The sequence below is a fragment of the Ctenopharyngodon idella genome, chromosome 1 (genome assembly GCF_019924925.1).
Source record: "Ctenopharyngodon idella isolate HZGC_01 chromosome 1, HZGC01, whole genome shotgun sequence".
NCBI classification, from domain to species: Eukaryota; Metazoa; Chordata; class Actinopteri; order Cypriniformes; family Xenocyprididae; genus Ctenopharyngodon; species Ctenopharyngodon idella.
The window spans coordinates 26105539-26249717 of NC_067220.1; the positions used below are offsets into that span (position 1 = coordinate 26105539).

At 38.2% G+C, this 144179-nt stretch overlaps 8 protein-coding genes across 62 annotated transcripts; 5 read left to right on the forward strand and 3 right to left on the reverse strand.

Annotated features, from left to right (window-relative positions):
- Positions 1-1370: 1370 nt before the first annotated feature.
- On the reverse strand, positions 1371-11497 carry hsf2bp (heat shock transcription factor 2 binding protein). Of its 3 annotated transcripts, none has more exons than XM_051902542.1 (8): positions 11399-11497; positions 10152-10299; positions 9111-9214; positions 7383-7532; positions 7084-7225; positions 6851-6968; positions 6383-6486; positions 1371-2562 (listed from the first exon to the last, which is right to left on the reverse strand). In XM_051902542.1, exons 1-8 carry the CDS (start codon positions 11495-11497, stop codon positions 2330-2332), a joined length of 1098 nt encoding a protein of 365 aa, XP_051758502.1. In that variant the 3' UTR covers positions 1371-2329. The 3 variants fall into 3 exon arrangements, with proteins under 3 accessions (XP_051758502.1, XP_051758584.1, XP_051758671.1); XM_051902624.1 differs by lacking the exon at positions 11399-11497 and adding an exon at positions 10743-10939 and having other exon boundaries at positions 10152-10324; XM_051902711.1 differs by lacking the exon at positions 11399-11497 and adding an exon at positions 10743-10936.
- Positions 11498-11698: 201 nt separating this feature from the next.
- Positions 11699-32522, forward strand: ankrd10a (ankyrin repeat domain 10a). 2 transcript variants are annotated; one of them, XM_051902331.1, is made up of 6 exons: positions 11699-11939; positions 14572-14724; positions 18111-18202; positions 29748-29983; positions 30069-30155; positions 31600-32522. In XM_051902331.1, the coding sequence occupies exons 1-6, from the start codon at positions 11742-11744 to the stop codon at positions 31965-31967; spliced, it is 1134 nt and encodes a 377-aa protein (XP_051758291.1). In that variant the 5' UTR covers positions 11699-11741; the 3' UTR covers positions 31968-32522. The 2 variants fall into 2 exon arrangements, with proteins under 2 accessions (XP_051758291.1, XP_051758368.1); XM_051902408.1 differs by lacking the exon at positions 31600-32522 and adding an exon at positions 23155-23274 and having other exon boundaries at positions 30069-31493.
- A 589-nt stretch (positions 32523-33111) lies between these two features.
- Positions 33112-35787, forward strand: LOC127517434 (ubiquitin-conjugating enzyme E2 A-like). Of its 2 annotated transcripts, none has more exons than XM_051903118.1 (6): positions 33112-33474; positions 33751-33831; positions 34143-34168; positions 34282-34371; positions 34774-34862; positions 34958-35787. In XM_051903118.1, exons 1-6 carry the CDS (start codon positions 33431-33433, stop codon positions 35084-35086), a joined length of 459 nt encoding a protein of 152 aa, XP_051759078.1. In that variant the 5' UTR covers positions 33112-33430; the 3' UTR covers positions 35087-35787. The 2 variants fall into 2 exon arrangements, with proteins under 2 accessions (XP_051759078.1, XP_051759168.1); XM_051903208.1 differs by having other exon boundaries at positions 33299-33474; positions 33700-33831.
- On the reverse strand, positions 35771-39128 carry LOC127517334 (inhibitor of growth protein 1-like). The gene is made up of 2 exons (XM_051902839.1): positions 38318-39128; positions 35771-36829 (listed from the first exon to the last, which is right to left on the reverse strand). Exons 1-2 carry the CDS (start codon positions 38451-38453, stop codon positions 36099-36101), a joined length of 867 nt encoding a protein of 288 aa, XP_051758799.1. The 5' UTR covers positions 38454-39128; the 3' UTR covers positions 35771-36098.
- Positions 39129-39325: 197 nt separating this feature from the next.
- cars2 (cysteinyl-tRNA synthetase 2, mitochondrial) lies at positions 39326-49786 on the forward strand. Its single transcript, XM_051902194.1, has 15 exons — positions 39326-40015; positions 40110-40160; positions 40687-40804; positions 40935-41006; positions 41098-41203; positions 41311-41391; positions 41657-41786; positions 43759-43892; positions 44035-44102; positions 44218-44284; positions 44403-44541; positions 45549-45672; positions 45795-45890; positions 48475-48699; positions 48847-49786. The coding sequence occupies exons 1-15, from the start codon at positions 39771-39773 to the stop codon at positions 48904-48906; spliced, it is 1716 nt and encodes a 571-aa protein (XP_051758154.1). The 5' UTR covers positions 39326-39770; the 3' UTR covers positions 48907-49786.
- Positions 49787-49907: 121 nt separating this feature from the next.
- LOC127517386 (ras-related protein Rab-20-like) lies at positions 49908-54697 on the forward strand. The gene is made up of 2 exons (XM_051902976.1): positions 49908-50326; positions 53041-54697. Exons 1-2 carry the CDS (start codon positions 50137-50139, stop codon positions 53589-53591), a joined length of 741 nt encoding a protein of 246 aa, XP_051758936.1. The 5' UTR covers positions 49908-50136; the 3' UTR covers positions 53592-54697.
- Positions 54698-59133: 4436 nt separating this feature from the next.
- Positions 59134-86437, reverse strand: LOC127517583 (NACHT, LRR and PYD domains-containing protein 12-like). 50 transcript variants are annotated; one of them, XM_051903433.1, is made up of 17 exons: positions 86367-86437; positions 83940-84015; positions 83611-83717; positions 82102-82218; positions 78720-78824; positions 78415-78531; positions 78141-78257; positions 77859-77975; positions 77546-77650; positions 77010-77126; positions 74771-76555; positions 65520-65693; positions 64153-64326; positions 63864-64037; positions 62862-63035; positions 61692-61865; positions 59134-60080 (listed from the first exon to the last, which is right to left on the reverse strand). In XM_051903433.1, the coding sequence occupies exons 2-17, from the start codon at positions 83943-83945 to the stop codon at positions 60074-60076; spliced, it is 3570 nt and encodes a 1189-aa protein (XP_051759393.1). In that variant the 5' UTR covers positions 83946-84015; positions 86367-86437; the 3' UTR covers positions 59134-60073. The 50 variants fall into 50 exon arrangements, with proteins under 50 accessions (XP_051759393.1, XP_051759401.1, XP_051759441.1 ...); XM_051903441.1 differs by lacking the exon at positions 86367-86437 and adding an exon at positions 85824-85947 and having other exon boundaries at positions 82102-82206; XM_051903481.1 differs by lacking the exon at positions 86367-86437 and adding an exon at positions 85824-85947 and having other exon boundaries at positions 78141-78245; positions 78415-78519.
- A 13710-nt stretch (positions 86438-100147) lies between these two features.
- irs2a (insulin receptor substrate 2a) lies at positions 100148-114204 on the forward strand. 2 transcript variants are annotated; one of them, XM_051887765.1, is made up of 2 exons: positions 100148-101540; positions 101741-101999. In XM_051887765.1, the coding sequence occupies exons 1-2, from the start codon at positions 100386-100388 to the stop codon at positions 101765-101767; spliced, it is 1182 nt and encodes a 393-aa protein (XP_051743725.1). In that variant the 5' UTR covers positions 100148-100385; the 3' UTR covers positions 101768-101999. The 2 variants fall into 2 exon arrangements, with proteins under 2 accessions (XP_051743725.1, XP_051743717.1); XM_051887757.1 differs by adding an exon at positions 111891-114204 and having other exon boundaries at positions 100154-103494.
- The last annotated feature ends 29975 nt before the right edge of the window (positions 114205-144179 follow it).

The following is a 144179-nucleotide window of genomic DNA, read 5'->3' on the forward strand; positions in this document are numbered from 1 at the left end:
GTAATGAATGAATATAATATACAAGTTTCACTTTTTGAATGGAATTAGTGAAATAAATCAACTTTTTGATGATATTCTAATTATATGACCAGCACCTGTAATATGTGGCCTTGTTATGAGATGATCAACAATATTCTCTTCATGTGTGACTGTGTTTTGGCTCATCAGTGTACAACCACATAAAGATAGCACAGGGTTAGTTGTACAGTATATAGTAGGTTGTTGAGTGTGTGATTATTGTGTACTAGGTTTACAACTGGCTAAGCTGTTTTGTTACTATATTTGATACAACAAAACATCTGATCTCTGCCTAATTAATAATCAACATGGATGCATAATAACCTCAAAAATCTTAAAAAACGGTCTAAATTCCATTTAAGTTTTTGGTGAACAATCCTAAAATGTCAAAAGAGACCAACGAGACATGAATTTGCATGATAAAAGCAGAATACATACGTCAATGAAAGGGGCTTTCTCATCAAGTTTTCACTGAAGGGCTTTTATCTCATGATTTAGTTATTGTGTGTCATTTACTCCACTACTGCATAAAGTGACTATTGTACAAACAAATATCTTCAGGAAAAGACTGCTAATGGACGTACTGGACTTCATTATGAGTTGACTACAGTCAGTTTAAAACATGAAACATTACATAGATTACATACATTACATTGGTGTTATGAACCTGTTTTTTTTTATCCTTTGAATCATATTTATTCAACGGTTTTTGAGTGACATGATAAGGTCTGTTTATTATTTTAAGTAATAGCCAAGATGCATTCAGAGAGAGATAATTTTTGTGTCTGTATGTACCCATCCTCTCCCATTCACAAATACTTTTATATGTAACAAAAGAAGTATGTCCAAATTCACAGTACTCTTAAAAGAGTAGGCAAAAAGTACCCGGATGACTTACAACATCAAATGAGATTCTGAAGTGTGCATACAATATTCAAATAAGCACCTACTCAAGAAAGTGCAGCCTGTGAATTCAGACATACTACTTTTGTCACATTCTATTTTTATAGAGATGTATATCGAATACAGCCCTCATGTTTTTGCCGGTTTAGCTGACTGACGTCAGCTTTTATCTCATCAAATGACCTCATTTCCTCTTTCTGTTATCATAATTAGCCATTCAGCTTTAATGATTGGTCACAAAATTATATACTCAACAGGATTATGTAATTTATAAACGCAACACACATTGTAGGTTGTGAGAATATAATAAAGAGAAAGACATTGTGAAAACCTGGCTGATGGTCTTTTTTGATGCATTTCTCTGAGATGGACAAAGGAATATCTTACTAATTGGCTACACTGACAAACACTTTTACAGCAGAACAAATCATCAGAGCAAAAAAAAAACCAACCTTTTATAATCTTTTAATTGTATAACCTGAAACATATTGTTGCAAAATAAATATACAGATGAACAGTAAAGGGGAAAAGGAGAAAGACCACAATCAAAACAATAAATCAAAACTAGAACATTCTATTTGTCAAACATTGGGGGGAAAATTCAACCTAAAGTACAACCTTAAAAAGCTCTGCATTTAACTTTTTAGATACACTGGGCACAATTATGTCTAACATTATTGCTGCTGACTTTCAAAGGGCTGTACTTCAATTGGTTCTGTGACATCTGACCCCTATCTGCTGATTATTCTGCTGCTGTCCTAACAGTGATACTAAGTTTATAATTCCATGTATGCTGGACAACAGAGATGGCTGATGGTGCTAGAAAGGGCAGCACACACTGATGTGATGATAATTTCATTCAGTGTATAAAGTGATGTAAAGGGCACAAAGATTATGTAAGCATGTGGCACAGCTTCTCTGGAATAAAAAACAAAAAACAAAAAAACACATCTATCTACAGTAGTGGTCAGCATTTATGTCACAAAAAAGAAGTAGAAGTATTTTTTTTACACATCTCCAGGGCCTCACAAAGGAAAAGATGACTAAACAATAATATATATATATATATATATATATATATATATATAAAATATAAAAAAGCTAAACTGTCAAATGAAAAATAATTCTTTGCCGAAGCAAGTGTTAAAGTTTTTTGTATATATATATATATATGTTTTTTTTTTTTTATAAAAAAGCTAAACTGTTAAATGAAAAATAATTCTTTGTGTACAAAAAACTTTAACACTTGCTTCGGCATGACTTACGTTTGGAACTGTCTTCTTAGGTTTCTTTAGATGATTATGCCTAGAACATGGCAAAGTCTCAGAACTAGAACTAGTATGTGGTTTGCTGGACCTAGATTAAACCTAGACCTCTCAATATTTAAGAAAGTATGAAAGCCTGGGCTTCACTGCTCCTTCTCTGTGACTTTAGCCTGGGTGTTGGTAAAGCTAGCCAGATCTTCAAGCGTTTCCTGGGCTGTTTGTTTGAGAGCGGGGTGGCAGCTTGAAGCTAGATGGTGGATACGATTGAGTGGGAAAGAGCAGAGAAAATCAGTGGTCATGTGTGACATGATGTCTCTCTCTAGCAGTAAAGACTGTAGGAGCCTCAATGACTGCAGACACACTTCTGGGTCAGGGTCTGTGGGAGAGGGAGAGAGTGTGTTTCTTTGTATGTCATGGGGTTAGAGTCTGTAATCCTCTATACCAGGGGTTCCCAAACTTTTATGTCAGCTGAACCCCTTAGACGCAAAATACACTAGATGGACAAAAGTATTGGTACACCTGACCATTACATCAACAGAGATTTAATGACATTGCATTCTAAATATATAGACATCAATATGGAGTTGATAGGGAAGGATTTCCACAAGATTTTGGAGTGTTTTTGTTGGAATTTTTACACATTTATTTAATAGATCATTAGTGAGGTCAGGCATTGATGTTGGACAAGGAGGCCTGGCTTGTAATTTCCAATCCAGTTCATCTTAAAGGTGTTAGATGGGTTTGAGGTCAGGGCTCTGTGCGGGCCAGTCAAGTTCTTCCACACCAAACTCATCCAATCATGACTTTATGGACCTTGCTTTGTGCACTGGGGCACAGTCATGCTGGAATACAAAAGGGCCTCACCAGTTTGTTCCCACATAGTTGGAAGCATAACATTGTCATAGTCTTTGTATGCTGAAGCATTAATATTTCCATTCACTGGAAGTAAAGGGCCTTGCCCAACCCCTGAAAAACAGACCCATACTATTATCACTTCTCCACCAAACTTTACAGCTGGCATAATGCAGTCAGGTAGGTAACGTTCTCCTGGCATTCGCCAAACCCAGACTCGTCCATCAGACATAAATAGAGAAGCGTGATTTGTCACTCCACAGAACAGCCAAGAGTTCAGTGGCAGTGTGCTTTACACCACTCCATCTGACACTTGGCATTGTACTTGGTGATGTGAGGCTTGCATGCAGCTTCTCAGCTATGGAAACCCATTCCATGAGGCTCCTGCCGTACTGTTTTTATGCTGATATTAATGCCAGTGGAAGTTTGGAACTCTTTAGCTATAGAATCAGCAGAGTGTTGACTTTTACGCACAATGTGCCTCAGCACTCGGTGACTTTGCGTGGTCTTCCGCTTTGTGACTTCAGAACGACTCATTTTTTCCACAAATGTTTGTAAATGCAGACTGCATGGCTAGATGCTTGATTTTATACACCTGTGGCAATTGGTCTGATTGAAACACCTGAATTCAAGAATTAATACTTTTGTCCATATAGTGTATTTGGGTCATTGATGAATAAGGTTTTTAAAAGTGTAAAAAAAACATAATGGAGATATAATTAATTTAAAGTTTTATTAAGTGTTAACAATGAGATTATGTGGTTTTTATAATCAATTAACACTGCTTTTGTCATTTTTTACAAGATGGACATAATTTGTCACCAAAAAAGTCATTCTGTTTAACCAAAATTTCTGTTTTACCAAATGACACTTTTGGTTATACCAAATGATGATATTTTCAAATATTGCTAACAGGCTGAGGCTAGCTAGCTAGCTAGCAAAAGGACAATCAAACATTTTATATTTAGTTAAAGTTTTTAAAATATTACAACATTTTCAATGTTTTATAGCGGTTGTACCGAATGACCTGATGTTTCGGGACATGCGTGTGAGCAAGTGAAAACATGAATTTTTCAAATAGTTAAGGACCATGTGACACGATATTGACCGCGTAACTTGATCCAAAATGGTCCCTTTACAGGTGCTGGTCATCAATTAGAATATCATCAAAAAGTTGATTTATTTCACTAATTCCATTCAAAAAGTGAAACTTGTATATTATATTCATTCATTACACACAGACTGATATATTTCAAATGTTTATTTCTTTTAATTTTGATGATTATAACTGACAACTAAGGAAAATCCCAAATTCAGTATCTCGGAAAATTAGAATATTACTTAAGACCAATACAAAGAAAGGATTTTTAGAAATCTTGGCCAACTGAAAAGTATGAACATGAAAAGTATGAGCATGTACAGCACTCAATACTTAGTTGGGGCTCCTTTTACCTGAATTACTGCAGCAATGCGGCGTGGCATGGAGTCGATCAGTCTGTGGCACTGCTCAGGTGTTATAAGAGCCCAGGTTGCTCTGATAGTGGCCTTCAGCTCTTCTGCATTGTTGGGTCTGGCATATCGCATCTTCCTCTTCACAAAACACTTATAGATTTTCTATGGGGTTAAGTTCAGGCGAGTTTGCTGGCCAATTAAGAACAGGGATACCATGGTCCTTAAACCAGGTACTGGTAGCTTTGGCACTGTGTGCAGGTGCCAAGTCCTGTTGGAAAATGAAATCTGCATCTCCATAAAGTTGGTCAGCAGCAGGAAGCATGAAGTGCTCTAAAACTTCCTGGTATACGGCTGCGTTGACCTTGGATCTCAGAAAACACAGTGGACCAACACCAGCAGATGACATGGCACCCCAAACCATCACTGACTGTGGAAACTTTACACTGGACCTCAAGCAATGTGGATTGTGTGCCTCTCCTCTCTTCCTCCAGACTCTGGGACCCTGATTTCCAAAGGAAATGCAAAATTTACTTTCATCAGAGAACATAACTTTGGACCACTCAGCAGCAGTCCAGTCCTTTTTGTCTTTAGCCCAGGCGAGACGCTTCTGACGCTGTCTGTTGTTCAAGAGTGGCTTGACACAAGGAATGCGACAGCTGAAACCCATGTCTTGCATACGTCCGTGCGTAGTGGTTCTTGAAGCACTGACTCCAGCTGCAGTCCACTCTTTGTGAATCTCTCCCACATTTCTGAATGGGTTTTGTTTCACAATCCTCTCCAGGGTGCGGTTATCCCTATTGCTTGTACACTTTTTTTCTACCACATCTTTTCCTTCCTTTCGCCTCTCTATTAATGTGCTTGGACACAGAGCTCTGTGAACAGCCAGCCTCTTTTGCAATGACCTTTTGTGTCTTGCCCTCCTTGTGCAAGGTGTCAATGGTCGTCTTTTGGACAACTGTCAAGTCAGCAGTCTTCCCCATGATTGTGTAGCCTACAGAACTAGACTGAGAGACCATTTAAAGGCCTTTGCAGGTGTTTTGAGTTAATTAGCTAATTAGAGTGTGGCACCAGGTGTCTTCAATATTGAACCTTTTCAGAATATTCTAATTTTCTGAGATACTGAATTTGGGATTTTCCTTAGTTGTCAGTTATAATCATCAAAATTAAAAGAAATAAACATTTGAAATATATCAGTCTGTGTGTAATGAATGAATATAATATACAAGTTTCACTTTTTGAATGGAATTAGTGAAATAAATCATCTCTTTGATGATATTCTAATTATATGACCAGCACCTGTATATTGGTTACTCTGAATGACATCAATAAAAATCATTTTTCAGGACATTCTTTCTCATAATAAAGAAACAACTTCTACACATAATTTTAATACCATTTTGCACTATGTTGATATATGATGTTATAAAATCATGTCATAATAAAAAACATATACATTTATTACATTTTAAGATATTTTAATCACAAATAAAATGTGTGTATTGGCCTTTGGACAGTTAAACCAAATGACCTTTTGACACTTCAAATACTGGAAATTATATCCAAAAAAGTGTGGAAATTGTGCAGATGTGTAAATACAGTGAACTTAGCACACATTGCTTTCCCAAAATGCATGTTAAACTCACTGTACAAACAGAGATGGCATTTGTGAGAAAACAAGGTGTAATCAAGGAATTTTGATTTCAGTTTTATTTTGACTAAATTTGCATTTATTTATTTTGTCAACACCCAAACCCCGCAGTTCCCTCGCAAACACCCATTTGGGAAACCCTGGTCTTCACAAACAGCATTGTGATGGTGTCTGACTGGGATTTTATGAACTCTAAAGTTTTGAGAGGCATCTCTCAGGAACTCACAAACATATACATACAAACCTTCCAGAAGGGTGCACAGAAGAGGAAGAAGTCCAGGACTCTCACTTATAAGCTTCAGTCCGTTCACACTGATAGTGATATTATATAAAGCCATTAGCATCAATCTGCACACAAAAATATAAAGTTAAATACTTCAGGAAGTAGCACATACATTGACTTACAATATACATTACATACAATAACAACAACAACTTAATTTCTTCTAAGAAACCTACATGTGAAAGTAAGACTGCATACTGGGCCAATTACACGTGTCCACAATAAAGAAAAGGAAAAATCTTTCAAAAATCTAGTTAAAACATTTTTATTCATGACATGAAAAAAATGTCATGTGGTGTAACCATGTAAAAAGTCACATTTTCCTTTCACCCTGAAGAGTCCACAACTTGATCGTTATTCCCACAAATAAATCATTTATATCACAAATATCAGTCATTTTCGGATGTGTATTTTAAAGTTGTGACATACACTTTGAGTTTTGGAAATACTCCTGGTTTCATTAGTCCCAGTAGCCGCATCAGAGTACCCAACAGGATGTTGGCAGAAGAGGATAGGAAGTCTCGTCCACAAGACACAGCAGCTACATCTAAAACCAATGAATAGATGAAATTACCATTTCTCATGTTCTTGAGATGGTAATATATAAATATGTCATGAGAGTTAGATGGAAATAGTATTTAGAACAAACTCTGTGCCCTCACTGGTAACAACACCAGCCAGCGCCAGAACGAAATGATGCTCATGTGAGTTGTAACTCTGTTGTGGCTTTGCATCTTCATCCAGAGACTTGATGAAAGACTCCAAGGTTTGACCTGCTATGCTCAGGAAGGGCTCCAGTTTACCCTGTGGACAAACATGTATGCAGAGTAAGCCTACCTGGTTGAGGTAAAACAAATTAATGTCCTTCAAACACCCCCCCTTCCCCCCAAAACAACCCGGATTCACTTTTACTGGAAGTCATCACTTAATAGTGTCCACTCTCAAAATGGTACAAACTTACATCAGTCAATATGTCTCTGATTGCTTCCTCCCTTTGGGATGCACTCCAGAGCAGGGTGCAAGACGCAGCGCCCACCTCAGTACAAAAGTCTTTCTGTTGTTGCAGCTGCTCTCTGCACTCCCACAACTGCTGCTTTAGAACCAGCTTCTCCTACAATTGTACAAATGTAAATCTACAACCTTCTTGACTGCAAAGGCCCATCATTGTCAAAGATTATATTCAAAGGTCCCAAAAATATTTCTGGCATATTTTCAGAAAATAACAAATGAATATATTAAAATGTATATGGGTCATTGACGAATAAGGTTCTTAAAAGTAAAAAAAAAAAAAAAAAACCTAATGGAGATATAATTAATTTTTAAGCTTTATTAAGTGTTAACAATGAGATTATGTGGTTTTTATAATCAATTTACACTGCTTTTGTCATTTTTTACAAGATGGACAAAATTTGACACCAAAAAGTCATTTGGTTTAACCAAAATTTCAATTTTACCGAATGACACTTTTGGTTATACCGAATGAGGATATTTTCAAACAATGCTAACAGGCTGATATCTAGCTAGCAAAAGGACAATCAAACATTTTATATTTAGTACAGGTTTTTAAAATATTACAACATTTTACATGTTTTATACCGATTGTACCGAATGACCTGATGTTTCGGGTATGAGCAAGTGAAAACATGAATTTTTCAAATAGTTAAAAGAGAGTTAGTTACTTTGCTTCATGACCATGTGGTCCCTTGCAGCTGTCTGAATGAAGTCACATCCTGTCACATGATATTGACCACATGACTTGATCAAAAATGGTCCCTTTATATTGGTTACTCCGAATGACATCAATGAAATGAATTTTTCCAGACACTCTTTCTCATAACAAAGCAATGACCTCTACACATAATTTTAATACCATTTTGCACTATGTTGATATATGATGTTATAAAATCATGCCAGAATAAAAAAATATATACATTTATTACATTTTAAGATATTTAATCACAAATGAAATGGCTGTATTGGCCTTTGGACGATTAAACCGAATAACTTTTGATCCTTCATAATCTTTAAAATACCTTTATATGTGGCAAAATATAATTAAAACCTTTTGGATTCAATAAAAGAAATCTAGTTGTACTACCTTACATACTTTGGATATCATACATTCGTTTTTAATTATTATTAAGGCCTTTGGACAAAAAAATTACCTGTCACGTCATTGAACCAAATATTAATGATTAAATAAAATAAATATAAATAATTGAAATAAATTTCATAATACTAAAAGTTTAATGACTCAATGTTCTTCAGGGTTTACACTTTTCATTACAAATGAATTTACACAAATTTTCTAGTTTTTTTCTCACAAATTTCTAAGAAATTTCTACCTGATAACATTTTAGAGTTTGACATAAATGTATATACATTGGGTTAGGGTTTCCGTTTCCATTTCCAACACACACACACACACACACTTTGTTTTTACTTATTTTAAAGCTGACTTTGTCTTATTTTAGATCATGGTAAGCTGCCCTTTAGTCCCTTTGGAAGTGTGATGAGGCCCTCTAGTGGGTCCCAGCACTCTGGTTGAGAGCCACTGCACTAGTTAATAGATATACAGTATATTAATGAAAAACAATTTGTGCAGATGCCTTCCTAGAATCTTCCTATAAATCATAAGGTTTCTTTTCAAAGTGATCTCATACATTTCTTCTCCGGTCTATTTTAGTACCTGTCTCTCTCTTTGACAGTCGCTGAGTGCAGCTTCTAGTCTGGAGCGGATGTGCAGACAATCGTCTCTCTGTTGCTGCTGCTCACGTTCACTGCGTTCTTTAACTATAGAACAATCAAGAACTTTTTAATAAGTCAACAGTCAGAATTAACAGATGACTACATTAGATTCACCACTTAGTATTGTTATAAATGCTGTTAAACAGGGCTGTGCACCATTCAGAACTGAACTGAGACAGTCTTAAATTTTGGTTTAGTTGAATTTGCACTAAATTTGAATTGATCCAGGGAAAAGGATGCCTAATTGCAATTTGAATGCAAGTAGCAGAAATAAATGGAATAATAACTGTAATTTTTAACGAGAATAGTTAAAAATTAGAAGAGATTGTCTTTGCTAAGACAAACTTTGATTGTTGGCTTAAAGCTATGTTCATATTGTATAAGTGACATATATATTGTATAAGTACTGTAACTTCTGTCAGCCATTGAATGAAAGCGAGGCTGAGAAATAGACATCTTTTCAGTGGGTTGTGCTGTCGTTTAATGTGTTTTTGGATTGTTCTGCTGACGAAACACTGCAAAAATATCTTTCCAAGAAAAAAAAAAAAAAAAAAAAAAAAAAAACTCCAGACAACATGAGCTATGGAAAATTAAAAGTGATCTGGGAACTTTATACAGTGGATGCCATTGAAAACACGGCAAGTCTATCCCTCACAGCCTTGCTTTCATACCTGTCGTGGCGCTGCACTTAACAGTGGAAGAATGCTTTAATTTTTTTCTTTTTTTTTCTTCAAAATGCATTAACTGTGTCGGTTTCTTTTAAATTGCAATTCAGTAGATTCCTCTTCCTGTTATTCCAATTCAAATTTCAATTCAACTTCCTATGTGGTCAATTTCATTCAAATTCCAGCTCTTGAATTAAAAGCTTCAGTTCAGCTGAATCTATAGATGTCTATAGTACAAAGCCCATATTGTTTCTATATTAGTGCATATACTTTTGTGTCATAACTGAGCACAGATACTATAAAGAGTTTTTGCTTACAGGCGTCCAGAGACCGTCCTTTATGGATAGTATCAATAAAGTCACTATTTATGACTTTTGGCATAAACTCTCGTAGTGTTCTGACTTCTGCCTCCAATCTCTCGAAGTCTCGCTTTCTGACTCGAACGAAGCAATCTGATCCCACATCCTTTAAACACATCATTTTTTGTTTACTGTTAGAGGTAGACAAACGTTACAGGGTAAGTTTGACATTGGACAGGGCCATCTGCTGTATGCACGGTACCAAATTACCCCCATGAAGTGTATTTTGCGTTACTGAACGTGTGTTAATGGTGGAACACTGACATCTTGTGGTAATGCTGATGCTTGCTTTAGTCTTGATACAACTACCCTAGTTTTAAAAGTCGTTATAACATAAGAGTTGGTCTTGGAAAGCAATTAAAATGCTTTTGTGGTGACAAACATGTATTTGGAAAGTCTTGATATGGTTACAAGAGTATAGAAATATCAAACAAATCTTTAATTAGCTAACTAGCTAGCTAAACACTTGCACAGAAGCTTAATTTGATCCACTTAACTTACACTATTTTGTCAACAACAACCTTGAACTTGTAAAAATGGTAAAGTTACCTCTCCTGCAGATGACAAAGACGAAACATTAGCTGTTTTGGTTGTTTTCATTTCAAAAAGTGCAAATTTGATAACGTTGGATGAAAGACCTCTGACCTATTAAAATGTTTAAAAGATGTCTTTAGCGCCCCCCCGCTGTTCAGCGCAAAACAAGTCATCTCTTGTCACCCATCCCCCAAATCGAGAACAGACATTGGCGCCTCCGAGAACTTTTTTTAATGGTGTTGCCAGATGGGCAGAGTAAAAATCAGTCACCGTGATTTTGCCAAGACATGTTCGTAGATCAACATATTTTCAACAACATTCCTGTCCAAAAATATACTTCTAACCCATCCCCACCCCTAAAGCACCTTATTCTACCCACTTATCCCTAAAATCAGAGGGAAATGACAACACTGACTGTTGTAAGCCTAAACTTGACATAAACTGTAAACTTGCCTCTCAAATCGGATTGGTTGATTGAAATGTTGAATTTTTACCTGTAACGGTTACTTAAATGATTTATTTGTATGATCCAGGCAGATATGATATAGTCAAATTAAAAAACATTTTTGACTTACATGAAACCAGATAATTTACATGTTACCATATAAAGCATACTATTCAATTTACATTTAGGCCACCCCGCAATAGTATATTACATTATTAATTATTACCGCCATGCATTCAACGTTCTGTGAAACGAGTCTTTTGGTTTCAAATTCAAATCGAGTTCCTGAACACGCCTGGTGAGACTCCATGACGGGTTTTTCCATACGTCATTATGTTGTCTGGGTCAAACCTGATCCCCAGCCCCAGAAGAACTCCAGCACGGGATTTCTAAACAACCACTCAAGATACACTTTGAGAGAGTGAGCTCTGCTCACTCGCAGTTTAGTCTCACTGCCTCCTTTGTGTGTGTGGACGGTGCTATCTGAGCACACAACGCCTTGCTCAGCTGTAGGGCGTTCATAAGCCAAATAATTCGGGTTTTCCGCGACACAGGAGAACTGCCGGAGCATGTCTATAGAACTAGAGCCCGGTTTCTCTAACGACGAGGTGTTGAACGTACGTTACCCGCTTCACCGCGCATGCAGGGATGGAGACGTCGGCGCACTGTGCTCGCTGCTTCAGCGCTCCACCAACCAGGCGGACCTGGTTGCCGAAGACTCGTTTTACGGCTGGACCCCCATCCATTGGGCAGCACACTTCGGGAAGGTAATAAAAATACAATATTCTCATAGATGTATGTTTTCTTCTGCAGTTCTTTTCCAAGTACAGTGGCTTCCGGAGACAGATGTGTATGCGCGATGATTTAGGGAATAACAAGGGTGTAACATCATTAGTTAGGCGTGCTGTCATCAAGAACTGAACTACAGCATGTGCACATAAAAAGAAAACTCAAATGCGTTAACAAACATCTCATCAATAAGAAATGGGTTGCCGTATCGGCTGGACGATAAGGCCATCGGCAGAAAACAGGTCATATTCAAAGCGGCTGAGTGCAAACTCGTATGCTGGGGGCAGAGATTAATCACTTAATACATGTTTGAACTGAGAGTGAGAGCATTATGATTTCTATCTGAGATGAAGCAGACTACAGCGTCAGTGGCACTTATGTCGTCTATCTAAAGTGTGTAACGTCTATGTTGTAACGGATAAACATTGCTAGTTAAGTTGAATAGAAGAAATCAAGACGAGTATAGACATTACTGGCTCTTTTTTTGTTTCTGGATCACATTACTTGGAAAAATCAACTTGCATGGACAGTGGCCAACGAAGCAGCAACATCAGGCGCCAGCACGCACTGGCGCGAGTTCACTGATTCATTCATTGGCTGAGTGAAGACCAATAAAACATCACGCGCCAAAACCGCGAATTTAAAATCCAAACTGTTTTTGCGAGTTGTTGTACTGATGTCTATTACTAGTATCGAGAGAAATTATTGCTTGACTGCTTTGATATTTTTTTTTTTTAAGAGTTCGGTGCCATGCATTTAGATTTACTGAATTCATTTAAACAAGATGATTAAGACTGTACAATAAACGTCAGTAATGTCCATTGACTGTCTCTGATCAACGTGTCATTATTATGCCTAAAGTGTCATTACGTTGTTTATAGACTAGTTTACAAATGCAGACCAAAATGACTTCATCAGCAAAAAGAAATGCAGCAAAATCCAAATTCACTGAGGAGTGGAAGTGTTTACTGACATTCTGTCAAATGTCTACACTTAATATTGATGTTATTTCAAATACATTATCTCATTATTTTTCAATGCCAGCATTCATTATGGAAAAAAGGAAAATCCCTAGTGGTGTGTAACTATTTTTAGCATTATTCCTAATGGAAGTTTCCACAGAAACTCTGAGCAAAGAACAAGTCCTGTGAAATGTGCTGTGTTTTCCACACTTAAACACATTTGTCACTGGTTTTTTACTTGTCATTAGAATTTTGTCAAATTCTAAATCAGCTTTAGTACATTTCTAGTTTCTCTGCGATGACCATTCTATACTAATGTTCACCTCTGATACATTTTTTTTTTTTCATTTCTTAGTATATTTTTCAGTGGTGTGTTGCCATAAATTTTAGTTGTTTTATCCTCTCCCTCCTCCCTTTTTCTAAGTTCAAAAAAATATTAGATGAGGAGAGGAGTGTAAGTGTTTCTGCTTCTAACATCTGCTAATTATGCACATTTCACAGATATTTTGGCCATGACGCAGTTTCAAACAGGTGGTGGGATTCGAAAATGATCAAAGGAATTACTATATTTTTCCATGTGTTGGAGAGTCTGATTAATGTCAAGAAGGGAGAATAGAGCCAGAGAACAGGGTAATGAGTTGCCCCATTGTAAATGGTGTTGTCTGCATTGTCTTTTGATGTAATAAATAGATGGACATCAACTGATAAAAGATAAAGCAGTCTTTTACAATGTGAGTTCACCCTTTACATTTCTCTCCCAATCCCATACAGAATGCAGAAAGGGAAAGGAAACATACAAGCAATAAAATTACAAAGAATTAACAACGTAAATGACGCACAATGCACCTGATAAAAGATGAAACCGTCTTTTACAATGTGAATTTGCCCTTTTCATTTCTGTGAAATAAGTGTTTTTCTGCAATGCAATTAGTTTGAACTTAAAGTTAGCTGATTAGGCAAAAAAACTAAACATGACCTTCAAGTGAGAACATCAAAATAATCAAACATATTTAATTATTTTCAAATCAATTATGAAATTAGATTAGTTAGAGCTTAATATAATCCTACCTATAAACCTACCTCTCCCATACAGACACAATGCAGAAAGAGAAAAGGAGCAAAGACAGGAAATTATCAAGATTTGTGCAGTCAGAAAATTAAAGGGAAAGATGCACACATTTACAGAGAAGCACATCAGGTATACATTTGAACATTTTGTGTAATTCTAAATATGATACATGTTGGCTATAATACAGTAAATTTCCCATGTTGAAACTGTAACACAGCTGCTGGCCTCTAAAAGCAAAGCAGAGAACATGATCCTCAAATAGCTGGTCAGAGAGATCAGCAGTCTGGCTCAAACTATTTGATTCAGATGGGACTAGTTTTCATGGAGGACTTTATAGAAATTTGTGTTTCACAGGTGTACTTTGATTTTAATCCTGTCCGAATCTGCCATGTCTGTGTTTTTCTCAGCACAATTTCAGTAAAAATTCCAGGGCAAATTACCTTCTGTTTTTCGGCAAACTCGACGGTCTTCTGAGAAATCTAATCCCGTTCTAATGTGAATGTCTGTTTTTGCCTATTTTTTATTTTTATTTTTTTTTTGTATAAAAATTGTATTTTTATTTTTTTCTGTCACAAACAGCTGGAGTGTGTTATAAGGCTGGTGCAGGTGGGATGTGAAGTTAATGCACTGACGACACGGTTCGCCCAGACCCCGGCTCACATTGCTGCATTTGGAGGACATCCAGAATGCCTGCTGTGGCTCTTACACACTGGGGCTGAAATAAACAGACAGGTTGGTCCATGTACAATAATAACTGGCATTATAGTGATGAAGGTAGTACTATACTATACTGACTTGACACTCTTAAATGTGGAATGACAGATCGCTGTAGTGCCTCAGTTTAAGCAGCCTCGCATATCGCACATTAACCGATCATCTCTTTCTCTTTACTACTAGTTATAGCACAAAATAAACATGAATGAAAATCAGAATATATGTTAAAAGAAACAGGACAACTGTATCAAGTGTTTCTACATTGCTCAATCAGTGTCAAAAAGATGTCAAAACACAACAGCTTGTAAACAGTATGTCATGTAATGTTACATTTACCTCTGGTAAACCTCTGATAAATGTCCATAGCTTATTAGTCAGCTAGAAAAAAATGAACTCTAGAGAGGAGCATTTTGAAAAGATATGCATTATATTGCATATTGTTTGCAGTTTAAATGATTATATACAACTCCTGTTTTTATTTGAGGGCTTATAATTGAATACATTTAATTGATTATTAAATAAACTTGTGGTTTTCAGCTAAATTAAAACTAATTTCGATTTCAGTGTTTTGGTAAAAATAAATTGGTTTTGTTGCATTACTAGTTACTGTCTTCCTCAGTCAGTTAATTAATCTATGAGCCCTTTCATCTTATCAGTTGCCCTAAATTATCATCCCTACTTCCACTTCCTTCATTTCTGTATCCTCTGTCCGGTGTCCTGGTGCACAAATCTCTGCTAAACTGATCCTATTGCTAGGGATGATCCTGTCTGTGATGGACAGATCTTTGAATGGTGACGTCTTTCCCCAAGGGTTGAACACTGTAGTCTGTGATTTAGCCCAAAGGGCATTGGAGGTTACTCACCCCTTAACAACAGAGGAAGGCAAGCAGACTAAGAAAAAAAGGAGACATGCATATCAGATTGTCATTTTCGGTAATAAGTTTTCATTTGTTAACATTAGTTGACTTCATTATTTGACACAAACTAACAATGAACAATAATTCTACAGCATTTATTAATCGTATTTAATGTTAATCTCAACATTTACCCATACAGCTTATGGTCAAAAATTGTATCTGTTAACAGTAATAAATGCACTGTGAACCATTGTGAACAGGAAAATTTTAATTAACTAACATTAACAAAGGTTAATAAATTCTGTAAAATGTATTGCTCACTGTTAGTTCATGTTAGTTAATGCATTAACTGATGTTAATAAATGAGACCTTAAGTCTGAAGTCTTAAAGTATAGATTCAGTCAGGTGTTTTGCATTAGAAATTGATTAGAGCTGCACGATTAATTGTTTAAAGATTGCGATCTTGATTCAAACACCCACTCTTAAATGACAATGATTTGACTATGTATATTGAATCTTTGACAAGTATGATCACAGCGAAACATTCAAATCTACGTTTGCGCTGCCGTTGTCCCAGAGAGAGCAGTTGTCATGATAAAACAGCTTCACAAACAGTCTTTTCAACCACATAATATAATTTTTTCAGTGTTGCAATATTTCAGTTATCACTTGTACTTGGATAAATTTGTAGTTTGGATATAAACACTGATGTTTATGATAGCGATCAAAATCGCTATACCTTTTGAAAGTAACTTAACTCTTCAAATAAAGATTGTATCATTTACATTGTTACACGAGTAAGTGGCGATAAGTGACTGTTAAATGCATTTTTATTGAATCAGTCATTCAAAAGATTTGTTAAAAAATGCTGATTCATCTAGAAATGAATCAAGTGAAGTCTTTTAGTGAGTCGTTAAATCATCATTCAATCTGATTTAAAAAATAATTAAAATTACATTAATTAAAATAAATAAAAATTACATTTTTAAATTGACTGCAGCAACTAATATTTTGTCAGAACTTATAGTAAATGACGCTATTTTGTACAGTTGTCTATTCAGAATTGTGGGAGAATCGTGATCTCTATTTTAAACAACAACAACAACAAAAATCATGATTTTCAGTATCGTGCAGCTCTAAAAGTGATTATTGGACCATTCTAATAAGCAGCCGATCAGTCGGGCATCCCAAATCAGTCTCAGCTTACTTTTGCTTGACTTGCATTTACTGTAATTTTGTTTAATGGGTTACTTCATCCAAAAATTCTGTCATTAATTACTTACACTCATGTTGTTCTACACCCTTAAGACCTTCGTTCATCTTCGGAACACAAATTAAGATATTTTTGATGAAATCCGATGGTTCAGTGAGGCCTCTATTGAGAGCAAAGACACTGAACCTCTCAAGGTCCATAAAGGTACTAAAAACATATTTAAAACAGTTCATGTGGTTCTACCTTAATATAATAAAGCGATGAGAATACTTTTTGTGCACTAAAAAAACAAAACAAAACGACTTTTCAACAATATCTAATGATGGCCGATTTCAAAACACTGCTTCTGAGCTTTACAAATCAAATCAGTGGTTCGGAGTGCCAAAGTCACGTGATTTCAGCAGTTTAGCCGTTTGATAGGAGATCCGAATCACTAATTTGAAACAAGATTCGTAAAGCTCAGAAGCAGTGTTTTGAAATCGGCCATCACGAGACACTGTTGTAAAGTCGTTATTTTAATTTTTTTTTTTGGTGCCCAAAAAGTATTCTCGTCACTTTATAATATTAAGGTAGAACCACTGAATTCACATGAACTGTTTTAAATATGTTTTTAGTACCTTTATGGATCTTGAGAGGTTCGGTGGCTTTGCTCTCAATAGTGGCCTCACTGAGCCATCAGATTTCATCAAAAATATCTTAATTTGTCTTCCGAAGATGAACAAAGGTCTTACGGGTGTAGAACGGCATGAGGGTGAGTAATAAATTACATAATTTTAATTTTTGGATGAACTAACCCTTTAATAGTGACCTCACTTAACATCCAATACATTTGATAAGACAAACATGCACAGAGACTTAGGGGGCTGTCCATCCTGTATTATTGCGTTGATTCGAGCTGGAAGTGAATGAGAGAGATCCCTGTTGTTTTACTGCTTCTGCAGTAACTGTGTGGTTTGACCTACATTATGTGGTGTTATCTGGGTTATTTAGGAGCAAATTATCATCTGTGCTTCAGTTTACCACCTTTAGGGGGAGCTGTTGTATTAGGGTGAAGAGTTCAGTGTCTTTCTTATGACTCACTGGCTGAGTGTTCTGTTAGATTCTCTTCTTCAGTTTTATATCTTCCAGAGCTGCATACATAGACCTTTAAACAGCATTGTAGATCCATATTGTTTTCAACCATGCTGATGGCTGTACCCATTAAAGCTTTTGAATGATAGATAAATTGATATACAGAATGGAGTCAGCCTGTCTGTTGCATGGTAAGTATGAAGAATTGTTCAATTAATGTTGTGAAAGCCTGTCAAAATGTTGCATTTCTCATGTGGTTTCAGGATTATGTGGGTGAAGCACCCATTCACAAAGCAGCACGGGCCGGTAACATGGAGTGTATTAATGCCCTGTTGGTCCAGGGAGCCAAACCAGGGTAAGTCACTGTCTTATTGTGTTTATTTATTTTTATGGTTTATTATGTGAATTTATTAGGTGCTTTTTATGTGATATCACAGTGTGAAAGGGAATCTCCATAAATAAAAAAAAACTCTGCCATAGAGCCTGCATTATGATTTTGACCCTTGAGAAAGCCTTGATACAAAATTCACATTTAGACCTGATTGGCTTAAAAAAGCTTTAAAATCCTTGGAAGATGTGTATTAATTTAGTCCTGAAAAATCATTTGACTTTATGCCACAATCGGAAGAATGTAGATGCAAATATTATTGCAAGAATTATTTTGCACACAAAATTAGTAATTATGTCACCGCTGTAATACAGGGTCTATACTTATAAAATTTGCAGAATAAATGTTATTTTGTTATAGGCATTTTCCACATAACACAAAAGTGGGAAAAAATGGAAAAAGATTCCTAGAGTTTTCTTTTTTAAAACACATTTCAATTCTAAAAACAACGGCAAATGTACAACAACTTAAATATTATTAATTCAATTAATAAAATATTTCACCCCAAAATGAAAATTGTCATAATTTACTTACCTTTATGTCGTTCCAAACCCATAAGACTTCTGTTCATCTTCAAAACACAAATGAAGGTATTTAATAATATTATTTCATCATTTTTGTCCATCCATTGAAAGTCTACACAACCAAAACTTTGACGCATCAAGAAGTAATAAAAAGAGACATTGTAAAGTAATCCATGTGAATGGAGAGGTTTAATTTAGGCTTATATTCACACAAAAAAAGCAAATACATTGAGCACATCAAATATGGTAAACAGAAGCTCAACTGTTCTTGATGCCCTAGAACAAACTTCATTGGTTTTTTTTATGGAAGCTTGAACGTGCTTGTGTGACACTTAAGAACAAGCCTTATTGGTTCTCATGCTTCAAGTGAGCACGATTGAGTTTCTATTTACAATATTTGATGTGCTTTATGTATTTTCTTTGATCAATGTTTAAATGTAAATAAAAGCCTAAATCAAATCTGTTGATCATATTAAATGATCGTATCTCTCCATTAGACATAAATTAAATTGGTTGATTCATAGGGATACTTTTTGATGAGTTGAAGTTTTGGTTGCGACTATCAATGGATGGACAAATTATGAGAGAATATAAAAGCATCTTCATTTGTGTTCTAAAGATTGACGGCAGTCTTATGGGTTTGGAACGACATGAGGGTGAGTAAATGACAGAATTTTCACTTTTGGGTGAACTATCCCTTTAAATGTACTGCTCTGTTTCATTGGATACAGCTACAGTCAGCAGTAGGTCAGCAGAGCTCTTTTGGTGGAGTTTTTCTTACTTTAATTAACATTAACGTGTCTGCCTAAATCTGTTTGCTTCTTTTAGCTTAAAGGTGAATGTTTGTGTTTAGTGATTCAATTTGAGGTTAAGATGAAATTCACACAAAACAAATGCACATTTCCTCATTCTTACACCCCCCCCCCCCCCCCCTCTATATAAGAAGTAAAGGATCCATTCTTTTTTAGCCAGTATGTTACACTGACATGTCAGTATGCAGATTCTCATATTGGCTGTGCTGATTTACTTGGAGACCTCTTGCAATGCAATTACATTTTGTTTTAGTGAATGAGAGTTCTTAAAGTAAATACTGGTCTTTTATTAAAAAAAAGGATTTTTTTTTTTTTTTTGAGAATGCTCAAATGTGAGGGTTGAAAGATGGGTGGATGTTTGAGTAATTGTGCATTTGTTTTTAAATACCTTTAGGTAACCTTAAAAGCATGTTGCCTTGTGTTTGTGTGTTTAATGACATGTAATGTTTATTATGTTGTCTTAAAGAAATTACTTTTCTCTCCAGATTAAGAGTTCTCTTTAAAGGGATATTTCACCCAAAGATGAAAATTCTGTCATCATTTACTCCCCCTCAAGTTGTTCCAAACCTGTATGAATTTCTTTGTTCTGCTGTACACAAACAAAGATATTTGAAAGAATGTTTGTAACCAAGCAGATCTCGCCCCCCCCATTAACTACCATAGTAGAAAAAAAAATACTATGGTAGACAGTGGGGGGCGAGATCTGCTTGGCTACAAACATTCTTCCAAATATCTTCCTTTGTGTACAGCAGTACAAAGAAATTTATACAGGCTTGGAACAACTTGAGGGGGAGTAAATGATGACAGAATTTTCATCTTTGGGTGAACTATCCCCTTAAGTCTTACAAAAATTTCTAATGAGTTAATGGCACACTCAAACTGGTACTGTTCATAGATGCATCAGTCAGTCAGTATATACCAGCACATGCCACAGAAAAGATCACAAACTTTGCATTAACAATCTGACAAGCATTAGTAATAAATAGGCAAATCTCTCTCTCTATTGTGAAATAAGTTCTGATGTTTTCTAGTTTACCTGTCCTTTCCATTGAAATCATTTTCTCTTGAGTAAAAATTTTGCAGTGATTTAAGTCTGTCATATTTAGCATCAAGGACCCTCCCGTAGACCAGACTGAGAGGAGTGAATTTAGCTGGATCCGGGTTAGATATCCTTGGCAAGTTGGTGTGCAAACTGGTTTGGCACATGTTGTAAAGTTTTTCTCATTTTTCAAAACCCAACCACAAAATTATAGTTGTGTAGTTTGTGGCAAAATTGAAGCACTGCTTTTCTAAGTATAGACATTTAAAAAAATAAATAAATAAATAAATAATAATAATAATAATAATAATAATAATTACAACCACTGAAATTAATCACGTGATGAACCTTGTAAAGCTCAATTCTAAAAAGATTTACAGATTCTTTTTTTCTTCAAAACAACATGTTTATACATGTTTTTGAAAAGCAAAACCCAAAATAATCTAAATTCTCAAAATATCTGTCAAATTGTAGACACATTTGCTAACATACCAGAAGCAGTTTGAAGTTTGATTTATCTGTTGATTTTCTTTGTCGAATACAACATTGTCTGTAATGGATTCCTTTGTTTGCTTATATATTTTAAATGGCCCAGTTCTTCAAAACTTCTTAGAGTTTCAGTCGAAACACTAATTGATATATATTGTGATAATTGTCCTTATAACCGTAAATAAGACTGGTTGGAATAATTGTCCATAGAATTGTCTATAGCATCAATATGTAGCATAGCAGTGCTTCATTTTGTTGTAATTGAGGTTTAGCACTTTCTTACTACAGAGCCAAAGTGAGTTACACCATTTACCAAACAAAAAAGTTTTCAAGCTGTTACATCAAAATGTGTTATCACTAAGGCTGTCAAAGTCAATGTATTAAATGGTTAAAGGGTTAGTTCACCCAAAAATGAAAATGATGTCATTAATTACTCATCCTCATGTCATTCCACACCTGTAAGACTTTCGTTCATCTTCGGAACACAAATTAAGATATTTTTGATAAAATCCGATGGCTCGGTGAGGCCTGCATTGACAGCAAGTTAATTTACACTTTCAAATGCTCAGAAAGGTACTAAAGATATATTTAAAATGGTTCATGTGACAACAGTGGTTCAACCTTAATGTTATGAAGCGACAAGGATAATTTTTGTATGCCAAAAACAAACAAAATAACGACTTTATTCAGCAATATCTAGTGATGGGCGATTTCAAAACACTGCTTCGTGAAGCTTTACGAATGTTTTGTTTCGAATCAGTGGTTCGGAGTGGCATAGTCACGTGATTTCAGTAAACGAGGCTTCGTTACGTCAAAAATGTTTCGAAACTTCAATGGTTCACGTGACTTTGGCAGTTTGATATACACTACGAACCACTGATTCGAAACAAAAGATTCGTAAAGCTTCAAAACTTCATGAAGCAGTCTTTTGAAATGGCCCATCATTTGATATTGTTGAATAAAGTCGTTATTTTGGGTTTTTTTGATGCACAAAAAGTATTCTTGTCGCTTCATAACATCCAGGTTGAACCACTGTAGTCACATGAACTGTTTTAAATATAACTTTAGTACCTTTCTGGTACTAAATCTTATTTCTGGTACCTATCTTAATTTGTGTTCCGAAGATGATCGAAGGTCTTATGGGTGTGAAACAACATTAATTAATGACAGAATTTTCATTTTTGGGTGAACTAACCGTTTAAGTCTAAAGAGATTAAATCTGTTAAATACCATTAAATTGTATTTAGCAAAAATTACAATTTTCCCAATTTGATATTAAAATGGTTTCGTTCTCTTCTGCTTGACTTCTACATTTGGAGTCTATATATTTTATTGTTGCAGGTTTTATTACAAAACACAGAAAGCCCATAGTTGGGATCATGATTATTAGAAAAGTTTATTAGTAAATTCAGAGACTTCCTCAACGGTAAATTCATTTATGAATAAAATCCAAACTTGGAACAAAAAATAAATTTGCTGCCACTGCAAGTTGTAATACAGTTGTATAGTATACAGTTATATAGTTCAGTAAGCCAGAAAGATCAACTGAATGCATTAAAACTGAATAAAAGCTTAATTGTGATTATTTTAATGTGACAGCCTTAGTTGTGTCCCTACTGACTTTAATATATAGGCCATGGATTTTTTTTTTTTTTTAATATTTGTGTCCATCTTTCTAATGAGCTTATAACCCTCTGAAAATGCAAGAGTTCTAGGAAGTGGAACTTACTTTCAGTCAGATCTGCATAAAATCGGTCTTTAAGAAAGATGGTCTAAGATTTACAGTAGTGCAGCAGAACACAGGATACTTAAAAGCAAGGATGTGTCAACACTTTATATAGATAAGTTTCATGAATGTCTGCTTGTTTTTATGCCTCTTAGATGTGTACTTTATCATTTGTTTGAAATATCTGTTACCTTTCTGATTAAAGTAGCATGTTTGCAAAAAAAATATTGAAGATCCATTGTGAACCGTTACAGAGAAGGAAAATCCCTACACATCTCAATGTTTTGCAGCGGTTGAATTTGAACATGACTTGATTTTCTCAAGTAAAGCCCAGAAAAGGGGGGGAAGCATTCCAAAAACTGCTGCCACACGTTCTTCAGCGAACACCCTTACATTGAGTGTTCACACTATCGCTTCCTTCAGTATCTACACACTGGCAATCTGTCGAGGTATTTCTTGTGGTGATTGGTTTTGATTCTAGGAGAACAGTCATGATAGTATTTAGACCTGCATGCTTTGCCTAGACAGCAATATCTTGTTACTTATTATGCAAGATTTTTTACTTTTTCTTATTTGTTCTCAACTAACAAGACTAAGGGGAGGCTCAATAATAAATGGTAATCATACAGCAGTAAGCTTGAATTTAGCTTGAATAGGAGTACATTTGTAAGCAAAAGTAGCAAGCTATGTTAAGATTACAAAACAAAGAATGTTTTAAAACGTTAAATGCTTCCTTGAGCAAATATACTCAAGTGTAGGACCTCTTCATTTTCAGTGCCAGACAATTAATTGTAGCAATGTGTCTTTCATGCCAAGCCAGTCTTTATTAAAGGGATAGTTCACACAAAAATGAAAATTTGATGTTTATCTGCTTACCCCCAGGGCATCCAAGATGTAGGTGACTTTGTTTCTTCAGTAGAACACAAATGATGATTTTTAACTCCAACCGTTGCGGTCTGTCAGTCGTATAATGCATTGAAACGGTAACACCATCTATGAGAATAAAAAAAAAAAAACATGCAAAGACAAATCCAAATTAAACCCTGCGGCTCGTGATGACACATTGATGTCCAAAGACACGAAACAATTGGTTTGCGCGAGAAACCGAGTTGTATTTATATGATTTTTTACCTCTAATACACCACTATGTCCAACTGCCTTGCGCATCCGGTTGGTGAGGTCTGAACGCGCTCAGACAACGGAAGTGATGTCTCGAGCCTATACTTCAATGAGTGCGAGACATCACTTCCGTTGTCAGAGCGTGTTCAGACCTCACCAACCGGATGCTCAAGGCAGTTGGACATAGTGGTGTATTAGAAGTAAAAAATTTTATAAATACTGTTCGGTTTCTCGCACAAACCGATCATTTCGTGTCTTAGGACATCAATGTGTCGTCACGAGCCGCAGGGTTTAATTTGGATTTGTTTGTGCATGTTTTTTTAATTGTCATAGATGGTGTTACCGTTTCAATGCATTATACGACTGACAGACTACAACGGTTGGACTTAAAAATCATCATTTGTGTTCTACTGAAGAAACAAAGTCACCTACATCTTAGATGCCCTGGGGGTAAGCAGATAAACATCAAATCTTCATTTTTGGGTGAACTATCCCTTTAAGAACTTTCTATGTGCAGACCACCTTCTTACTGACCATGAGAGGGTTTAGCATAATATCCTGTCACCATTGTGTTTCCAAGTAAATGCTTGTCATTTTATTTGTAATGAATTTAAAGGCATAATTTGACAACTTTTGGATTACATTGTAATCTTTATCTAAAGATTTAGATCAATGATTTAACAAATACTGATGATGGAAAAAAATATATTTTAAATGAACAAGTACATTTTTGGCAATCAGACAGCTTCTGTAAATGAGTGTGATGAAGGTTAAAGATTAAAAGCAAACCATATTCAGGGCTCCAGACTAACATTTGAGAGCCCGTGGCACTTGTGGCGCTAGAGAAAAATGTATTATAAAGTTAAATTAATCCTAACATTACTATTGTTTTGCATTAATAAGTGCAGTTACTAATAATATTACGACTGTTTAATTGGTCATTTTAAAGGGTTAGTTGACCCAAAAATGAAAATTCTGTCATTAATTACTCGCCATCATGTCGTTCCACACCCGTAAGACCTTCATTCATCTTCGGAACACAAATTAAGATATTTTTGATGAAATTTGAGAGCTCTCTGACTCCTCAATAGATAGCAATTTAACCACCGCTTTCAAGTTCCAGAAAGGTACTAAAGACATCGTTAAAATAGTCCACATGACTGCAGTGGTTCTACCTTAATTTTATGAAGTGATGAGAATACTTTTTGTGTGCAAAAACAAAACAAAAATAACTACTTTATTCAACAATCTTCTCTTCTGTGTCATTCTCCTACGCTTTTTACGTCCAGCGCTTCCAGGTTCTACGTCAGAACGCCGGCTCAGGATTGGCAGACGCTGTTCACGTGAGCAGCACGACGCATGCACGTTCTGACATAGAACCTGGAAGTGCTAGACTTAAACAGCGTATGAGAATGACACCGAAGAGAAGATATTGTTAAATAAAGTCATTATTTTTATGTTTTTTCGCACAAAAAGTATTCTTGTCGCTTCGTAAAATGAAGGTTGAACCAGTGCACAGGGTTTCCGCGGGGCATTAAAAAGCATTAAAAGTCATTAAATGGATTTTGTGAAAATTAAGGCCTTAAATGACATTAAAAATCATTAAATTTTATTCCTACAGGCATTCAATTTTTAAGAGATCTTGCTTACCTGTTGCAGGCGCACATCTCTCTGCATCTGTTCTGTTCAGTGAGCAGCTAAAAGGCGCAGCGCATTTAGTTGAGGCTGTGCGCTCTGTAAGAGAACAAATAAAATAAATACTATTGAGTGATCATTTTATCAAAAAATGGGCTACTTTCCCATAGACTGGAGTGAGATCATAGATGGCACTTCTCTGTCGCGATCTTTCCTGGCGTTCACACGCCTCAGTTCAAGCAGAGCGCACGAACCAATCATCTCTTCCACTTTACTAGTTACAGCAACCTCTGAAGGTATGTTGAAAGATACAGTACAACTTAATGAAATCTGTATCACGTCTCATGTAATCGCTCAATGAGTGTTTCAACCGCGGAAAGACTTCAATAAAACAGATTGTGAAAAAATGTAGTCACATTTACCTCAGAAAAGCCATTCAGTGTCCAAAAACTCGTTAGTTAGCTACCAAAATGAACTTGGAGAGGAGCATTTTGCTACATATATGCACTATAGGTTATTGCATATCCCTTGTATTTGTACTTAACATGTGCTTCAATATTGAATGTATGTTTGAATAAATCTGTTTTATGACAGCATTTAAATGTTTATATAGCATAAAAAACGAGTAGAAACATAATACAAATCATAGCATACAAATCGATTAATTTTAACCTTTAAAATTATAATGATGTACCAGCTGTGGTTCCCTGTATATTTTACAGCATTATTTGAGAGATATTTTTCTTTGAGGAAATTTGCCATGTACTTTACCTTTTATTGGCCCCAAATTAATCAATATTGAATTGAAGGTAATTTTTTTTTTTTTTTTTTTTTTTTTTTTTTTTTTTTTTTTTTACTTGAAGCAAATGTTGTTGTTTTTTTCCATTTATTTTCTTGTCAGAGTGCACCAAAATGCTTCGTTTACATGTTAAAATCACAATTTTCTCATGGGGGAGGATGCCCCCAGACCCCCCTACAATTATTTAATTCTTCACCCTTTTCAACCCTGAGATGAATAATGAATAATGTGAAAAAAAAGACATTATATCCAAACACGCTACATTAAATCCATGGTGAATGTTGGTGATTGAACTGAAACGCCTTAACTTCATTCATGGCACAATATTTCTCCTAGTTTCCACGTCAGCGCGGTTTTGATCTGATATGTGGTTTACAACCGAGAATTCTGCGCCGAATGCTTTCTCACTGTATCTTCCAGCGCTGTGTAGCAATGGTGTCGCATTCGTGATCGAGATTGTCCTGCGAGTAAACCTGTTCTGATCCTGCGCCACGCTGTCTATTAGAGCTGATAATGGTCTGCGCAGCACAGCTCAAAATGGTTTCATTTCATTTGCCGTTTAATGTTTCTCATATGCAACGTAAAAGCCAGCTCTTGTCAGCTGGGTAACATGGTGGTTGCACCAGTGTGACCTCTGACAAAATTTAGTCGCACCAACGGGAAAAAAAGGTCGCAGTCTGGAGCCCTGATATTAAATTGTTTTAGAAATAACTTGATCATGAAAAGTTTGTTTCTTTGTCAATTCCAACATTTCAGTATAATAGCAAATATTCAATAGCAAAAGGTAATTTGCTATGAAACACTCCTTTTTAAGTGTTTAATTTTATTTAACAATTTAAATATTGAATTTTTTTATAACTAATAATTGTAAATAAATGCATTAAAACAACGCCACATAGCCTTTGACTACTATTTTTATTAAGCATTGTTTTAAAACGAGTAAATGGTAATACAGTGAATATCAGACGGATGCTCATCCAAGAGAACATGCAAAAATATCTGCAAGTAAGCATTTGAAAGAAGCTTTCTGTCAGCCTAGTGTACAGAAGTCTATATACTATTGTAGAAAGTCTGGTATTGTTACATTTTTATTTAATTTTGATACTGAAGTACCAGTACTTTTGACATCTGTACTTTGGACATAGAAATGGTAATTTTTAACTCCAGTTCAGTGAATTCCTAGCCTTAAGAATTGTCTGGCATTGTCTGATGTTTTGATTGAATGTTTTCAGAAGATTAAAAGATTCAGTCTGACATACTTGGAAGCATTTAATATTTTATTTGATAGTAAAGGGATGTTTAGGCAGGAATGTGTGAATGCAAGCCAATCATATAACTTTGAAAAATTGTCTTAACTTGTCTTCCTTATATTCTGAGGCATTGTAATGTTTTTTTTTTTTCACTTGTTTTTCATGTAAAACCATTTTAAAATACAAAGGGAGAGACAGATAGGTAAAACCGAATTCATAAATGAACCAACTGCTGACCCAAATGTTATTCCTTCACATTACTTTGTGCAGACATTGAAAAAAGACTAAAATGGTCACAAGTGTGTTAGATTTGGGGGTGGTTTTCCAAATGCCAATTAAAACAAGTTCAAGACAAAAAGGAATTAAAGGGATAGTTCACCCAAAAATGAAAATTCTGTCATCATTTACTTGCCCTCAAGTAATTCCAAACCTGTATGAATTTCTTTGTTCTGCTGAACACAAAGGAAGATATTTGGAAGAATGTCAGTAACCAAACATATCTTGCCCCCCATTGACTACCACAGTATTTATTTTTCCTTCTATGGTAGTAAAAGGGGGTAGTAAAAGGGTTACTGACATTCCTCCAAATATCTTCCTTTGTGTTCAGCAGAACAAAGAAATTCATACAGGTTTGGAACTACTTGAGGATGAGTAAATGATGACAGAATTTTCATTTTTGGTGAACTATCCCTTTAAAAGGATAATTTTAACACCATTCAAATGCTGTATCTTTGAATATCAGTGTCACAGACTGGGCTTAATCTTATGTCCATTTGGCAAAATGGCAAACATTTGATTTTAAAACAATGTAGAATTTAATCTGATTAATATTACTGTCTAAACATCTTTTATTCATTTAACATGTTGGTTCATGTCTGAATTCTCATTTAAGTGCACACACTGCATTTGGAGATAAATATACTCTGAACGTTTCTGTAACTTTCTAATGAACTATGGTCCGTTTGTTCTGGTTTTAGCTACCTCTTGAAACAAAGATTGACTGCCTTTGGTACTTTTAACATTACAATTCTCCAAATCATGTTAGTATTAAAGGGATAGTTCACCCAAAAATGAAAATTTGATGTTTATCTTCTTACCCCCAGGGCATCCAAGATGTAGGTGACTGTTTCTTCAGTAGAACACAAATGATGATTTTTAACTCCAACCGTTGCGGTCTGTCAGTCGTATAATGCATGTCAATGGGAACTCCATCTATGAGTCAAAAAAACATTCACAGACAAATCCAAATTAAACCCTGCGGCTCGTGATGTCCTAAGACACGAAACGATCGGTTTGTGCAAGAAACCGAACAGTATTTATATCATTTTTTTACCTCTAATACGCCACTAAGTCCAACTGCCTTGAGCATCCATTTGGTGAGGTCTAAAAACGCATTCTGATGACGGAAGTGATCTCTCGCGTGAATATGTCAATGAGTGCAAGCGATCACTTCCGGCATCAGAGTGCATTCAGACCTCACACACCGGATGCCGTGCGTGCGCTCAAGGCAGTTGGACATAGTGGTGTATTAGAGGTAAAAAATGATACAAATACTGTTCGGTTTCTCACACAAACCGATCGTTTCGTGTCTTAGGACATCAATGTGTCGTCTCGAGCTGCAGGGTTTAATTTGGATTTGTCTGTGCATGTTTTTTTTTTACTCTTATAGATGGGGTTCCCATTGACAAGCATTATACGACTGACAGACCACAATGGTTGGAGTTAAAAATCTTCATTTGTGTTCTACTGAAGAAACAAAGTCACCTACATCTTGAATGCCCTGGGGGTAAGCAGATAAACATCAAATTTTCATTTTTGGGTGAACTATCCCTTTAAACTTGTATCAGATTGTCATATGTTGTTCACAAAAATTATAATACAATGTGAGAGAAAGTATTTTGCCAGATATTTTAAGACAAAAAATTGTTTCAGAACAATATTATTTCCTGCTGCAGTGTGTGAATAATTAACTTTTTGGGCCTTTCCAAAATTAGCTTATAGAATAAAAGGGAAAGTCTTTGCAGCCTTAAATTAAAAATGGTAGCATAACATTAGCTTAACAGTGCTAATCGGACAATTCCAGATCCGACTAATCATCTTTTTTTTACTCACTGTGCAGCTTGAGGAATGCAAATGGTTTGACTGCAGCTGACCTGGCCCAAGCTCAAGGCTTCCATGATTGTGCTCAGCTCCTCTCTAATGCACACAACCAGCTAAATCAGCTAAATGGATTTGCCCATAATGGGACTGACCACACGCATAGCCAGGGCCACAGTCTTCTGAATGGAACAGCCAATAGGAAAAGATTTCTTGATTGCCCAGAGCCAAACCATGTGAAAAAAGCAAAAACTGACAGTATGTAAAAAGATTTTGTGCAAAACATCAATTGTAAATCAAGGAAAACCAGATTTTTTGACTATATTGTATGCTTTCCTTTCAGGCATGAATTTCTTGGTGAAGACAAACAATGGAATTGGAGAGGAGCTTGAGAGTATGAATGTGGAATCAACTGCTGAAAATCAATCAGGTGGGACTGGACCTTCTCCACCAATGTCTATTGACCTTGAACATCATGAAGACAGTGTTTCTTTGAGGAACCCCTCTCCCACTCAAAAAATGTTGGAGCCCACATCCATGACTTCTGTTCCTGGCCCCTGGCTATGGACAAACTCTTATGCTTATTTATGACGGCCAAGTTATCAACAAGTTTCCCCAGGCTTATCAACAAGCTGTCAGAGCAAATGACTGGGATAATATATTCTTATTTGATGTATTCAGGCTTCTGAAATATCTGGAATATAATAGTATTTGGGATGAGATTTCCATTTTTCCAAATCTAAAAGAGCCTTAAGTGTGCACACACAGGGAATTTGCTTTTATAATAGAAGTCCCCAGTACTTGCAAAGACAAAACAGCTAGAATACAGAAAGACATGTACAGAAGAGTTGCTAGTTTTCTTGGCTTTATTTCCATGAACTTTTGCCATATACTCTGTATATGGTCATTCTAAGTCAATTTTGTAAAAGTTGATTAGTTTACTGTTATCTTAAATACAAGCTTGTATGTAATAGTTAATTATATATATATTTTCTGAAACTTCCAGCAATATGTTTCACAATGAAAGCATTTACTGATTTTAGGATATTTCATAGAGATGATGTGTCCTATTTATAAATGAATGAATGCATAGGGTAATCTTTTACTACGTTAATTGTGCTTCCATTATCTGGTTTATTATTCAGTAATTTTAAAGATTCACATATTTAAAGATTTCAGATGTAACCTGCTTGAATTCTGTTGAAATGTTACAAAGGTTTTTTTTTTTTTTTAAACATTTAAGGCACCTTTTATGTTATGACTTTTTTTATTTGATAGTGGTTATGATTTCTCGGAGTAAAAGAAAAACATTCTGGAGTTTATCTCTGTTGACTTTTGCAGTTAGGTGTTCCAGTGCACTCCAAAAAAAAAAAGTGATGTCTGATCAGGTTTTTTTTGCCCCCAATCTGCTGAGACCTGAGTAATAATCCGATACTTGTGTTTTCCTAGTGCTTGGTGTACACTTCAAATACGTTAAAGTTATTAAAATCAATCCCGTGTATACAGGGACGTACAGAGAGTTTCTCGGGCAGGGGCTCAAATTTAAAAAAGGGGCATCTATCACTACAGAGTATTGTATTTTATATGTACAATAAGCAGAATAATTGGAACAATAAGGGGGAAAAAATTGGATTTAAGTTTAGAAAGCATGAAGCTCGCTGCGTCAGAATGCCAATCTGTCAGCCCCTGTTACCGATTACATACTGTACACTTTAAATATGAGCAAAAAAGTGCTCATACTGAAAATAAAATGTTTTTTCAACTACAATGTATTAGTAAAATGATTTGTTTCTTTGTTCTGACCCAAGTTCATGTGTAATCAAGACCATTTGTTCATCATCACTTTCTGACGCATGTCTTGTTTTGAATGACAGATGAAGCCATAGCCACAGGTTTGAGGAATGGTCATGGGGAGCAGAACAGTTTCACTGTCAACAGCTTCGCCACAAACGGGCAATGCTATCAGTCCCCTTTCATTCCAGATGAATCAAGAAACGACATGTGTGGCTCACTGCACCTCAACGGTAGCCCAAGCAGCTGCGTATCTCACCGGCCTGCATGGGGTGTGTTTCTGCCTGATTCCGGTGAACATCTTCGCTATGGACACTACCATGGCTTTGGAGATACGGCAGAAGACCTGGAAGATGCAAGCGGCTGTCACGAGCACACTACAACCGTCAAAGTAGAGCAGCACTATGACCAAGAGGATCTCAGTGCTGTGCAGCTGTTCCATGGATCATAAAAGTGAAAATTATATCCGTCCGTTTGATTTAGAAATGGTCACGTTGGTGGCAGCACTATCCGCCTTAATTGAACTAATTAAATCTTGCACCTTATTGCAGGCTATAACAAAAGTTTTTGTTGTTTTTTGATAAAGGGGAAAATCTTTCTACCAAAGGGGAGACATTGTATAGCATTTTGTATCTGACCTAATGAATTTATTTTATTATACGTATGTGTTTGAACTCAGCCTAGCTATCTGGGTGCCTAGCTATCTTTTTCCCCTTTAATGCAAGTTTAGAATGTACAAGGAGTTGATTTTTATGTGGATTTATTGTGAGTTTGTAGTTTTGTGCCAATGAAAACCAGCTTTTTGGAAAAGGAGAATTTTGTATATAGTTTTTGTTGTATGCTTGTCACAGTTTTTTTTTTTCCACCCTGAGAAGCAAAGCTGACATGTTGACTGTAAAACAGTGTTGTTTTTTTGAAAAAGAAAGCTGAATGATGTATGACATTCCTTTGTTTATATTTCTACCCTGTGTTCTGATTAAAAAAAACCCTGTGAAACACAAAAGAAGCCCCTTTCATTGCCACCTTCTATTAAACTGCAGTTAGGCCCAGAGAACAGAAGCTCACCTTGCCATATTTGGCTGATTTTCTTGTGAGAGAACTTTCTGACTTTCTTATATCTACTACTTTAGTGCACTTTGACCTTGACCCTCGTTTTTTATCTGACATGCATTTTGTACAAAATGTTCTCAGAAAAGCAGGTATACTTTGAAAGTGAAAAGTTTTCTATGCGAAAGCCAATTAAGTAAAAAAAACTGCAATAAATTATTAATTAAAATAAAATGGAAACTTATTCCTTAAATATTAACGCTGCATACATTTTAAAAGTTATTTTGTTTTGAAATACAGCGTGCTGTATCTGAAATAAAGACTGGTCGTCGTGAATAACAAAAGGTGAAATTTGATTAGCAAACTGTTCCCATGGGAAGCTGATACGCCCACCTCGGTTTCCTGCCTCACGTGTTTGGACACACGGGTGTCACCTGTCGTCTGCGTCGACCTTTACTGTGATGCCTACAACGTCATTAGCGCTCCGCCTTCAACAGATGGATCTTCGATTTTATATTTTGTAAAAGGGGGAAACATTTGTAATAAAATGTGGCTGGGCTTATATAATTAATATAACATGCATATGTAAAATTAAATGACAAATATTGCATTTGTAGATTATTTATATGGTACAAGTTTCCTTTGAACTACAATCTCTACATTATTAACGAAGGTCTATAGACGGTTAATAATGTACCACTCCCACACATAGGAAAGTGGTATCGTCTGCAATTCCGTGTTGAAATCCTCCAAGCTGAGCCGAAAAGCAAATTTGAGTCGAGGACCTTTCAAGTGGAGAAAAGGCACATATTATTGGAACAGTTATATCACAATTTTTTTTTATCTTACACTTGTACAGTTTAAGCAATGTCTACTCCAGCACGAAGGCGACTCATGAGGGATTTTAAAAGGTGAATAATGAAAGAAAAATATAAGAGGAGCTGTTGTTTACTGCGCCCGGATGTACCTCATAAAGACCGGATAATGAGGAGAAATATTTAGAAGGGAACTATTTTGATTGATTGTAGGACATGTAAAAAAGTTAATTTTCATATCCATTTTTAAGTAGAAATGAAGATCTGTCAAATGTAGTCTTAAAAAGAAACTAATTTGTTTTGTGTTTATTTGGACCTTAGTTTCCTAAAACTGGCCTGACTCCCTTGTTTGTTTTGATACAAACCCAACAGACTTCAAGAGGATCCTCCAGCCGGTGTTAGCGGTGCACCCTCAGAAAACAATATCATGGTATGGAATGCAGTGATATTTGGGTAAGTACTTATTATGAAAAGGTTTGTGCTGTGAACTAAACCAAGTTTATTATCTTTTTAGATTCACGTTTCTTTGTTCTGAAATCAGAGCATTTTTATGTCATTCATGAACACTTCTCCAAATGGCATAAACAAAGACCAAACCTTTCTATAAAGTTCACAAATTTGGTATTTGTCACTTGAGCATTTGTTGTTATCCACCTGTGCCTGTTTTCACATACTGAAACTGAAAGCAAATCATGATGTGTCATGGTGACATTATTGTGGTTATCCAAATGTTACCAATTTAAATGTTTTATTTTTGTTTTCAGACCAGAAGGAACTCCCTTTGAAGATGGTAAATATAAACACACACTTCTTAAAATGCATAATTTCTTGTAATTCAAAGCATGTATATGATGCCATGTATTTTGTATTCATGCTTTTAAGTTTTTGTTGTTGTTGTTTTAGGTACATTTAAATTGACAGTAGAATTCACAGAAGAATACCCAAACAAACCACCCACAGTTAGATTCATCTCAAAAATGTTTCATCCTAATGGTAAGGTTTCGTTTTTTTTTTATTTTTGTCATTTCAGAATCATATAGTAAGAAAGCATGTTTCCACCACAGAATAAAAAAAAAAACAATAACTGCGACTTCTCACAGTTGTGACTTTTTTAAAGTTTATATCTTCCAATTTGGACTTTATAATGCATGGTTGCTTTGCAATTCAGGCTTTATAACTCACAATTCTGACTTTTTTTCTCAGAATTGTGAGATATGAACTCACAATTGTGAAGAAAAAAAGCCAGAATTGTAAGTCACAATCACCTTCTTTATTTTTTATTCTGTGGCGGCAACAAAGCTTCCATAATGTAGCAGTTTAATTCCGCTGCCCTACGAAGGCTACCATCTCCTTGATGCAATTTAACCACTTCTTTTACTTTCAATGATACTTTAGTATATGCAGATGGAAGCATATGTCTTGACATCCTACAAAACCGTTGGAGTCCAACTTACGACGTGTCATCAATTCTTACCTCAATCCAGGTAAAACATTGTAGCGGTGATGCTTTTTACCATTATGAGCATCAACGCAAATCAAAACACAGCTTGATCAACTTTTTTCTGTTGATTTTTCTCAGTCTTTGCTTGATGAACCAAACCCCAACAGTCCAGCTAACAGCCAAGCAGCTCAACTTTACCAGGAGAACAAACGGGAGTATGAGAAGCGTGTGTCAGCTATTGTCGAGCAGAGCTGGAGGGACAGCTGACCTTACACTGCAGAGCACAGGACTTTGTGTGGTTATAGTTTAGTTGAGTGAATTGTGAGGAAGTTTTTTTCTCTCTCTCTCTTTCTTTTTCCTCCCTCTGTATCCCACACAACTCTCATACTGTTATAATGCACTTTACTCAAAATCCCTCCCTTTTTCCCTTGGAGAAATTGTGCTCGGCCAATATCACCTGGTCATTTTCTGTCCAAAAAGTGACTATACATTGTGTTAGCCTGGACTATATGATGATATATGCAAGGGCCAGTTTTTTTCAAGAAGAGGAATCAAACACCTCTGAACGGACACGGTGCCGGTCTGCCATCATCGAATTGTTCATGCCTCAATTGGAACTGACCTTCAAGTGATCCTGCTATGCTGTTTTTGTGTGTTCTGTTACATGCCTGGAAGTGTGTGTGTGTGGTTTTTTTTTTTTTTTTTTTTTTTCTATTCCATGTGTTATTGAATGCCTCTTATGTACTATATTATAATAATACACTTTGAATTTTGTGTACAGGATCTGTGTATGATCAGTGTCTGTATTCTTTAATTTGCTTGTTTTTTGTTTCAATATGGTCAAAAAAAAAATAATGAATCAAAAGAAAGATAATTGTAAATACATTGAAAGAGAATGAAGAGTAAGGCATAATAGGGATTTTTTTTCAATGTCTAAAGAGCAGGAAGTAGTAAATTATTCAAAGATGTTTATTGTATGTGAAAGCTTTTTATAACTAGCTTCTCATACATTAGCCACATGCTGCATGCGACTAACAAAGAATGGTTATTCACAAAAACAATACAACCTACCACATGACTAAAGACTTATGGATTTTTCCATTTGAAAACTGAATATTTCAATTAAATGCTTTTTGAAAAAAAGGATTTCTGCCTCTGAGAGAGGAGATTTCAATCACTTGGATGATACTTCCTAAGTGATTATCTGATAGGTGTCTCCGGATAAAACCGAAAATAAAGCATAAATCTGAGCAGTTCTTATGAGGTCAGCCATTATGGGTTACCTATTATATGCCCTCTCCTTTTTTGCTTTTTCCAAGGCTTTGTCCATGGTTTTCTCTGTGTCTCCCCTACATTTTGGACAGTACCATTTTCCTTTGGGTTTGTGATTAAGCCCAACACATGAAAAATGGAACCATTCAATTGGACATTCATCATTATCACAACCAATCATCTCTCCAAATGACACCTGCTCACACAAGCAGTAAGTAGGCTCATTCGGATCAATAGGTAGATCTGTAGGTGAAGGCTCTCTGTCAGCTTTGGACCGTTTTTTCTTCTTTGAGGTTTTGTTCCGCTTCTCCCTGGCAATGCCAACGGTGATCCCTTCATCATGGTGAACTGTGGCGATGTTCTCCAGAGTTTCATTATTGTTTTTCTGACGTCTGGAGCGTTTGTTAGCCCCAGAAAGTATATCTATGGAACCAAGGGATTCCTCTCTTTGTTTCTCCTCCTCCCTTCTCTTACTGGGAATAATGGAAGATGTGGTGGTAGCCGTCACACTTTCATGGGATTCATGTCGGGCTTCCAGAAGCTCAGAAAGATTGTCCACTTGCCGGATTCGATTCTCCACCATCTCCACCATCTGACTAGCGAGCTGGATCTTCTCATCGCCCAGCTCCTGACTTCGGATAAGGGCTCTTTGGATAAAGTGCAGCAAACACCTTTTTTGGATGGGGTCTTCTTCCAGGCCATGTTTCTCATGGGCCTCATCTAACTCTTTGAGGAGCTCTGGAATTATACAAAATATTTATTGTGAATACATTTTAATATTCAAACTTATTATTTACTATTCTGAAGGTGTGGTCACATTAGTGAAATTTCACATTCAAAAATGGTCCATTGTCTATCATTGTAAATAGTGTAGTGATGTATGAATCATCATTGATCATTAAATTTATTAAAAGTGACAGTATAGACATTTATAATGTTGCAAAAGCTTATTAGCTATATATATATATATATTAGTTGAACCAAACATAAAAAATTCTGGTCATCATCTGTTATCATCACCCATAAGACTTTTCAAAAACCTCAAAAGGCATCGTAAAATAAATATATGTAAACAAAAGACTATCATATAAATCGTATCTTCACAAGACTTGGATTAAACAGCTCAAATCATATGGATTTATTTTTAAGTACCTTTATGACCATTTGGATTTTCTAAGTTTTGGTTGCTAGACTTTTAATAGAGGAACAAAAACCTCTTGGGTTTCATTAAAAATATCCTAAATTGTGCTTTAAAGATTATTATATTAACCTCGGCGTTGAACATGAAATCTGGCTACACTGCCAGGTAAACACCAATCCCTGCTTACTGAAAACGGCGAATCACAGCTAAGCAACAAAAACAGAGATCCGCCCATGTAATATTCAAAAACCAATCACACTCTATGAACTCGCCCAAATGCGACCAAAATGGGCGGATTCAATATCAATTGACAGTTTCTTCCCGCCAACTGCAGCGCTTTCAAGCCCGAAATGTTGCTTTACATTTATATCTACATGCTTAAATCCAATCCAAAAGCAAAGGAGGTGGAGTATGGGTGCTACTGTGATAAAAAGCAGTTGTGTGTACGTTACACGCGCATTTCTACCCAACGAGCTACGCACTTTATCTGACAACAACCAAATGAACACAAGCACGAAATACTCCCAGCGAGTATGAAAGGAGTAAGACCCCCCGAAATTTGTTTTAAAACACAAGAGCATCTGACAATACAGCCGACAGTGGCGTAAGTGTTTAGGCGTTATAGACAGCAAGTAACTGTAAAAAGTGCAAGCACGAATCGATTTTCTGGTAAATTAGTTTTCCTTTATTTATTTATTTTAATCGCAGAGTGGATTTAACTATTGGAGACGACATATGACGACACCAGCTGTAGCTGCGAATACGACAAATTCCTCAAGATCTGACAAAACAAGCCTACATGAGACCAGGGACGGACTCAAAACGACCGACAACAAAGTTAAAAAAATAAAAAATGTAGGCAGGTCTCCATTTCCGAAATTGTTGCGATTTATGGCACGAACGAGAAGCCTACAAATGTACATCATAATCTTAATAATAGCAAGTGAATAAAAACGAATCACTGACTTTAAGATGCTGTATTGTTTCGCACCGCGTTTGGCGAACATATTTCCACAATTGCAACAACACACACGTAGAATGAACACAAACAGGCGTATTATTGGGAAAAAAGAGTGAAACGTTACCTTGGTATTTGGAGTCCATTTCTCTCATAAGAGACACGTTTCTTTGTAGGTCGAAAGGCAAAGACTCAACCAAGTCCAAGTACTCTCCTACATAGTTAGTGATGTGTAGTGGGTCCCAGCTGGCAGTATTCAGCATTTTAACTACGACTTTGTACTTTAAATTTGTGGGGGGAAATCCTTAAATGGCCAAAAACAAAACGCATCTGAACGGTCAGAATACCCACCTTGGCAAACTGTTTAGACCACCCCTGTTAGTTTAAACAAACATCGGATATATCACCGTGCATAACATTTATACTTGACTCTAACGTGGAGATTCTCCGTGTAGTTTCAAACACTTGGGATGAGTAAATCATATGCGCATGCGTCAGTATGGCAAAAGACTCCCCGTGTAATGTATACATGTGCTGTATGGGCTGCAGCATATTGAATTCATTTTCTATGCTTTTCACAGTTGTCAGGTCACTTCCATTTGAGATTTTAATTTGACCAGACTCCTCCTACTTTAGAGTGGATTTCAGGATCCACTAAAAACGGCTGAAAAGAACATTAAAACATCTTCTGGTTGTACAGATCGTAAGCAAGGGTCGCGCACATACGAGAACTGAAACTTGTCTTTACCCTTTTACTAGATGCCTTGTGTTACATTATGCGGTACGTTGTGCACGGCTAGTGGCATTTCTAACCATTTTCGATTGATGTGTATCTTGCCAATGCCAGCCAAACGGGTGGAGCGTGACAGCTCCTCCTCTCTGGACGCCCAGCCCAGCTCCCCTTCTCCGAATGTAATCTGGGCGTAATGAGCGGAGCTGGAAGGTCTAACCCATAACCATAGCTCTCCATCCATTAGAATAGATCAACAGAGGTGGAGCTGGACTAGGTCAAACTTCACCCATGACGTCCAGAGAAGGGGCGGAGCTGGACGTCATTTAGCTCTGCAATGAGCGCCACTTGTTTGGAAATACATCTTGCTTACATCTTACATTCCAAATACATTCACGAGGAGAAAGTTACTAAATTTGTGTTACAATTTGTTATTTGGATTGGTGGAGCATATTCGAGAGCATTGCCGTAGTGTAGCATAGTTTTTCATGTTACTGTCTTCAATGTCCTTTGCCCCGGTATGATTTTCAGTGCGCGGCCATCTTGAACCCACTGAAAACAGTCGAAAGAGAGATCCGTGTGTCGGCGTGACAGTATGCTGATGTCTATGAGATGAGTGATGGAACCTCACCAGTAGTAGACCGACGAAGCTGGACTTTCAATGTGATGACACTGAAAATAAACTGATCGTGTTGACATACCGAGGAATTGGGAAAGAATAGGTCATCAGTCCAATTGGAAAAACGCGTTTAAATGTCTAGAGATAAATTATACGTAATCGCATTGTCGCAATCTTTTAACCACCACCTGGACTTTGTTCAAATGTTTTGGGTTATATTTATGTAGTAGAATGAAAATGAGGCTGCCTTTAGCATTCATTACAAATGTAAAACTGTTTAATTCTGGCTTTAGAATCAGGCATGGGATTCATAACCAAGTTACAAAAACGTCATTGCTGTCCAGTTGTAATATATGCAGCGGGGCGGAGAGAAAGTGGATAAAACCAGTGGGCTATGACACCGGTGTAATGACTTACAACAGTCTTACCAAGCAGAAAGAGCCTCTAGTTTTGGCACAAGAAAGAATTGCTTCCTGGTAAGGCACACAGTGGTCCATTACGTTAACTGAGATATTCTTACAAGTTATAGAAGTTATTTTTTCTATAACATTTTTCTTTTGTCACTTCCAGGTATAGCTGTGGACCCACTGTTTATGACCATGCCCATCTCGGCCATGCGTGGTAAGTTTCTCTGGTTGATGATGAACTGCCGGAGTAGTTGCAGTTAAGTTGAAAGAAACATCATTTTGTTTAGGTTGTTGCAGTGTTATTTTAATATCATTGATATACTGTTTTAGTTTTTACTACCATTTGCTGTTTACTTATAAATGAGTACATTTTAGTTTTAGCAATTTAGTTGTGTTTTTATCATTTTCATTAGTTTTTCTTTTTAATATTTCTATAGTTTTTTTTATTAATTTTTATATTATATTATTATAAAATATTTTATTTTATAATTATTTTGATACATTAAGTAGAACAAATGAAAATGAGAAATGTTGCCTTGACAGCTAGCTGAAATAAAATAATTTTAAGTTCTTTTATATTTTATTTCAGTTAACGTTTATTTTATTTCAATTATCAAAAATATTTTTATTTATGGTTTTAGTTTACTATAATAACCCTGGGTTGTTGCTTGGTCAGCAGTGAATAAATTTCTCTGCCAGCCTTTTCAGCCTATTTTCTTCTTTTTCTTACTTCCATGCAGCTCATATGTCAGATTTGACATTCTGCAAAGGATCTTATCCAAACTTTTTGGAATCAATGTCATCCATGTAATGGTCATCACTAACATTGATGATAAAATCATACAAAGAAGCCTTGAGGTAAGTGTCAACTTGTACTCTTTCACCCCTGTTTTAGTACATACAAGATTAGTCATTTATGTGGAAGGATGTTTATATTTGGCAATTTTAAGACACATAGAAAGTTATTTTGGTTTCGTTTCTTTTGCAGGAGAACATCTCACCCACCGTCCTTGCAAGAATGCATGAGGAAGAGTTTAAGAAGGACATGCAAGCACTGCGGGTAAATCACTTTTTTTTTTTTTTTTGATGATTTGACTAAAATGACTAAAACCATTAATACATATTTGACTGGTCTTTGTTCATTTGTCCAGGTTCTTCCTCCAGCAGTATACATGAGGGTGACAGACAACATACCTCAGATTGTAGCTTTCATAGAGCGCATTATCAGAAATGGACATGCCTATGTCACAAATCAAGGTACCTCTCTCTCTCTTTTTTTTTTTTATTGACAGTATGTCAAGTCTTTTCCTTCTACATGTAAAGAGAAGATGAAACTGAACATCCAGTATGATTTGTTGACCCAGGGAATGTCTACTTCAACACTCAGTCCATTGGTAGCCGTTATGGCAAGCTTGTGAATCTTGGAGGCATTGTTGGGGAGCAAGGTATGTTTATGACATCTGTTTTTTTTTTTGTCTTCATCAATAAAAGTAAATGTGGGTAGTATTCTCAATCTTTAAGCACACATGATTTGTCATTATAATGATTTTCTGTGTTATCGGGCTAACAAACCTACTGGTAATATTTACAAATATTACTGATAATAGATAATCTGTAGATAAGAGAAGTTATTTTTTGGGGGAAAAATGATATGCTGTAGACACCATGACCTAAATCATATAGAGTATTTTATAGTTTCTTGTATTTTAGGGGTTCAGGATAAAAGGGATCCAAGGGACTTTGCTCTGTGGAAAGCATCCAAACCACATGAACCTCACTGGGATTCACCTTGGGGACAAGGAAGACCTGGTTGGCACATTGAATGTTCTACAATTGCTAGGTAAATCCTCTGCCTTAAGGCTGGCCCAAACTATAAGGGTTTTTAAAATCGTATCAGATTTTAGTAAGTGGAAGCTGTTAAGAAAAAAGACAACAAAATCATGACAACAAAAACATTTGGAATGGGCCATTATTATGGCAGCAATAGATATGAAATAAAATTTTAATTGTATTCATATAAATTAGGACTTGCAATGACTAATCATATTACTAGTTGACCAAATAGATACATGTTTACCTTCTGCATATAGGTGGTTGTGTTAACTTGTTTCTGGTAATTTCCATATTTTTAAAATGAGAGCTATCATTTTGAAAGATAAAATGCAAGACAAAACCATTTAAACCATAGTGTGTAAATTTTCCCGTTATTAAATAGGACATTTAAAGGAATGAACAATAATTATATAGGATATTATTTTCCTATTGTATTAAATTTATTATCAAGTTGAACATGTGAAGTCCATTTCCATGTTCGTAGGATCACAGAACTCACTCCTCCACCATGAATAAATCGTAATCCAATGAAGATAAGAAAATTGTATTTAAAATACAATAATAATGTTCATACAAAAAATAAATACATTTTAGTAATATCATAAGACATCCCCTTCAGCCAATAAAATTAAAATGTGCTTGACATTTTTGGCAACAAGGAAGTGAAGGAGACATTAGCGCATGTTGGGTCACATGTTGTCAAGGCACCATAGTGAGTTCATTTTAGAGTAGAAAATATATATAAATTCCATTTTTAAATTCATTTTACATCCAAATGTGTTTTCTGACGTTTTTGGTCATTTTTTTTTTTATGCACATATTGTAAAAATGAAAATTCAAAGACCAAAAAGTCCTTTTAGGAGATAAATATTTTCTATGTAGCTGGCACTATTGTTCAGTACTGGCAGGCAGTATGATAGCCTTTTTGCCTGTGTTTTAGGTTGATGTTAGTAAGTTTTATAGAAGACAGAGAGAAAAAGCTCTACCTTTTCCAGAAAGTACTGATGATAGTGACTGCAGTGCATCAAAAAAATTAGGTCATCGTAAGAAAGGAAGAAGTTGAGGATCAAGGAGGATAGAAGAAGTGCGGATGATGACAGAGATGAAGAATATAAGTCATAGATTTTTGTGGAAGTCAGGCATTTGGGTACATTATCCTATGCCAGTTTGGAAGATGAGATCCATACTACAACCAAAGGTCAGATACCATTGCCTATTGGCCTCACTACGCTGACAACCAGAGATGCTCCAAAAATGATGACTAAACAGGTCAAAATTAAGTTCTGTGTGGAAAGTGTGGAAAGGGGTATAATGAAAAAGAGGAGTCTTGTTGATTTTCACTTGTACTTTGATTTGGAATTCCAAGAAAGAAACAATGTTTTTCAAGATTTTCTTTTAATGCTTTTTGAAACATTTAGACATAGTTTCACTATTTTTCAGGCAGTTACATCTGAATTAGTTTTAGACATTTTTTTTTTTTTTTTTTTTTTACATTTGAGTTCCAAATTAAATATAGTAGCACAAGACAAAACTAAGACATTTTCATTACTTTTCAGATGGTGAAAATGCATTTGAATATGTGTGAAGTATACTTTTATACTTTTTTAAATATACTTTTTTTTTTTTTGACAATTTGTTACATTCGGATATACATAACAATAAAAAAAATATCTGTCATTACTTCCACTTCATTTGGACTTTAAGAGAATTAAAGTTTTCAGTTGAGGAGTAGTCTGAATATTTTACTTTTACACATATAAATTCTAAGAAAGGTCAAACACAAACATTGTTTTTAACTGTACAAAATTATGCTTATTACCCCCCCCCCCCCCCCCCCCCCCCCCCCCCCTTCCAAAAAAGAAAAAAAGTGGCAAGCTTCAGAATGGTTGATCATTCTAGGAATGGATGGGGTTTGTAGCAGAATTACAAAATCATATTTTCATATGAAATGGTACACTGTTTGCTTTTCTTGTCTGTAGCTCAGTGTTTGGAAGTCAGTTGGACATCCACTCCGGAGGGATTGACCTTGCCTTCCCTCATCATGAGAATGAGATTGCCCAGTCTGAGGCATATCATCAGTGTGAACAATGGGGAAACTACTTCCTGCACTCCGGTAATGCCCTCAGTCTTCTGGTTTAAGAAGAAGTATTGGGTAGTAATATTTTAACGAGCATACTGTATTTTGTTGCATAGGTTCTGTGAAATTTTAGCTTTACTGCTCAAAGTATCTATTTAATGAAAACTTTGTTTTCCAGGGCACCTTCATTTGAAAGGAAGTGTAGAAAAGATGTCAAAATCCTTGAAGAATTATATAACTATAAAGGTAACAAATTATAATAATAAAATTGTAAATGATGTGTTCTGTATTATGTGTTCTGCGTTCTGCTATTATTAATAGATAATAGCATCTTTTAAATCGAACTCTCTTCATAATCTAGGATTTTCTGTCATCTTACACTGCTAATGAGTTTCGACTTTTTTGCCTTCTAACCAAATACAGATCAGGTATGTGTTACATGCTGAAAGAAACTCCTGAAGGATATACTCGTACAATTTTGCATCTAGTAGAGACAGATATTCTACATTTACTGTACATTTTTTGTGGGTCTTTTAAACTTTTCAGCAATTGACTATAGTGATGCTAGCATGAATGAAGCCCGATCTACCTTGTCCACCATCTCTGCCTTCTGCCACAACGCACAGGCCTACATGCAGGGCCACTTACAGTGCCAGCCTATAGAGGAGGGAATTCTCTGGGAGAGGTAAAGACAGACCACCCTCAGGCTCTGATATACATTTTGAACAGTAGAATGGCAAGAATAAGGCCAGGTTCGCACACTTGTCCTGTGTTTTTTCTGTCTTTTCATGTATGAATATATGAGCTGTGTGTCATGAAAAGGTTTTATATCCAGTCACTGCTCCCATCAGTTTTGTGTTCTGGATGTGATCCAAATCAATGTGCTTTACACTCATTTAAAAATAGAAAAGCGCTCAAAACTGGTTTGACAGATGAACACATCCCTAAATTTATAGTTACTTCAGACACTGTCACTATGGTTATAAGTGTTAAGGCCTATTCACACCAAGTATGATAACTATAACAAATAAAGATATAGTTCTAAAAATCATTATCAATGTAAAAGAATAGCAGAGTTCAAACCACCACTATAACGATAAAGGCACAGAGAAACAACTGCTGTGAGCACTTTCAGAACTATCTTTTTTCCAGTTGATGAACAATAAAAACATTGACAGCCAATCAGAATACATCCTGCTTTAAAGAGCTTAAGCATTTAAAGCAGCAGATGACAAAACGTCTCGGTTATGTATGTAACCCTTGTTCCCTGAAGGAGGGAATGGAGACGTACGTCAGTAGTGACCGACGAATTGGGATATCACAATTCATCGGTCACTACTGACGTACGTTGAACGTGACCGACTGAAAGGGAAATGCAGCTTGTGCTTAAAATAATCAGAATGTTATCGGCCGCTGGTGTAGATGCTAATATAGTTATTATATAGTAATTGTGCTTGGTGTGAAAGGGCCTTTTTTCACAGCTATTGCCAGAATAGAAAAAAGGGCTTTACTGTCATTCAGTCAGTAATTGAGTTGCTCCTGTAAGCTGTTGTATGAACAGAACAATTCAGAATCACACCTGATAGTTAATACGGTTATCGATCCTAAACATTTACTGTGTGAACGAGCTAATGATGAAAAATTCTTTGTCTCCCAACTCCTTTTTGTCTTCACTGTCTTTGTTTGGTCAAGGTTGTGTGCTACACAGACTAATGTTCGGAAAGTACTCGCTGATGATTTTGACACCCCAAAAGCTGTGGATGCCATTATGAGCCTCATTCACCATGGCAACTGTCAGCTTCAGCCTGTTACTAAGGTAACATCATAGGGTAGGTCACTGAGGCCTCACATTCTTTATATCCTCATTACAAAATATTATATTAAACCCTAATTTATATTTATTTGTCAACTCATTTTACTGTCTTTCTGTGTTTGAAGGTTCATGGGCCTAGGAGTCCTGTTGTATTTGGAGCCATGCTGTCCTATGTCAGGGAAATCATGGGTGTTTTTGGAGTTGATCTACTGGACACAAAGGTGAGAGATAAAACATTAAAGCTAATGTATTTTTTTCAGTGTTAAAATCCTTCACCCTTTCCTAGTAATGTTCACTGATGTACAGAGGCAGCACAACCTGCTTGACCGAACAATGGCACATGAGTGAAGTATTTGCGAAACCCTTTGGGAATAAGGATGGATGAATAGATGGAAGGAAGAAAATAAAATGTATCATTTACATTCACATAAATATACATTAAAAATCAGTTTATATTAGTATCAAGTAATCAGACATAGGCCTACTCCTTTCCTTCTGAGCAATTTTTTGGGATTTTTGTTATACATGTGCGTGTAGAAATCTGTGATATGGCCTTATATTTTTTCCCCCAGCTTAATGACCATGCAAAGCAATCATCAGACTTTGCCTGTGACCACTAACCATATTTAACAGTTGGCAATATATATTATTGGTTGCAAAGTACTTTGGTTTTCAATAATTATTTGGCTTTCAATAATCACATGTTTTTGGAATTTTTTTTTTTTTCTAATGTGCACCTGGGGCAAAAAAGGCACAAAGGGGGGGTAAATAAAGGCCTTCTGAAGCAAAGCGATGCGTTTGTGTATGAAAAAATATTCAAATTTTAAAAATGTATAAAGTAAAATATCTAGCTTCCGCCAGACCGCCTTCCGTTTCAACTTATGAAGAAAGTGTAATGCCTCACGCAGTTCAAAACACTTAGGCTACATCCTACGCCTTCTGTATTCAACTTATGGAAAAAACTTTACTGACACAAAGTCAGCTAGATATTTTACTTTATAACTTTTTAAATATGGATATTTTTCATACACAAACACATCGCTTCGCTTCAGAAGTCATTTATTACCCCCCGGAGCCGTGTGGAATACGTTTTGCTTTGGATGGATGCATTTTCTTGAGCTTTATACTCTTTGGACCAGTTCACTGCCATTATAAAGCTTAGATGCATCAGGATATTTATTAATAACTCTGATTGTGTTCATCTGAAAAAAAGTCATATACACCTACAGAAGGATGCCTTGAGGGTGAGTAAAGCTAGGGGTAATTTTCATTTTAAAGTGAACTAATCCTTTAAATTAGTCCCTGGTGCAGAAGAAATCTGCAGAAAATGCCAGAGTTCTGCAATCTTGCAAATGCTTTCATTATAAACAACAAATTGCAGATACAATGTAAATAAGAGGTTCATTGTGCATTGTAGTCAGCTTCACCGATTATAACAGGAGTTTTTGTGAGATTGAAGAACATCAATTGGGTCAGTAACATCAATTACTGACCCTCATGCCGTTCCAATGGAATAAGGGAGTGGCCCTCCTGATAGCACAGAACGGGCCCCCTGTCTGACCAGGCCCCTTTAGAATCGTCCTAATCTTCCCCCTGTAATGGCGCCCCTGAGAACAAACCTCATTGATTCTTTCGCATCAAACATGTACATTTGAGCTTTTGTTTACCTTTTTTTTTTTATTTATTTATTTATTTTTTTTTATGTGGCATGTGATCAGGCCAAAATAACAAAAAGAAATCTTCTAAATGAAGATATAACTCTTTCGTAAACCAAAACAAAAAGCAAAATAAACACATGGCTTTACTTCCTTGGCTTTTTCATAAATAGGAGAAAACGTGTTAAAAAAGAAATTGGTACCCTGCTCCTTACAAAGTTAGGGCGCTAGTGAAGCGTTAGTTAAATAAACATAGCACATTACTCGAGCTAAAAGATCACACAGCAACACATCTGAAGCAGGAGAGGGAAACCTGAAGAATGGAGATCCTACACTGGAAGCATCCAGTGTATCCGCAGAGCCACTTTGATCTGCTCATATAATCAAGATGGTCCTCACTGCAGAACACGAGATCCAGGGGGAGTCTCTGATCCAACCCCTCCCATTTTACATATCCCTAAACCTACGCGTCTCCGCCCCACTGGATCTAAACCTACCCATCTCCACCCCCTGAATCTGTACCCAACTCCTCCCATTTTACATATCCATAACCTACCCATCTCTGCCCCCTGGATCTCGTGTTATGTAGTGAGGGGCTACTAATGTAATCAGCAAGCCTGTCAAACACTGATGAGCACAGAGAACAGAAGGAAACAAATATACATGCACTGCACACACATATACACTCCCACACAATAATACAGACATATTATACTTAGAAACAAAGTTACGTAACACCTAGTGTTTGGTTTATTTTGTACTCTAGTACAGTGGTTCCCAACCACGTTCCTGGAGGTCCCCCAACACTGCACATTTTCCATGTCTCCTTTGTCTGACACACCCATTTCTGGTCTTGGAGTCTCTGCTAATGAGCTGATGATCTGATTCAGGTGTGCTTGATCAAGGAGACATGTAAAATGTGCAGTGTTGGGGGGCCTCCAGGAATGTGGTTAGGAACCACTGCTCTAGTAGATGCCTCATATTTATTTGATAACTCACATTATTATCAACATTATTTCCTTTGCCCAAAACCCACAGTTTTCATCTGAGCCAAGGCATACACTAATTATTTTCTTCCTTGTAGACATTGACGTCCTTTTTCTTTTATTTATTGCAACACTTTTTAATACTTTTACACTGTGTTCCTTAGGAAGTCCATGATTCCTCCGGAGTTTTGAATAATGTGGTGGAGGAGTTGGTGCATTTTCGGAGTGAGGTTCGTAAATTTGCACTTTCTGTGCAAGACCAAGCTCCACAAGACCCCCAGCCTGGCAGTGAAATTCAGAAAGGTCATCCACAGCCAGACAGAGTACCCTTGCTGAAGGCCTGTGATGCCTTAAGGAATAATCTAGCACCCCTTGGAGTCCACATAAAGGTAAGATTTCATCCTGTTAGACTAAGTGCAGCAGAGTTTTTCTTATAAGAGAAAAACTCTTATAAGAACATCCAATGCCTTCTGTCAAAGCACATTGCAAGGCTCATTATGGTTTACAGTGCTAATATTTTTTTATTTTGGTTTCAGGATAGAAGCACAATCTCCACTTGGGAAATTACAAGAAGAGGAGAGACAAGGAAGAATTAACCACTTACTGAACTGGACCAAACCTTTATCTGTTAGAACTTTGACATGCTGTTTGTAACATTTCCTTGGTGGCTGTTCAAGCTTTTCCTTCAAAGAAATTACAGTTCAACTAAGGACACTTGCAAAAAAAAAAAAAATCACATTTATTACTTCTATTGTGCAACTAAAGTTGAAAAAAAAAAAAACCAAAGAAAAAACAGTAATCATAACCACATATTGAATCTGATGATAAAGATTGAAAATGTTAATAAAAACAACTACTCTGTTCATAGTTTATCCTCAAGTAGCACTTAACCCTTTCTCAACCACTCTTATACAGAAATAACTAAAGTGAAGGATCCTTATCGAACTCCACTGGCTGATGATCAGAACACTAACCATAGCAATGTTACAAGTTAGGGCAAAGTTATTCATATAAGGGTACTTGATGTTTGATTGGTGGAAGACTTGTGTACAGTGTCATTTTTCAGAACATCTAATGGTTTTTCCGGAAGGATTTGTCATTTGATATTAGAACACATTCTGTAGTGGCTTTCTAAAGACCTCTGTACATTCATTGAAATTATACCACTGTTTTAGCAAGACAGAATTTTTCAACACTATGAACTATCATAATGTCTAAATATGTTACAATACTATTATATAACATTTGAAACTGGTTATGGAAAAACAAAATGGATTACTGTCATAAGTTTCCTCCTTAAATGGGGAAGAATAAGAGTAAAATATGTCAGAATAAAAAAATAAAAAGGCTGTCGGAATATTTCATATAAACTCAAATTAAAGATCTGAGAAGCAGTTGCTCTAATGCCATACACCTAAATAGACATAAGTAACATGGGGACAATAAAGATTCATTCAAATTATTTTTTAAAATAAATTTTTGTCTTTTTCTCTTCTCTGTGACGACATTTGCAGATTAAATCTGGAGTCGGGACTTTTTTGCATTGTGCCATTGGTCTTGAGTTTCCTGTTTCGTCATTGTTAGAAGTGAACTTTTAAGTGCTCATTTAAATGGACCGTGATTTTAAGCACGAGCAAGACCATTTCAAAACACTTGAATAGCTCGGAAAACCTGGTGAGAATCTGCTCCTTAATATTTTTCTACAGTTCAAGCCAAAAGATATTACCACCAGACAGTAAGAGAAAACCGAGGAAACGGCACGCATTTGTTATGGAAGGCGGAGTTGGAAGTCTAATATAATTTTGAGTGTCCTCACCGTTAAAATCATGCCTCCACCTGGGAAAATGAGAAAGCCCGTTATTAAAATGGTCGTCTTAGGAGACATGAATGTAGGGAAAACGTCCCTGCTGCACAGGTACATAGAGAGAAACTTCAAGGACACCTTAAGCACAATTGGTGGAGCATTTTTCTTGAAGCAGTGGGGTCCATACAACATCTCCATCTGGGATACAGCGGGTAAGATGAATATTATTTATAGTGATCACCTATTTAATTTTATTTAATTTGATTTTTATTTAAACAAAAGAGTAACAGGAATGAGTAAAATAAACACATGCACACACAGGTTTGTTTTACTATCAAAGTGAGGACATTCCATAGGCGTAATGGTTTTTATACTGTACAAACTACATTCTATCCCCCTACACTAAACCTACCCATCACAAAAAACATGCATTTTTACATTTTTAATAAAACATTGTTTAATATGTTTTTAAAGCTATATTAAATATGAGGACTCACAGGTACATAGTCCTCATATTTCGCGTGTGTGTGTGTGTGTTCCACTCAATGTTAGGTTTGTGCCACAGCTGCCCTAAACTAACAGTATTGGTGATTACCAAAATCATTTTTTTTTATGTTTCTGTAATGCTTAATCCACACCATTATATGCAAGCTCTTTAGTCACAGTAGTGTTTGTAATGTAATTGTTGGGATTTAATATCAAAGATAGATCGCTCAAAATTTTAATCAAAAGCAAGTCTTTGGGAACAACTAGAAACTATTTGGATAACAACAGAGACTATGGAAAAGTACATAAAACAATGCCAGCAAGAATGCAAGATGTTATCAAAGCCAAAGAAGGCCATACAAAATAAAAATAAAATGTATCTATTTTTTGGTTATGTGTGAATAAACACTGTTGAGTGGTTCCAGTTTGTTATTTGCTTAATAATGACAATAAAATGTTTAGTTTTAAACAGGTTTTTTTTTTTTTTTTGACAGATTCATAAACTATTAATGTTTTCTCTTTATTATGACAGGTGGTCTAATAAATTTGTTAAGTACTATTTATGTTATATTTAATTTACCTGTAGCCCTATTTAAAAACGTCACATTTAAGTTTTGGAATTTTACAGCACTAGTTGTTTTATTTTTTTAAATGTCAGATTGTGATATTTAGATTTGGACAAGAGTTGATCCACATGTGATTGTGATGAAATCAAGTGACAAGCCTTACTAGTCATGTGGTATTTCCTGATCCATCCATGATCCTGAGATATCGATTCCTTTTATCAATCTAAATAAATCTGATTGAGTAATTATACATGATCTCATTGATCTGCCAAAATGAACTATAGTTGTGTAGTGGGGGGAAAAAGTCTTTGTTTATTTTTAAATCTTTTGCTAGTTTCTAAAAGCAGCATGTGAGTGAGTGACAAAAAAAGGGAAAGACTTGCCCTGACATTGCATCAATGACTGAAGCTACCTCGTGTTCTTTGCAGGATTGTGCAATCTTAAAAGTTTCCAAAATGAATGTGGAATTTTTTTCACAGGATTTTAGTAGTCATTGATAGCCTGCCCTGTAATATAAACCCATATGTTTTAATGGAACATAACATAGATCTGTTGCTTCCATTCAGTAAATGCGCACCATTTTTTGAATGGAAGCAACAGATCTATGTTGTTTCATCAAAACATTTAAGAATGGGTTAAAAAAAAAAAAAAAACACATTTTAAAGATTAAGTCAAAAGGATATTTGACCTTTTTGTCTTTAGTCTAAACAAGTCAATGAGGTATACATGCTTCTTCAACTGTGATAGTAATGCTCAGCTGATGGCTTTACATCCTGTCAGAACCAGCTGCTGTTTCATAGACACTCCATTGTTAGCCATGTTGCCTGTAGCTCATTGATTTTTGAGGTTGTTTTCACATATTGCATATATAGTTAATCTAATTTTAACTTATGGGGGAAAACAAACAAAGAAAAAGTCTTTACAAAATGTTTAGAATATTAGAATTAGGTACTTTAAAGGAGTATTCTCTTTTCATAATATGATACAATACAATATAATATAATATACACATTTAACCCCTTTGTGTGCACTGTAAAACTGTAAAAACAAAAATGACATCAGTAATGCACTTACACTGGATAAGAGGCAAGGCGTTTAAAAGCGGAAATGTGAAGCTTGTGTTTTTGCTGAAGCGCTTACAGTAAAGAGGTAGTTTCCTCAAAAATGAAAGTTCTGTCATAATTTACTCAAACTCATGATTTCCAAACCCCAGTGATTTTCTTTATTGTGTGAAACACAAAAATTAGACAATGACATTAGGCAAAATGTTCATACTGCTCTTTTCTATACAATGAAAGCGAAAGGTCTTCTGAAGTCATAGCTGAAGTGATAGCTTTGAGTGAGGAACGGAAATTTCACAGCTGAATCTTAACTTTGTCAAAAAATTCCACTGACTGACCCCATAAATGATCAGAAAAAATCTTGAAAACTTGACCTTGAGATGGGGTGAAAAAGGAACATTATTTGATTTAATTGTTAGTAGTATTGCTAAATGAACCGACCCCGATGTTTTTACCTCATTGATGAAGGAAGGAGGGAAAAGAATAGGTTACCAAAACATGAACATTTTGTTATTATTCACTTACAGTACATTATTGTTATTTTTTCCATGTCATACAAATACAAATTTTAAAGAGTCACAAATTGGACTGACAGTTTACAGGCTTACAGACTCAGCTATCCTGTCACAACAGTTCTCAAGTTGACAGTTCATTGGAGGGCAAGATTACTAAATAACGTACTTATCTTATATGTGTGTGTGTGCGTCAATTTATTTATATAGAAATATATATTATGCTACTCTTGGACTGTAGCCAGCTTTTAATATATGTGATTTATTAATCTGTGCATTTCTGTGCTTCTGATTTCATCAGGTCGTGAACAGTTCCATGGTCTGGGCTCCATGTATTGTCGTGGCGCTGCAGCCATCATTCTAACGTATGATGTCACAAACTGGCAGAGCTTCGTAGAGCTTGAAGATCGCTTCCTCTCTCTCACTGACTCTGCCAATGATGATAGCATATTTGCCATAGTGGGCAACAAAGCAGACCTCACTGACCCTCAAGCCCAAGTTATGACCCCAGAAGAAGTCAGGGCAGAAGAGGGATGTGTACTTCCCCTTTCATCCTGCCCCACACCCCCAGATTTTCCTTTGCACAAACAGGTGAATCAGGATGATGCCATAGCACTTTACAACCGCATAATTCACCATAAGTCACTAGAGGGCATCAGTCCACCAGCAGAGAAGATGTGCTTCGAGACAAGTGCTAAGACTGGGTTTAATGTAGATGTTATGTTCGAGACACTCTTTGATCTGGTGTTGCCATCCATCGTTCAAAAACGCTCCCAAAATGAGTCGCCCACATTGTGTTTGGAGGACTATAATGAAGAGGGAAGGAAGAGCAAAGGGGACTGTTGCAGATGATTACAGAGCTGTTTACTCCAGTAAATCTTGTACGTTGTCACAGTAAACAGTGGCTTATTGGTCACTGTGTGTGTGTGTGTGTGTGTGTGTGAGTGAGAGAGAGAGAGAGAGAGAGAGAGAGAGAGAGAGAGAGAGAGAGAGAGTCTTTATATCTCTGAGATAATCTTGTTTTTCATAGATAGAACACAAAGACTTTGAACTTAAGTTACTCAGTGTTTTGGCCCTCAAGTTGTTCATGTTCTTCTGAACACGATAAATACAAAGGTGTGTCAAAGAAATCCAAATATACATTGTTTACAGTACCATACTTTTTAATATTTTTTAAAAATTATTTTATTTTGAATTAACACTGTTAAATTATTAAAAAAAAAATGGTATTCATATTATTTGTGATTGTCATTTACTAAAGGTTTATGAATACAATTATCACTCAACAAGCAAGTTGTTAATAGGTTTTTCACTTTCACTCTTTTCCACTTTTACAGTCTGCTGTCATTACAATTCTTTGCACTCATTTAAAACTGGGTCATCCTTGTTTTTTGTGCAATAATGTTACTACAATGTCTCCCCGCTAGAGGTCGCATTACACTGAGAAAAGGCTAAAGGTTAAAAAGCATGCATGGTTGCATGGCGTGCTTATGTGTAATTATAGTAGCAAGAATCGAACAGAAGTTGTTGAATAGAACACACTGAATCCTAAACATTCATTGGAAATCGAAATATGGGCTCATTGCATTATGACACACTAATGGCAATTGTAATCAGTAGGTGCCCTTTAATTACTTTGTGTTGTCAAGTCACACTCATTTGTTTGTGCCTTACTTATGAAACAATCATATATATACCCTAACATTTCCAAAAAAGTAGAATCGTTGTGTTGTTTATTATCTGGGTTTGTCTCTTGCTCCTGTCCAGATTCATCTGTGATGTAACATTTGTGCTGAATTAAACACTCATTAACTTGAGAAGCAGAGCCTGCAATGTGCATAGACCACACTTCACTTGCTGATGGAGCAGAGCTCCACATTCTCTTTCCCGCAACACCCATCTACAGTGAACGTTCACTTATAGAATGCATTTAATAAAGAAAAAAAAAAACTATTCTAGCTGCTTGTGTCTGCATGAGTGTGTAAAAATAAGTCACTTTCATGTGACTATGAATTAGGGGTAAAACTTTATAATACTGTTCCCTCATTAATGAATAACTACACAGGAACAAATGAGTAACACATTAATATACTACTACTAGTAACTACTTTTAACTAACAAGAAACTCTGATTAACGAATTAGTAAGTAATAGTGCTCGGTTGAATGTGGTAGTTCACTGTTAGCTAATCAATATATTATATACTATATTATGCTATAATACTAATTATACTATAATATATTACTATACTATATTTTTTCATACCTTCAAAAGGGATACTAAGAACTACTATATATACTTTTATAATTAATATGAATAATGCATAATGTATAATTAATTCTAAAATAAAGATTATGGTAACCCACTAGTAATGACTCAAGTGTTACTATACCATTCTAAAGGAATTGCTAATTATTTAGAAAAATGTTCTAAATGAAAGTTAAAGTTAATTGTTCATTCTTATCAGAAACAGAAAGTGCATTTCTCATGGGGGAAGGGATGAGTAAGAGTCTGAAAGAGCCTTGTGTATTTAGCGCTCTATAACAAATGCACAATTTTGGGTTAACGGTAGAGCTGACTCCAAATCATTTGATATTATGCATGTATGTATGTATTTTAATAAAAGCATTTTTTTTCTTTTATATTGGATATGTGCATTAGAACGACAGCAGCCTAATATGTGTAGGCTACCTGCTGCTGTTCGTGCCATTAATCAAACAAACAAAGACAAAACAAAATTCCCTTACTGCTCTTGACGAAATAACTTAGTAGCTTTAATAAGAATCAATCGATGTATATTTCATTCACACAGTGAAGACTATGCAGTGTCATAGCCTCCTCTAAGCAACAAACTAAAGATCTGAAGATCTTACAAAGCAGGGTAAGGCTATGAATGCTTCTGTAAAGGCTAAGAATGCTAAATAAGAATGCTAGGAAGGCTAAATGTTTCCTGCTAGCAATTTCTATTGAAACATAACTAAAGAACAAGAAAACCCAGCAAATAGTGGTCTGACGGCAACGTCTTATCCCTGGCCAAAAATAGTCGTAGTAGGGCGGCATAAATCAGTAAAAAAATGTAACACAGAACATTTCCTAAAAATGCATTCAGATACGTTAGTACATGTCTACAATTCTCTGGGGTTGCATGTATAATTGTTACTTTGACATTTAGCTAAGTGTAGCTCAATATATAATAATTAATTACTTAATTAATAAGATAATGTCAAAGATGTCCGTTCAAATTTCATTTTGGAACTATTTTTCAACCATGACGGGACATGTCGGATGGACATCTTTTCAATGGTCATTAAACATCCAAATGTTTGCTGGGAACAAACTAAGAAAGAAGAGGAACTGAGGAGAGGAGGCAAAGAGAAGACCAAAAACAAACTCCAATAGAACTGCTTTTAGACTGGTCAGGATTGCAAACCAGAAGCCCCAAATCTGTGCCAAGTCAAGTTCTCCTCTGTAATGATTCCAAGCATCATAGGTCTTACAGGAAGTAAAGATGCAGTATAGCCAGCAGTAGATGACTGGCTTACCAATGAATGTTTGCATAACGATCTTGCTAATCATTTAGGTCTGCATTACGGTCCTAGCTGGTCTTGGCATGATGCATTGCAGCCTTAGTTGGCCATAGGGTGTCTGCATTTGTCTGGTCTTATAATGGTCATACACTATATTGCCAAAAGTATTGGGACACCCCTCTAAATCATTGAATTCAGGTGTTCCAATCACTTCCATGGTCACAGGTGTATAAAATCAAGTACCTAGGCATGCAGACTGCTTCTACAAACATTTGTGAAAGAATGGGCCGCTCTCAGGAGCTCAGTGAATTCAAGCGTGGTACAGTGATAGGTTGCCACCTGTGCAATAAGTCCATTTGTGAAATTTGATCACTATTAAATATTCCACGGTCAACTGTTAGTGGTATCATAACAAAGTGGAAGCAATTGGGAACAACAGCAACTAGGCCACATAAAATCACAGAGCGGGGTCAGCGCATGCTGAGGCGCACAGTGCGCAGAAGTCGCAAACTTTCTGCAGTCAATAGCTACAGACCTCCAAACTTCGTGTGGCCTTCAGATTAGCTCAAGAACAGTGTGTAGAGAGCTTCATGGAATGGGTTTCCAGGGCCGAACAGCTGAATCCAAACCCTACATCACCAAGTGCAATGCAAAGCGTCGGATGCAGTGGTGTAAAGCATGCTGCCACTGGACTCTAGAGCAGTGGAGACATGTTCTATGGAGTGACGAATCACATTTCCATTGAGCTGCTATTTCCAACAATGGTTCTGTCTGGCTGCAAGTTATGCTCCAAACATGCTCCCAGCAAGAGTAACCCATCTGGATATACCTGCTTGACCAATATATATGGAAATGCACTCCCTCTGGATTGATCAAGAAAAATGAAACAAAAAACACAAGCACACACAACATCCCAACTGCAGTGAACTGGAAAACTAGCACTAGTAATTCAGTGAAAATGACAATCAATAATCTCACTATTGTACCACAGCAAGCAAAACTTCAGAGCCTTTAAACCCTAGAAATATAAGACACTTTTCAAGCCAAAATTCTCTCCTAAAGGTATTGACTGGCTAACTTTCTAAAATAAACCGGGGCTGTGTTCCACTCCAAATTATTACGCCCTTAACTCACTAACTTCCCTCCATCTCGTGGACTCAGATGTGCGTCATTGCTTACTTTGCACGAGTGCCCACTTCTGGTGGAACTCGTGCATAAGGTTTAAATGAAACGCACTAAGCCCTTGATCACTTAGAATTCACTATGGAGCTGATTTATTATTATTTATTATTTAAACCCCTTTTGTAATTATAAATTTGTTTTATGCACCATTCTATGTGCTTGTAAGTAGTTGGAGAAAATATATAAAATTCTATGTAGCCTATATGAACTGTGAGAAAAATAAAATTATACTAATGAAACAAAATATCAATAGTATAAACTTTGACTGTGAACATAAGGTAGCTACAAGTATTATGCAAATGAATCGCAACATAATTAATATATTATGCACTATTAAGTGATTAATTCTCAAAAAAATATACACTTCAGTTAAGCGCGATCTACTGTGACGTCACAACCAAGTTGAATTGTGGGATATAGAGCTGCTTGAAGTGTACATCAGAGTAGACTTCAGTCCTTCGGTTAAAATCCAGAGGGCGATGGTCTGTTCATATAAACTTCCCTCGTCCACTTCACAAAGTGGAACGCACTTCAAAATGGTGGCTTCCCCCGAGGGGAAGTGCTTAGAGAAATTTGCTAGTGCGTGTCTAAAATTGGAGTGGAACGCAGCCCAAATCACTTCCACAACTACACCAAGCGATCCACCTGATCTTGATTTGTACTGATCTCAAATCAGAAGCGTGTGGCTCTTAATTAACTCTTAGTTGAGATAATGCTAATGAAGGGAACTAGCCCTGTAGATTCTAAACAGAATAAGCTTTATCCCACTTGTGTTTTTTAAAGCTAAGTTTAAAAAACATTAAATTACAAGCATATCCTCAAAGTGCATATTCACTTGATTTAATTTGCTCCTGTGTCAGAATCCAGATGCCCATGCTCCATGTCTGTGTGTTTTTGTGCACATGGCGGGGGTTATTTCCTTTGCCATGTGTTCCTTTGTTGAGCAATTGGCTTATGACTTTGTTTGCCATATGCTCTTTGTTTTTGTTTTCGTGAGCACTTGGTGTTGGATGTTGTTTTACCGTGTGCTCTTGTCAAGTCTTGCTTTGATTTGTTTGTGCACGTGGCTTGTGATTTGTGTTTATTGGTCATGTGCTCGTTTTGTCATGTTTGGTGTGAGCACATGGCTTCTGTCATGTTTGTTTGTGCCATGTGCTCTCCTGTCTAATGTCTTGACCCCACCCCAATCTTAACCCATTTTTGGTTAATTTGCTTCACCTGTCCTTCCTCGTTACCTGCCTTGTTTTCTTCCAAAGCAAAGTTTTTTTTTTTGTTTTTTTTTACTTATTTGAAATACAATTTTTTTTTTTCAGCCCTGTAAACTGATGAAATATTGCTGCTTTTGAGTTTTTTGTTGAATTTGGATGCATGCTGTTCCAAATTGCCACAGTACACTGACTTTCTATGGTGTACTAATAATTTAGGAGGTTCCTTGCAGGATATTACCAATACTTTTTTCTGTTTATTTAAAATACTGGTCTGTAAGAGCATTTTGTTGAACATCAGAACCACGTGCCTCAAAACTACATACAGAAGCTTCTGGAACTGGAGATAAACAGTGGCACCTCCACATCCACCAAAACCTACATAGGACAAGCAGTTTGGAGAATGAACGGATGGATGGAGAAATTCCCTTGTAGAAGCTGGTATTAGAGAATTTGCTGAGAGAATCGGGGACCTCAAAACTGAAATGGCATCACAATTTATTTAAAAATATATATATATGTAAAAATACACACAAAATTTTTTTTTTACAGGTTATACTGCATACACAGCGATTCATGTGAACAATCATCAGAAGCGACATTTTCACAGGGGTGAAATAGAAATGTTCATTATTCATACATTAAAAAAAATTAGTTTGACTATAAAGTACTGGACTGATTTAGTGCAATCAACACAACAGTATTTTAAATTAATTGTACTTGAATTGATTGTAATTGAAGTAGTGGTGATGTAGGTCAAGAAATAGGCTACTGAATCAATTTGACAATTTTTGTTTTATTCCTCACCTCCTGGCATATTAATAATAAGGCAGCTCACCCTACAGCTTCAACTCGCTGTGGTCAGCTCATGGTTCTCAACAGTTTTGCAACTGAAAAATTAAACATTGAATGACTGACATTCAATTAGTTGTCAAAATAAATAAACGGCAACAGTTCTATGATACCTAAATTGAACTACAAAGTAAAAAAAAAAGTTCTTCTGAATCCCAATGTGCAACAATGCGATATGATAAGGGCGGTAACACAGTGCACAATTAAATGTGATACATTTGTATTTGTTCTTTGATTTTCATTGACTTAACACTGTCAAGTGCTCCTCTGAGTTATGGTTTCTCTCAGATCTGTGGCCTGTACCTGAGCTTACAGCTGAAATGTATTGATTGAACAGAAGATCATATTATGTGAAATTGGGTACCGGTACAAATGTCGTTTCTGACAAAGAATCAAAGGTTTTCCTTGTTTAACTATGGATCAAGGATTGGATCATTATAGAAAGTTACACAAACACATCCATGTGTTATGATCACTATGTAATTGTCTGTGTTGATTCTGTTGAATGTGATGTTTCTGTAGTGGCTCTTTATTCACATTCAGCTGATCCAGAGTAGGTCAGACAACATCTAAAATCTGTAAAACACAGACAATCAAATGCTTGAGAGAATTATCCACTTTAGAAGAACTTCAAAACAAACTATTAGCTCTATTAGCAAGAGATAATAATATAACCCTGTGATGCATGGTGCCAGCTGTGCCCTTTTTAAGCATTTAGGATGTAACTTTTGACCTAGGGCTGGGCGGTATGATGATATATATCGTTACTGTGGTATAAAATTGCTATATTGTGTATATCGCGGTATGTAAATATATAGCACTATTGACACTTCAGAGTGATGAAATGCATGAATGAGAATATAAAGAGCGGGACGTGCTTGATGTTAAAAAGTGTTATAAGCGCAATATATCCTGAAAAGGAGCTTAGTGCAGTGCTCATGCTGACTGGCACAGTGCCACTCTCAGAAGGCAATCACGAGTTTGGGACGTGCTTTATGTTAAAAAGTGTTATTAAGCACAATAAGCAGTGAAAAGGAACTCAATGTGGTACACGCGCTGACACACAGCGTAAGCTGAACAGACACAGAAAGTCGCATCTCTCAGAATGCGATCGCAAATTTAGTTCTCTCTCGCATCTTATTGCACTCGAATGGTCGAATACACGTGCAATTATGTAAAAATGCCCATCGTGTGGAGTAATTCATGTAAACACAGTTCCACGGTTATGTCTCAAGTGAAAGTAAACAGTTGTATGTATATCAGTATAATGTATGTATATCATGTATATCAATATAATTATATACCGGATGTATATCATCCGGATATATAATCCGGATGTATATCAGTATAATTGATCTGTGCGTTTGGTCTTAAAGTGACAGCAGCCTAATGCTGTTGCTCTGTGTCATTAATGAGAATCAAACAAAAGAGAAAATAACTTACTGCTCTTGATTGAATAACTTTTTTAGCTTTAATAAGAATAAATTTATATTTAGTTCATGAAGTAAAGACTATGCAATATTTTATTTTTACATTTGATTATTACATTTCTGTTCTAATTCTAACTACAATTTAAATAAACATTGTACCTGAAAAACTTAATTTGTTTAATTCTTTAAAAAACTTAAATTGGTTAACTGTTATATTGTATTTGTCTTATTGTTTTTAATTTGCTTCCTTTTTCTTATTTTTAATAACAGAAATTAGATAAAATAACACAAAATAACTATAACGTGATATATATCGTTATCATGAAATAAAATTTCTCATATCGTGAAATAATTTGAAATAACCCCTATTTTGAAATATGTTATATAATATGAAATAACCCCTATTTTGACCCTTACCTATAATTAAGTATGACTGTTCTCTTATGTGTAATGTTTTAATTTATAATGAAAGAGGTGATATACATTTACCTTTATCTTTTTTAAAAAGAACAGATGCAAAATTTTCTTAAAATACATAATTTTAGGTGGAAACACTTGGGAATGACTATTCTATTATTCTGAAGAAAAAAAAAATTTAAATACATGTTTAATTTATTGAAAAAAAAAAAGAAGCAAATAAAAGCCTAAATGAAATCTGTCAATTTTGGGTAAACTACCCCTTTTAAAACTATGACAACGTCAAAAAATTCTGATTAATAGAATATTAATTTGAACATTTTTAATCATCACTACTCACAGAAGTGTCTTCAGATTATAATGCGAATCATTCTTCAGAGCAAAAAGCAGATTTACGTCTGACATTCCTAGAAAATTTCCAGTCAGATCCAGTTTGCTTAGGTGCAAGGGGTTTGATCTCAGAGCTGAAGCCAGAGCAGAACAACCTTTATGTGTGACACTACAATCCACCAACCTGTAGAAACCAATGACACAGCTCAGAATATTCACAATCAAAAAGAGAGTCTTAATCCATGTCGTGATTACTAGGTCTAGTCTAATGTGCAGACCTGGGGTCCATTCTTCGCACCTCGCTTAATACATCTGAGATACAGATGCCAGATTTTCTAATCATGATAACTGATCTCTGGCTAATTTGCGGATTTGATTAAAATATCTTAAGTTGTCCGAGATTACTGCACATTCTTGGAAAGGGCAGATATATTGATACTCACAACCATGATCAGCAATGCAGCGATTGGCTGACGGCAAAACAGCAACATAATGACATCATATTAAAAAAGAACATCACACACCTGATGAAAACATTTCTGGACCTTTATAAGGAAACTGTACATCATTTGTGAAAGACTCCAATAAAATGATTAGGCAATTATTCCCTCACAAATAAATCTCTCATAAATGGTTTAATAGGGTACTCTTGTAAGCAAGTAGCAGTGGCTGGGACAGACTTTAAATATCACTTCCACTTAAAAAGCAATCTAATCATGTTTAAATTAAACAAGCTGCTCCCATGCAGGTTTGAGCTTACGGATCTGTTGCTATGACAGTAACTCCGGGATGAGCTTCGAAGAACCAAACAATCCTGGATCATGTCAAATCATAACAGAGTAATCCATGTACGAAGAACAGGCCCCTGGTTCTACATGACTGCTTGAGGGAGTTAATATCATAAAAAAAAGTAAGAAAACTTAACCTTAACTTAATTTCCTAATCACGTCTGATTGATATGAAAACAGTCTATACTTGCAAAGTATCAACACTAAAATTATGTCAGACACTTATGTCAGAATCTAATAAAGATTAAAGGCCCCGATATACTTCAATACACAATTGAAGAACAAAGTGATGTGATGTCATTTCTAACAAAATCAGGTCAAAACGAAGTTTGTTTGTGTTTGTTTTGGGAGTTCAAAACGAAAGGACCATAAGAGGAAAACTGCAACCTTACCACAATGTTTCTAGTTCACATTTAGGTTTCTTCAGTCCAGCAGAAAGCATTTCCACTCCTCTGTCTTCTAGTTTATTTCTAGACAGATTGAGATGTCTCAGGTGTGAGAGGTTTGATCTCAAAGCTGAAGCCAGAGCAGTACAACCTTTATATGTGACACCACAATCAATCAACCTGTAGAGAACAATGACACTCTTCAGTCTCTCAGTACAGGATGTACAGCTCATATAAGCATGAACTTCACAATTAAAAAGAAAAACTAACTATAAGGAAATATTAACAGGTCCAGTGTATGATGCAGACCCAGTTCTACACGCTTGAGTTAATTTCATAATAAATGTTAGAATTTTTAATTTTATTGTATGCAAGTACTCCAAAAATTCTCAACACATCTATATGACATGAAAACGTACTGAAAAACATGTACTTAAAATGTCAGTAAGATATGAAATATATACATGTTGATAATTACTTGTATATAAATGTATTTAATTGACCGTTGACACAGGCTACAAATGTCCTACATAGCTAAGCTATTTTTTAAATTTAATAATATAATTTACATTGAATCAATGTTTCATGTCCATTTATTATTTATCTGCTGTATTTAATTAACAAAACTCTCTGTACATATATATATATATAGAGAGAGAGAGAGAGAGAGAGAGAAAGTAGTGGCCAAAAGTGATGTCCAGCCTAGGAAAATTTACATTGTCACCCTTTAATCAAATATATGGTGACCGGGAGGGGATGTGTTTAGTTCACTTAGTTTTGTCGTGGCCAGGACATATTAACTTGTGGGAATGTAATAAGATATCATGGCCATGAGATATTCATTTGTGGGAGCATGATAATATGTTGTGGATGCAAGATCATTTTGTCAAGGTAAGGACATCTTTATGTTTTGGCCAAGTGATGTGAAGCTCTGCTATTAACTATTAATTCTTTGTGAATATTTCTTAGTGTTTAACAGTGTGTGTGATTCTGAGAGACAAGATTTACCACAGTATCTCAAGATTACAGTGAGGATCCTCTAGTCCATTAGAGAGCAGATTCACTCCCGATGCTTTTAGTTTATTTCCAGACAGATTTAGTTCTTTCAGGTTGGAGGGGTTTGATCTCAGAGATGAAGCCAGAACAGCACAACCCTTATCTGTAATACCACAATCAATCAACCTGTAGAAAACAATGACACTCTTCACTCTCTCAGTTCAGGATACACAGCTCAGATAAGCAGGTATTTTAAAATCAAAATGAGGATGAGGATTTTGACACATTTATATAATCTTACCGCAGTGTTTTCAGGTTACATTGAGGATTCTCCAGTACAGCAGAGATCAGATTCATTCCTATATCTTTTAGCTTATTTCCAGTCAGATCCAGAAAATTCAGGTATGAAGGATTTGAACTCAGAGCTGAAGCGAAAGCAGCACAACCTTCTGCTGTGACACCACAATCATTCAACCTGTAGAAAACAATGATTCTCTTCACTCTCTCAGCTCAGGATGTACAGCTCAGATAAGCAGGAACTTCACAATAAAAGTAATAAAAAAAGACTTAATCCACTGCACAATCAACAGGTCCAGTCTAAGGTCCAGAATTGCACCATAAACTGGACCTAACTGGATTAAGTGGTCTCTCATTTTTCAGCACCTATACTTGATAGTGTTAACTGTGGAAGCTTGTTTCCACCACTAAATAAAAAATAAAAAAGGTAATTGCAACTTTGTATCTCACAATTCTGACTTTTTTTCTCAGAATTGTGAGATATAATCTCGCAATTGGGAGTTATTATGTCAGAATTGCAAGATATAAACACAATTGCGAGAAATAAAGTCAGAATTGCAAGTTATAAAAACAATTGTGCATTATAAACTCACATTTGCGGAATATAAACTCACAATTGCGAGAAATAAAGTCAGAATTGCGAGATTTAAATTCGTAATTCTGACTTTTTTTCCTCGCAATTGCGAGTTTATATCTCACAATTCTGACTACTTTTCTCAGAATTGTGAGATATAAACTCACAATTGTGAGTTATAAAGTCCAATTCTGAGGGAAAAAAGTTTATATCACGTGCAATTGCAAGTTTATATCACGTGATTCTGAGAAAAAAGTCAGAGTTGCAACATGTAAACTCGCAATTGCGAGAAAAAAGTGATATAAACTCACAATTCTGCGCACTTTACAACACACAATTGCAAGTTTATATCACGAAATTCTGAGAAAAAAAAGTCAGAATTGTGAGATGTAAACTCGCAATTGTGAGAAAAGAAGTCAGAATTGTGAGATAAAAAGTCGCAATTACCTTTTTTATTTTTTTTTTTATTCAGTGACGGAAACAAGCTTCCATAGTTAACTTTAATATCAGCATAATAAATGTCTGATTTCTTTTACGTCAAATTATTTTTATGCATTATTCAATCATGTTTATACTATTATAAAGATGTAAAATAATGTATAATAATGTAAAGTATATAAAATAATGTCAGACACATTGAAAAGGACCTAATAAAGATTAAAACAGCCTTATATTTAGTTATCTGACAGGACAATTTTTAGACTTTTTAAATTTTCGTTTTTCAAATTAATTTTATTGCATATCATTCATTAATTCCAGTAGGTGGGGAATGAGGATGATTTTTTAAACAAACTTACCAAAGTGATTCTAAGTTACAGTGAGGATTTTTCAGTGCATCTGAGAGCAGCTTTACTCCTGCATCTTGTAGTTTATTTTCAGACAGATTCAGTTCTTTCAGGTGCGAGGGGTTTGATGTCAGAGCTGAAGCCAGAGAAGCACAACCTTTGTCTGTGACACCACACCTACACAACCTGTATAAATGAATGTGAGTGATGAACTGACACCAGCTGAAGAAAATCATGTGAAAACTTTGCTAAATGCAAATGTAATTCATACATACAGTAAAATATATTCTTAGACCTAGTTTACACCAGATCTTAATAGGATACTCCACCTAAAAATTAATTTACTCACCCTTATGCCATCCCAAATGTATGACTTTGATTCTTCAACACCCCCAAAGCTTACACTCTAAAAAATGCTGGGTTAAAAACAACTCAAGTTGGGTTGTTTTTAACCCAGCTTTTTTTTAGAGAGTAGCCAGAAAATTCAGTCAGTGGCGGGGAAAGAGTAATATACCACTGACCACTTGTAGTCATCCAATTAAAAAAAAAAAAAAAAAAAAAATATATATATATATATATATATATATAGCTGCAAGCAGTGATGGCGGGCCCAAGCCCAGTGGCACCGCCAACCCGGTGGCTTCAGAGCAACTGTGCACAGCATGCAATAGGCATTTAAAACGGGTAAACATAAAAGGACTCTGTCGAAGTTATTTGAATACACCACATTTACTGCAGCAGCTGGTGCCCATATGATCACAAACCACAACAGCCACATCCATGAGATCATTTAAATTTGAATTTCATGTCATAGAATGTCATAGGTCAATTCCAAATAAGTGCAGAATATCATCCTAATCTGCCATGTCTGTGTTTTTCTCAGACAACCTCTATAAAAATTCCAGAGCAAATTATATACTGTTATTTGCTCAAACTCCACAGTGCTCTGAGAAATCTAATCCAGTCTAATGCGAATGTCTGTGATTGCTGATGTTGTATTATTCTAACACTTCTCTTCATGTGTTTTTTGACCTCCCTGAACTATCGTTTGTGCACCAGTCTTATGCTCCAAAAGCATGCTTTCATTTAATTTCAATATGTGTGGTATACGATGAAAAAAATAAAATAAAATAAATAGAGCCAAATCACAGAACCTGCAAAGACGATTTTAATATCAGTCTCAGGTAATAATAAGGTACATGTCTACATTTTTCTGCTCACTTATGCGAGTTTATTTTAAACAGCCACTTTTATAAAATCAAGTGAAATTTACTAAAATAGGTATTTTTAATAAATTTGAATTATATCAATAAATAGTTAATTTAAAGACATGCGTTGTACATGATGCAAACACAGCACATGACTTTCTATAACACCCATGTCTAGATAACACACACTCTCCTCTGTAAAAACAAAACAAAACAAAACAAAACAAAGATTTAAGTCTTGTATGAATCAGAACATGAAATCACAGGTGTTGGTAATAATAATTGTAACTCAAATGACATTTGAAAAGTAGTCCTGTCCAAATAGTGATATAATGTCATGGTTCAATTTCAAATGAGTGTGAAGTTATCATTTGCAGTTCAATATTTCTATAAGTTCATCAAAAAATGGGTAAACACACACACACACACACACACACACACACACACACACACACACACACATGCACACTCACACAGGTTTGTATTGTTATCTTAGTGAGGACATTGCATAGACTTCCATTGATTTTACATCAGGTCAATGATATTTTCTATCACCTAACCCAACCCCTACTCCTAAACCTACCCATCACAGAAACATGTAACCATCACTCTCTCTGTAACACAGAGAGAGGGAGAGAGAGAGAGAGGGTGAAAAAATCCTCATTCAAACCAAAATATCGGACTTCCTGTTGGTCAGAGCTAATGACTGTAAATTAGAAAGTTGTCCAGCTTAATGAGAGCAATATGTGTACCAAGTTTGGTGACTGTAGGTTAAACCCCTCACTTTTTTCAAAAGGTGGCGCTAAAGAGGCCCTCCTTCCTGCCTGTTTCTGAGGCTTTGCCCATGTCTACTGGATGTCAGTCCTGACATATGAATCAAGTTTCATGCAATTTGAAGCATGCTAAGTGTCTCAAACCCAATCCAAAACAAATATTGAAGTTTGATCTGTTGCTATGGCAACAGTGTTTGAAAAATATCAAAAATCTTTTTACAGGTCTACATTTGTTATGTCTTGACATTATTCTAATGAAGTTTGAAGCAAATTGGGTAAAAAAATTAGAGGGTGATCTTAAAGCATTTTGAAAGTAACACACTTCCTGCTGCCAGTTGGTGGCGCTATAACTTTGACTCACAATAGTCACATCCATGTGATCAGCCTCCTAAAATAAACACACAACTGAAGTTTCAAAAAAATCAATCAATGTATGCAGAGGTTATAACATATTTCCTGTTTCCCTTTTCTCACCATAAATTTGTTGCCTCGCCACAGCCAAACCGTTTGAGATATCAAAAATCCGCTCACAATTTTACATCCTCAATGTCTTGACTTCATTCTGACCGAGTTTGGTAGTGATCGGATTAATCGCCTAGGAGGAGTATATCAAATTCCAGAGCATGCGATTTTCAAACAACCCATAATAGCTGACTTCCTGTTGAGCTGGCGTATAACTTAGAGCATGAAAGTTGTTAGGCCCGATGAGGTCTATGTGTACCGAGTTTCATACAAATACATGCAAGCATGTTTGATATACGGACCAAGTTTTCGGACACCATTCAAGGGGGCACTGTCGAGCCCCCGCTACGCCCGGGTCCCATCCTTTGCGGCGTGTGTGCCAATTTTCAAGAGTTTTTGAGCATGTTAAGGCCCCCAAAAAGCCCCGGATGAAAAATAATTCTCCTTAGAAAAAAAAGTCAGGAAAAAAAACGTCTCGGTTACATATGTAACCCTCGTTCCATGAAGGAGGGAACGGAGACGTACGTCAGTAGTGACCGACGAATTGGGATATCGCTAGAGAGCCCTATCAGCTTCGAGTGAACTACAACAGGCCAATGAAGTTGGCGTGCAATATTTGCATAGTGCGCACCGCCCCCGCCAGGTGGTATAAACAGGGGAGCAGATGCAATCGCACTCTGTTTTTCGCTGAGGAGACAACCTAGTCTGCACTACAGCGAGGGTACAGCAACTGTGGCGACGGGACGTACGTCTCCGTTCCCTCCTTCAGGGAACGAGGGTTACATACGTAACCGAGACGTTCCCTTTCAGTCGGTCACGTTCGACGTACGTCAGTAGTGACCGACGAATTGAGATCCCAAATAAAGCGCCACAGTATGAACCCCTTCCAGCGCCGAGAGAGTCTACTGCTGTTCCGATATACCCACTAAGTAAACTAGACTACACTGGGGAAGCGAACCCGTAGGGGACGCTGCGGAGACCACTACCCACCCGTAGGGGAGGAATTTACGTGGAGAGTACACATATGGACTGGCCGTGGGCAGTACGCATATGGAGTCCCTGGGATGGCTCCACCTGGGTAGGGGGAGACTCATCTGACAGGTGACAGCAGAGCTGGCTCTGCTAAGGGAAAGACACGGGCTCACTGTGGGGAGTTGACCGTGGACAAATACACACATGGGACCACTCACGTGGAGGGGTCACGACATGTGGAACCCAGCCAAACGTCAACGTCGGAGACGGAGGTTTGGCCTGGCATCAGACACTCCGCAATGTCCGAGCCGAAGGGGGAGGCGGAGGAACTCGACAGGGTTCGCCAAGCGGGGCACTCGACTGGAGTAAAAAGGATGCACATATCCGGCCCAGGGGGCGGGAGTGGCATTGCAAGCTGACACTAGAACGGGCTCTTCGCGTCTACCGGCTGGTGGAAGCGAGCACACGGGAAGATACCGGTTCTACATGAAAGGCTATAGAATCTAGCGAACGTGTTAGATGTCACCCAGCCCGCAGCTCTACAGATATCTGTCAGCGAGGCGCCGTGCGCCAGCGCCCAGGAAGAGGCCACTCCTCTGGTGGAGTGGGCTCTCAACCCGAGCGGGCAAGGCATGCCCTGGGATTCATACGCCAGGGCGATGGCGTCCACTATCCAGTGGGCCATCCTCTGCTTGGAGACAGCCTTTCCCTTCTGCTGGCCTCCGTAACAGACAAAGAGCTGATCTGAGGTCCTAAAGCTTCACGTTCTGTCCACGTACAGGCGCAGAGCGCGGACGGGACAGAGCAAAGCTAGGGCTGGGTCAGCCTCCTCCGAAGGCAGCGCTTGCAGGTTCACTACCTGATCTCGAAAGGGAGTGGTAGGAACCTTGGACACAAATCCAGGCCGGGGTCTCAGGATAACGTGAGAGTCACCGGGCCCGAATTCCAGGCACGATTTGTCAACCGAAAATGCGTGCAGGTCCCCTACCCTCTTGAGCGAGGCCAATGCAACCAGGAGGACGGTCTCTAGGGACAGTACTTTTAACTCAGCTGATTGCAAAGGCTCGAAGGGACGACCCCGGAGAGATGTAAGAACCAGGGTCAGATCCCAAGAGGGTACAGAGGGGGGCCAGGGAGGATTCAGTCTCCTCGCCCCCCTCAAGAACCTGACGATCAGATCGTGCTTCCCTAGCGATTTACCATCAACTGCATAGTGATGTGCGGCGATAGCGGCAACATACACCTTGAGGGTGGAGGGAGACAGCCTTCGCTCCAGGCCCTCTTGCAGAAGGAAAGCACGGTTCTGACTGAACATGATCGGGGGTCCTCTTGGTGAGAGGAGCACCATTCGACGAACAGGTTCCACTTCAGCGCATAGAGGTTCCTCATAGAAGGAGCTCTAGCGGAAGTGATAGTGTCTGCGACCGCTTGCGGGAGATCACTCAGAACCTCCGCGTCCCGTCCAGGGACCACACATGGAGTTTCCACAGGTCGGGACGCGGGTGCCAGAGGGTGCCCCGTCTCTGAGTCAGGAGGTCCTTCCTCAGAGGAATGGGCCAGGGAGGTGCTGTCGCGAGGAGCGTGAGGTCCGAGAACCAGGTCCGAGTGGGCCAGTATGGAGCCACTAACAAGACCTGCTCCTCGTCCTCCCTGACGCAGGAGCTGTGTGAGAAGGCTCACTGGGGGAAACGCATATTTGCGTAGGCCCCGGGGCCAGCTGATTGCCAGGGCATCTGTGCCGAACGTGCCGCCGGTCAGGGAATAGAACAACTGGCAGTGGGCAGTCTCCGGGGAGGCGAACAGATCTATCTGTGCCTCGCCGAAGCGCTGCCAGATCAGCTGGACCACCTGGGGATGGAGTCGCCATTCGCCCGGAAGAGGAGGCTGCCGTGAGAGCTCGTCGGCTGCACGGTTGAGCACGCCTGGGACGTGAATGGCACGAAGCTACCTCAGATGCTTCTGACTCCATAGCAAGAGATGGCGGGCGAGTTGCGACATACGGCGGGAGCGTAGACCACCCTGATGGTTGATGTACGCAACGGCCGCAGTGCTGTCCGAGCGGACCAGTACGTGCTTGTCTGTCAACAGCTCCTGGAAGCGGCCCAGTGCAAGACGTACTGCTAGCAACTCGAGGCAATTGATATGCCAATGCAGTTGGGGCCCCGTCCACAGACCCGATGCTGCATGCCCGTTGTACGTGGCCCCCCACCCCGTGGCAGAGGCATCTGTGTGGACCACAGCATGCCTGGACACTTGTTTGAGGGGAACTCCAGCCCGCAGGAACGAAGGGTCCGACCACTTGGTGAGGGTGCGACGGCAGTTCGGTGTCACGGGGACACGGAACGTACCGCGCTGCCACGCCCATCTCGGGACCCGGCCGCGGAGCCAGTGTTGAAGCGGCCTCATATGAAGCAATCCGAGCGGCGTGACTGCGGCTGCGGATGCCATATGCCCCAGGAGCCTCTGAAAGAGTTTCAGTGGGGCTGCCGTCCTGCGCTTGAGCGTACTCAGGCAGGTCAACACTGACTGGACGCGCTCCTCGGAGAGGCGCGCGGTCCAGGCGACCGAATCCAGTTCCCTACTGAGATAAGAGATCCTCTGCCCGGGGGAGAGTTTGCTCTTGTCCCAGTTGACCCGAAGACTGAGGTGAGCTAACACCATGTCCCTGTGTTCGCACAACTGCTCCCGCGAGCTGGCCAGGATGAGCCAGTCGTCGAGGTAGTTGAGATGCGAACGCCCTGTTCCTTGAGCGGAACAATGGCCGCCTCCGCAACCTTCGAAAAGACGCGGGGCGACAGGGCCAGCCCGAAGGGTAGGACTTTGTACTGATATGCCCGACCCTCGAACGCAAACCGTAGAAGGAGTCTGTGACGAGGCAGAATCGAGACATGAAAGTACGCGTCCTTCAGGTTGATCGCTGCAAACCAATCCTGGGGACGGATGCATTTGAAAATGCACTTCTGCGTAAGCATCTTGAACGGCAGCCTGTGAAGGTACCGATTCAGGACACGCAGATCCAGGATTGGCCGTAGCCCACCGCCCTTCTTGGGTACAATGAAGTAGGGGCTGGAGAACCCTGACTCCATATAGGCTGGAGGGACCGGCTCGACTGCATCCTTCGCCAGGAGGACAGCAATCTCCGCCCAGAGAACAGGTGCATTGTCCAGGGACACACGAGTGTAATGGACACCCCTGAACACCGGGGGACGCCGGGAGAACTGAATCGCATAGCCGAGTCTAATGGTACAAATGAGCCAGCGGGACGGGCTGGAAAGCGCTAGCCAGGCTTCCAGACACCGAACCAGCGGGACCAAATGCACCACAGACGTACCGGGCGTGGGGCAGCGAGGTAGAGTGCTGGGACCCGACTCGGACGGCATAGCGGCCCGTAGTGTGGTCAGACTCTGCAAGGTGGCAGTGTGAATGGGAGACGGCACATGGGAGGCGGCCTCGACCAACACACTGGGACCTGCTGGCGAAGTGAGAGGGGGCTGAGGGTGGCGAGGTGGGGCCTCGCACACTGCCAGCCGCGCCCTCTTGGGACCTGGAGGGTTAGAAAACAGTTCTACTCCGTGGGCACTGCTGGTCTCCGGAGAGCCAGCGGTGGAACAAACCAAAATTCTCCACCCGGCCCTCCTCCGGGGAGGGAGCGATGCGGGCATCGTCTCCCGAAGAACTGTTTACCTCAGCTCCAGGTCACCCGTTTCTCCAGGTCCACTTGTCGCTAGCCAAGTGGCTTGGCTGCGGGCTGAGTGGGCTGGATTTTAGGCCAGCTTGTGAGATGAGAGCATCGAGAAAGCGTACTTAGACGATGACACACCTCTGCAAGGCTAGCCAGGGGTGTTTCCGGACCACCATGGTGGACATTGTCTGGCCAGGGGCCTGCGCTATGACTTGCATCATGCGTAGCTCAACCCCGACTCAGAACTACCCATATGCAATGAGTGCTTTGGCCTTCCACAGACTTGCCGGGGGCCAAGACCCATGCAGGGCAGAGGTGGTGTGCCCGTAGCACTGCCACCCCACCACAGAGGGTAGTGAGAGAGAAAAAACTTTTAATGCAGATTATGACCCTTTTGGCGTTCCATATTTGGCACCAAAAAAGGCTTCCAAACTGCCAAGTTTTTCATGCACGTCCGGGCTAAGACAGGGGGCGGGGCAAGGCGAGTATGCGTCGCACCACGCCCCCAGGGGCCCGGGAAAGCATGGTCGTTAACTCTGAATCTGATTCAGCATGAGCACATCACAACCGTGGGACGCTCAGCCTCATCTTCATGTCCAGAGCCCAACAACCCTCTCTCCAATGTAGCAGTTGACATCTGATCCTCTGCTGGAGCCCTGCTAAGATGCTAGGTCCCCCATGAGAAGGACCAGCAATCCACCCAGAAGCTACCAGCCATGTGGGAGAGTGAACGTGGTCGTCTAACTGAACGACACACGGCGCTGAGCGCCGACGTGGCCATGTTTTTACCAAACATAAACCACCCACGAACACAGTCACAACATGTTTGCGATGCATTAGGAGGAGTGGGGGGCCCACGGAGATTGGCTCGGCAGGTATTGCCCCACTGTGATCCTCTGGTCACCCTGGCTTATTCACCAAAAGTAGTACTTTTCTGATTCAGAAAGAGAAACTAGATCGGGGAATAGGTGAGGGGACTCCACCTCATTTGAGGCACTCGAGTCTCGACCACGCATCTAGAGCGCCGAACAACGCGCTGGGTTGCCATGGCAACGCGCACTGTCAGCCGGCAGCTCGACGGCACACGGCGGGCTGAGCGCTCAAGCCCTTACGAGAAAGGCAAGACGAACAACGCGCCGACGTGGGCATGCTCTTTTTTTTTTTACAAGAGAATATGAACCACCCACAAACACAGTCTCAGCACGTTAAGCAGACATGAGAGAAAGTGATTGTGGCCGTCAGTGAGGATAGGAAACGACCGCCTCCAGAAACGCACAGACAGCATGACGTCTTGAAAAAGACGCAGTGTCTGTCTGTGAAGCTCTTTTAGAAGCTCTTGTTCTTTGTGCCGAAGCACACAGGGAACAGCCGCGATGTGACTGCAGGTACACTTTTCACTCCCTGAGTCACACACACAGAGGAACCGGCCCAAATCGCAAACCAACGGGGCAAATAATGCTGTGAAAACAGCAGTTGAGAGCTGTATAACAGCTCGAGAAGCTCACTCTGGGAAAGCTCGTGGCCTCGCTGTAAGGTGTCATAAAGCCAGCACTGTAGAACAAAAGCTCTTCAAAGGCTTGCGAAGTCACTCTCAGACTAATAGCAGGAACACACAGGTTGGCTCCGAAATGAAAGACAGAGTGCGATTGCATCTGCTCCCCTATTTATACCACCTGGCGGGGGCGGTGCACACTATGCAAATATCGCACGCCAACTTCATTGGCCTGTTGTAGTTCACTCGAAGCTGATAGGGCTCTCTAGCGATATCCCAATTCGTCGGTCACTACTGACGTACGTCGAACGTGACCGACTGAAAGGGAACACGAATGTTAATGCCAGGTGTAAAAGGGGTCATAAACATCATTAGAGGACAAACAGTCCAAATCATACAGTATCAAAATATAGAAAATGGCACTGTTAAAGACAATGTTGCTGTTTGCTGCCATTTTTGATCCTTCTCAAATTCAATCCTTAATCATATCTGACAATTGACCTCTATCACCCAGCTTCCACACAAACCACTTAAAAACTTCCTCAGCTGGTAACTGCCAGTAATGTGATTTTATGAAAATTCACCCCTTTTGTTGCTTTGGTAAGAAAGCACATGCTAAAATCATAAATGTTATAATGTTTTAATGTGTAGTGACTGTTTACAGATTTACTTACTGAGCTGATCTGGATTCTTTAATCACAGGCAGCAGTTTCTCAAGAACTTCATCTGCTGTATTTTGTCCTCCAATAAACCTTTTTAGATCAAACTCTTCCAACCTCTGCTCCGATGTAAGCAACACAAAAACCAGAGCTGACCACTGTGAAGAAGTGAGTTTGGCTTGACTTATTTTTCCAGATCTCAGATAATCTTGGATCTCCTGCATCAGTGAATCATCATCCAGTTCATTCAGACAGTGGAACAGATTGATGAATCTCTCTGGAGAGGGATTCTCTCTGATCTTTTGTTTGATGTACTGAACTGTTTCCTCTTTGTTGTAGGGGCAGCTTGCTGTCTGTGTCAGTAGTTCTTGTAAGAGTGTCTGATTGGACTCCAGTGAGAGACCCAGCAGGAAACGCAGGAAAAGATCCAGGTGTCCATTCTTACTCTGTAAAGCCTCATCCACCGCTTTTTGATGCAGCCCAGATAATGAATTACTTTTCATCCAGTTTAAAACCTTAGATAAGATATTTTGTTCTGTGGTTTGATCAAACACATCTGTGTAGTCTGTAAAGGAGATGTGCGCATATAGAGCTGCGAGATGTTCCTGAATGCTCAGATGAACAAAGCAGAAGACTTTCCCAAGATACAAGCCAAACTCCTCTCTGAAGATCTGAGTGCACAGTCCTGAGTAAACTGATGCTTCTGTCACATTAATACTACACTCTCTCAGGTCTTCCTCATAGAAGATCAAGTTGCCTTTCACAAGCTGCTGGAAAGCTAGTTTCCCTAGTTTGAAAATCATGTCTTCATCTTCCACTTTCTTCTCATAGTCCTTCTCATGTTTAATGTTTTTCTGAAGGATCAGGAAGTATGTGTACATCTGAGTGACAGTCTTGGGGATCTTTCCTTTCCATGATTTCCACAACATTCCTTCGAGAACAGTGGCCGAGATCCAGCAGAACACTGGGATGTGGCACATGATATAGAGACTCCTTGATGACTTCAGGTGTGTGATGATTCTATTGGCCACACTCTGATCACTGATTCTCTTTCTGAAGTATTCCTCCTTCTGTGGATCATTGAAGCCTCGCACCTCTGTAACCCGATCAACACACTCAGAGGGGATGAGATCAGCTGCTGCTGGTCTTGAGGTGATCCAGATGAGAGCAGAGGGAAGCAGATTCCCCTTAATGAGGTTTGTCACCAGCACGTCCAACGTGGCTGTTTCACTTACTTCACACAACCTCACATTGCTCTGAAAATCCAGAGACAGACGACACTCATCCAGACCATCAAAGATGAAGAAAACTTTATATTCATCACTACATATTTGCATTACTTTTGCTTCAGTAAACAAAACCTGAAGAAGATCTAAAAGACTAAGTTTTTTGTCCTTCATCAGGTTGAGTTCTCTAAAAGGAAGTGGAAATATGAACTGGACATCCTGATTTGCTTTCCCTTCAGCCCAGTCCACAATGAACTTCTGCACAGAAACTGTTTTTCCAATGCCAGCGACTCCCTTTGTCAGCACAGTTTTGATGGGTTTGTCTTGTCCAGGTAAAGGTCTAAAGATGTCATTGCATTTGATTGGTGTGTCATCTGTTGCTGCTCTCCTGGATTGTGTCTCAATCTGCCTCACCTCATGCTCATTATTGATCCCTCCACTTTCACTCTCTGTGATGTAGAGCTCTGTGTAGATCTCATTAAGGAGTGTTTGGCTTCCATCTTTTGCTGTTCCTTCATACAGACACTGAAACTTCTTTATTAGGTTTGATTTAAATCTGCTTTGGACCTCTAGGCTGAATTAAAAGAACACAAACTTTAAAGTTGCAGGTTTACAGCATTGCAGGAAAGTGGAGTAGATTGTATAGTTTTACATTTTGGATTTATTATTATTTGTTATATGTTGAATTTATGTTTTTAAAAAAGATGCCACAGAGTGTGACATCATACCACTTAAATTGCAGTGTCTAAAGAAATTGTGCATGCTCAAAGTCTAGTATGACCACTTCATAACACAATATCATATTTCTTTGACTCAAAAGGGATTGTTATGATCCAATAATTAGGTTGACTCCAATGATTAGGTTAATTTCAAAAGAGGAAAGGCATCTACACTTATATTAGTTTCTGTCTCACCCTTATGTCTAGGTTATTGCAGTCATTTGGATCCAGTCTGTATCCATACCAGATGGTAGAACTGTACAATAGAATTGTAGAAACTGTTTGTAGATTTAGACAAAAATGTCATACCTCAGATGAGTTGATGTCTGTCTTCCCTTAAATTGTATTGGCTTGCCCATAGGCTGGTTGATCTTCATGGACACACAGCTGGACTGTGGTGGGTTTGATCTCTCCATGTGCAATAGACTTAGAATAAAGTACAAAATCATAGAGACATTAGAAATATAGACAAGAATTAATTTAGTTGATTTAACATGTAAATGTAACATATAGGGTAATCTATCTATCCATCTATCTATCTATCTATCTGTACAGACATACAGACAAACTGCTAAATGTGAACCAAAAATAAGTTCAGCAGCACAGAGAAAACCAACAAGTATAAAAAAACCCTCTACAGCATAACCTATTTGTGCTACATTGCATGCTGGGTGCCGTTATAGTTCATATGCACTGTAGAAATACAGTATGATATTGTTTGTTTACAGTAATTTGTATACATTTTACTGTAAACTTACAGTAAAACAAATCTTTATTTGCAGTACAATTGAAAAAGCTATCTATCTGTCTATCTGTTCATCCTGTTGATTTTGACAGAAATGTACCTCAGATCAGCTGATGTGTGACTTCCCTTAAATTGTGTTGGCTTGCCCATAGACTGGTCGCTCTTCATGGACACACAGCTGGACTCCCGTGGGTTTGATCTCTCCCTGTGCAATAGATTTACAATAAACAATATCATAGAGACCTTAGAAAATGAGACAAGAATTCATATAGTGGATTTAACATATAGATAAACTTTACATGTGGAATCTATCTATCAATCTATCAATCAATTAATCAATCAATCAATCAATCTATCAATCTATCTATCCGTCCGTCCATCCATCTGTCATGTTGATTTTGACAGAAATGTACCTCAGATCAGCTGATGTGTGTCTTCCCTTAAATTGTGTTGGCTTGCCCATAGACTGGTCGCTCTTCATGGACACACAGCTGGACTCCCGTGGGTTTGATCTCTCCCTGTGCAATAGACTTACAATAAACAATATCATAGAGACATTAGAAAATGAGACAAGAATTCATATAGTGGATTTAACATGTAGATAAACTTTACATATGGAATCTATCTATCAATCTATCTATCTATCTGTCCGTCTGTCCGTCCGTCCGTCCTGTTGATTGTGACAAAAAATTTACCTCAGATCAGCTGATGTGTGACTTCCCTTAAATTGTATTGGCTTGCCCATAGACTGGTCGCTCTTCATGGACACACAGCTGGACTCCCGTGGGTTTGATCTCTCCCTGTGCAATAGACTTACAATAAACAATATCATAGAGACATTAGAAAATGAGACAAGAATTCATATAGTGGATTTCACATGTATATAAACTTTTCATATATCTATCTATCTATCTATCTATCTGTCCGTCCGTCCGTCCATCTGTCCTGTTGATTTTGACAGAAATGTACCTCAGATCAGCTGATGTGTGTCTTCCCTTAAAATGTATTGGCTTGCCCATAGACTGGTCGCTCTTCATGGACACACAGCTGGACTCCCGTGGGTTTGATCTCTCCCTGTGCAATAGACTTACAATAAACAATATCATAGAAACATTAGAAAATGAGACAAGAATTCATATAGTGGATTTCACATGTAGATAAACTTTACATGTGGAATCTATCTATTAATCTATCAATCAATTAATCAATCAATCTGTCAATCTATCTATCCATCCGTCCATCCATCTGTCATGTTGATTTTGACAGAAATGTACCTCAGATCAGCTGATGTGTGTCTTCCCTTAAATTGTATTGGCTTGCCCATAGACTGGTCACTCTTCATGGACACACAGCTGGACTCCCGTGGGTTTGATTTCTCCCTGTGCAATAGATTTACAACATGTGTCAGGACCCACTCATTGTCGTATTCATACTTTAGATCTAATATTGTCACATGGAATCGATATTGATGCTGTTGAAATTCTGCAGCAGAGTGACGACATCTCAGATCATTATCTAGTCTCGTGTATACTACATTTAGTCAAGGCGGCTAAACTGCCTCCATGCCATAAATATGGTAGAACCATCACTTCTACCACTAAAGATCGCTTTTTATAAATAATCTTCCTGATCAGTTTCATCGCCTTAGCATACCAGAAAGCTTAGAAGACCTCGATGTTGTAACAGAAACTATTGCCTCTGTCTTTTCCAGCACATTAGACTCAGTTGCTCCTTTGCACTTTAAAAAAGATTAAGGAAATTAATCCAATGCCATGGTACAATGAGCACACTCGGGCCCTAAAGTTAGCAGCCAGAAAAATGGAGCGCAGCTGGAAGAAAACAAAACTAGAAGTATTTCGCATTTCGTGGAGAGAGAGAATGACTGAGTACAGAAAGGCCTTAAAATCTGCTAGATCTGCTTATTTTTCAAAACTTTTAGAAGAAAATAAACACAACCCTAGGTATTTATTTGATACAGTGGCTAAATTAACAAGAAATAAAGCTTCAACTTCTGATGTTTCCAAAGAGCACAGCAGTAATGACTTTATGAACTTCTTTACTTGCAAGATTGATAATATTAGAGAAAAAATTATAACCATGCAACCGTCTATTACAGTATCGCGTCAGATAGTGCATTGTAGTGTCTCTGAGGAAAAATTCAATTCATTTACTGCTTTAGGAGAGGAAGAATTGTCTAAACTTGTTAAATCATCAAAATCAACAACATGTATGTTAGACCCTATACCGACTAAGCTATTGAAAGAAATGCTTCCAGAGGTTATAGATCCTCTTCTTAATATCGTCAATTCATCTTTATCACTAGGATACGTACCGAAAACTTTTAAGCTGGCTATTATTAAACCTCTTATTAAAAAACCACAACTTGATCCTAGAGAATTAGTCAATTACAGGCCGATCTCAAATCTCACTTTTCTGTCAAAAATACTAGAAAAGGTAGTATCATCACAACTATGTTCCTTTTTAGAAAGAAATAGTATCTGTGAGGATTTCCAGTCAGGATTTAGACCGTACCATAGTACTGAGACTGCTCTCATTAGAGTTACTAATGATTTGCTCTTATCATCAGATCGTGGTTGTATCTCTCTATTAGTGTTACTGGATCTTAGTGCTGCATTTGACACTATTGATCACAATATTCTTTTAAATAGACTCGAAAATTATGTTGGCATTAGTGGAATTGCATTGTCATGGTTCAAATCATACTTATCTGACTGTTATCAGTCTGTAGTAGTAAACGAAGAGATGTCATATCGATCACAAGTTCAATATGGAGTACCGCAAGGCTCAGTACTAGGACCGTTGCTGTTCACTCTGTACATGCTACCCTTGGGAGATATCATTAGGAAGCATGGCGTTAGTTTTCACTGTTACGCTGATGATACTCAGCTCTATATTTCTTCGCACCCTGACGAAACTTACCAATTCACAAAATTAACAGAATGCATAGCTGATATAAAAAATTGGATGACCAGTAATTTCCTACTACTAAATTCAGAAAAAACAGAGATTCTAATTTTTGGACCAAAAACTTCTTCATGTAATAACCTAGAATACTGTCTAACACTTGATGGCTGCTTTGTTAAGTCTTCGTCGTCTCTTAGGAACCTGGGTGTGCTCTTTGATACCAATCTTTCATTTGAAGGCCATGTTACTAGCATCTGTAAAACCGCATTCTTCCATCTTAAAAATATATCTCAATGAAAAATGCAGAACAGTTAGTTCATGCGTTCATGACCTCAAGGCTAGATTACTGTAACGCTCTACTGGGTGGTTGTTCTGCTCGCCTGATAAATAAACTACAGCTCGTACAAAATGCAGCAGCTAGAGTTCTTACTAGAACTAGGAAGTATGACCATATTAGCCCAGTTCTGTCAACACTGCATTGGCTTCCTGTTAAACATCGTATAGATTTTAAAATCTTGCTAATTACTTACAAAGCACTAAATGGTTTAGTTCCCCAGTACCTGAGCGAGCTCCTAATTCATTATAGTCCTTCACGTCTATTGCGATCTCAGAATTCAGGCCAGCTGATAATACCTAGAATATCAAAATCAACCGCAGGCGGTAGATCCTTCTCCTATTTGGCACCTAAACTCTGGAACAATCTTCCTAGCATTGTTCGGGAAGCAGACACACTCTGTCAGTTTAAATCTAGACTAAAAACGCATTTCTTTAACCTGGCATACACATAAAGCATTACCAATTTACATTTTCAAATCTTTTAAAGGATTATTAGGCTGCATAAATTAGGTCAGCCGGAACCGGGAACACTTCCTATAACACCTGATGTACTCATTACATCAGAAGAAGAATGGCATCTATGCTAATATTAGTCTTTCTGGTTATCCCGAGGTTCACCGTAGTCAACCGTATCCAGGCCGTATCCAGGTGAGACCAAGGACCTGCGCCTTGACACGACCACAACACAGCCCTGAAGTATCAGCAGAGATTGAGTCAACTAGATCATCCACTCTGAGGGCCTCATCGACACGACAGCCACGACACAGTTCCTCAACAGCCGTGATGAATACAATCCTCAATTGGATGGAACTGGAATAAATACTTTGAAGGTTGCGATCCTGTCGGACTTATGATAGCTACCTGAATCGTAACAAAGCACTGTTGGCCAGAGGAGAACTGGCCCCCTGACTAAGCCTGGTTTCTCCCAAGGTTTTTTTCTCCATTTAAACAACTATTTGCCACTTGTCTGCCACCTGATGTCACCTGATGGAGTTTGGGTTCCTTGCCGCTGTCGCCTTTGGCTTGCTTAGTTGGGGACACTTGACATTTGACTTGACATTTGATATTCAACAGTGCTTTGATCTGCCTGCATTGACACTATTCTTTTAAGAGCTGCTGTGCAGCCAAATAATGTACCAGTTATCAATGTAAAGCTGCTTTGACACAATCTACATTGTAAAAAGCGCTATATAAATAAAGGTGACTTGACTTGACAACAAACAATATCATAGAGACATTAGAAAATGAGACAAGAATTCATATAGTGGATTTAACATGTAGATAAACTTTACATATGGAATCTATCTATCAATCTATCAATCAGTCTATCTATCTATCTATCTATCTATCTATCTATCCATCCATCTGTCCTGTTGATTTTGACAAAAAATTTACCTCAGATCAGCTGATGTGTGACTTCCCTTAAATTGTATTGGCTTGCCCATAGACTGGTCACTCTTCATGGACACACAGCTGGACTCCCGTGGGTTTGATCTCTCCCTGTGCAATAGACTTACAATAAACAATATCATAGAGACATTAGAAAATGAGACAAGAATTCATATAGTATATTTCACATGTAGATAAAGTTTTCATATGGAATCTATCTATCTAAACTATATTGCCAAAAGTATTGGGACACCCCTCCAAATCATTGAATTCAGGTGTTCCAATCACTTCCATGGCCACAGGTGTATAAAATCAAACACCTAGGAATGCAGACTGCTTCTACAAACATTTGTGAAAGAATGGGTCGCTCTCAGGAGCTCAGTGAATTCAAGCGTGGTACCGTGATAGGTTGCCACCTGTGCAATAAGTCCATTCGTGAAATTTCCTCACTACTAAGCATTCCACGGTCAACTGTTAGTGGTATCATAACAAAGTGGAAGCAATTGGGAACAACAGCAACTCAGCCACGAAGTGGTAGGCCACGTAAAATCACAGAGCGGGGTCAGCACATGCTGAGGGGCACAGTGCGCAGAAGTCGCCAACTTTCTGCAGAGTCAATAGCTACAGACCTCCAAACTTTGTGTGGCCTTAAGATTAGCTCAAGAACAGTGCGTAGAGATCATGGAATGGGTTTCCATGGCCGAGCAGCTGCATCCAAGCCTTACATCACCAAGTGCAATGCAAAGCGTCGGATGCAGTGGTGTAAAGCACGCCGCCACTGGACTCTAGAGTAGTGGAGACGTGTTCTTTGTCTGGCAATCCGATGGGCGAGTCTGGGTTTGGTGGTTGCCAGGAGAACAGTACTTGCCTGACTGCATTGTGCCAAGTGTAAAGTTTGGTGGAGCGGGGATTATGGTGTGGGGTTGTTTTTCAGGGGTTGGGCTTGGCTCCTTAGTTCCAGTGAAATGAACTCTTAATGCTTCAGCATACCAAAACATTTTGGACAATTTCATTCTCCCAACTTTGTGGGAACAGTTTGGGGATGGCCCCTTCCTGTTCCAACATGACTGCGCACCAGTGCACAAAGCAAGGTCCATAAAGACATGGATGAGTGAGGAGGAACTTGACTGGCCTGCACAGAGTCCTGACCTCAACCCGATAGAACACCTTTGGGATGAATTAGAGCGGGGACTGTGAGCCAGACCTTCTCGCCAACATCACTGCCTGACCTCACAAATGCGCTTCTAGAAGAATGGTCAAAAATTCCCATAAACACACTCCTAATCCTTGTGGAAAGCCTTCCCAGAAGAGTTGAGGCTGTTATAGCTGCAAAGGGTGGGCCAACTCCATATTAAACCCTATGGATTAAGAATGGGATGTCATTAAATTTCATGTGCACATAATGGCAGGTGTCCCACAACTTTTGGCAATATAGTGTATCTAGCTATCTATCATCGGTCCATCCATCCATCCGTCTGTCCGTCCGTCCATCCTGTGATTTTGACAGAAATGTACCTCAGATCAGCTGATGTGTGTCTTCCCTTAAATTGTATAGGCTTGCCCATAGACTGGTCACTCTTCATGGACACACAGCTGGACTCCCGTGGGTTGGATCTCTCCCTCTGCAATAGAGGCTAGAATTCATATAGCTGAATTAACATGTAGTAGGTAAACTGTTTTTACCGGAACAACCTAGACAACCAAGCTGAGAATGGAGCGGCTTGTTTGGCAGACCAGTTAGTATATCACACCTAAATCACCAAAACAGTCACTGCAAAGATCCATACCTACGCTGTTGAAAAGCATACAATGCATTTTTTAATTAAGATCATATGAAGATGTACCTGCATCCTGGAGGAAAATGTCTGTCGCTGAATGTTGGTGTGTTCTCCATGAATTCATAGAGCTGCATGTGTAAATCTAATGAGGCACATACAAAAAAAAAACTCTTTAAACTTTTGTGTCCTTAAGAACAAAATGGAGGACATAAGAACAAAATAATCATGGTTTTAATACAGCTGCCCATCTTGCCACTTTATAGTAACCCTGAGCAATTATCAAGAGCAGGGTAGGGGGAAAGTGGGACTGAGTACTAGGGGGCCCAGAGCTGGGGGGCCAACACCCACCCCCCACCCCCACACACACCTATATATATATATATATATATATATATATATATATCATGTTAATACAGAACGATTAATTACAAAATACGCAGCATTAAGCAAACTGAGCGCAGGCAACACAGACACACACAGCAACAGAATGTAGGCTAAGAGACGTGTTTAAAAAAATTTTTTTTTAATGTTTTTCAGACTTGAAATTAAGGTTTATTTATGTTTTATGAAAGCGAGGCTCAGGTGCGAGACGCTAAATTCTGCAGAGACCTCACTAAAACGGTCAAAGAAATCCGACTAACGCATTTCACAGAAACGATAAGCTCAGTGGAACAAAAAATTACCTATACATTTTAATTTTTTATTTAGCCCTGGCCTCAAAAATCTGTTTTACATAACATATGTTTACCGGCCTATAGTCCACAAAAATCTTAATTTACAGCTAACCCCATTAAAAAGTTATGTCCTTCGCTTGATAATATGTGGACTATGTGTCGTCAACTGGATGATCCACAACATTTTTGTTTTGTGATAATGAGTTGGTTCCCTTGTTTGCCCTAAACCTTATCATCCTTAAAGCATTTTTCCAAGTGACCGCATGATTTCGAGATCCATCTTGAGGGACTCATATAGGCTACCACAGAAGATTCATTTAAGAGCCAGAGAGGTTGCAAACTGAACAAATGGCCTACCGTTAAGCTAAAGTGTGTATGATAAGAAGATTAAATTGTTTCGTTACCTCATGTTTAACTTAGTTTTTCCCATTGTAGGCTACACCTTAAAAGTTTTTCATACGCAAAAATCAGGCCTGTTATAAAAAACGGTATTATAAAAAGTGTTAGCCTATAAAAAATTATAGCCTATGCTCAGTTTTTTTTCCAATCAAAAGAAAATAGCGCAAAATAATCTAGCCTACTTTCACTTAATTCTGGCAGCAAGGTTGCAGTCCTGTTTATAAAAGTGTCTAGCATGCAGGAGAGTGATACAGCATAATTTTGATCAGTAGGCTAATTTAAAAATGTACGTGGAAAAGGATTAGGCCATTTTATAAAAGACAAATTTGTATGGTTAGGCATATCAAGACTATGACATCCTTTAGATCCGGGACAAAGTAGGCTAAGCCTAATATTTGCTAATTTCAAAGTCAAAACGTGAATAACGTTAAAATTAGAGATGTCCAGAAAGTAAACTATTTCATTGTATTGCACGTCGAGTTGTATTGTCGACATAGGCTAAAACATTTTTACTCACTGCAGTGATTTTAGCAATCATTCAAGTTTTCATAACTTATGTAATCACACAATTACCAGGCTGTATGTTTGTCTGTAGGTATACTTAAACGCATCGATCAACATTTACAAAAACTTTTATAGCCTAGTCTATTAGGCTACATTTAGATTTATATACAATTTGCATTTTTTAAAATTATAATTATAGCTGTATTTAGTAGCCTAGGTCAGGTTTGGAGACACAAATTAATATAATTTTGTTTTGAATTAACTTCAAGCTATGCAGTTCGCTCTAAAAACAGCGACATTCTTGGCATTCATGTTTCATGAACAAAATGAAAACTCCTGCTAGACAACTCAAAAAATGTGGTAAGCACATTACCCGTGTATGCATGCGTCGTTGTTTGTAAGCAGATCTTTCCACAACTTTCTGTTACTTTAGTTATCCTCCCAGTGTCATGGGTAGTGCGCACACTTCAAATAACCCGTGCCGCTTCTGCGTTTAGTAGCCTACAGTAACTATATGACCATAAACCACGTCAGAAAGGTGTGTTTAAATAACCCTACTTTACGGCGTAATTAAGGAAACGGCGTTCGCGTTTATTTTAACAACCCGGGAATAAGCCGCTTTCTTAAGTTCATTCAAACGCAGTCTGATGCTAACAGGCAAAATTGTTCTTCTGATTTGACGTTTCATTCTCATAGTTATAATTGTGTGTTTAACCGCTACAGTAGCTGGCTGCATTTTGCTTAGATACATGAGGAATGTTAACGCCAGGGTATAGAAACTGGTATTAGATATGCGTAAGAATAATGGTCACTCATAACAGAACAGCTAGAGCCCTCTTAATGTAGACTATATAACTATAAAAAGCTATGTGTGACTGTGAGATGAAAACTACGAGGTATACAAAAATGTACCTACCTTGCACATAAAGATGACTCAGGATGATGCCATAAAGCACTTCACCAGGCCACCAGCAGAGAAGAAGTGCTTTTGAGAAACTGAGACAGTGCTAAGACTGGGTATACAGAAGAACGTGAACAACTTGAGGGCAAAAATACTGCTTAGACAACAAGAAACTAGTTCAAAGTCTTTGTGTGCTGTATTTGTGAAAAAAAAAAGAGATAAAAAATAAAATAAAACACACACACACACACACACACACACACACACAGTGGCGTGCACGTTTTTTTTTTTTTTGTCTGCTAAATTTGTTTTCGTAATTTGTTCAGTTATTTCCATCGTTTACAGTCTGCTTGTTTTTCTGCAAAAATGTTACTACAATGTTCCACCACTAGATGTCGCTTTATACCTTGTAATACGACTAAAGCACGTTTGCATGACGTGCATAGTGTAATAACAGAATAAAACCTCTGTTAAAAGAAGCAGCACCAGTTGTAGAATAGGACACATTGAATCCTACAAATTCATTATGAATGGAAATATGGGCTCCTTGAATTATGACACAGTGAAGACTTAATAACCAGTGCTAATAACTTTAAGTAAAAAAATAGTTTTTAAAATATATAAGCTTAGATAGTGCTAAGGTCAAACAGACATTAATTAATTAGTTTAAAGGGATAGTTCACCCAAAAATGAAGTGATGTGATTCATTTTTGTAAATTTTCATGTTTGATTGAACTATCCCTTTAAATCAATTAATTTACTGTCCACATTGCAATGGAATTCTATTCAGCAGTGGTGATTAGTGTATCTGGTCAACTCTAACAGCATGAAGAAAAGTGCATCATTGCTTTTGAAATAGGATTTCCACTGCTTTTTCTAATTTCTGCCAAAACCTGTTAGGATAATAACAGACATATTTGTCAACCTGTTAAAGGGATAGTTCACCCAAAAATGAAAATTTGATGTTTATCTGCTTACCCCCAGGGCATCCAAGATGTAGGTGACTTTGTTTCTTCAGAAGAACACAAATGATGATTTTTAACTCCAACCATTGCGGTCTGTCAGTTGTATTATGCATGTCAATGGGAACACAATCTATAAGAGTCAAAAAAACATGCACAGACAAATCCAAATTAAACCCTGCGGCTCGTGACGACACATTGATGTCCTAAGACACGAAACGATCGGTTTGTGTGAGAAACCGAACAGTATTTATATAATTTTTTTTTTACCTCTAATACACCACTATGTCCAACTGCCTTGCGCACGGCATCCGGTGCGTGTGGTGTGTATATGCGCTCTGGCATAGTTTGAAGGATTAGTCCACTTTCAAATAAAAATTTCCTGATAATTTACTCACCCTATGTCATCCAAGATGTTCATGTCTTTCTTTCTTCGGTCAAAAAGAAATTAAGGTTTTTGATGAAAACATTCCAGGATTATTCTCCTTATAGTGGACTTCAATGGCCTCTCCAAACGGTTGAAGGTCAAAATTACAGTTTCAGTGCAGCTTCAAAGGGCTTTAAACAATAGCAGACAAGGAATAAGGGTCTTATCTAGCGAAACGATCGTTCATTTTCTAAAAAAATACAAATGTATATGCTCTATAAACACGAATGATTGCCTTGCACATGCTTTCGCTTTCCGTATTCTTCAAAAAGCTTACGCTGTATGTCCTACCCTTCCCTATTCTACTTACGGAAAAAACGGAACTGGCGCCGCGTTCGTTCCGTGAGTTGAATAGGGAAGGCAGAGCTTTTGCACCGTATAATTAGTTTGGACATCAAAAATGTCATCCACAAAACTATCCAATATTCATCCAGTCTTTTTATTAAATTTAGCTACAATGGCAACAATACATTTGTGAAACCTTTGAAAATATCTGGATTTCTGCATTGATTACTCATAAAATGTGGTAGATAGACAAACAAAATCTGACTAAACTAATAATATACAAACAATTTCCAAAATTTTGTTCAAGACATTAAGTCATCATTGACAGGGCTGGTTATGACTTCTCCGAAAGATATTTGGAATCAATTAAGGAGATGAGATTGGAAGCGTGGGTTGCACAGGCACCCTGCCCTTTAAATAAAAGCACATAAAGCCTGGTGCTGACAAATCTGGTCTTCTCAAGAAAGATTGGTTAGTGTGAACCATGCCTCAATCCCAAAAGCTTAAAAACACATTACAGAGATGCACAAAGCAAAGGCAAAAAAAAAAAAAAAGCATTGCTAAAGACATTGCTGTTCATGAGTCCTTGGTAAGATAGCCCATCTACAAATGTAGAAAATTATGGACTGTTGGTACTCTTGCTAGGAGAGGGCTTCGTACAAAAAATCACTCTAAGAACACAACAGACAATCCTGAAAGAGGTGTGAAGCAATTCCTACAGAAAACTCTACAAACAGCCTTTGTTCAACAATCCACTATCAGAAAAACAATGAACAAGAATAGTGTTCATGAAAACATAACAAATAGGAAAACTATTCAGGCATGTCTAACATTTCCCCACAACCACTTGGATGTTCCACTGTGCTTCTGGAAAAATATTCTTTGGATCAGTTGAGAAAAAAAAAAAAATACTGTATTTAGAGCAGGGGTCTCTAACCCTGCTCCTGTAGAGCAGATTTCAGGTCCAACCTTCCTCCAACACATCTGTCTGTAATTATCAAGTTTGACTTGGGTTGGAGCTAAACTCTATAGGACGGTAGCTCTGCAGGAGCAGGGTTGGAGACACCTGGTTTAGAGGAAAAAGGGCACTGTACACCAACACCAAAACCTCATGTAAACTGAAGCATGGTGGAAGGAGCATTATGGTTTAGCGCTGCTTTAGGATGTTGCCAAAGGATGTATACAAGTTACTAAATTCAAGGGTTAACTTACTTTTTCCTACATTGCACTTTGAATGATTAGCTCAATGTATTCAACAAAAATGTGTAAAGTAAATTGTTTGTGTGTTATATTACATTTTATGAGTTATCAGTGCAACTCAATTAGTTTTACCACTGTATCACAATCCATTTCTCAAAAAGTTTTTAAACAGACTTTGTCTTTCTTAGTTTGTCACTGTAAGTTATCTGAATTATTTTTTGACTGTTTTGTAGGCTGAAAACTAGCAATGGATACACTGTAAGATGGCTAGCCCTACAAGTGACCTCTCACTGTCTCAAGGTGGCACCTGTTTACAAACAGAACGCTGAAGCTTCTTTACTCTGAGGATTTCATGACCTATCCTCTTTACGTTGGCCTTTGCATGAAGCTCACCAGCAGTCCTGTCTCTTGCTTTAAGCTTCTGAATGAAGACACTAAAAGAAGAAAATAAGCCCTCAGTCATCTCTGGGCTCACTGATTGAAAATAAAGTAAAAAGCTATGTATAGGATAATAATAATTTGTTGTAATTTATGCCAGACTACATAACATGGGAAAAAAGACCCTGATTCTTCTTCTCATACGGTATGCTATCTCTCTCTCTCTCTCTCCCTCCCCCCTTTTTTTTTTCTTTTTGGTGTTGATATCACTCTTCATTAAATATAAACTTTTAAATTTCAGTTTTTCCTCATGAAAATTAAAATCACAGTCAAATGCCCAATGGCTGTATCCAGTATTTTAATTGGGTGTGATAATGCTGCATATTTTATTGCATTAAAAGAAAGGTTGTGGTCCAGGACATAAAGTGGCATATTTTTTCTCCTTATTAGCACAAGATTTGACAGAAGAAGGTCCAATTATAGTGACCTTCAGGCTGATATCAGGCTGTTTGTCATGCAAGCTCAGTGTACACAATCACAGAGAACAAACTTAATTAGTGAACAGACCATGTACACTGTCAGTGTTTCTCTTTGGCTTATATAAGTCAATATCAGAGGATTAATGAGTGAAATTTTCATTATAGTGACACAAATATCAGGTTTAAAACTTTATTGAAAGCCAAAATATATTTACCCTAACATTTGCAAGAATGTAAAATTGTGGTTTCTTGCTCCTGCAGGTTTTCGATATAACATTTGCCCTGAACTAAATGCAAACACACACACACACACACACACACACACACACACACACACACACTTACCTCATGTTACAGGTATCATGTCATAAGCAGTCCCCATCAGAATGTGCATAGAGTAGGCCACATTTCACCTGCTGATGCCGCAGAGCTCCACATTCTCTTCCCCAACACCCATCTACCTTGGCCATCTAACAGTCTTGGCTTCATTCATTTGCTTGTGAAAAGAAGAATTTGTTTTCAGATGTATTATCAGTTTGTTTTATGTTGTTTAATAAAATAAAATAATGAAATAAAATAAAATAAAATAATTAAGGAATCCTCATAGAGCTGTCCTCCCCACCTTTCCTTTTGGCCTCCCTTTCGATTCTCACCCGTTTCATGTTACAAATCAAACATGTTCACCCCTTCTTTCAGTTCATTGTTTTGTTTTTTTGCTTTTTGGTGACATAATGAACTCATCATTAAACTAAAGTGTCAGATAAATGCTCCAGCTAATGCTGACTGGCTTACTGAATGTTATTGTTTGTGTCTTGTCCTCCATTAGGGACCATGTAACACAAAAACAACCATCTGACAGTTACAATTTATTGTTTTGAATGTAAAGGACATTAAACACAGGGCAGTAATTCTAAGCAAATTCATAAATATGAAAAAAAAAATTGAAATATAAATTAGAATGTTATTTTTATTCTCAGTCTTAGGCCTGTATGAAACAAACTAGCTATAGTTGACAGTTTATAAAGATATTTGCATTAACTGATTGTTTATTCTCATATCTCAAGGCTTAAGTATACGTTCATTGTTTATTCTTATCAGAAACATAGGAGGTTTTAAAGCAAAATGTACTCTCTCAAAATGAAAAACTCCTTTTTTCTCCGATTACTGAAGCCTTTTTCAATAATGCAGTGTAACTGCACGGCTATTGGTTCAAACTGGGAAACTTCTTGAACCAATGACGGCGCGGCGGAGCTGCGCGAGCCTATGGCGATGCAGCGCGCCAAAGCCTGCCAAAATGGGTGGGGCATCTGGCTATATAAGTGAGCATTTCGCCATAGGATTTCAGGTCAATCGACTGAAGCAACGACACTGAGTCGTACAGCTCCATGGCACGGCAGCAAACGCAGTACTCATCCCCGTATCTCAGGGAGCCGAGATTACGTACGTAACTGAGTACGTTCCCTTTCGATACTTCACTCATACTGCGTATGGGGAACGAATACAATCACGCCGTGCCATGGGAGGGAATGACTGAACCTATCTTGGGCACCGAAGGGGTTAAGTAGGAAGGCAAAACCGTCATACCCTCAAGGTTACACATGCTAAGAGGGAGCTGGCTCCCATGACATAACAGCATGACCGACAGGCTACGTAGAGGCCATAGCGTCCACAATCCAACGCGAGAGTCTTTGCTTTGTGACCGGAAGCCCCTTGGTGCGGTCACCAAAGCACACAAAGAGCTGGTCCGACTGCCGAAAAGGCATGGAACGCTCGATGTATGTCCTCAATGCCCTAATGGGGCAGAGTAAATCCAGCTCACGCTCATCCCCTGAGGGAGGTAGCGCTGAGAGGGTAATTACCTGTGCTCTGAACGGAGTCGAGAGCACCTTAGGAATGTAGCCATGCCTGGGTTTCAGGACGACCTTCATGTCATTAAGTCCAAATTCGAGGCACGCAGGGCTCACGGAGAGGGCCTGCAGGTCACCTACACGCTTGACCGATGCTAGAGCGGTCTTAAGCGATAGGGGCCAAAGGTCAGCTGACCGAAGCGGTTCAAAGGGAGGGCCTTTGAGCGCTCTGAAGACCGTGGAGAGGTCCCAGGTGGGTACTGTGAGAGGGCGAGGGGGATTCAGCCTCCTAGAACCTCTCAAGAAATGCACAACTAAGTTGTTTCTCTCCACCGACTGGCCAGCAATAGGGGCATGAAACGCTGCTATGGCTGCCCCTTATACTTTGAGCGTGGAAGACGTGAGACCCTTGTCCAGATGCTCTTGGAGAAATGACAATATCGAAGATATGCCACACTCAACCGGATCTTCGTTTCAAGCCATACACCAGTCAACGAAGACCGACCATTTTTGGGCATAGAGGCATCTAGTAGATGGGGCTCTGGCCTCGGAAATGGTATTTAGCATGTCCTCGGGGAGGTCGACAGGCTCCCATCAAGAGACCAAAGGTGCAGGGCCCACAGCTCTGGCTGGGGGTGCCAAATCGTCCTGTTTGCTTGATGGGGCGTTCACACCAGACGCGACTTGCGTGAATAAATCGCGCTATTTGCGCGTAGTTGGACGCTTGAACATTTTGAGTTTACTCACTTCATTTGCGTGTGAAATTCGCTTCATTCGCTCGTGAAATTCACTTCACAACAGACGCTAATTTGCGTCAGGAGAGGGGCTTCTGCCAGTCTTGTTTCTGCACACTTCCTCTGAATAAACACATCAACTCATCAGCGGGAAAGTAGTGGTAAAATATGGTGAATAAGCTCAATTTGCCGGCTTTAGCTAGCTTGTAGTCTCAATATGTATATATATAGCTCAAATTGAGTAAAGAGCGTTTTTTACAACTTTCTTCCAAGCAAGATCCCTTTTATTCCTGTTTCTATATAAGTATGAAGATGTATCGTACAGCTCCGGGTATCCACATACAGCGACGATGATTTTGTCCTCCATTGTTGTTTCGGATTTCTGCCTCCTCTCACTACGTCGTAATCACGTCATTACTAGAGCAAGCTCCTGATTGGTTAACGCGTCGCGAATTTTCGCCAAAGTTCATATTTTTTAACTCGCGCGATTCACGCGAATCATGCGTTACGTGCGTAAAACACCCAAAACGCTCTATTCGCGTAAATAGCGTCATTTGCACAGCAGGATGTCTGTTCGTGTCTTTGCATTGACTTAACATGTAAATCACTCGCGCTTAACGCTTCATTTGTATATCTGGTGTGAACGCACCACGAGAGAGGATGTCCTGTCTCAGGGGGATCAGCCACGAGGCTTTTCGTTGAAAGCCTGAACAGCTCTGAGGACCAATGCTAGTTCCTCCAGAGTGGGGCCACCAGGAGAACTTTGTGTTTGTCTTCCCTGATTCGTCTGATGACCTGTGGGATCAGAGCGACCGGGGGAAAAGCATAGAGGAGGAGGCTGGGCCAGTCGTGGGCCAGCGCATCCCTGTCCTTCGAAAAGAAGATTGGGCAGTGAGAGTTGCCTTCTGAGGCGAAGAGGTCGACCTCTGCCTTCCCAAAGATCTCCCAGATTCTGAGAACCGTCCGGGGGTGGAGCGTCCACTCTTCTGAGGGGACATTGCTCTGAGACAACATGTCTGCTCCCAGGTTCATTTTGCCCGGTACGTGCGATGCTCTCAGCGATCAGAGGTTGGGCAGCGCCCATTCCAAGAGCTGCTTTGCCAGCGCATAGAGGCGTCTGGACAAAAGACCGCCTTGGTGATTTATGTAGGACACTACCGTCATGCTGTCCGATCGGACTAAGATGTGGTGTCCCCTCAGGACTGATAGGAAGGTTTGGAGGGCCCGACAAACTGCTAGCATCTCTAGGCAGTTGATGTGCAGCTGGCTCTCCTTGCTCGACCATGAGCCGAAGGCTGGTCTGCCCTCGAACAGAGCGCCCCAACCCATGTTGGACGCATCTGTCGAGACCACCATCCTTCTGGATACCGCCCCTAGGGAAACCCCACGGCTGAACAACTGAGGGTCCTTCCAGGGGTTCAGAGCTGTTAAACAGGCCTGATTCACCCTGACATGGAAGTGGCCGTGCCACCAAGCGTAAAGTGGGACCCGAAGGTTTAGCCAGTACTGCAGAGGCCGCATTCATAGGAGGCCGAGCTGCAGGACTGGGGAGGCGGAAGCCATCAGCCCTAGCATCCTCTGGAAACACTTCAGAGGAAGGCGGGCTCTGATCCTGACAGAAGCTATGAGCTGTTGAATGGCCAGAGCGTGCTCTGGTGAGACTGTCGCCCTCATTTGGGCTGAGTCGAAAACAGCTACCAAGAACGAAATTTGTTGGCTGGGGAGCAGTGAGCTCTTGGCTAAATTGACCCTGAGGCACTCCAAGTGGCTGAGGAGCACGAATCTGTGGTGTGCTAGCTCATCCTGAGACTGGGCCATTATGAGCCAGTTGTTGAGGTAATTCAAAACGCGGATTCCCATCTGTCTCAGAGGGGAAAGAGCCACGTCCATACACTTCGTAAATGTGATGGGGGGCTATCTGGATGTGAAAGTATGCGTCTTTCAGATCCAGTGAGAAGAACCAGTCCTCGGGGCAAATCTGCACAAGGATCTGTTTCAACGTCAACATCCTGAACTTCCGTCTCTTGAGAGAACGGTTCAGGAATCTGAGGTCTGAGACTTCTATGGCTCCCTTTTCCAACAGAGCCATCACTTCGGTGCGGAGGACATGTGCGTCGTCCGCTTTCACCAAAGTGGGGACCACTGAAGCGCGGGGGTCTTCGGGAGAACTGCAGTGAGTAACCTCGATTTATTATCCCCAACACCCAGCTTGACACTCCGGGGATGGCCTGCTAGGCCTCGGCCCGCGTGGCAAGGGGCTGGATTAAGTCGGTTGACAGGCCGCTGAGTTGGGGCCTGTGAACCGTGGTGGGTGGAAGAGGAAATTTGCTCTCTTTTTGAACATGTATGTATATTTTTCTCGCCATGAGAACAGTGGTTGGCGTGGGCGCAACATTTGTGGGCCCAGCACACACAACAAACATTTTGTCTTCAACACCCGGAAGCGAACGGGGTGGTGGGAGATTTAAACGAGGCAGCTTTGGGGGTGGTCCGGCCACAGCAGGACATTTCCCTATCATCTTCCTTCCTGACAGATCAGGAAGACTTCGGAGGAGTTGGGTCCAGCTAGGCCGGGGTCCCTGATGTCTCAGGAAGGGCGGGCGCTTAGAGGAGCGAGATCGCTGACGTTGCTCCTTGGGGGGTGCTGTCTGGGTGGCAGAGGGTGCCGGTTTGCTCTGCTGGTGAGTTGGCGCAGGCTTGGGGCGACTCGGGGCAGCGGCTGAGCTGGAGCGCTTCGTCAAGAAGTGTCGCATGGCCTGGGATGACTTCTGTGCGGCGGTGAAGCGCTCAGTAAAACCCTCAATGGCGGGTCCAAAGAGACCGGCGGGGGAGACAGGGGCGTCCAGGAAGGCCACCTTATCTGCTTCCTTTATCTCTGTCAAATTAAGCCAGAGATGGCGCTCCAACACAACCAGGCTGGCCATCGAGTGCCCAATGGCCTGGTCTGTGGCCTTCGTGGTGTGCAGGGCCAAGTCTGAAGGCAGGTGCATCAGTGCTGGACTCGTCCAGAGAGCGGAGGAGTTTGGCCTGAAAGACCTGTAGAATGGCCATGGTGTGGAGCACTGAGGCTGTTTGGCCTGCTGACGAGTAGTTTAGTTTTTTACGTTCGCCGGATGACGGCAGGGGAAGCTCTGAGAGACCGGAAGCGGCGAAGCGGGCGGCGCCTCTTCAATGGCGAGAAGCGAGCTTGATCCGCTGCAAGCAGGCGAGAGAAGCGAAGTGTCGTCGTCGCTGAAGGCGATAGATCTGAAATCCTATGGCGAAATGCTTGCTTATATAGCCAGACGCCCCTCCCATTTTGGCGGGCTTTGGCGCGCTGCATCGCCATAGGCTCACGCAGCTCTGCCGCACCGTCATTGGTTCAAAAAGTTTCCCAGTTTGAACCAATGGCCGTGCAGTTACACTGCATTATTGAACAAGGCTTCAGTAATCGGAGAAAAAGTAAGTTTTTCCCCATATGCAGTATGAGTGAAGTATCGAAAGGGAACATTGAGTACACGACTAGTTTACAACTTCATTTTATTTGTTTTTTGTACTGCAATAATACAAGTTAACTTATAGGTATGCTGATAGTTTACTAGGTAAATACTTGTAGCACATTTTATAGTTTATGAAAGTACACTTTGAAGTACCCTAAGTAAACTACTAGATTAGTAGTTGTATATGGCAGTTATACTTGTACATTTTTTAAGTGAACTTAACATACTTAACATAAGTGTTTTTTTAAGTTTATTTCTGAGAAGAACATTTAGTATATTTCTGAAAATTACATAAAAAGTAGACTGAAAGTATACTTATTTTTTAATTTAAAAGAAGTATACTAATAGCACACTTGAATAAACTTATTTTTTGTGAACAAAAAAAAATAAAATAAAATTAATTAGTTATCATGTGCATATCCATTTGGTAAGAGTGCATTTTATAATAACACAATAAGCCACCAAAAGCTGTGGTTTAAAGTGACCGTTGTAAGGCATGATGCATAGCAGAACCTCCTGTTTTAAAATCACTGCAAACCATGGCTTCATAGCCTTATTCCTTTTATAAAATGTTTACTATTTACCTGGCAAGGCTTCATAATATAAACACACAAATGTATGCTACAAAAACGTAATAATTTATTGATAACAAATAATAAGCTACACAGAGACATAGCAACACATACATAGCATTGACGGATGCAGTAATACTGATGCATTGAGGTCACAGGTCAGTGTTTATAGAGTATTTTATAACAGCTTTGAAAACTGCTGAGCCAATCATATCTGTTTCATTCTCAGCATGGAGATAATTAAACCAACATACACTGTGGATTTTCTCAATATGAGTGTCTTATAAATGGATAAACAAGTACGTCTTGCTATACCCACACTCCAAGGATGTACTGTCAAAGTGTACAAACTTTTGGTCTCCAGGCTATTATCTCAAAGTGGACAAATACAACAAGTCTTGGATTAGAAACACATCCAGCATCCTAATCTGCCTATGGTAGGTCCATAATCTATGCTTGGATAATTAGCCTAATTAGTGGATCGTAAACAAATTCGAGGAAGAGGAAATCACCTTTGGCCAACATAAAAGAGCAGGAGGATATAAGGTGGGGTTGACAAGTACTTTAGATAATTTCAAAAAAAGGAAATCTGCTTAAGTTTTTTTGGGGATATTTTTTAAAGCAGAATTCAAATTTATTCAAAGTTATTGACATGTTATTTTTACTATTATTATTACATGCAGCAATTGGTTTAAAGGGATCCACTACAGTTGTAACAAAATGATCTTCAATATTCAGATCATCGACATCGGTGAAGTAAAGCAAGCAAAACAATTATTAAAAAGCTTATTATACCTAATCCACCACCCCATGCCCAGTTAAAATATGTTTTTGTTTTTTTATTCATACCTTTATTTAGGATGTTCCAAATCAATTATCATGATTTAATTTATTTGACAAAAAACAGTGACGAAGCAAAACAAAACAATTAATTTTACTTTATTCATTCATATTTAAATAATTTGAATTTAATATATTTTTCTTTGTGTATTGCTGCTGCTGCTATTTAAGTGATGTTGTTTAAGAGGTCTTGTTTGTCATATCAGTAGTCAGATATCCAGGTTAAATATAAACATATATAAACAAGATAAATGATTCCTAAAATAAATATAAGTTAAGTCAGTATAAGTTAAATATAAGTCAGTATAAGTAATGCAACAAAGTAGGACCATGTAAATACAAAAAGTCATGTTGTTACACTGTTTTTTAAATGTTTCTATTTTCTTGGCCCCACATCAGCTCACCCTATCACATAGAGGCCTGCAGTCTTGCCTAAGTAGATTTGTTGTGGATAAGCTTTGATCAATGGGCTTTACTTACTTTATTTCATTGTTGTGTAAGATTAGAGATGCCTAATGCCTCAAAACACATGCTATTGTGTGACGCAAAAACATCAGATCAGATCAACAAACAACAGCACAACAGAATCTGAGGAAAATGCAACATGACAGCAATCATTCATCTAAAGCTCATTTAATCCATAGGATTGTTTGCATGTGCGTGTGACAGAGAGTACTAACAATAGACAGCTGCTCTTTTCAGAATTGGGGTATAAAGGCCAAAGATCTTTCCTAGGTAGATCAGCCATGCTGTTAGTATACCATAATCTTCTTTAAAGGACAGATTATGAAACCAATTACAGAGCCACATCCAGTAGCCAGTAAACTTCTGCTGGATAAACGGGTACTGGTACAATAAGTTGTACCATTGTATTGTATTATTGTACCATTGTATCATTGTATTATAAATTCAATGCCATGTTTGGCAAACAGCCTCCAGTTGCATCTAGATGTTAAATCCCTGGATTACACACACATTCATTAATAATCACGAATCCACAGACTGAAGTGTTGTGCTGCTTTTATTTTATGACCTGATTTGGGCTTCATCACTGAGAGGGAAAACAATCAAGCTGCTGCAAAGAACAAAATGCTCATTTTTGTCAAGGAAGAACTATTGAGAAAAGTGTTATGCAACAGATATAGCAAGACATTGATGTTTTTAAAACATATCTCAGTGGTCTTTGATGTGACCATTTCCTGGGAGCAGAAAAACAGCAGAGTCATAACAAATTATTATTATGTAGCCCATAATTAAAATAAACACGGCTACAGTATCCTTTAATATTTCCTACTCAAGTAAGCTGCTATGCCACTGGATAAGATTTGGTAGCCTACTTATATCACATGGTATTTTAAATGCTCATTAGATTATTTATGAAATGCAGTTAGACTATTATAACAAAACTAAAGAAGTTGGTACAGGCATTTCCATGCTCAAGAGTAGAAATATTAAGACCACACAAACAATTATCTGTGGTTTGTAGGTATATGTGTAGCTACAGCTACAAACTTGTTGGTCTCACAGCAATGCTTGCATAATCTAATTAAATGCAAAGGTCAATTTTAAACTTGAACTATAAACTATGATACAAGGACTTCAATGTATGATATTTATATTCTTGTGTTGTTACAAATGACCAAGAGATGGCGTATTTTTACTTCTACGTGCTGCCCAGTTAATTTTTTTTCTGGAACAAACAGATTAATTTCTGCCATTCCAGAAAGTTCCTAGTCTCCCTAAAGTAAGGCTCTAATATCAAAACCAAAGAGGAGTCTATTTAACAAACCACCTTTTCGTTGGTTTCAAACTAAATTATTCCACGCTGAAAATCCATGTCTGGCACGACGAACGCGAGATACATTCATTAAAAACCCCCACAACTAGATGGAATGTTTTAGTCCAAACCTCTATGTTTCCATATTTTACAATGTGTAACGCACACGCTAGTTCGCAGGCACTGTTGCTGGACAGGGACACCCGAGTGTGTAAAAATAGACCATCATATGCGTTATGTAACACGCAGCACGCGCACTACGACTTCACGCTTGTTTACAAGTTAAAATGGACTCCATGCCTCGAACTTAATAAATGACATGCGTTTTCTCACTCCCTCAAGTATGTATTTTCACAGCCTGACACATTTTTAAAATGAACATTGGGTCTGACTAAATTATAATTCTGAAATAGGGATCTTCAGCTGTTTCTGTCGCCATCACATTATGATGAAGACTCGTTTATCGAATATGTTTGGACTCTGTGGGTTTGATTAATTTCCAGATTAAAACATGTCGATTGGAAGGCCTATATTATGCTTATATTCGAAACTAGTTTACATGCGACATAAAAACACGTTTTACTGTTAACCAGACGCAAAGTCTCTGCAGCACTGAAGTGCGTATGTACAGTAGATGTGTCATCCACACAGCGCTGTTTGTTTTAGGAGGAGGGGAGAACAGCTTGTATGAAGGGGGATTTGCCTGTACTACGTCACGGATTTGTCAAAGTACTGTCAATCTTTTCGCCTGGCCAATGAATCCAATGAGCAACTCCATTCGTTGGCTTGGCAGGTACGCCTCTTAAAGATCGCGCCGCCTTATATGACTGTTTTTTCTTCACTGTTCCAAGATGGGATGTGTATAACGTCACATGTTGTTTTTTTCTTAAGCTCAGTCATTCTGAGTGAGGAGTTATTTGCTGTGAACAAATAGACGTCGCATGGTGAAACAGCGCTGAAATCTCAATTTCTCGGATATTTAAGTTTAAATCTCTTTTACTACGGATGGATAACAAGTCCTAGAAACTTAAGTAAATAAATTGTAAACGCAAGTATGGCAAGTCCGCCTCTTAAAGGGGGATCCTCGTTATCAAATGACAACAACATTCATTCAAACAACATCAAAAAATGTGGATACCTCAAGAAGCAAAAACATGGACATCGGCGCTATTTTGTTTTGAAAGATCAGAGTGACGGACTCCCTGCGCGGCTGGAGTACTATGAGAATGAAAAGAAATGGAAAAACAAGTCCGCTGCAAAAAGAGTAATTTTTCTCGACTCTTGTTTGAGCATAAACAAGCGCGCTGACGCGAAACACAGATATTTGATAGCCCTCTATACCAAGGACGAGTATTTTGCTGTTGCTGCGGAGAATGAGCAAGAACAGGAGAGTTGGCACGGAGATTTAACTGATTTATTAAGTAAGGGAAAAATGTGTGACAGCTCCGTTTCTAGTTCGGCATCATCTCTGGTGGGCTTCGACGAGGGAAATTACGGCATGATTACACCGGTGAATGCTGCGTATAAGGAGGTATGGCAAGTTAATCTTAAAGCAAAGGGACTTGGGCAGAGCAGAAATATCACTGGAGTTTACAGACTGTGCTTATCAAGTCGGACAATTAGCTTTGTGAAACTTAACTCGGAGGTGGCATCTGTGACTCTGCAGTTGATGAATATACGCAGATGTGGGCACTCTGATAGCTTTTTCTTCATTGAGGTGGGAAGATCTGCCTCTACTGGACCTGGAGAGCTGTGGATGCAAGCAGACGATTCTGTGGTGGCACAAAATATACATGAGACCATTTTAGAAGCTATGAAAGCGATGAAAGAGCTGTCAGAGTTCAGACCACGCAGCAAAAGCCAGTCGTCAGGATCAAATCCCATATCTGTACCCACTCGGCGGAACCTAAACAATTTACCCCCTAGTCAGACAGGGTTGGTGAGGAGGTCAAGGACGGACAGTACAGCAGCCACATCTCCTGTCACCAAGTTTTCTTCTTGTCGAATACGGACAGCGAGCGAAGGGGAAGGTACCATGACCAGGCCAGTCTCCATATCAATATCTGAGAATGGAAGCCCGACGACTGTCGGCCGGAACCACATAAGCAGATCTAACACAGTGTCTGTGGGCTGCCGGACATCAGAACCATCACTGCTTCATCACAGCAGGTCCATGTCAACGACAATGTCCCACTCGCCTCCATCTGCTGTAAGCCCACTAAGTTTGTCCTCAATTAGTATGAATGGTTCCATCTCATCCACAGTACACAGACCCTCCAGCTGCAGTGGTTCTGTTTCTGGGTCACCTAATGATACTGGCTTCCTCTCGTGTGACGATTACAGTTCTAGCCCAGGGGATGTGAGGTACAACCTAGTAAACAGGAGTGACACACCTTCTTCTCTTTCCAGCACACCACCCTCAAGAGAAGCCAGTGAGCTCCATGGTTATATGGTGATGGACAGGCCATCCAACTCCCAGAACAAGATGTGGCCAACTAGCAGAGATATGTTGGAGGTGGAGACATACAGGAAGAGGACGTATTCTCTGACAACCCCGCGACAACAGGTAGCACACTCCCATCTATCCTCAGCGTCACTTGATGAATACATGCTGATGAGGGCTGCAAACAGCCACTCTGGACGGAGCACAAATTCTGCATCTCCTAAGGTCTCATACCCAGAAGATTATGGGAACATTGACATTGGCTCTAACAGTAATGTGGCTGATGATGGCTACATGCCCATGACACCAGGCATGGCACCCCAGTGTGCCAAAAATGAGCACTACATGCCCATGAGTCCCATGAGTGTTTCAGCACCCAAGCAGATCATTAACCCAAGGTCACATCCTCAGCCCACAGGCAGTGGCTGCACTACTAACTCACCCAGCAGTGGATCTCTAGAGGATAGCGGGTACATGAAGATGTGGTCTGGATCCAAGTTTTCGCTGGAGAGCTCTGATGGGAGAGCAGTGAATGGAGAATACATGAATATGTCACCGACTGACACATACGTCTCGCCCACACCAACAGATTATTTCCTGGGTCAATGTGAAACAACACAACGATCCTCCCCATCTCTAAGACAGGCACCTAAACGGGCAGAGGATGACCAGTATGTTTTGATGAGTCCCCAGAGCCAAAATCCAATAGAAGAGGCCAACAGGGTTTCTGCCCTGCCCCCTCTCCGTCGCCCTGATGGCATGGCACAGAGAGCAAGAGTCAACAGACCCAATAGGTTATCTTTAGACACTCTGAGGATGCTTCCCAGCATGACTGAACATCCTCTCCCTTGTGAGCCTAAAAGCCCTGGTGAGTACATCAACATAGACTTTGCTGCTGCCACACAGTGCTCTTCTCCCTCTATGGTTTCTGTGGAAAGCCAGGGCTCACTGTCCAACCTCAGACAGGGATCCCCCCTCTCAGACTACATGAACCTCAATTCGAATTCACACTCTCATAAACTGAGAGAAGCACTCAGCAGTCCCCTGGATAGAATGCCTGAGCTGGCTGAATGCCCATGTCCAGCTGATGAGCGGGCTTATTTCCTTAATGAACGAAGAAACTCACCATGCCCATCTGGCACAGGTAAAGACAATTACACTGAGATGAGTTTCAACAATGGTCCCATCTCACCTCCATTCCTGTCTGAGAATGATAAGAGTGCTTCAGTCAGCCCCACTAGCAGGGTTCAAAGGCTGAACCTGAGCGACCAGGGAGTGTCAAAAGGAATTGGTGCTTTCTTGTTGGCTGCCTCCTCTGTAGACCCAAACGGAGGAGCGAAGGTGATCCGAGCAGATCCTCAGGGCCGGAGACGGCATAGCTCTGAGACCTTTTCATCCACCACCACAGTTGCACCTGTCTTTCCTTCCTTTGCACACAATGTTAAGCGACACAGCTCTGCCTCAGTAGAGAACATCTCTGTCCGAAGTAGTGAAGGTTCTGATGAGGAGTACGGGTCTCCCATGTGCAGAGAGACTTCAGCTGGTTATCAGAATGGACTTAACTACATCGCCTTAAACCTCATGGAGAAACAAGAGATGGGCAATTGTGAAAACCTTGTGGGCTTCAAGACTGGTGGTTGCTGTAAAGCAGGAATAAATGGATTACATGCAACTCCATATGTGTGTCTGGGATTCAAAGAGACTGCAACCACTGTACAAGGTGAGTTCAGATGATGTGATGAGCTGTTATGATTGAAAAGAAGACTGGCATAAATTGGTAATAGATGAAAAGATGATGCAGCATGTTGCAAATTAAATTTCTTATATATGTGTGTGTATATATATATATATATATATATATATATATATATAAGATATATATATATAAGATAATTAAATATTGCAGTATATATATATATATATATATATATATACTGCAATATTTAATTTGCAACTATATATATATATATAGTTGCAAATTAAATATTGCAGTATATATATATATATATATATGATATATATATATATGATAATTAAATATTGCAGTATATATATATATATATATATATATATATATATATATATATATATATATATATACTGCAATATTTAATTTGCAACTATATATATATAGTTGCAAATTAAATATTGCAGTATATATATATATATATATATATACACACACACACACACACACACACATATAGGCCTTGTTTCTATTAGCATAAATGTTTTTTGTGTGTTTATTATAACTGTAAATGTGCATATTATAGGATATTTAAGACAACTGTATCGAAATTATACTCACATAGTACATAAAGTAATTAAACAAAATACTAGGGCGGAACGATATAAGTATGTAACTTATGTGGGGCGTTTATGGCGTTGATAAGTTGTTTTCCATTCAGAGGAATTCCAGAGAAATTTGAAGCATGAGAGACGTGACTATCTGAGTGCCCGCGCGCGGTAAACAACCTAACTGCGCAGGCACTATGACGCTGCAGTATAGAGCGGTGCGCGCACGCTTGTTTATTTACCCCGAACTAGATCTAAGCTGGCTTTTTACAGACTGAAGTGCGTTAGTGGTTAAACATTGGTTTAAGGTTTGTAGGCTTGTGTATAACGGAGCTATTAAATAGAGCTGTTATCAGGGGATGGAGCATGATGCACTGAGGAGAGAGAAATGTTGTTTTGAGTTTCATTTGGCTCACATGCGCAGCAGTGTTTTCGTGCAGTAAGACTATAGCCTGGTCGGTTCTTCCAAGAAACTAATCTCCGTTTACTCTGGGTGCTCTAAGTCAGATCTGTTATCATTTCACATTGTATCCTTAATTCTGTTATGCCCTGTTTACTCTATTCAGTCAAACCTCATGAAGCCAAATTTTATGAAATTTCCCATTAACAGGGACACTTATATAAGGTTAAGAATTATTCCCATGTTAGATACTCCTCACACATGACATAGGCCCTATTTCCTGCAAAAGTGCATGTGATAATTTGCCTACTTGAATCATATGTAGGCGTGTGTGAGATCAAAATATGCTGCTCTTAATAAAGTGCGGTGCCTGGGGCTTATTCCTGTGCACTGTTTTTGCATAGCACACAGAAGATTTTCATAACGCCTCAATTGGAGGCAGTGTTGTGGGCCAAAGTTATCCCCACTGGTTAAAAGGCTGTTCATGGCTAGTAGTTTTCATTGCAGGCAGCCTGCAGTGTAAACATCAGGCAGAGGGGGGATAGTGGACAGCACAGTGAGTTTAACTCTTTCTTGTCTTGAGTATTGAGCCTTGAGAAAAGAGTAGGCAGAGGGAGGTGGGGTAAGAGCTTGTTTGCATTTTGTCTCTGAAATGAACATGTGCAGCCATGTCCACGGGTTGGCTGAGCAGAAGAGGGAGGGCCTGATGGAGGCTTAAGCCATGTGCTTCAATCAGGAGGAAAAACAAGCCAGGTGGTTGTTCATGGGTCGTTGTCAGGTAACGATGATGTTTCACGCTTGGAATGCCTGACTGGGTAAAGGTTGCTGGGGGAGGTGAATACTCACTTTTTTTCGTTTCACCTTCAGCTTTACTATTGTTCTCTCTCTCTCTCTACTCACTGCCAGGCCACATAATAGTATACAGTGTGTTGACAAGAACCTGTTTTGATGTGTTTTAAATCAAAGAATGGCAGATGCTGTCCAACATAATGATTCTTTCATTTCTGTTTGTCCACTAACTCTGAAGCAGTTATGTGTGGAAAAAAATTCAAACAGCTTCGGTGAAAACATAGTGTTTTAAAAATTGGTATCATAGTTAGTAGTGAAAGAGAAACCACATATAGAAAGAGAACAGGTGCCTCATTTCACAAAAGTACCTTTCAAAAAAGCAGCCTGCTGTGGCATGGTAACACATTTGTGTACTGATAGTGTTTTGATTCTCTGTTGGATTTAGCAGTAAAAATTTACTTGAGCACAGGAAATTTTACTAGGGCTTGCAGTAAAATTGGCTTGGTTAATAGGTACCCCCAATTCAAGAGATTGCGCCGTAGGTGGTTGTCTGTCTCCTCTAATGGGTTTATTATGTTGCCCTTGCACGCACATTACTGTGCAGAAATACTGAATGTGAATGGCAATAAATGGAAAGAGTATTTCCACAAAAGAATAACAGGAAAAGAACATGCACAGTGCTTGTTTATTCATATATACAGTAATATTTCAATAGCTGTGAAGCATGTAAACATATTTTTAAAGACTTAACCAGAATATGGACCTTAATTGGAAAATGACTTGCATATAAACAAGGTCAATGTATATCATTACCTGTTGCTCCCCATACACAAAAACACACACATACATCCTAGTATGGCATGGCATTTACAATTGACCTTTTAGTATGATACTACCAGTTAATGAGATGTTGACATTTTTAAGATAACAGACCTTTGAAAATAAACATCAGAAGAAAATTAAACATTGTTCAAGAATTCACAAATTCATCTGTCAATAGGGATTCTTTTCAGTCTTCTCAGAGATTCTTGCCAAAAGTGGATTGTTTCGTAATTATTTGTTAACATTGATGATTATATGTAGAACGGTCTTACTGCTCTTGTAGTTTAAGATGAGTTGGGTTATTTTGGACCCCTCAGTTAACACCATGCTATGCAAAATACATTTTGCTAAAGGAGACTTATCTTGACCAAGTCCTCAAGAAGCTGTTTTCAGACATTTAGTTCATAAGAAACTTTGATATCACTTTACTTTAAGCCTTTATATATAATGCATTATAAAAGCATTTTTAATGCATTAATTATGCTTTGTAGTGCACCTTATAATGCATTGTATGGTCTCATGAATTATTGTAACCACAGTTACAATAGCATAATAATACTTATCTATTCATTTTTAGTTACACCTTTAGAAAGCATAATGACAAACAACCAGTTTCAGATGTCACAGGAAATCTGCAAATATTATGATGCGTTGGTTTCAATAATTTATAAAAATATATAATGCATTATTATGTACATTATGAATATCTTTATAATACATTATACCCAAAGTAAGTAAAGTGTTACCAAAACTTTTTTCTCACTCTCTTTTGCCTACTCACTTTGCTCTCCTTCTCTCTGGAATCATACTCCTTGAGGAGTTTGTGTGCATTTGCGTGTGTGGCAGATGGCTGAGCAGAGAAGGGTGTGGGGCTGTTTGTGTGTGTGTGTGTGTGTGTGTGTGTGTGCACCTGCCGCTCCACTCACTGCAGGTCTGTTATCAGGCATGGCAGCAGCACAGACAATACACTAATGACAGCAGGCCATCTGCTTCTGCCCCAGGACAGTGGCTAGTGCTTGTCCCTTCAGCCAGAGCGGGGTGGGGGTGGGGGAATGGAGAGCTAGAGAAACAGTGATAGAGAGATAAAGATCAGCAGCAGTTTGCAGAGAGAAAAGAAAATTTGAAAGTGTTATGTTTTTAAATTCAGACAAACCTGCACATTTTAAATACCGATGCACCAAATTTATTTTTTTACAGAAACACTGAAACCAAAATAGTAATTTATGCTATTCCGGGTGTCTTGTTCTCAGGTAAATTATACTAATCGTAGTGAAGTTCTTCACTACGACTAGTATAATTCTTCACTTATTCTCTCGATATTTCAGCCAAATAAATTTTACATATTGCTACTCTAGTATCATTTTTGCTTACAAGGAAGTGCATCCATCCTGCTCACATGTTTACCTATTGTAGCTTATCCACATTGTGTACACAAAACACTGCCACAGTCAAAGTGTGTCATCCGAGAAGAGCTAATTAAACATCACTGTTTTTTTTTTGTTTTTTGCTGTTTCGGCTGAATATTTTTGGTTGCTGAAATTTCGTTGCTTCACTAATTTTAAGGTGTAAAATGGTACAGTTTATATTTCAGGCTGACTGTGAATGTGTGTGAACAGCAGAAAATATCACACTTGCACACAAAAGTTTTTGTGTAACTTTAGCACAAGGACAGTGAGTGTGCATTTTCAGAGAATTTAGTTACTATTCTACTACTCTTTCGAAACTAGACTCTCTCTGTCTCTCTCCCTCACATTCCTGGTGCCAGTTTTTAGAATAATTTCTTACTATTTCACAGTATGTTGTTGTTACTTTCTCGTCCCACATTTAGCTACTTAAAGAAACATTCTGGGTTAATTACAACTTTACAGCTTAATACCACAACAACGTAAACACCAGTCAGTTACCATAGAAAGTATTTATTTTTTATTTATCAAAAATGATAAAGCATGTATTATAACAATACACTAACAGAAGAAGGCTAGAATGCCTACTCTTTCAGTTCACTTCCTTTATGATTTATTTCTTAATTTCTTTAAATGCTGTCTGCTAGTGAAGAGGGTTTTCCAATATATTGACTAGTTGTGTGAGTCTAAACTGAATATTTGGCCAGACATTTCTTTGTTTTGTTTTTTGTTTTTTTTTATTAGGGGGTGCTTAATATCAGCTCCCAAGACTTTGCAACTCTAATCTGAGCTCTAAGTTTAACCACGCTGAGATTTAAGCAACAAAAATTGTTAACCCAAGCAGTTCTCTCAGATTCTCCACCTCTGCAGAGCTGGCTAAACTAGGCCGGGATGTTCCCGCCTGAGATAGCCATGTCAACACTGTCAATGTTACCCACATTTAGCCAGGAGCGAGAGGAGATTACTCTTAGGGGAGAGTGGGGGATTAGACATTGTTCAGCGGCTTGTTTTGAGGCGGATGAAAGGAGCATTGACTCAGACATAGACAGTCATTCATGCAGGTTCACAACAACCATGTCCTCACGCAGACGTCAAAGCATTTCCGGGATGGTTTTGCACAGCCTCATTAGTTTTTGGGTCTCTGACGATTATAGGCCTAGATTTTAACCCATTGCAGTGGAAAGTTTTTTAACACTTATTAAATCCACAGCTTAGACACTTTCTTAGAGGATGCAGTTGCTCTCTTGTTCCACAGTTGAAGGTGCTGTGACATCTCTATCCAGTGATGCGCAAGCTAGCAGAGATGCTATGTCATGCGTGTATTAAATCAGCATTGCGTGACTATTTCCCTGTTCCAAGCATCACTCACTGCTGCCTAGAGCTTTCAGCATTACACACTGAATTATAGGCTGCAGACATGGTTGTTGGTACCGTTATCACGCAAACCCTAAATCTCATCATCTGAATAAAAAGGGAGGCTGACCATCCAATTCATCTACTTGGATGCAAGCCTGAGCCTTTTGGTCTTTAATGGCATCCTTGCTACTCATTAGCCCTGAAACATATTGGGATTTATGTAAATTACTCAGGATTAAATGAACCAAAGTTTTAAGCTTTAAAGGATTAGTTCACTTTCAAATGAAAATTACCCCAAGCTTTACTCACCCTCAAGCCATCCAAGGTGTATATGACTTTCTTCTTTCTGATGAACACAATCGGGATTATTTTAATTCTTCACTTATTCTCTCGATATTTCAGCCAAATAAATTTTACATATTGCTACTCTAGTATCATTTTTGCTCACAAGGAAGTGCATCCATCTTGCTCACATGTTTACCTATTGTAGCTTATCCACATTGTGTACACAAAACACTGCCACAGTCAAAGTGTGTCATCCGAGAAGAGCTAATTAAACATCACTGTTTTTTTTTTGTTTTTTGCTGTTTCGGCTGAATATTTTTGGTTGCCGAAATTTCGTTGCTTCACTAATTTTAAGGTGTAAAATGGTACAGTTTATATTTCAGGCTGACTGTGAATGTGTGTGAACAGCAGAAAATATCACACTTGCACACAAAAGTTTTTGTGTAACTTTAGCACAAGGACAGTGAGTGTGCATTTTCAGAGAATTTAGTTACTATTCTACTACTCTTTCGAAACTAGACTCTCTCTGTCTCTCTCCCTCACATTCCTGGTGCCAGTTTTTAGAATAATTTCTTACTATTTCACAGTATGTTGTTGTTACTTTCTCGTCCCACATTTAGCTACTTAAAGAAACATTCTGGGTTAATTACAACTTTACAGCTTAATACCACAACAACGTAAACACCAGTCAGTTACCATAGAAAGTATTTATTTTTTATTTATCAAAAATGATAAAGCATGTATTATAACAATACACTAACAGAAGAAGGCTAGAATGCCTACTCTTTCAGTTCACTTCCTTTATGATTTATTTCTTAATTTCTTTAAATGCTGTCTGCTAGTGAAGAGGGTTTTCCAATATATTGACTAGTTGTGTGAGTCTAAACTGAATATTTGGCCAGACATTTCTTTTTGTTTTTTGTTTTTTTTTATTAGGGGGTGCTTAATATCAGCTCCCAAGACTTTGCAACTCTAATCTGAGCTCTAAGTTTAACCACGCTGAGATTTAAGCAACAAAAATTGTTAACCCAAGCAGTTCTCTCAGATTCTCCACCTCTGCAGAGCTGGCTAAACTAGGCCGGGATGTTCCCGCCTGAGATAGCCATGTCAACACTGTCAATGTTACCCACATTTAGCCACAGTTACACTTTTTTCGTAAGCTAAATAGGGAAGGCGTAGGACGTAGCGTAAGCTTTTTGAACTGCAAGAGTTTGACACTTTCTTCGTTCGTTGTATACGGAAGGTGGTCTAGCGGAAGCTAGATATTTTACTTCATAACTTGTTAAATGTGGATGTTTTTTTTTTTTTTTACACAAACACATCGCTTCACTTCAGAAGGCCTTTATTAACCCCGGAGCTGTGTGGAGTACACGTTTATGATAGATGGATGGATGTGGATGGATGCACTTTCTTTAGCTCATACCCTGTTCACTGCCATTATAAAGCTCAGATGCGTCAGGATATCTATTAAAATATCTCCGATTGTGTTCATCAGAAAGAAGAAAGTCATATACACCTAATTTCTTGAGGGTGAGTATAGCTTGAGCTAATTTTCATTTGAAAGTGAACTCATCCTTTAACTATTGTTCTTTTAGACAATCACATAAGTATACCCTCAGACAATGCTTGGTTGATGCCTTACATTCAACTTTAAATTGCAGTTATTTATATTGTTTGCTACAATTTTAATTCAAATTAAATTCAAATTCAGGAATTGAACTGGAATAAAAAAAGCATTCTCAATTCAGTGTTGAATGGTGCACAACCCTGCTGCATTGACGATGCATCATGACCTCACAACAGATTCCACCTCTCTATCTTTGACTATATGAACTCACTCCACATTATCTTGAAGTGAGTATATTATGAAGAGGACAGTCCACTAGAGAAGTCCACTTTATTCTTGAAGGATTATTGACTAATGTTCTATTTTGCTGCAAGAAACAAATATTAAATGTTACACAAATTTTAATGTGCAATCCTCATTTTTTCTCCCGCCATTATCACTGGCTGCATCTTATCTCCCATTCTCCATCTCTTTCATGTAAAATGAAATTCTGAAGTGCTTTGCCATCATTTTACCCTTCATTTGTTAGATTATGTAATTCATACTTTTCAGGATCACCCCAAACCTAGCAAAAACAGACCCTGAGATTTCCCCCATTTCTTTGGTCTGTGACTATAATTCCAATGAGATTATCAGGGAATTATATCAGGATTAGCCCATCTGTGGACAGTATATGGTTAAGACTGCTGCTAGCGCCATCCCTCCTGACATGGTACACTTTCCCTCGCTTATCTGAGAGAGGTTTAAATATGACTGTGCATCATGGGTTAATCCCTCATGCTAGTCAGTAACTGTCGTTAAAAAACTGTCATAAAAAGGGAGATGCATTTAATATGTCATTATATGACGTCCAAATAAGATATGAGAAGCCTTTTTTTCTGTGTATGCATGTTGTTTTATTTTAGAAAACAAGTGTCATTAGGTATTTTGTACTGAGCGAAGAAAGAAATCTTTGTTGTGAGTTGGGGCGTTAATTGTGATTTGGTTGTAACTGCTCTAACCCAGTTTTTTTTAATGGGTTCAATTCATAAAAATGGATTTGTAAAAGGCTGCTGGATAACGTTTAAGATGCTTTAGCATGGTTTGACTTCAGGGGTTCTGCAGTTTTTCCTCAACACACTTTTTCATTTTCTGTGTTGCTGTGTGGTTCAAATAGAGCTTTAAAGATATCTTCTCTTTTTTCTCTCTCTTATTTTCAGATTGAGCAAGAAGCAGAGTCCTGGTACTGAGGGAAAGTGGAAGCTCAACCAGTAACTAGACTTGACTGGTCTGATCTGGACTATGCTGCTGTAAACGAACTGTGACCTTTGCACCTCATCCTAACGCTGAACGTCAGGCGGCTGGGTTGTGATTATTCTAGTGAGGCCACTTTAACATGCTTCTCCCGTTTCTACCATCTGCACCATTTTTCAGGATCTGCAAAGCTGCTGCTCTGTTGGTAACAAGAGTCACGAAACGTACATGCCACTTGTATGTTTGAACTTTTATTATTTGTTGTTGATGTGAACACTTTGTTTTGGGTTTGTTTAAATTCAGAACATTGATTGGAATATAGTTTACCCTGAAATCTGTAATCTTCATTTACCTGACGTAGACAACTGTAAGGTACTTATTGCCCTATCCTAAGAATAGCTACAATTGTGGCATTTTAGTCATTTTAAATGATAACTAAAAGATTTCCACAAGTCCTTTCTCAGGAAAAGACTTGTACTGATGTACGCAATTTAGAAGAGATAAAGAATTCTTATTTTTTCCTCCAAAATTGAATGTTCTCACATGACCAATCCAAAGCCTTACTCTTTCTGTCGGCAAAATTGCGACTAATTATCTGGACCTAAACAATGAGAAAATATCAAAATATGTGATATTTATTGTATTCACTCTATTTTTCTAAATATCTAGTTTATTAAACAATTACATAGTAAGTTGCTATATAAGAGTTCACTTTTGATATGCAGAGTGTCTTACCACTTAATCAGAGGTGGTTACTGCACATAATATTTAATAACTACTCAAGAACATATTATATTTATGACCAAATATGGTCAACCTTTCGCTCCTGTTTCCTCAGATTCATTGTCACTTTCTCACCTTGTTGCGTAAATCATGGCCATTCCCTGTTCCTCTGCCTCAAGAATTGCATTCAACAGTAATATAATATATGATAACAATGACTAGTTCCCATTTGTGTAGAAATAGCATGGATAAAGACATGCACTGCATCTATGCACTGGTATCGATGCACAGAAATTTTGACCACAGAAAATGCCATAAGATACCACCATTGGCTAAAGCAGAAAGAGTAAAATGGAAGTTAGAGTAATCACTTAATAAATATTAGTAACAGAACTGATAGTTTTTTTCCAGACAAAGGCTAATTTAAAATGAGAACTCAGTTTTTTAGATTTGTGGGTCCAGAATTTGGACAATAATTTCTGTTCCTTTCTGTGCATCACTACTTGACAACAGTTTAATAGTTGGTGACTGTCTTAATCCGCTCACATTGGCTCTCTGTTGATAATATCGCAGTGATGTCTCATTCAACTAGATTGTAACACATGACGTGTCTGAATGTAGAGCACAAACCCACTTATACAGTATGAGTGAACAGATTAGTGGGGCAGAAAAAATTTTCACAACAGGAGTAATTTTAGCCATTGTCTGCTTTTCCCTGAATGTTGTGAACTAAATACAAAAATGTGATCTGCTTAACATTTTCATGACATTTAAAATACTTCTCCTCCTACGCAATAGTGTCTTATATAAAAATACTAAGCAAATAAACTGCTAAGCAAATAACAAAATGCAAGATACTACGCATTGCATTGGTGAAACGTGATTTGTTTAAAACTGAATAAATCCCTTATCTAAAAACATATGTATAGCACTGATGTAGACGTGTTGATGCTTTTTTTTTTTTTTTAATTTTATGTTTAAAGTCCTAAAAAAGAGTGTTAATTTTATGTTTAAAGTGACACATGCCACTTTATTGTGTAATTTCTTGAGGTAATGGTACTCATTCTACTTGCTTCTTGGGTAGCATTCATTCACTCTTTGTATATGCAATACTTACAAATCAGATTAGTTTACAAAGTGGAACCAAATGTATAAATATTATGTTAATATATTTGTTAAAATATTTTACAGAGATATTGAATTTATGCTGTTTGTACATTTCTTTCTGCCAACTTTTAAAGCTTGTTTTATTTTGCTTTATGAAAAAAACTATATATATATATATATTCAACAGTGTTCTTGAAGATCTTGAGTCTAAGTATAAAAATAAATATCTATTGTTTGTATGTATCAAAGGGTTAATATATTTTCAATATTTGCCAGGTTTAATTGAACAAGCTGTGTCTTCCATTGTACAAATGTCACATACTGTTCATTGTTATGCTGTTGAGAGATCATTTAAAATATCCTAGATGAATATTGCTTTTGTTTGTGTTGCAAAAGATAGTCACATGCAATAATACAAATAAATATTGTTATTTAAGGAAAATAAAATAAGTTTTATTTTTTATTTCTTATATCCTTTCTACAAAACTTGTGAAATAATAATAATAATAATAAACCTAATAGAACATTTAATGATGCAAACGTATTATATAAACATACAATATTTTGCAATAATTCCCACCTCTTTACTGACACTGTGTCCCTAAGCTTGAGGGCAATAGAGGAAGGAACACACAGTTCATTCATAAACAAGTCGACAGATTACTTCCTGTTGAATGAGCAGGACAGAGGCGAGTGTTTTCCTGTTCATATAATGATTCCCAGGCTCTCATTGATAGAACAGGATGCTAATGAATCACAATATTTCAGCCAGTGCTGGACTCTTGAGGTCCAGGCCAGCTCCACATGCCTCATTTCCTATGCTATCTATGCCTGCAGGAAGCTAATAGAGTTGTAAGACATCCTTCTTTTCACTTCACGTTATACAGTATCTGGATCATTCCTTAGAGTACTTTTTGAGCTCTTTAAACTAATTATACAGTTATTCAAGTGCTGTGATTTATGAAAGTATTTCTGGAAAGTGAATACTTGACTTTCAGGATTTTGCTCCAGCACTTTATTAATCATGGATTATTTATGGCAGAAACATTAACAGGATGGACCCAAAAGGGTTGGAAATAAAGAGTTAAAAGTTAGCTATACGTGACCCTGGATCACAAAACCAGTCATAAGTCGCATGGGTATATTTGTAGCAATAGCCAGCAATAAATTGTATGGGTTAAAATGATCAATTTTTCTTTTATGCAAAAATCATTAGGATATTAAGAAAAAAATCATGTTTCGTGAAGATATTTTGTAAATTTTCTACTGTAAATATATCCAAAAATGATTTTTGTGAGTGGATATGCATGGCTAAGGACTTCATTTGGACAACTTTAAATTCGATTTTCTCAATATTTTGTGTTTTTTTTTTTTTTGCACCATCAGATTCCAAATTTTGTCTCGATCAAATATTGTCCTATCCCAACAAACCATACATCAATGGAAAGCTTATTTATTCAGCTTTCAGATGATGTATTAATCTCAATTTCAAAAAAGTGACCCTTATGACTGGTTTTGTGGTCCAGGGTCACATATAGCTCAGTGTGGGATTGGCAATTTGCTTGAATGAGAGTGTTAGCTTTTGAATAACATCTGTAATTTGTGTAAATTTATTAAACAACTTGGTTTGTTCTGTAATTTCATAAAATAAACAATTTCAGTCAAACCAACCAACAACACAAAACATACTAATACAGCAATGTTTGTGCTGTTTGATTTCCCACCGTTGAACTTCATTGTAAATTATGCTATTAAAGGTCTGGCTTTTGTTAAGATTTTGCAACAAGTTAACAGAATGCAAAATGATATTGGGAATACTGAGGGGGGGAAAAAATGAAATGATTACCAGTTAAAAAGGTATTCCCAGGTTTTCTAAAAAAAAAAATTAATAATAATAATTATAAAGGAAAACAAGAAACATCTGGCAGTTTTATGTAGTTTTCTTATGATGCACACATACTTAAGACATTGATGTAGATAAGATTATTTCAGAAAATAAATGTGTCCTGACTCATACACAGGGTAGACCAAACACCTTGTCCATGTCAGTGTGTAGAGAACACACTGTGCCGGAACTGCAATTTCCCCTGCCTCTGTCCCAGGGCCTGTTTCTGAAATATTTGCAAAAGACCTCCCACATAGAGACAAAATGAATATGAAAAGAGTCAATCAAAGTCAATTAAATTTGCAGTTTTGCTAAGAAAATGCTGTGTTTAGGAAAAAGTGAGACACTTTGATCAGCAGAGTCGCAAACTGCATTGTTTTCTTCTCGCAAACCAGTTAAACACAAACCCAGCCCTGCAGCCGTTTTCATTGGTCAACTCAATCATGCAGTCACCTGTCAAGAAGAGTTCAGAAAAAATATGGATGTGTCCACTGATTAGTGATCAGTGACTGGATCCGATCATGACAAACAGTAATCTATCTGTCAGGATGACCAAAACTAAACACTTGCAATTCAGTGCAAATTGATGCATTCAGAACCATTATAGGTTCTTTCAGCTATTGTCTTAAAAATTGTCCTGCTTTTTTTTTGTCAGTTTAAATTTGTTCACAGACCTCAACATTTGACGCAAACCTCAGGAATGGTGACAATCAACAAATGTAAAAATATAAGCTCACAATGAAATCAAAATTGACAATTCTTGTTTTATGGAATATTGCAGTATTTGTTATAAATTTATCTGTTATTCTTGCAGCGACATCTCTTCTCTGATGACGTTTACCGTCACAAGGGCGGGACAACATGTCACTCACATGAGATCACAGCAATAGCAAACCACAACCATCCAGTGATCCAAACAATTCCCCATGGACAAAATCAAGTTCCACCCTACATTTGTTCTTTTCAAGGAGTTGTTTCACTTGGATATATGTCAGGGAAGTAAAGACATCTTCTGTTGCATGCCAACTTTAGCATCACAACACAACAAAAATAATGGCAAAACAACAACAATTTGAAACCAAGAGTCAGCAAATAGCAAAACATTAATCCTGTAACAGTAACCACATAATTTATTCATGCTGCAATGCATGTTGGGATCTCACAAACCCTTAACATTTCAGCAATATTGTTCAAATTACAATATTAAGACACGTGTGTTTGACTAGTTGGGACAACATGGGGGAAAATCACCCACTTTGCATACAACAGCAAATTGTATTTTGAGACCATGTTTAATATTTAATATGTTTCCAGTAAAGTAGATCTGAAAATGCTGAATGGGACAGAGTTATCACATCACTTTCTCATGACCATGTACTTTTTTTTTTTGAGTTTTTTTTTTTTTTTTTTAGGTTTTTTGGTCTGGTTTTCCAGTAATAAAAGAGAAAAGAATAGAAAAAGTCTTAGAACACGATGAGAAGTAAATTTGTGTAAGATAACACAAGGACTTGTTTTCAAAGAACATTTTTTTTTTTTCTCTGGGACAGTACTGGCAGTAAATGGGAAATTACTGGGATTCCCCAGATGTCAGACAGGCTATCACCTGTCTTTCCAGGACAATAAGCCAGTGGTGCATGGAATAGCCTGTACACTGCCTGAATAATGATGTGGTGGGATGGAAAAGAGAGTAGGGCTGAACTACTACAGCTAAAAATAACAAGGGGTGAGGCCACAGAAAGTCCCCGTGTCTGAATGAAATCATGGGGTCCAGAAAATTAGGTAAAATCATTTGATATTTAGAATAGCGGGAAGTGTTAGTGAGGATATGGATAATTAAGAGGAGGATGAAGGATATAAATATATATGTATCTTCACATTCTGCTTGTATTTAGTTTATAACAAGCAGTGTTGGGGAAAGTTACTTTTAAAAGTAATGCATTACAATATTGCGTTACTCCCTAAAAAAGTAACTAATTGCGTTACTTAGTTACTTTTTATGAAAAGTAATGCATTACATTACCTTTGCGTTACTTTTTCTTACGTGGGCTGGTCTTGCTTGTTTGTTTTTTAATAAGAACAAAAAAAAGTTTTTGGCAAATGTTAAGGCCCTTTCACACCAAAAATGAAATGAATAAGCCTAATGGAAAGGCATATTAACGCCTGTACAGTAGAGGACGCAGCTCAAACAAACCGTTCAGTTGTGCTGCCATTCTGGGTTAAAGAAGAATAGGATACAGGAGAAGGAAGTTCAACACTCTTATTTCTAAATCTAATCTAAAGTAATTTTTGCTTATTAGTATGGTTGAATTAGATCATTGAAGGTCAGCAGCAAAGTCATTGGTTAATAAAGTGAGATTAAATACATAAAGTATATTTGTGTAATTTAATATAGTTAATTATTACAGGTTTGCATATAATTCTGAGATTGCATTTCACTGTTTTTATGCATTTTGAGGAATACTGAATGTTTTTGTGCAAGTGAGATGAGTAAATGCATGTTCACATTTAGTCTAGAACTACAATAACCATCATGTTTACGCACACAACACCTCTGCACTTTATTTCTCTCAACATGGGGATAGGAGAGCTGTCAGTCAATAAATGTGAAAAAGTAACTTGCGTTACTTATTTGAAAAAGTAACTCAGATATTTTGTTGTAAATTGAAAAAGTAATGCATCACTTCACTAGTTACTAGAAAAAGTAATCTGATTACGTAACTCAAGTTACTTGTAATGAGTTACCCCCAACACTGACAACAAGATATTACTTAGATATTCTCACACGCACAGTCTTGGTCCTGTTTTACTCACCTAATAAAAGCTATTCATCTTCATTACAAACAACATACCTACAAACTAAACAAAATGTTTTATAATTAATATCTACCATCCTGAACATCAAACGTGGTTGTGGCTGCACAATGTGTCCAGAGTGTACATGCACATTTGTGCAACCACATAAACACAAACACCACGGCAATCAAAAGAGTAACCATTACTCAACTAGAACATTGCCCTGTTTATGAAGGATCCATTAGTAGTCATGGTGGCAAACAAGCACACACATCTATCCATTATGCAAACACACATTATTTCCAGACAACATGGCTTATTATACTGCCCTCAGGGAAACTACTTTAGTTTCAGTATTCTCACATTCAGCTGACATGCAACTCAGCATTAGCATTAAAGTAAATATTAAATATAAATATTTTCTGAATGAATGAGCACTGAAAAAAATGACAAAGACAGCCAAGAAGACAACAAATGTCATGATTATTTTTATATGACAATAGTCATGATTATTTTTATTTATTCATCAAGACATGACTACAGAACTACAGAAATGTCATTATTCAGCTCAAGTCAGTTCAATGTTGACCCAATTCAGTTTAATAACAGTGTCATTATTGCAAAATTAGTCAATTATGCATCTAAATTGACTGTAATTAATTGTATTGGAGTTATACAGTATGCATTGCCTGGATCCATGGTTCATGTTTATGATTACCTGTTGTACAGCCAGAGTATAAAATTTGAAACTGTAGTTGCTTGAAATTCCCAGGGACATTTCTCATGGCAGTTTTCTTTTAATAGTACACGTGAATATACGCTTCAGTTGTGATGCTTTCACATGGTGCATTTATAGAGCCATTACAGCAGGATAATAATACAAGTCTTGACACTAACAGAACAGAGGAAATGGGTGAGAACAGATAATAGTGTTTGACAGCATGTTAATCTAATTGCTGGTAATACCCCGAGTTGTTCCAATGACTGCAGGACATTTAGAATTTTAAAATGCATTTGGATGGATCCACTTAATGGCTTCATCCAACACACATGCATTTCCCCTCTTTTCCTTAGGGACTCTTGAGTAGCAGAAATATATGTGTTAGGAATTTGGTTGAGAATTTGGTTTATTTTATTATAAAATTACCAACAAAACCTGATTCAACATGAAAGGGGAGATGCTGGCATTATCATCGTAAAAAACAAAACAAAACAAAACAAAAACCCGTTGCACTCTGGGAGTCCCTTTGGACCGTCACATGCAACAGATCATGTAAACAAACTGTAGCTCACGTGCGCAGTGTCAGGGACCGCAGCTGATGGCGTGTAACCTGATCTTTCCGTTCCACTCCCTACTTCTATTCTCTTTCTTTCTAAACTATAAATTAACTTTATAACATTCCATTAAAGGCAAGTAACATGCTTTGAGGACCCATGAATGGGCTTAGTGCTAATCGCACACGAGAACAGAACACAGACAGTGTCGAGTAATCGCGAGCTTGTAAACAAGTCCACGTGCTTGCTGCTGCTACTGCTGCTGCAGGGCTAGAGCCACGCCCCCTCCCCTCAAAGTCTGTTTGAAGCTTTCTGAAATCACTTGTATGGGCTAAATATTAAACTCATTTGACATTTCGTTAATTTTTTTTTTCTTCTGTGAATTAAAACATATAGCGAAAGTAAAAGAGCAGATTTGTTGCAGATATATGTAAGATATGTAAGATATATGTAAGATATATCTGTAATAATTTGTAATGTTTTTCAAATATAAAATTCTAATTCAAATGAATTTTTACAATTTACTCCATTTTAGCCTACCAAAAATGTGAGAAATAAGTTACAATTTACCTTTGAAAAATGAAATATTAGAGACGAGGGAAAGTTGATGCACTTCTTACTCCAGACAGTGAATATTTCTCAAGGTAGGTTTATTCTTGAAAGTCATTTTTTTGTAAAGACACATATACTTTGACTGTAGTCTTGGCTACAAAAAAGCAATTTCACATTTAACACACCTTTAACTTTTATGCCCCAAAAGCTGGACATGAATTTAAACATTTTGTGTAAAATCTTTTATTGTTAACATTTGCCTTTCAATAGCTTTTACAAAATAGATATATGACTGATGTTTGATAATAAATTTGAATAACTAAAAAACATTGATTACGTTAAACTAAAAATATATGTTTAAAATGAAGGTAAATTAATTTTATGTAACCACTTGGCTTGATAAATTGAGTACAATCAAAAAGTCATTTTTTTTAGTGTGTATTACATGAATTAGAGGTAATTCTGATTCAATTTCTCTTTTAACTACGTTCCCTGTTAAAGTTATGCCTCAAGCACAATGCTGCTAAGCTGTGACCTATTTGCCTATGATGAGAACAAACTCTGTTAAGAAGGAGAAAAGATTTAGAGCATTAACTGTGACTTAAAGAGGTTATTTGATTTATTTATTTATTTTTTAAAATATTTTCTTCATTGGTCATTTTCCCTAATTGAAATAAAAGCATTTTCTTCTGGGCAGGCAGAAAAACAAACATATTTTGCCAATTATTATTTTGTTATAGAACATATCAAAATATAAAAAAATTGAATTTCCAATTAACTATGCTCTGACAAGAATATAAATATGCTTTCCACATTTGACACAAAAATCTGTTTGGCCAGATTTTTGTTTTGAAGAACCTTAAAAGCATTACACTAAATTCTGTTTAGTAATGTTATAAGTGTTTGTTTTGCCTTATTTTAGGTCATTGTTATACACCCTTGTCACCTGTTCTCTAAATCCTTAGTAAATAAGCTCAGATTCCTCTTAAGAATGATTTTAAATTACAGTTTAAATGGAAAGGTCATGTGTGGCCTCTGGCAGGGAAATTCATTTGGGTGAAGTATATATACTGTCAAGCCTGTAACGTCCACAGTGTAGCCATATAGCCTACTGTACAGTAGCGTATACACCATTTTTACACTACCCCCACGGTAGTAATCGCGATCGCATTCTGGTTCTCCCCTCGGAAGAAATATGATTCCTAATTCTGCTTTATCATAGACAGGGGTGAAAAATCTGACAGTGCAGTAAATGAAAAAATAGTTTTGTAAATGTTGTAGACGGCACCTTTAGACTTTTATTTCCAAAATTTGACCAATCTCTTGCTTAAGAGGTGCATTAGGAAAGTGAGAAAATCAGTTTTTTATGAATTCACGAATCTGAAGATACTGAAAGATTTCGGAAGATTAAATTTTTTTTTCTGATATGAAAAAGTTACAAAAGTATTATCATGGAAAAGGTCATTAATATTTAAAATGCCCCTTCAAAACCATAATGCGAAAGCTCCATCTGAAATGGAAGATAAAAAAAGAAGGATTTTTATATATAGGAGACAGACCCGACATTGCCTAAAAGCCAAAGTGTTTTCTGAATTGTTGCCAAATTTTTAGGCTATGTAGTACTAAAGGGTTGGAAAAATAATGGGAAAATTTCATAAGTAACGAAGAGCATAACAAAGCATGTAAAAAGACTCGGCTACAAGAATCACATTCCATTTCAACCCATGCTGGAACCCACTGACAAAGATCACAATGTGACCGACTCCAATATAAAATGCTATGAAAGTTTGCCGCCCAGTAATAAAATAACAAATAAGGAGCGTATACAACATTTAAAGTTTTTTAATTGACCGATGCTTCTATAACCTAGCATAGTTCTTAACTGATAAAAATACAGTCAGAAATGTCTCTGGTTACTCACGTAACCTAGGTTCCCTGAGATGAGAGATTGGACATTGCATCAGTAGCTGATATGGGGAACACCTTTCTCCGAAATTCAATAATGCTAGTGTAAAACACTGGTCAATTGCATTCAGTCATAATTGATGGTGGGCTCTCTGTCTATATAATGTGGTGCTAAATGCCAATTCCTCAAAATCTTTTGACCAAAGACAAAGAGGCGCAACATGTCTAATAGGTTCACGCATTAGTAATGTGGCCAGCTTATGTCTTGTATTAGTGTAAGCTGGCCAGTATTAAGTGAGGACTGTCCTGCCACCAGGCAAATGTCCTGGATAGACACACCATTCGCCCATGCCCAAGAGGAACCCATTCCTCTGGTAGATTGGGCTTCTATTCTAATAGAGAAGTGCAAGCTCTGAGAGACATAATTCATGAGAGCTTTAGCGTAAGTTCTACTAAGAAGACTCTAATGCCACATCATTCATTCATACTAATAGGTCTGGCCAATCACTGCTTGACACCTGGAGTATATAAGCATTGTTCATCCACTGCTGAAAAATCCATCATTGCTTGTCACCAGTATAAGGTATGTTTTGCATGCTGGGACCAAATCATTCAAATGTGCTGATTAAGATACCTTTTGATTCATTGCTGAAATGTGTTGTGCTGCTCAATCAAGTGTGGACACGGCAAAGTGTGAACTGCCGAAATAAGTCATCAGTATTTCCATTATTACTTCCGTAGCTTAACAATATAAAAATTTGTATGATCCCCACCTATGGTCTGCATTGGCTGCACGGGAACAACATCTACTTTGACCCTCCCTCAAACACTGTAGCTGGTTTGTGTTGTGTAGATGTCGAGAAGACATGTTTTCTGCTCTGCAAAAGCAAATTCTCTTTGTAAACACTTCTAAAGGATGAGGATGTGAAGAGTCAGTGGTTAAAATTATCACAGCGATACAACAGCAGTATAACCTTTTGATGATTGCTTCTCAAATCTCTGTGAGGTCTAAATGTGATTTACAAAATGCTTATTCATTAAAGATGGGACAGCTCCTCAGAATCACAACCTATTAGTATGATTAATAACTGATGTATAATATATATGTATTTCATATTGTGTAGGTCTCTGGCTAATCGGCTAACTCACCTGATTCTGCTAATCAGCTTTGGGCCCAATATTATCTAAAATTGTATCCATTAATGCAGATTGTCTGTTGTTCTTACTACTTTGTGTAATGATAAAGGATGGAGCAAGACTTGTTTTACAAAGTTTATTGTTTCATCAGTCTTTTACGTTAGTGCTCAGCTAACATATGCACTGTTATTGATACAGTTAATGATAGAGTTCCCACATGTGCACAGCAATAAATTAGAAATATACTCATTGGTTTGTTGATGGACATACACTTGTTAATGTTGATGGTGAGGAATTACATTTGCAATTATATTGTACGACAAACTTTCATAATGTACGACAAACTAAGTAGCATATCACTCAGAAACGTCTTGCTCAAGTCGTCCTTGCGATGGAGTTTCGGGTTGAATAACTAGTTCTTATAATAGCACATTATCAGACGCGCTCGGATTGATATGGTCAAATCGATGCCATTGTTAGTGTGTACAATCACAGAGCTTTAGGAAGTCTCCAGAGCTGAAGTTCAGTTATGGTAGTGAACGTTTCGTTTCTGACACGTGCTGTATGTTTGAGAATCTTTGAAAAATGTTGTGATGTGCAATGTATATTATGAAAAAATGAAAGTGTTTTTTGACCTTTGATGCATGTAAACTGTTGTAGGAGACCTCCAAAACAAAATTGGGAACCTTTAAGATAGCATAATAGGGGCACTTTAATGATAGAGGTCAAGCGAGAATGACCAGGGGTGCGTTTCCCGAACAACGATGTAACTCGCTGCTGAACTACCATAGTACGATGCATCGTTGAACAAATCAACTAGCTAGTCACGACTGTTTCCCGAAACCATATTGTCGCAAACCTATCGTTCAACCACATTGGTGAATGACATCACGCAGGTGGTGAGTGATAACTTCTTTAAATAAATCCGTTTGAGATCGAATTAATGCTTTATTTTTTGCTATAAATTACGGACATGGCATTAGTGGACTAATTCTCATTTTATTTTGCTTTATTTCCAGATTAAATCAAATGCTTTTTCTTACGTACAAGAGCACATCTGCAGATGCGCACTCTTCAAAAACGGTGCTTTAAATCTCTTGACAAACTAAAATATGTAACTGACATTTGTATATATTCGAAATAAAAGATATACATTGTACTTAATGTTAGTTTGCTTATTTTGCTCAAGATAACAATTTATTAAATCCACATGTCATAAAAACAAGAAACTATGCTTCTAACTACAGCTCGAGAGCTGTTGTTTCAACCACACAAGTTTGCGATGCAGTTTGCGAATGTTCATTTGAACTATGGTTTCGGGAAACACCAAATCGTTGAACTAAGTAACGACAGAACTTGTGATGTTAGTTGGCTAATGATGCTTTTGGGAAATGCACCCCAGGCTAGTTCAGGCTTATCAACAGAGATGGGCAGTATTTTAATTAAATGTATTTAAAATACGTATTTAATTACTTTTGAGTATTTTGTCATTTGTATTTTCTTTAACCAAGAAAAAATCAAATGTAATTTGTAATTAAATACTTTGAGAGAAAGTATTTTGTATTTAAAATACTAAAGATACACTCAAATATGTTATTTTATTCTCGCATACAATAACTTTCATTACCAGGCTTAAAGGTAGGGTAGGTCATTTTCGGAGAGGTTAGCAATAGTGAGCTAGCTTTGAAAGCATAAGATCCCACCCTCCCTTCAGAGCGTCTCCAAAGCCACACCTCCTTCAAAACACATGAATGCTCACAGCAGGGAGCAAAACCGTCACGAGAGACGGCGTTAAATTACCTCATGTCTCAAAGCACATAACATTACAATATTAATGAACATAAACAACTTAAAGAACTCTGCTGCAGATTCATTTCGGCATTGGTAGCGTTGCCATTGAAATGCATAAATTAGAGTCATGGACCGCTCCTAGTATAACGTCACAGGTTGCCATCTCTTAATTAAGGTATTTATGGTGTGAGCGCAGCATAAGCTCATTGTTTTGGTTCAAAAGGAACTGTAATGGTGCATTCACATGGGGAGTTGGCATCAACGCTTGATAGAGGTCGTGTCTGAAGCTTGGTGCTGATGCGACCATCATAGTGACAACAGCCAATCACATTACTTTCCGGTGTTGCATGAATGCAGTTGGCTACCGTCTGCACTAGGGTATTTGCATAAGGCGATCTGATTGGCTGACATTTGCGTTGCCGCTTGAAAAGTTGAGAAATTTTTAGGCTTGTTCGGAATGCATCGCCATTGCTCAGACCGATCGGCGTATGACATCAAATTACTGTGAAAGCGAATGGAGAGCAAACATCTCTTTACGCTTTTGAATCGCTCTCACTGTACTTTGATGTCATACGCCAATCAGTCTGCGCAGTGCCGATGCATCTCGAATAAGCCTTTTAACTTCTGCCACAAGCAATACGACCCACATTTCAGTTCGGCAACGCATGATGTCACCCATTCAAAGTAAATGAGAAGCTTTAACACTGATGCCCCATGTGAATGCACTGGCTGCTGTTTTGGTTGCGACTGTCTTACTTTGCATAGCAAGGTCAGAAGCAGGTAAAGAAGCTGCTCAGTCAAACTGCTTTAAGGTAAAGTATCTAGTAAAATATACTATCAGACATTATTCACTGAATGTCTTTATAGGACAGAAGATTAACGCAAATGGCTAGAACTTGTGAAATGACTTGCTAGCTAAAGCATGAGGTGCGCTGTCTAGTGATGTGCGGAATGCAGTTATATCCACGGGCGCTGCAGATAATCCGTGGACGGGTAGGTCAAGTAATAAAAAAAATAACATTGATTAATTGAAAACACAGTCGGTTGTGTCTTAAATTAATGTAACCATAAGTATATTTGGTCTGTGCGTTAGTTCTTAAAGTGACAGCAGCCTAATAAACCTGCTGCTGTCTATCATTATTGTTAATCACTCACTGCTCCTGACTGAATAACTTTAGTATCTTTGTAAGGATCATCAATATTTAATTGTTACAGTGAGCACTTCAAATGATTGCGTGTAAGTTTTGTTTGTATTTTTGTATTTTCAAATTACAAATTACTTGTATTTTATTTAAATACATTTTTTACAGCAGTATTTTGTATTTTATTAATACATTTAATACATTTGATGAGTAAGTATTTGTAATTTGTAACTAAATACTTATTTTATGTATCTGTGCCCATCTCTGCTTATCACCATGTACAGTACACTGGGTAAGTCGCTACTTTACTCCCAGAACAGCCTCAATTCTTTGTGGCATGGGTTTAACAAGGTGCTGGAAACATTCCAGTGTACAATGTGGCAGAAAAGCTACTTACTTTGGTTGCTATTCTATTCAGACAGAGCTCTGTGGGGTGAGTAACATGGGCCTCTGTAACCTTTAAAGTGTTCAATTGCTGAAGAGATGTCTATAGTTAACTTGGTTTTAAAGGATGGATGTTTTGATCACCAGAAACAGAGAAGTACTTGTGCGCCCATTGACCAGTTTGACAAACCAAGTACTATGCAGGCATGTTAAACATTAGCATGTGGAATTAAAACCTGCATGTCAGTTGCTATAGTGGATTTGCAAAGAAGTTTATTGGGATTTTTGTCAAAACAATGTTTTTTTAATTAAATTTAGGCAATATCAGTGTGACATATCCTAAAATGTCTTCTTTTCATATTTTACATGCAATGATTTAAAAAATATCACTAAGGCTCTGGTCAGTTTTGTAGTTTTTCCACCACACAACTTGTATAGAATCAAGTTGTTTAGGATTTGTAGATATTTTTTCCTTTTTTTTAATGTCAATAACTAGCAACACTATAGAAAAGCCACATGGCATGAGTGAAACATTGTTATACCTCGAAAAGATTTCTGTGTCAGAGTTGATTGCAATAAAGATGAAAAAACGGATCTAATTTCAGCAGTTGTGACTTTTATTAAACATAAACTCAAAACAAAATACTAGTAATACTCAGAACTAGAACACATGAACTGAACAAAAACAGAGCATATTGACATTAATCCAAATTACTGTATAATAAAATAATACAAGAATCAGTGTGAGATGCATCTGAAAAATACACTACAACTGGACTCTTGTGGCTTTGTCTCACTTCAATAAATGCTCCTTATCACCTTATCTCACTGTTTGTGTGGTCAAATGTTATATAAATATTTGTATGTGTATGAATATGTGCTCTGATAATACAATGTGGAATTTAACACTTCTGTCTAAACTGATTGACCCATGTAATCATTGACACATGTTTTCTTAATCAGATAGATACTTTAGGTTTTAACGTTTCTTGCTGTGAGGTCTGTATTATGTTAGGGTTGTCTTAAGTAGTTTACTGGTAAAAAAAAATCAGCAATTGAGAATGTAAGGTCAGTGTGTATTACAGTGTATTATGTTTTTGCATTATCAATTCTGACTTGTGATAAAATGTACATAACTGAGTCTACATGAGTGGCATGGTTTTGTGAAAAGTGATCTGCAAATAAAAATGACATCTTTATAGTCATTTTGTCAATAGTGTTTTTTTTCTCAATTTTCCAAGAATCTTTTGTTAAACTATATTTATTAAATAATAAATATTCTACTACTAAAAAATCATATATGTGTGTTTTCATGAACTTAAGTGCCTTATATCCCATTAAAATACATTATCTAAGAGTAAAGGGCAAAAATTACTTATCTGTATTGAGATAGAAGTTTTACTGCTATTTTGTGATCTTTATCTCTTTCAAATAACTTTCAGAGCATAGGAAACACAGATTATCTCTTAACGCTTTTGCAATAAACACATCAAGGGACGTAGTGTTTAATTATCAGTGAAAGATATTTTGCTAATAGAATTGGCACACACTCTTTCTGCAAGTCTCATGTGTGCTCTCAGTGACCCGTTAGCATGTTTTTAAATACTATGCTAGCATTGAAATTAGTAGATGAGTGCATAGCTCACTGAAAATATAGCTCACAGAGTATACTTGTGGCACTATCTTCTCAAAGAAAGCAGGGTAACACAAACAACTGTGAGATAATTTAAGTTGCCCTAGGGATGCATTATATAACTTATGACTGACAAGTTCACTTGTACTCCAGATGGTTCTTGAAGTCAAGGGAAGTTGTGGGCCATTTCACCTTTAGCATTCGAGGTGTGTAAGAAGACTATCTCTGTCATCTGAAATTATATCAAGAGCTAATGTAACTAAGATGTGGAGTCAAGTGAAATTACTGTATAAAACCTGTCTAATAAAGCTCAGAATTATTCTACTAGAACACTATTTAATTTCTTACACCGCTTTTGTTTTGGACAAATTATTCAAAATTATGGGACACCCACAATGGGAATCAAAGAGGCCAAAGGATGACGGTCAAAGGTTCTCACAGCATGACTGACTTGCTCCAAATCCCAGTCCCAATCCCATGTATTTCATAATCCTATGTGAATTATGTCTGCATATGAGATTTATATTTTGTCCTCATTGTGGGGTTGTGTCTGAAGTGATTCAAGGTGGATTCAAGCACGGTTTACTTGCTGTTTGCATTGCTACGGTTGCAAAAAATAACTCTTTATTTGAACTTGATTCAATTATGGACAGTGGCTCCACATAATTTAAACATGTATTCTCTATTCAAATACTTAATGTAGGATGAACTAAACTGAACTGTGTAAATTCAACTAAAGAGACATGTCCAAATTGATTGAAGTTGTTCAGACATGTTTCCATACCAAGCTAAATATAACATTTCTTTACACATTTGATGTGAAATTTTGGCAGTCCAAAACTGAAACTGGTTACATCCATAGAATCACTGTTCATCCTTATTCATCTTTATTGGCCAGCTCCTGTGTCAGCATCACACGCGTTTGTCATGCTACATACAGCGACGGCCAATACTGAGCCGGCGTTCTGATGTAGAACCCGGAAGCACTGCACTGTGTTTACTATGTCAACAGCAGAGGAGACTGACAAGGAAGTGAAGAAATTGTTGAATAAAGTTGCTATTTTTGCCTTGTTTTTGCGCACAAAACGTATTCTAATTGCTTCATAACATTAAAGTTGAACCACTGTAGTCATATGGACTATTTTAACAATGTCTTTACTGCCTTTCTGGGCCTTGGTTTGGAATGGCATGAGGGTGAGTACTTAATGACAGAAATTTCATTTTTGGGTGAACTAATGGTTTAAGTAAAATGGATGAAGAATTAATTAATGGTATGTATTTTTCTGAATGTTACCATAGAAAAAAAACCCCAGAAAAAAATACATTGATGGAGTAGTCATTTGTAAAATACGGACACATTGTGGCATGTCCTGATTTTGCCGAGTTAGATGTCTTCCTGGGTCAACATATTTTGATGATCCTGGAGCAACATTCCTGTCTGAGAATTTAGTCCTAACCATATCCATACCCCTAAACATAACCCTACCCATATGTTATCCCTAAATCAGAAGGAAATGATAACATGTAGAAGCACCTAACCATAGTTATAAGACTAAACTTGACATAAACTGTAAACTTCTCCCTCAAATCCAAGATGTTGATCCAGGAACATGGATCGCACCTGCCGCATTGTGCACATCCATCATAACCCCCCTCCCCAACCCCCTTTTGTGTTTTATGAGAAAATAATAGGAAACCTTTTACTCAAGGAGCAAGAGAGTTTAGTCATACTGTATCTGAAATGTCACATGCAATCCCTTTGCAAATTGTGGTATCCAAGCCATGCATTCAATCTTCCACTATCCTACAGAGAGATTAAAAGAGTGAGAAAAAGATGGACACAAAATCAAGAGGATATGTTACATAGATCTGCTTGAGAGAGAGTTAGCGTGTCCCTTGCTTTGGCTAGCTAAGCAGGAAACAGTACAGCAAGTAATGAGGCTGAGACATACTGAAGAGCCTAGCAGCACGCAAACCTAAATCAACACAAACATTCTGCTCTCTGGTTGTTTATATCAATTTTTATCATCTTAATTTTTTTCCTATACATTAGTTTCCAGCACAAAAAAAATAGCTAAAAACATTTATTATTCTCATTTAGAATATGGAAGGATTCCCCCAAAAGACTGGAATCAAAAGGATTTCATATGATGCCAGCTTTCCCCTGCTCATTGTGCTGCAAGTCTTGGGAATTCATTTAGGAAATTAGAAAGATTCCAGACAACAGACAGACCGACATCAAACAGAAGGGGTTTTCCAGACACGTGTTAATGTGTATGCTGGTCTCTTGAGTGGGGCACAGTAATCCACCAAACTTGTTTATTACAGCTGGAGTGACACTGCAAATTATTAGTGACATCTTTCTTTCACAAAACAACCAAAAATACATTATCATCATCCTTGTGGGTTTTGTGTGTATATGATGAGAGCAGATCTAAACCAACACATTGTTACAGAGGTCAGGAAATGGTGGACATTTTCCTGAGAGATATAAGAGATTCTCACTGCTGTTCTGCTGTGAGCTGAACCCTGTCATCCATAATTTACACTCTTCTCTCCCCCTCACCTCTCTCCCCTTCCCCTCTTGCCCTCCCCTCCTGTCTATCTGTCTATTCTGAGCCTGGAGAAAACCGGAACAAGACAGGGGAACACAGTGTACTGTGGAAGCACAACGCGCACACACTTGTTTTTCTATGATGATGGGTACTTTCCATTGACTTCTATCGTTTTTATAATGAGCTAAAGGTACTTTATATCTCATACATTTAAACCTAACCTTCACAAAAAGTATTTTTACAATTACAAAGTATTTTTACTTATTATGTTTAGTAAACCATGCTACTATGCCACTTTCATCCATCCATGTATCTTCTCTTTCTCATTCTTACTGATATATTGATGTCATTTGGCAACAGATCTAAACAAATCATCATAATACTGTGAGGTAATGTGCATTTATGAAGACAATGACAGTATTAAGACCTTTGCCACAAAGATTTAAAGGTGGTCATAAGAAAAAGATATATTTTCATGACACAGTTTAGACCTTTAAGGGACACATCAATGAAGGTGCTCTACTCTAAGGACTGGTGTTTTTCACAATGCTCCACCCCTGCCTCCCTGGTGCAAGCCCAGGCACAGGAGGCTTGAGAACATGTTTACCACCAACATTAATAAAACACAGAATTAAGGACTGCCTATAATAAACTCTAAGTGAAACTGATTTGGTGGTTTATTACCTTATTAATGTGCCTATGAACTATCTGTACCTGTTACGGTACATAGCGCATCATTGACTGGCTCTCTTACTGGTTGTCAGTGTGAACATGAGTCAGTCTTGTAAAGTTTCTAGTGCCACGATCCTCTGTAAGCAAATATTAACCTGAATGAAGTGTAATGGAAAGTATAGCTCATCTGGGTTGTTTACAGGACACAAACTTCAATGAGATTTTTGCTCATGCATGTGAGCAAGATGCATTTTAAAAGCTTAGCAGATGTTGTTACTGAGATCAAATCCTGGTATGATTTGTTTCAGTTTAGATTTAGATTTAGACTTGTTCAGAAATCTTTATTTTGTAACTGATGGTGCTCTTGGACTTGTAAGTTGAGTTGAGCTTCCTGACCTCAATTTCATGATACAGATTACCTACTTGAGTTCATGTATTGCAAAGGCTGGCCCACACTAAAAGATTTTTAAAGTCTTATCAGATTTTCAAAATGTGAGAGACTACAAACATGATGATAAAAAAAAAAAGATGTAACAGTTTTGTTCCTATAGTGTAGTGCCACGATGTGACCAAGACAGCACTAACAGATTCTATTCACAAACAACCAGAGTCCCGACTGTGAATCTCACAAAATCTCCTGTGGTCAAACGTGACTTTAGAGCAAACAAACATGGCGGACAACGGACAAGAAGAAATGCTGATAATAGTGTTTTGACTGCTTTTTGCTAAAAATTTGCGTCAGGTCGCTTTCTGATTTGGTATCTTTTTGTTCCACATGACAATCTACAGAGTGCATGCGTGTTTGTCTTCAGGGTTCCCCCCACAGGATTTCTTATCGTAAATATTCAACATGTTGGATATTTTTACGATTTGACATCGGTGCGGCCCTGATGTTCTTCCAAGCAGATCACTCTTAACACACATCACACCACGGGAAAATCTGATACGATAATCTGTGAAACCATCAAGTTAATCAGAATTTTACCTAGGATTGTTGGAAGGGGAGAATTGGGCCCAAAATCAGCCTAGTTATCTTATAGAGTATGGGTGCCATAAGTAAACAATATTTAACAGTTCATTTTTGCATCTCAGAGCAACACACACTGGTGGTAGTCAATTTGTGCAAAATTTTGTAATTTTCTGTCCATTGTCAGTAGTGAACTAATGTACAAAGTACTGCTCACACAAAGGCCACTTTTTATTTTATCAATGTGGCAAAGGTCACAAACTTGAACCCAATGTGAAATCCACCTGGGTATATTCTTTGCCATGGGAAATCCATTAGCATACGTGAACCCGTGTGTCCAGGTTGAAACATCAGCTACACAGAGGTTGCTACCAAACTAAGCAGCTTTGTATTTGTCAATGCTGTGAATTTGCATGTCAAAGTTCAATGACAAAATTCATGTCAAAATTTCTGATTGCATGGATTCCCATTAAGATGATTTTGCATTTTGCATTTTGTCTATGGAATTTTAATGTATGAATGTAAATATGATTTTCAACAGATCAGCTGAGTAAATGATTCAATGACTTTATTATAAGGTAGGGACACACCAAACCATCAGTGCAAAAAAGTTGCGCTTGAACACACCGCACAGACTACAGCCGATGACTAACAAGCACGTACATTCTGCATCTGCATGAGAGAACATAACTCTGCCATACCAGCAGGTGGCAGTAGTCTGTATTCGTCATTCGAATAGAACTAGAAGAAATAGAACTATGGATTGTTAAGAATAAATCATCCACCTGCCACCCACCTGAAACTATGATTTTCTCTGACCACATGTGTCCGCCTGGGCTGTGCCCACACAGAAGCCGCCATTGAGGAGCCTTAACTGCCCTCACTGTGACTCCATGAGCGTTAGGATTCTCTGTAGAAGGATAGCCCTCTTGATCAATGAAGCATCTGCCTCTGGTCAGCTGCCTTTCTCCCCCGCCGCTCTGGCAGTGCCATGGAGCAAGAAGCAGCAGCCTTTCATACTGGACACTGACACTTGAAATGGCGCATCCGTTCCTCCCACTCCCCGGACCAACCGAGTCTGGTTTCTGACCTCTGTCACAGGCTTGTGACCTTGTCTCTTTTAGCGTGCCCAGGGAGGAATGTGACGATGCCTACGGCTGAATCGGAGGTCTGATCGGCTAGCCACATGGAGGATTCTGATTCCCAACGCAGAGACACTGGTGAGCCCTCCGGACACACAGATCATACCATGGGTGGCTAGTAGTTATGCTAGAAAGGCACCTGTGGTTAACCTTGACAGATATGAAGGACGCAGAGAAGGCCGTCCTCCTGAATGCCCCTGCCAGCCCCTCTGGGCTGTTTGTCAACTCAGTTGAATCCCTCGTGGAGTGATTCACTGAGATACAGAAGCAGTCAAGGGCCATAAAACATTTTATGCTGAAGCGCACCGGAGAGCCTCTTGCTTCACGCTCACTCTCATCGTCTACCCAGTGCTCCTCCTTTAGACTGCGGGTGATGCATTTACATTTACATTTACATTTACTCATTTGGCAGATGCTTTTATCCAAAGCGACTTACAAGTGAGGAATACAACAAGCGAGTCGTCATGACGAGGCAAATAGACACAAAAAGTGCTCACAATACAAGTCTTAGGTAATGCTCAGAGTATCATAAGCTACAATAGAGAGGGGTTAGAGGAAGTGAAAGGATATGTATAATTTTTTTTTTTTTTTTTTTTTTTATTAAGATGAGGTTAAGTGCTCACGAAAGAGATGAGTTTTCAGCTGTCTTTTGAATATTGCCAGGGATTCTGCATTCCGGATAAAGGCAGGAAGATCGTTCCACCAGCAAGGAACAGTGAACGAGAATGTCCTGGAGAGTGATTTTGTGCCTCTCTGTGATGGTACCACAAGCCTTCGCTCCTTTAATGAGCGTAGGCTTCTGGTAGGAGTGTGGACTCGTAAGAGTGAGTGGAAGTAGGAGGGTGCAGAGCCTGTGGCAGATCTGTAAGCAAGCGTCAACGCCTTGAATTTGATGCGAGCAGTAATTGGTAGCCAGTGAAGAGAGATGAAGAGAGGCGTGACATGGGCTCTTTTGGGCTCGTTGAAGACGAGACGTACTGCAGCGTTCTGAATCATTTGTAGAGGCCTGATTGTGCATGATGGCAGTCCAGCCAGAAGAGCATTGCAGTAATCAAGCCTAGAAATGACCAGGGCCTGGACCAGAAGTTGTGTTGCATGTTCTGTTAGAAAGGGCCTGATTTTCCTGATGTTGTATAGTGCAAATCTGCATGACCGAGTGGTCTTTGCAATGTGGTCTTTGAAGGTCAGTTGGTAATCAAGGATTACTCCAAGATTTCTGGCCGAATTTGATGGGGTAATAGAAGATGTGCCTAGCTGGATGCTGAAATCATGATTTAGAGTCGGATTGGCAGGGAAGACGAGAAGCTCAGTCTTTGCCAGGTTGAGCTGTAGATGATGTTCCTTCATCCATGCCGAGATGTCCGCCAGACAGCTTGAGATTCGTGCAGCTACTGTGGGATCATCTGGTTGGAATGAAAGGAAGAGTTGTGTGTCATCAGCATAGCAATGGTAGGAGAAACCGTGTGCCTGAATGATGGGACCAAGTGATGTAGTGTAAATTGAGAAGAGGAGGGGTCCAAGCACTGAACCCTGAGGAACCCCTGTGGTCAGTTGATGAGCTTTGGATACCTCCCCTCTCCAGGCAACCCTGAAAGACCTTCCTGTGAGATAGGATTCAAACCAGAGAAGTGAAGTACCTGTGATGCCAAGTGATGAGAGGGTGGACAGAAGGATCTGATGATTCACCGTGTCAAAGGCAGCAGATAGATCAAGCAGAATGAGAACTGATGATTTGGAACTAGCCTTTGCAATTCGCAAGGATTCAGTAACCGACAGTAGTGCAGTCTCAGTCGAGTGGCCACTCTTGAAACCAGATTGATTGACATCCAATTGGTTGCTCTGTGAGAGGAAAGATGACAGCTGGTTGAAAACAACTCATTCAATTGTTTTTGCTATGAATGGTAGGAGAGAAACAGGTCTGTAGCTGTCTACAAGAGACGTGCTTAATGTGGGTTTTTTAAGCAGTGGGGTTACCCGAGCCTGCTTGAATGTGTTAGGGAAAGTGCCAGTGTGGAGAGATGTGTTGATAATGTGTGTAAGTGCTGGTAAAAGTGTAGGAGCGATGGCTTGTAGAAGGTGTGAGGGGATGGGATCTAGAGGGCAGGTGGTGGGATGGCTGGAGAGGAGAAGTTTGGATACTTCTGTCTCAGTGAGAGGAGAGAATGACGAAAGGAGGTGTGCGGCTGTGTGTGTGATTGGTCTGAGTTCCTGTCTGTATGGAGCGGAGAACTGACTGCTGATGCCCACTCCAAAACCTTGCTCTTAGCCAGAGTCTTGGCATCCTTGGAATCACTGAGCCTAAAAAGAAGAGGAATCTGAAACTTGACAAGAGAGACGATCTGGCAACAAAAGCTGCCTGGTCAGATGCTGCTCTGCCTGCTCCCCTCACCTTTCTGCCTGTTGCAGACAAGAACAAAGAATGTTGTTGTGTAATTGTTCCGCATGTGTGTGTAATAAAATCCAAACAACATCACAAAAAGTTCTTCCGTTTCATACTCGCAGTCACATTTCACACAGTTCCCTGCCACTCAGCAGCGAGCTGTCAGACCGAGCCACACTGAAACCTCTCTCAGTTCGCGGAGGTGTGGCAAGTGTTTCCAGGTGTATCAAGGTGGGCGCTAAACACGATCATAAGCGGTACATGCTTCAGTTTGTCCCCAGAGCACCCTGCTTCAATGGTGCGTTGGCTTCGGAGATTCATGCTCAAAATGCCCTGGTTTTGAGGGCAGAGATTCACAACCTCTTCGCCAAAGGAGCCGCGGAGGTTGTGCCTCTTGAGGAGTGTGGGACTGGTTTTTACAGCCACTATTTTCTGGTCCCTAAGAAAGATGACGGATTTGCCCTACTGTAGACCTACGTTGGCTGAATCGTGCCCTAGCAAAGCATTCTTTCAAAATGGTCACAGTGAAATAGATCCTCTCGCTCATTCGACCCGGGGACTGGTTCATGTCTGTGGATCTAAAAGATGCCTATTTCCATGTCCAGATATCCCCTCAACACAGATGCTTTCTGAGATTTTCCTTCGAAGGCATGGCCTACCAGTTTACCACTCTTTAGCTCCGCGCACATTCACCAAGTGCATGAACGCTATTCTCTCCCCTCTTCAACTGAGAGGAGTAAATGTTGTGAATTATTTGGATGATTGGCTGCTTAAGGCTCCTTCAGCAAAGAACTGTGCAACCACAAAGATCAGCTTATCAACCACCTTCAGTATTTGGGGCTTACAATCAACCTGCAGAAATTCAAAGTATTCCATTCTGGGCGTGAGTCTGAACTCTATTGCTATGCTAGCCAACCTGTTACCGGAGCACTCGCAGGCTATCATGAACTCGCTGGTGATGTTCAAGGAGGTCAGGTCTTTTTCTTTGAAGAGCTTTCAGTAAAAGCTAGGTTTCATGGCAGCTTCCTCAGTGGTATGTTGCTTGGGAGTGCTTCAACTATGGTTGAAAGCATGCGTCCCCATGCACACTTGGCACTCAAGCTCAATGCGCGTCTTAATGACCCACGAATGCTTAGAGGAGCTAGTCCCCTGGATGAGTACAGCTCTTTATGATCTGGGTGGTGTGCAGACACAAGGTAGTCACAACGGATGCATCAGGCAAATATCAGGAAGCATGCAACTGAAACTGCACTAAGTACTGTGCAAGATCAGGGAGGAAAAGGAGTCAGTTCCGTTAGTTCTGCCAAAATGTCCCACACAACCTTGATTCCCAGACTGAGATGCTGTCAGGTCCCCCATGGCCTGTTCCACTGAGGAGGGATCTCCTCTCTCAAGCGAACAGCTCAGTGTGGCACCCCAACCCAGAGTTGTGGAACCTGCATGTCTGGCCGCTCAGCGGAGCCCATCAGCATCAGTCTCACTGCCACAACAGGTACTGAGGACGATTTCTGGAGCGAGAGCCCAGAGGATCCGGTGAGTTGCCAGATTCCAATCATTTTGTCCATTTTACAAGAGCATTTGGATGATGGCCGTACGCCTTTATTCTTAAAGTGTATGTAGCCGCTATATCAGCTTTTCATAATGACATTGATAAGCAGTCAGTGTGGAAAAATAACCTTGTGGTTAGGTTTTTATGGGGCACGAGATGGTTAAATCCTCTGCGTCCCTCTACAATCCCCATTTGGGATTTGGCTTTAGTTTTGAAAGCCTTGACATGTGTTTCTTTAAAAGTGGCCACATTAAAAGTGCTCTCTTTCAAGACAGCGCTTTTGCTTGCATTTGCTTTTGTTAAATGAGTGGGCGACAGTTAGGCTCTCTGAACAGCTCTCGTGTGTTTTGGTGTTCTCACTAAAGGTCTACCAGTATCGAAACAAAGACTATCCAATTGGATTGTCGATGCAATAGATGCTTATGATCACAGGATGGATCATGCTCTCCACAGGAGTATGGCTTCCTCATGGGCATGGGCAAAGTGTATGTCTATTCAGGACATTTGCTTAGCAGCAGGATGGGCTTCACAGAACACTTTTGCCAGGTTCTATAATTATAACAGGTTCTATAACGTTTCTTCGCTAGCTTCTCGAGTCCTATCAGTGCAAGAAGGCTAGCTAAGGTATGCCCATTTTTTACTGTTCTCATTCATTATTGCTTCTGCTACAGCATATGTGTCTTGGATTTGCTGTGTACAATGAACTAGGGCTGCCCCCTAATATTCGATATTGTGGTTTGCACTGTCCCTTCAAACAGGCTTAAAGATCTCTTTGAGGAACTGTAACAGAACAACATATTGAAGGGTTCATTCAAGTTCATGTTAAGGTCAGAAAGTCAAAACAGCTTTCAGTCATATGACACAAAGACTAAAGGAAATGAAAGTCAAATCCCTCAAAATGAGCATCATCTCTTTGATTTCCCGTCAGCTTAGAGCCTGAACCTGAGAGGCTAAAAGGTAAAAGTCAAATATATTTGTATAGCGCTTTAAAGTCAAAGTTTTAAAGTCATACTGTTATGTCTATAATGCCTTAATGCCACTTGGCACAGGTTGTGAATTGCAGTCGTTGGGCATGAACATAGAATGGTGGGAATGGAACATCCTTCTAGGCCAAAGTTGGATCTAGAAGGCCCTGGTACCTTTGGGATATAATGCCATGGTTGAAAAGAGAGGGGAAAGCAATAACATTACTGCAAATGCCATTCACTTAATGTAAAGTGTTTTCAGTTCAGCTAGATCTGACTAATGCAGCATCTAACTATGAATTGAAGAATAAAAAGTGTATGCTATAGGCTAAAAAGAGGAGCCTTAAGCCTATACTTACACTGAAAGTGTGTGTCTGAGCACAAGGAAGACTATTCCAAAGTTAAGGAGCCATGCAGGAAAAGCATCTGCCTCCTTTTGTGGATTTTGAAATTTTGGGTACCATCAACAGGCTGAATTTTTTTGACTGTAATGACTGTGATGGATTATAGCAAGATAAAAAATTACATATATACTACATAAATACTGCAGAGCTAGATCATTCAAGGCTTTGTAAGTAATTAGCAGAATTTTGAAATTCACAAGAACAGGTAGAATTGATCAAATTTGGCGACCACCCAATAAGGCACTACAATAATGTAGTCTTGAGGTTATGAGCACATTAATTACTTTTTAAGTATCAGAAACAGACAGCATGTGTTGCAGTTTAGCAATGTTTTTAAGGTGTAGTAAGGCTATCCTACAAATATTGTCAATGTCACTATCGAAGGATAGATTGCTATCAAACATAATACCTAGTTTTGTAACTGTAGGTGACGACACAACTGTACAACCATCAAGTGACTGATCATATTATAGCATTTTTTTGTATAGAGGTGTTTGTTTCAATAAAGAGGAAGATTCATTTTGATATTTTCTGTTTGTTCTGAAAAAACATTGTACACTGTATTTCTAATGCATTGTGAACTGTAAAACTAGTGCCATGAGTTATCTTGTCTTGTTCATGAGTTGCACCCTCTTCCCAGATGTAGTGGGTGAACACCACAGATTTGACATACTGAAAATATCCCTAAAGGCATGGAGATACTGAAGACAGTATGGAGAAATAATTTTAAAAGAAAAACACTGGCCATGAGCTGCTGGTTTCTATTACCAAATACCAATCCTGCATTGTAATTTGCCTTTCTTCAAGATCATAAATAAAAAAAACATTAATATGGAAGACTGAACTGTCTTAAATGCATCCATAAAGGTTCCTTGCCTTCTGTGTTTACTCTAAAGACAGAAAATAGACATTTTGCTGATGTTACGTTTGATTTTTTTTGTGTGTGTGTGTGTGTGTGTTTTGCACTGTTTTCAGTTCAGTTTCATGTGTTAGTTCATGTTAACTTTGTCCCTGTTCATTAGTTGCCATGGTTTTTGATTTGCCCTCATGTGTCACACCTGTGTCTTGTTAATTATCTTGCTTAATCCCCAATGTTTCACGGTGTATATATAGCCCTCAATTTCAGATGTTTTTGTTCTGTTATTGTCTATGTTTGCTGGTTGTTCTGTTTGTTATGAGAAGTACTGAGTATTTTGATTTTAAAGACTGCTGTACATAGAACCTGCTTTTTTTTTTATTATTATTGTTTGCTTTAAACACACCCTCACAGCTAAGTTATAGTAGTTAATCAGACATAGAACGTCAGATGAGGTAGACCATTGCCCTTTAAGTATCAGGAGGTTGTCAAATGTAACAGTCATTAAAAATGGCCATATTGGTCTCTGTTACTCTGAAAACGTTTGTATTCACCTGACACCATCCTGGATGTGTTCAATATGTAACTGATCACAGTAAGTACATGAAAAAATAAACACTTATAAATCATTGATATAAAAATTGTTATTGTGGTTTCTAAATAACAGTTGTTTGGTTCATAAAAAAATAATACATTCAATTTTAAATTAAATTTGTAAAAAATGCAAAAATGTATGATTTAATAATTTGTGAGGGTTTTAAGTACTGTCCTATTTTACCGTAACATGTTAGATAAAGTGGACATGGAACTGGAACATGCTGGTTATTTATGGTCATTAGCATGTCTAGATTATAGATCAGATTGATTATCAAAGCTGGTTAGACAACCCTGAATCAGTAACAACCTAGTTACCATGTTCCAAAAAAAAAAAAAAAAAAAAAAAACATGACATAGTTTTCCAGAAAGAATGTCTGTCACTTTTTAAATAAAAGATTTTTTTTTTTTTCATTAAAATACAGTGTTCATCATTACCACAAAGAAATTGTTAAATTCTGTTTCAGTATATATTTACATTTAGGAGGGTTGTGCCACCACACACGCATCTCTCTCTCTCACACACACACACACACACACACACATACACACACACACACACACACACACACACACACACACACACACACACACACACACACACACACACACAGAGTATGAAAGTTGAGTATAAAGCTGTTATCATTGTTTCATCTACCAAATCTACCATACCTATTACCATAGTACCTAATGCCATACCTAATTTTGCATACGGTAGATCACCCTTGTGGAATCCTGCTTTACCCTGTTTTAATCGTCAATCTGAGATTATATATGTGTCATTTGTTAAATTAACAGTACATTTAAATTAATAACTTTAAACCAATCTTCTTATTTAGTAGTCTATGAGGTCACCCATTAAAGTCCCCTCTGACCACCTGCAGCTCACTCTCTGCATCTCCTATCTGTAAACAAGCCTGCCTTGTTTTCTTGACCGCTCACAAATCACTGTTTGCACATCTTATCCTGCAATTACTATGTTACCTCAGTTCAACCTGACTGCATGTCGATATTCAGCTGTTTTTTTTTTGCATGTTTTCACTGTTAAAAGCCTCTTAGTGTGAATTGGCCCAATTAAGAAGGAAAGCAGGACAATGTGTTATAAAAGCGTAACCATAAGCTGTTTCAATCAGTTGCTGTGGCTGAGCCAACAAAGGCTATTTTCAGTTTGAAAATAAATGATCTGTAGCACCACACACACTTAACTCTGAAAACAACTAAATACTGAAGACGTATTGATCACTTTGCACTTTGCACATCAAGAATACAGACATTTTAAAGAGCAAGGATGCAATATAAACACTGTATACTTTGACTTCACACACAATCAAATCAATAATATATTTTGTCAATATGTGGATATTATCACTGTGCTTTGAAACAATCTGAATTGTATAAAGTGCTCAATAAAAAAAGTGACTTGACTTGACTTGACACACACTAACACATACACACAGATATATTGCAATTTTTTAAGGTCTTCCAGATGTGATATTTTAAAGGCACATGTGTGGGGGTCCCAAAAGAAGGATTCTGCTGATCTCTGTTTATGAGATTTCGGTAACACTTTGGTATGGGGAACACATAATCACTAACTACAACTTTTGCCTCAATAAACTCTTAATTTACTGCTTATTAATAGTTAGTAAGGTAGTTGTAGCATTTAAGTTTAGGTATGGGGTAGGATTTAGGGATGTAGAATGGCAATTGTTCCCCATACTAAAGTATTACCGAGGTTTCTACTAAAACATACAAGCCAGACTGCTATAGACCTTATTTATAGCAGTGCCATGACAGGTATGAAAGTGAGGCTGTGAGGGACAGACTTTCTGTGTTTTCAATGACATCCGCTGTAAAAAGCTGTATAAAGCTGTATAAAGCTCCTAGATTATAATTTTCCACAGTTCATGTTGTCTGGAGTTTTTTGTCTAGTGAAATTTCTTGGAAAGGTATTTTTGCAGTGTTTCGTCAGCAGAACAATCCAAAAACACATTAAATAATAGTACAACCCACTAAAGAGTTGTATGTTCGTCCCTCATAGCCTCGCTTTCATTCCCATTAAAAATCAAAGATGGCGCTGCTGTGACTAAGGTCTATTGGCCTTACTCAGCTCTGAATTACCTTGTAGCAGATTAGCTTTCTATGTTTATTGCAATGTTATGTAATAGATTGCTTTCTATCTACTGCTCTGTATCTCTGTGAGCATGTGAGCATAGATGCAGAAATTATAGCCACTACTGTGACCTCTGCTGCAGCCTGGAATTTCAGAGGTTTGTGCAGAAGCATTTGTTCAAATCTGTGCACCGACCTGATTTCAGTTATAGACTGAGGGGTGGAGGAGATACTTAGACTCTCTGAGATGCAATGTGATTTATCTCCTAGTCACTGTACAGTGCTATTTTATCCTTCCTCCCACTCATGTGCACACCTGACTCATATAAGCAATGATCCCGGAAATATATGATCAGCATTCTAAAAATTAACATGACAGAGTATGTTTCCATAAGGACATCCATCCTTTTCTGCATTTCACACATCTGCCATCATCAGAAGTAAACATTTATCAATCAGAATTAAAAAATCTGTAGCCTGCAGTTGAGATAAGAAAGACAAATTTGTGTTAAGAAATCTCTAGAGATTGTCTGTAATTGAGGCAGTTAAAAATGTGGTTATTCTCTTGAGATTGGTTAGGTACAATATATGGCCAAAAGCGTGCCGACACCTGGAGACCACACCCATATGTGATCGTAAAATATTATTTTAAAATCATACACTGTAAAATAATAAATAAAATAAAATAAAAGATTAATTTAAAAAATAAAAGACTAATTAATTTAATTTTGTTAATGATCATAAACAAAACCAGACCCATTTTTGGGGCATAGACCCCAAAATGACATTTCCAACTGAAATTGTTATAAATCTTGAATGCTTGAATGCTTTAGATTCAAAAAAGTGAAATAAAGTGAAATAAAGTGAAATAAAAAAAGTTATTCCAAGTTTCCAAGTTATATGGAAAGTTATAAAAGTTTATATAAAATGTAAAATGTTACACACACACACACACACACACACACACACACACACACACACACACATATATACATATATTACACAAAATATATAATTTACAAAACATGTTTGAGTCTAAAACTGCAAAAATATCAAAGCCAAAAATCTGAGCAAGTTGAGTTTGAAATTTTAGGTTGATATCTCAAAAAATGAGCTAAGATTTTGTTTGGGTGCAGTACCAGGCCTTTCCAATAGATGACTTCCAGACTCCATTGATGACCATATAAGGACTTTCCATACATGGTTTGAGTTATCTGAACCATATATTTCCATAATTAGCATTCAATTTATGAAGTAAGCATCCTATTCAGAAGTAGTTTGGTAGTATTTGATTTGAATTTGATTCCTAACAAAACACATAAAAGATGTGGAAAAAACACGGGTGTGTGTTATAGCTCTCCACAGCATCACAAATGTTTTTTCTTTATATTTATTACATTTTCAGACCTTTTTTTTCACAAAATGGAATGGATGTTATATTTTGAACTCTTGAAAAGGTTACGACTGTTTCCTGAGAAGGGAACTCATGCTGCGTTATCGTAGCAATGCTATAGAAATGGAATACCCACTATAGGAATGGAATACCCACTACACCAGTGTTTCCCAACCCTGCTCCTGGAGGCACACAGACAGTGCACATTTTGGATGTCTCCCTTATCTGACCCATATATTTCTGGTTTTGGAGTCTCTACTAATGGGCTGATGAGTTGATTCAGGTGTGTTTGATTAGGAAGAGGTGGAAAATGTGTAGTGTTGGTGTGCCTCCAGGAAT

What these genes read in the sequence shown, in the direction of transcription:
- hsf2bp (XM_051902542.1), bottom strand. Translation starts at nt 11,497, where the DNA reads ATGGAAAAACCCGTCATGGAGTCTCACCAGGCGTGTTCAGGAACTCGA. An exon ending in TCAGAGACATATTGACTGAT is followed by an intron (nt 7,226 to 7,382) that starts GTAAGTTTGTAC and finishes GTTTGTCCACAG; the next exon opens with GGTAAACTGGAGCCCTTCCT. An exon ending in TCTGTGCACCCTTCTGGAAG is followed by an intron (nt 2,563 to 6,382) that starts GTTTGTATGTAT and finishes CCTCTCCCACAG; the next exon opens with ACCCTGACCCAGAAGTGTGT.
- LOC127517386 (XM_051902976.1), top strand. Translation starts at nt 50,137, where the DNA reads ATGCCTCCACCTGGGAAAATGAGAAAGCCCGTTATTAAAATGGTCGTC. An exon ending in CTCCATCTGGGATACAGCGG is followed by an intron (nt 50,327 to 53,040) that starts GTAAGATGAATA and finishes TGATTTCATCAG; the next exon opens with GTCGTGAACAGTTCCATGGT.
- LOC127517434 (XM_051903118.1), top strand. Translation starts at nt 33,431, where the DNA reads ATGTCTACTCCAGCACGAAGGCGACTCATGAGGGATTTTAAAAG. An exon ending in TGGAATGCAGTGATATTTGG is followed by an intron (nt 33,832 to 34,142) that starts GTAAGTACTTAT and finishes TTTTGTTTTCAG; the next exon opens with ACCAGAAGGAACTCCCTTTG. An exon ending in AGGAACTCCCTTTGAAGATG is followed by an intron (nt 34,169 to 34,281) that starts GTAAATATAAAC and finishes TTGTTGTTTTAG; the next exon opens with GTACATTTAAATTGACAGTA.
- cars2 (XM_051902194.1), top strand. Translation starts at nt 39,771, where the DNA reads ATGAAAATGAGGCTGCCTTTAGCATTCATTACAAATGTAAAACTGTTT. An exon ending in GCCCATCTCGGCCATGCGTG is followed by an intron (nt 40,161 to 40,686) that starts GTAAGTTTCTCT and finishes ACTTCCATGCAG; the next exon opens with CTCATATGTCAGATTTGACA. An exon ending in TGCCTATGTCACAAATCAAG is followed by an intron (nt 41,204 to 41,310) that starts GTACCTCTCTCT and finishes TTGTTGACCCAG; the next exon opens with GGAATGTCTACTTCAACACT.
- LOC127517334 (XM_051902839.1), bottom strand. Translation starts at nt 38,453, where the DNA reads ATGCTGAATACTGCCAGCTGGGACCCACTACACATCACTAACTATGTA. An exon ending in AATGGACTCCAAATACCAAG is followed by an intron (nt 36,830 to 38,317) that starts GTAACGTTTCAC and finishes GTATAATTCCAG; the next exon opens with AGCTCCTCAAAGAGTTAGAT.
- LOC127517583 (XM_051903433.1), bottom strand. An exon ending in CACACATCAGCTGATCTGAG is followed by an intron (nt 78,825 to 82,101) that starts GTAAATTTTTTG and finishes TCTATTGCACAG; the next exon opens with GGAGAAATCAAACCCACGGG. An exon ending in TGTAACTTAGAATCACTTTG is followed by an intron (nt 64,327 to 65,519) that starts GTAAGTTTGTTT and finishes TGTTTTCTACAG; the next exon opens with GTTGAATGATTGTGGTGTCA.
- irs2a (XM_051887757.1), top strand. Translation starts at nt 100,386, where the DNA reads ATGGCAAGTCCGCCTCTTAAAGGGGGATCCTCGTTATCAAATGACAAC.
- ankrd10a (XM_051902331.1), top strand. Translation starts at nt 11,742, where the DNA reads ATGTCTATAGAACTAGAGCCCGGTTTCTCTAACGACGAGGTGTTGAAC. An exon ending in GGGCAGCACACTTCGGGAAG is followed by an intron (nt 11,940 to 14,571) that starts GTAATAAAAATA and finishes TGTCACAAACAG; the next exon opens with CTGGAGTGTGTTATAAGGCT. An exon ending in GAAAAAAGCAAAAACTGACA is followed by an intron (nt 29,984 to 30,068) that starts GTATGTAAAAAG and finishes CTTTCCTTTCAG; the next exon opens with GCATGAATTTCTTGGTGAAG.